General features: G+C 35.6%; 16 protein-coding genes, 1 long non-coding RNA gene and 4 pseudogenes across 20 annotated transcripts in view; 9 read left to right on the top strand and 12 right to left on the bottom strand.

Moving 5' to 3' along the window:
• The first annotated feature begins 5,782 nt into the window (after positions 1 to 5,782).
• LOC120213626 lies at positions 5,783 to 6,724 on the top strand. Its single transcript, XM_039211715.1, has 3 exons — positions 5,783 to 6,028; positions 6,304 to 6,362; positions 6,500 to 6,724. Exons 1-3 carry the CDS (start codon positions 5,878 to 5,880, stop codon positions 6,722 to 6,724), a joined length of 435 nt encoding a protein of 144 aa, XP_039067646.1. The 5' UTR covers positions 5,783 to 5,877.
• A 1,804-nt stretch (positions 6,725 to 8,528) lies between these two features.
• LOC120213627 (alkaline ceramidase-like) lies at positions 8,529 to 10,448 on the bottom strand. The gene is made up of 4 exons (XM_039211716.1): positions 10,338 to 10,448; positions 10,227 to 10,295; positions 9,883 to 9,935; positions 8,529 to 9,249 (listed from the first exon to the last, which is right to left on the bottom strand). Exons 1-4 carry the CDS (start codon positions 10,446 to 10,448, stop codon positions 8,736 to 8,738), a joined length of 747 nt encoding a protein of 248 aa, XP_039067647.1. The 3' UTR covers positions 8,529 to 8,735.
• Positions 10,449 to 11,145: 697 nt separating this feature from the next.
• LOC120213776 (methionine--tRNA ligase, cytoplasmic-like) lies at positions 11,146 to 17,479 on the bottom strand. Its single transcript, XM_039211839.1, has 17 exons — positions 17,278 to 17,479; positions 17,035 to 17,179; positions 16,806 to 16,959; positions 16,308 to 16,463; positions 15,720 to 15,950; positions 15,484 to 15,627; positions 14,650 to 14,740; positions 14,399 to 14,505; positions 14,188 to 14,302; positions 13,250 to 13,368; positions 13,083 to 13,148; positions 12,852 to 12,980; positions 12,589 to 12,732; positions 12,310 to 12,430; positions 11,761 to 11,990; positions 11,533 to 11,634; positions 11,146 to 11,408 (listed from the first exon to the last, which is right to left on the bottom strand). Exons 1-17 carry the CDS (start codon positions 17,393 to 17,395, stop codon positions 11,178 to 11,180), a joined length of 2,403 nt encoding a protein of 800 aa, XP_039067770.1. The 5' UTR covers positions 17,396 to 17,479; the 3' UTR covers positions 11,146 to 11,177.
• A 3,961-nt stretch (positions 17,480 to 21,440) lies between these two features.
• LOC120213777 lies at positions 21,441 to 29,093 on the top strand (annotated as a pseudogene).
• Positions 29,094 to 32,574: 3,481 nt separating this feature from the next.
• Positions 32,575 to 34,595, top strand: LOC120213778 (adenosylhomocysteinase 1-like). The gene is made up of 2 exons (XM_039211840.1): positions 32,575 to 33,306; positions 33,616 to 34,595. Exons 1-2 carry the CDS (start codon positions 32,596 to 32,598, stop codon positions 34,360 to 34,362), a joined length of 1,458 nt encoding a protein of 485 aa, XP_039067771.1. The 5' UTR covers positions 32,575 to 32,595; the 3' UTR covers positions 34,363 to 34,595.
• Positions 34,596 to 36,768: 2,173 nt separating this feature from the next.
• On the bottom strand, positions 36,769 to 55,687 carry LOC120213780 (heat stress transcription factor A-5-like). Of its 2 annotated transcripts, none has more exons than XM_039211842.1 (2): positions 55,677 to 55,687; positions 36,769 to 38,008 (listed from the first exon to the last, which is right to left on the bottom strand). In XM_039211842.1, exon 2 carries the CDS (start codon positions 37,686 to 37,688, stop codon positions 36,849 to 36,851), a length of 840 nt encoding a protein of 279 aa, XP_039067773.1. In that variant the 5' UTR covers positions 37,689 to 38,008; positions 55,677 to 55,687; the 3' UTR covers positions 36,769 to 36,848. The 2 variants fall into 2 exon arrangements, with proteins under 2 accessions (XP_039067773.1, XP_039067772.1); XM_039211841.1 differs by lacking the exon at positions 55,677 to 55,687 and adding an exon at positions 39,972 to 40,275 and having other exon boundaries at positions 36,769 to 37,967.
• On the top strand, positions 46,286 to 48,661 carry LOC120213628 (primary amine oxidase 2-like). Its single transcript, XM_039211717.1, has 3 exons — positions 46,286 to 47,434; positions 47,523 to 47,636; positions 47,924 to 48,661. Exons 1-3 carry the CDS (start codon positions 46,286 to 46,288, stop codon positions 48,659 to 48,661), a joined length of 2,001 nt encoding a protein of 666 aa, XP_039067648.1.
• On the bottom strand, positions 49,794 to 51,061 carry LOC120213630 (annotated as a pseudogene).
• Positions 52,142 to 53,676, bottom strand: LOC120213779 (annotated as a pseudogene).
• LOC120213631 (receptor-like kinase TMK4) lies at positions 54,384 to 57,379 on the bottom strand. Its single transcript, XM_039211718.1, has 3 exons — positions 56,008 to 57,379; positions 54,994 to 55,905; positions 54,384 to 54,895 (listed from the first exon to the last, which is right to left on the bottom strand). The coding sequence occupies exons 1-3, from the start codon at positions 57,377 to 57,379 to the stop codon at positions 54,384 to 54,386; spliced, it is 2,796 nt and encodes a 931-aa protein (XP_039067649.1).
• Positions 57,380 to 60,247: 2,868 nt separating this feature from the next.
• LOC120213632 lies at positions 60,248 to 63,833 on the top strand. Its single transcript, XM_039211719.1, has 7 exons — positions 60,248 to 60,723; positions 61,105 to 61,222; positions 61,303 to 62,171; positions 62,321 to 62,423; positions 62,508 to 63,277; positions 63,427 to 63,525; positions 63,680 to 63,833. The coding sequence occupies exons 1-7, from the start codon at positions 60,277 to 60,279 to the stop codon at positions 63,692 to 63,694; spliced, it is 2,421 nt and encodes an 806-aa protein (XP_039067650.1). The 5' UTR covers positions 60,248 to 60,276; the 3' UTR covers positions 63,695 to 63,833.
• Positions 63,834 to 65,558: 1,725 nt separating this feature from the next.
• Positions 65,559 to 69,277, top strand: LOC120213782. The gene is made up of 5 exons (XM_039211843.1): positions 65,559 to 65,695; positions 65,919 to 66,092; positions 66,308 to 66,514; positions 66,719 to 68,416; positions 68,660 to 69,277. Exons 1-5 carry the CDS (start codon positions 65,659 to 65,661, stop codon positions 69,214 to 69,216), a joined length of 2,673 nt encoding a protein of 890 aa, XP_039067774.1. The 5' UTR covers positions 65,559 to 65,658; the 3' UTR covers positions 69,217 to 69,277.
• Positions 69,278 to 70,619: 1,342 nt separating this feature from the next.
• On the bottom strand, positions 70,620 to 72,202 carry LOC120213633 (rho GDP-dissociation inhibitor 1-like). The gene is made up of 5 exons (XM_039211721.1): positions 71,824 to 72,202; positions 71,607 to 71,673; positions 71,143 to 71,359; positions 70,813 to 70,939; positions 70,620 to 70,721 (listed from the first exon to the last, which is right to left on the bottom strand). The coding sequence occupies exons 1-5, from the start codon at positions 72,043 to 72,045 to the stop codon at positions 70,620 to 70,622; spliced, it is 735 nt and encodes a 244-aa protein (XP_039067652.1). The 5' UTR covers positions 72,046 to 72,202.
• A 3,042-nt stretch (positions 72,203 to 75,244) lies between these two features.
• LOC120213783 (probable aldo-keto reductase 2) lies at positions 75,245 to 78,027 on the bottom strand. Of its 2 annotated transcripts, XR_005524810.1 has the most exons (5): positions 77,587 to 78,027; positions 77,321 to 77,493; positions 77,125 to 77,229; positions 76,168 to 76,554; positions 75,245 to 75,367 (listed from the first exon to the last, which is right to left on the bottom strand). XR_005524810.1 is itself a non-coding variant. In XM_039211844.1 (4 exons), exons 1-4 carry the CDS (start codon positions 78,010 to 78,012, stop codon positions 76,218 to 76,220), a joined length of 1,038 nt encoding a protein of 345 aa, XP_039067775.1. In that variant the 5' UTR covers positions 78,013 to 78,027; the 3' UTR covers positions 76,005 to 76,217. The 2 variants fall into 2 exon arrangements, 1 of the variants encoding a protein (XP_039067775.1); XM_039211844.1 differs by lacking the exon at positions 75,245 to 75,367 and having other exon boundaries at positions 76,005 to 76,553; positions 77,127 to 77,229.
• A 14,016-nt stretch (positions 78,028 to 92,043) lies between these two features.
• LOC120213784 lies at positions 92,044 to 93,389 on the top strand. Its single transcript, XM_039211845.1, has 2 exons — positions 92,044 to 92,393; positions 92,827 to 93,389. The coding sequence occupies exons 1-2, from the start codon at positions 92,311 to 92,313 to the stop codon at positions 93,344 to 93,346; spliced, it is 603 nt and encodes a 200-aa protein (XP_039067776.1). The 5' UTR covers positions 92,044 to 92,310; the 3' UTR covers positions 93,347 to 93,389.
• A 1,343-nt stretch (positions 93,390 to 94,732) lies between these two features.
• On the top strand, positions 94,733 to 97,239 carry LOC120213634 (uncharacterized WD repeat-containing protein C2A9.03-like). The gene is made up of 8 exons (XM_039211722.1): positions 94,733 to 94,889; positions 95,006 to 95,136; positions 95,248 to 95,255; positions 95,357 to 95,510; positions 95,598 to 95,703; positions 95,888 to 95,974; positions 96,150 to 96,534; positions 97,187 to 97,239. The coding sequence occupies exons 1-8, from the start codon at positions 94,773 to 94,775 to the stop codon at positions 97,213 to 97,215; spliced, it is 1,017 nt and encodes a 338-aa protein (XP_039067653.1). The 5' UTR covers positions 94,733 to 94,772; the 3' UTR covers positions 97,216 to 97,239.
• A 2,475-nt stretch (positions 97,240 to 99,714) lies between these two features.
• On the bottom strand, positions 99,715 to 116,749 carry LOC120213785 (annotated as a pseudogene).
• Positions 116,750 to 124,775: 8,026 nt separating this feature from the next.
• On the bottom strand, positions 124,776 to 128,465 carry LOC120213786 (PTI1-like tyrosine-protein kinase 3). Of its 2 annotated transcripts, none has more exons than XM_039211846.1 (8): positions 128,006 to 128,067; positions 127,421 to 127,589; positions 126,627 to 126,880; positions 126,361 to 126,487; positions 125,980 to 126,253; positions 125,458 to 125,590; positions 125,231 to 125,317; positions 124,776 to 125,086 (listed from the first exon to the last, which is right to left on the bottom strand). In XM_039211846.1, exons 1-8 carry the CDS (start codon positions 128,036 to 128,038, stop codon positions 124,961 to 124,963), a joined length of 1,203 nt encoding a protein of 400 aa, XP_039067777.1. In that variant the 5' UTR covers positions 128,039 to 128,067; the 3' UTR covers positions 124,776 to 124,960. The 2 variants fall into 2 exon arrangements, with proteins under 2 accessions (XP_039067777.1, XP_039067778.1); XM_039211847.1 differs by lacking the exon at positions 128,006 to 128,067 and adding an exon at positions 128,338 to 128,465 and having other exon boundaries at positions 124,777 to 125,086.
• Positions 128,466 to 133,951: 5,486 nt separating this feature from the next.
• LOC120213590 (mitochondrial import inner membrane translocase subunit PAM16 like 2-like) lies at positions 133,952 to 136,279 on the bottom strand. Its single transcript, XM_039211693.1, has 4 exons — positions 136,115 to 136,279; positions 134,917 to 135,004; positions 134,378 to 134,511; positions 133,952 to 134,281 (listed from the first exon to the last, which is right to left on the bottom strand). Exons 1-4 carry the CDS (start codon positions 136,115 to 136,117, stop codon positions 134,153 to 134,155), a joined length of 354 nt encoding a protein of 117 aa, XP_039067624.1. The 5' UTR covers positions 136,118 to 136,279; the 3' UTR covers positions 133,952 to 134,152.
• A 681-nt stretch (positions 136,280 to 136,960) lies between these two features.
• The window catches only part of LOC120213788, a 12,613-nt gene continuing 8,341 nt past the window's right edge, over positions 136,961 to 141,232 (top strand). Inside the window, exons 1-5 of the long non-coding RNA XR_005524811.1 lie at positions 136,961 to 137,130; positions 137,468 to 138,358; positions 138,449 to 138,603; positions 138,828 to 138,929; positions 139,046 to 139,281. This is a non-coding gene — a long non-coding RNA (uncharacterized LOC120213788). The remainder of the gene's footprint in view (positions 137,131 to 137,467; positions 138,359 to 138,448; positions 138,604 to 138,827; positions 138,930 to 139,045; positions 139,282 to 141,232) is intronic.
• LOC120213787 (protein SEMI-ROLLED LEAF 2-like) overlaps positions 140,946 to 141,232 on the bottom strand; it is an 11,623-nt gene continuing 11,336 nt past the window's right edge. The window contains exon 22 of the mRNA XM_039211848.1: positions 140,946 to 141,144. Coding sequence (XP_039067779.1) covers positions 141,110 to 141,144 — 35 coding nt within the window. The 3' untranslated portion in view covers positions 140,946 to 141,109. The remainder of the gene's footprint in view (positions 141,145 to 141,232) is intronic.

Below are 141,232 nucleotides of genomic sequence, written 5' to 3' on the forward strand. Positions count from 1 at the left end.
GCGTTGCGATTTTAAGTTTCGTGTTGCGAAAGTAAACTATTTCTTCTTCTGCAAATTGAAACTTGAATGGATAAATTTACTTTCAACCAAAAGACAAAACAAAGACAAATACTATTTCACAGTGTTAAAGAATACACAGTTTAGCAGAATTGGCAGCAACCGAACAAATTTACTTTCAACCAAAAGACAAAACAAAGACAAATATATTTCACAGTGTTAAAGAATATACAGTTTAGCAGAATTGGCAGCAACCGAACAAATTTACTTTCAACCAAAAGACAAAACAAAGACAAATACTATTTCACAGTGTTAAAGAATACACAGTTTAGCAGAATTGGCAGCAACCGAATAAATTTACTAAGCAATCTAAGTGAAATGGCTAATCTAAGTGAAATTACGAGTAAATTTATCATTAAGTTAAATATGGAAAATCTTAAACTTACCTCGTTGCGTAGAGTATGAACCTCATTCTGCAACGATACTATCATCTCACGTAGAGCGGCAACCTCACCACGTAAAGTTGACACCTCCACACGCCATGCACCATCGTTATCGCGTAGAGTACCGATCTCCTCACGCAAGGCATTGACCTCATCACGTAACTCCCTTGACTCATCCCGTTGAGGTGGAGGTGGAGAACAGGGAGATAGGAGTCGTGGCATCTTTGCCGGTCGCCTATCATGAGGTGATGGTGGAGAAGAGGCTCGATGATGTGACGGGATAGGTGATGGCTCTCGTTCTAGAGATGTATAGTCGGGTCGATCGGGTGATGGCTCTAGGTGAGGTGATGGCTCTCGAATTGGAGGAAGTGGATGCTGCTCATCATCCGTGCCATCAAAAAAATTCTGACTAGCTTGCCACCAATCAGTGGCAAGCTCTTCCTCCGTGGGTGTCAGTCTTTGTAATGGAATGTTGGCCTCCTAAAATATAAAAACTCAAACAAAGTTAAACGTCTACTATTAATAACTTGTTTATATATTATATGAAAGTATTTGTGTTAACTTACATTATTTATTGTGGCATATGGTATTAAGTCTTCCCAATCCAACAGAGTTTTCCTCTTCCAGGAAATAGCCCTGGGAATATCATTTGACGTTTTTATTGCATATGTACGCATGCTGGGGAAAGCCTCGAATATCCAAATCTACAAACAATATAATAACAAAATTAGTAATTGTTAAATAATTAATTATAATTTTAGAAACATTATATAGAAATTCTTACCTTAAAGGCCCAAACAAAGCCTGACAAAGTGTATTTGGACCCATCGCCCCGCAAACTTTTGCGGTCATCAAAGGCAGACGACAACTTAGTCCAGGTAGCTTTCCATATATACGAACCCCACGGAAACAGATTCCATGCATTCAGGTCCTCTACCAATATTATTAGCTCCCGATGAATAGGTTGTCTGGCCTCTCTGCCTAAAAAGCCGGCATACACAAGTAGTAGAAGGCATACTCGGACAACATCGACGTCTTCCATCTGAGTGAAACCAGCTTTCTTATTAAATAATTTCTTCAGGTCGTCGACATGTAGGTTCGGCTTCTCCATTGACTCATCCGGAAAAACCCGGGATAACCATGATGGGCGGGCGATATGACGAGTGTACCGGCCTACATCATCGTGTCCGAATCGTAGACCAGTGATTAAGCAGAACTCCTTCCGCCCAAAGCAAGTATACGCTGGTGGAAAATGAAACCATATCTCTTCCTCACCACGTTGTATACTGTCGGGTAGATTTGATGTCATGGTCTGAAGCCACAAATGGGTCAAATTAGCATCTCCACCCGGATGCTGTACTCTCAGCCATGGCCCGAAGCAGGTTTCCTCAAACAATTGTCTTTGAGCAGGTGAAAGCTTCTTTGCAATTGTAGTGGCCAGGCTGACTTTATTTCTCAAGGTCAATTGAGCCGAAAAAAATTTCTACAAAAACAATAAACATACCAAGTTAGATATACCAAAAACTACACTGTGAAGATATACCAAAAACAATAAACATAAAAAGTAGTAGTTTATTCTTGAAACTAAAATTTGCAACACTGTTTTGTCTTTTGGTTGAAATGAAAATCGCAACGAGAGAATCGCAACGCGAGATGACAATCGCAACGAGAGAATCGCAACGCGAAATGAAAATCGCAACGAGAGAATCGCAACGCGAAATGAAAATCGCAATGCGATTTTGGTTTCGCGTTGCGATTCTCTCGTTGCGATTTTCATTTCGCGTTGCGATTCTCTCGTTGCGACAGTCATTCTCTCGTTGCGATTTTCATTTATCTCGTTGCGACTCTTCTGCAAATTGAAACTTGAATGGATTGCATTACTTCAACCAAAAGACAGAACAAAGACAAAGACAAATACTAACTTGAAAATCGCAACGAGAGAATAGCAACGCGAAATGAAAATCGCAACGACAGAATCGTAACGCGAAATGAAATCTAAGTGAAATGGTTAATCTATTATTGAAATGACCAGTAAACTTATCATCAGTTTCAATATGAAAAACCTACAATAATGCAAACATTTCAAAATAAAAATAATTAAAAAAACTAACCCTCGGAGGTTGATTTTCCATTTCTGAATATTGTGAGGGATTTCTGACCGTGAATGGTTGTGAGGGATTTCGCCGGAGATGGGGACGGAAATCTTCGGAGATGGGGACGGATTTCTTCGCCGTAGAGAGTGAGAGATGGAGATGGGACTGAGTTGTGATTTTAGGTTTTAGGTTATGAGTTGCGATTACGGGATTTTGTCTTAATATTCTTTTTGTAATTTGAAAATAAAATACGCGTAGCGATTATAATGGCGCTTTAAATATCGCGTTGCGATTTACGGATACGCGTTGCGATTTTATGTATTATCGTTGCGATTTACGGATACGCGTTGCGATATACGGATACGCATTGCGATTTACCCATACGCGTTGCGATTTACGGATACACGTTGCGATTTACGGATACGCGTTGCGATTTATGTGTTCGCGTTGCGATTTTCATATTCGCGTTGCGATTATGGAAAATCGCAATGCGAATTTGTACTATCGCATCGCGATTTTCAAGAATCGCGTTGCGATTTTGGAAACTGATTTGCGATTCTGGAAACTGATTTGCGATTCTGGGGATCGCGTTGCGATTTTTATTTCGCGTTGCGATTTTGTTGGTCATTTTGGCAAATCCAAAAAAAGTTGGTTAAAATCGTATATTATAACTTTTTTTTGGTCACTGAGGCGATTTTCTCTAATATTAAAGGGTTTCTAAGGATGGGTCAAGTTAGAGTCGGATTTTTGGTTAATTTGATCTGGCCTAAAAAATTTATATCATTCACTTGATCTGATTCAAGTCGAAAAATATATATTTTTCACCCAATTTTAATCTAATCAAAATTTTTAGAATATAAATCTGATCTGATATGATCATTGTTTTTATCAGATAAAGTCGGATCGGTTGAGATTTATACTTTAAAAATTCAACCATCGGAATAGAATATAAGAATGATGATGATGCGTTTTTGGGTGTTATTTCACCCAATCATATTAATGGATATAACGTAAGCAAACAAACAACAAATGGTGTCCTAAATGGTCCCCCAACAATTACATCGCATACATACAAGCCCTTCTTTATTCACTTGCGTACAAAAAGTCGATTCCAACACAACAAAACAATTTATTTATGATGCCATTTACGGGTTTTCATATCAATTTTATTTTCTTCTTTCTCTATCTTCTTACCTAATTTCGACCTGACTCAAACTCGAATATTTAGGATCGACAACTTTATTCAAGTTAAAGACGGTGAAAAATAAATTTTCATGTAAATGATGATACAAATTTTATTTTTTCACTTAGGGTGGTTCTTATATTGTTTTAGGAAGACTTGCTCAGACATTCGACGTCTTCTACGAAAGACGCATGGAAGACCCGACATCTTTTCTAAAAAAAACAAGCGAGAAGATACCATATATATTCTTTGCATCTTCCGCCGAAGACGTCATGTTGTTCAACTGTCTTCTCAAAACACTGCGACATTCACTCTATTCGGAAGAATAACATTTGCACTACTCCAAATGAAAAAAAGAAATCATTTTTTTCAATGTCCTATCTAACAGGTGTGGGCAAAATCCAGCTGGAAAAATTAATCTTTTCGACTCGACTGAAAAAAATCGATAGTGATGATGTGGCACAGTGATGACGTATTATGTGTCACATCATCAATTAAGCACGTGTGAAAATATCACGCCAGCAATATATTTTGATCGTTAGTCAACTAACGATTTTCTTTCGACATGTGATATTTTGATCAAAACTTAAAACGCTGCGATTAAAATATTCTAAGAAAATAAACAAGGATCAAAGTAACCATTTGTATAAAGATTGAGGGTTGATAAATTTGTAATTGGACCGAGGCAAGGAAAGGGATTTCTCCCTTCTTAATATAAATTCGAATAATAGTGTTATATATTGACAAAAGGGTACGTAAAGTATCTATACTTCACAAAAAATCAATGCGGTTCTCATACTATCTTTTTTTCTTAACGTGGTCCTCAAATTTAAAAAAGAATTCAACGTGATTCTTTGACTAACGTTTTTAACAAGTGACCGACGGTTCCGTTAATTCCTGCTGACGTGGATGTTTTTTCAAATCTGTTAGGAAGGGAATACTAGTGGCTGTTAGTAGAGAGACGTGGATGCTTTCTCTGAAGATTTTGCTGCGTTTTTACTCCTTTTTCTTGTAGCTTTCCCTTTTGTTTCCTAGAGTTTTGAAGAGAGTTTATAGAAAGTTGTGTTCTTTGGCTGCCATTAGTGGAAAAACAAGTGGGAATTTGATTGTTTCAAGGTGGGTTTTTTTCTTATACTGAAAATGAAAAAGACGAAGCTTTTATGAGTGTTGGAATCATGCAAACGCACGCCTTCGTGGAATGTCATGGGATGAATTTTGATCATTTGTTTGCTGATCGAAGAGTTGTGTAAAGGGTGTCATCGATTTGTAGTATTGAACCCAAATTGATCTTCTCTTTCAACCGAAGATCCAAGAAAAAAAACAAGTATTTTGAGGTGCTGGTTTCTTACTTGTGGAAGCAAAAGGGACATATTTTGATACCTTGGCAATGGCGTCCAAAGAAACATTCGGCTCTGGACCTTGTTGTTAACGCTGCTTGGGATTAAAAAACAGGACATGTTGAAATTGGGATGTTTTGCTGTTTTCCGACCAATAAAAAACCAGCTACATTGTGAATAAAAACTAGTCTGTAAGATAACACAGGACTATGATTTAGGTGCTGCATGAGGGAGATGAGAGATATTATGTTATGGATAGAGCTATGTATCTAACATGAATATCTTCGATTTTTCTTTCCAAGATGTACGATTATATATATATATATATATATCGGTGTCGGTTGATCTGCCAACATAGTTTGTATGATAATCCAGGACTATGATTTAGGTGCTGCATGAGGGAGATGGCAGCTACTATGTTATGTATATAGCTATGTATCTAACATGAATATCTTCGATTTTTCTTTCCAAGATGTTCGATTATAATCTGTATATATGTCGGATACCGGTGCCGGTTGATCTGTAAACTTAGTGTGTATCCAGTATTACGTTGAGAATGATAAATTTGTCTGCAATTACATGGATTATGACATGGTTTATTCACACATCTGGTATCAACATATCAATGGCTTTTCTTTTTCTTCACTTAGTAGCTATGTTGATTGGAACATTTTCGGTACGTTCAATTGGGGAGTGATCTCCTCACACCCTCAGGTCCTTTCTAATTGCTGATTTTATCTGTTTATCAGATTCTAGGCCACCTTTCAACGAAAAAAATTTCTATCATCAAATCGTTATAATCTCGTAAGAAAACCACATTTATCATGGCCAAAAGATCGAATAGACGTGCTGTGCGAAATGAGAAAGAGCAGTTGGGCTGTATGTGGAGCTTGATTAGTATGTCTGACTTCCGCCTTGGGAGATCGTCTCAGAGACTGCTATCTGATATAAGGCGTGGGAACAAGTATGCCGGCGGTAAGTTCTCCAAGGAACTTTGAAGCATTTGCCTGCATGCAGATAGAACTTGGTTTATAGTTTCAAAGCTATTTAGTTGGCCTTTTCGATCGCTTTCATGCGGATCGAACTCGGTTTGTAGTTGCAAAGCTAAATGGTCTTTTTGATTGGCCTTATAGCTTTCAGAGATCATTAGTCTTGTTTGTTCCTTGTACTTAGATATTTGTTCTGCTCTTCCCGGTCCGTATTGTTCTAAGTATTTTTTTCAATGCTGTATTTTCTCTTTAACTTTGCAGGTGTGGGAAATTCTGGAAATAAACTTGACAGTTCTGGTGACAAGTGTTCGAGAACTCATGTAAGCTTCGGAAATTTGACCCGATTCCATCATAATTTTTAAAACATTGATATGTATGTATTCATTAGAAGGGTGGAATTGTAGTAAGCTTTTCAGTTGTTGTTGATATTAATATATATACACACACACATTTACAGGATGGTGAAGAGAAAACACAAGCGACCGATGCATGTAAGCCGAGTGTGAAGAAACTCATTGAAGAAGAAATGTTGGTAAAGCAAGCTGAGAGAAAGGAGTTAAATAATTCTGCCGTTGAAGCAAAGCAGTTTGACTCGGTGCAAGGAACCTGTTATCTGAAGTATCATGTCAGGATAAATCCGAGCAACATCAAACTACAAGCAATCTTGATATGGATGGTCTAATGGAAGAGTTTTGTCGGCAAATCCATCGGAAAAGAATGAATTGTGTGAATCATGACCAGCTTGCTGAAGCTAATATGCAGTCAAACCCAAAGAGTTCTGATTTAGAAGAAAGGTTAAGTGAGGCAATCAAGTTCTTAGCGAGACGGAAGCTTGTCGACAGGGATCTACTTGCCGATGATGGGGAATTCCAAGCCTCAAAAGAAGTCATGGATGCACTTCGAATTTTGAGTTTAGATGAGGACTTGTTTTTGAAGTTTTTACGAAATCCAAACTCATTGCTGGTGAAATATGTTAAAAACATGCAGGATTTTCAGTTAAAGGATGAAGAGTCTAAGCCTCTCACTCCATCCAACTTTTCCGAGAATGAACCTGTTCGTTTAAGACAATCAAATGAGCCTGGTAATAGAAAGTCGAAGTCTGGGCCGATGACTCCTAAAACTGGAAGCAGCCTCGGTTCATCACCAGAATCTCAGTTCATAGTAAGACATAGAGAGCAAAATGAGAAAGTCGGTTCCCACTTTCTTCTTGCTGAAATCAAAAGAAAGTGGAAACATGCTATGGGAAGGGAGCAACAAAGAATCCCCACTGATCGTATATCCGGAAGACTTCCGGGCGAGCAACAAAATTCGGTGAGCAACTGAGGAGTTAAGGAATATATTGGGATGAATTCTCCAACTAAAGACCAACTTTTTTATTGAAAGAATGTCGAGGTCACCTATTGGTGTCAAAAAAGGAGAAAAGACGAGCAAACTAAAAGACTCTGAACTTGGTACAGAATATAAGACTACCAACTTTGATTGCATTAATGAAGTTCTCATGGAGGTTTATGTGTACTATTTCGGTTCCCTTGGTGTGTCATTTGTTAAACCTAATATCCGTCCGATCCCCAATGCCAAAAACACCATTGAAGAGGTCTGGCAAGGAGTTTATTGGCATTTGCTCCCACTGCCACACCCTCGGACTTTGGACCAGATAGTCAGAAAAGACATGGCTAAGACAGAAACATGGATGGACCTTAGGTTCGACACCGATTGTATTGGTCTTGAGATGGACGACACCATCCTTGAAGATTTAGTGGAAGACACCATAAGTAGCTACATATATGAAACTCTTGAAGCTGAATATGATGCTGAAGAACTACTTGACTGACACCAACTCCTAAAAGGCAAATGACCGAGTTCCGTTCACTAAAAGCAAGCTAGTAAAGCCCTCCGCATGGGAAGGATGGCTGGCGACACCCCGACAAACAAGAGGGGCTCATTTAACTCCCCCTAAAACTGTTTTATCCTACGATCCAACGGTTTTACTGTAACAATGTCATCAATTAAACCATTAACCAGGAGACCATTGAAGCAGCTAGCGACCGCAGAGTCCTAAGAGATCCTTTCTGCAACTACTCACAAGAATCAGCAAGAAATACCTGATTTCAAAGGCATTTCTCGGCTTAGTTGTATGATCAACGGAAAGCTATTGTTTCTCACTGTAGAATTTATATGGTTTGGTGTGTGTTTTAGTTTGATTGATTTCATTCATTCTTGGGCTTGTTTAACTGGTGTGTTCTTGTTGTATTTGTGTGTGCTTTGGGTATTTAGAGTGGTGAGTGCTTATGGCTTATTTGATAATGAGGTAGGCTTTCATATGCCTGTATAAGTATGTATGAATGTATATGTAAAAGCTATGCTTGCTGAAACCAATAATAACAGTGAAGTTCACTCATTTAATTCATTCAGTCACCTTAATTTTCCCAGAAAAAAAATCATTAATACATTGTTCAAAAATATGAAAAAGTTGAAAAAGAGCCCTCAAAAACCAAAATTTTTGCCCTATTTCTATCACTCACAAATACATCAAACTAATTTCTGTAAAACTAAGTGTTCAAATCCATGAAAGTCATTCAAGCTAATAAGAGAGAATATGAATGTTAAAATATGGGACAAATCACAAAACAACTTTCTTCCATTCATCTTTTCTGGGTAAAAAAGAATTTGGATTGTGCAGCAAGCAAACATTTTCATTGGCTCTTTGGTTTTTGAATTTTGACATAAGGGAGAACACCCAAGAAGTGGACGATTTTCGGATCCCACTCTCGCTGCCGTGCGCGGCAAAACATCAGGAATGTGTTGGCAAAATACGAATTGAAGCCCATGAAGACATGCCAAAGTGCATGACCCTGAGGGTTGAAGTACCATTGAGATATATGCTTGCAGAATACCCGGTCTGAAAGACCACATATACTTCCCAGGAGCAAAGTTGCAATATATAACCTTGCAAGTCGTTTTGCAGCGGCATCTTTCGTGTAGATGTAGTATTTGTACATTCGAGGGATGCAGAGAAGGCAAAGAATGACATAATGCACCTTGAAGCCAATTCCGAAACGTAAGAGAGCATGGACTACTGCAAATCCAACCCCATAAAAGAACAGAAAAGTAGGCATTGTACTCCGATAGTGCCAGTCTGGTGAGTAGAGTATGTAAAAATATAGAAGCATTTCCCACACCATTGGAGTTTCATCACCCTGCTGTTGCCTGAAAATAGTTCCGAAAATTCACATAACAAATCAACCTGGAAAGCAATAAAGGATTACAAATTTATAAATCTGAATGAGCAATGTTAACCAAGTTCATTTCCCATCCCAAATTAAGAACAATCAAATAAACCCTAAATTTAGCCATTGTTTCTACTAAGCAAACCAATTCAAGGAAAAATAATCTTCCAATCAGATATACAGAAACGATATTTTCTAATATTATGTTTCGGTTGGCGAGACGTTTATCTAATGTCAGAAGCATTTGGGGAAGCGGAGTACTTACAAGAGTTTGCAGTGTGGAGTGGTATATCATGCTCCCGATCTAAATTCGACCCTACTTTTTGAAATAAAATTCGAACCCGACTAGATTCAACCCGAAATAATAATAAAATATTATTTTTATTCAATAAAAACAGTAATCTAATTAAAAAAATATATAAAGGAGTATTATTGTAATTATTCCTAAATATATAAGATAAAAATATATTTTTTCGGGTCGGGTCAGGTCGGGTATTTTTCACGCTAAATCTTAATCCGACCCGACCCGAACACCACCTTTTAAAAAATTTGACCCGTCCCGATCCAAAAAAAAATATATATATATATAAAACCGACCCAATCGAGTTGGAACCCTTCGGGTTCGGATCCCATACCCATCCCTAGATGCTCCCACGCTATGACAGTCTAATTTAAAATAAGAAAAAAATGAAAATAATCGTAATTAAAAATTTATATATAATATTTTAGATGGAACATAATTTAAAATGTTATAAAAATTTAATATTTTCAGTTATCAATCTAAAATGTTACGAAGAAGATCAATAAAAAAAAATGTTATGCACATTTCCTGTCGTTTCTATTTCTGTTACTTTTTAACTTTAAAAAATGTGTGTACAAATGTTCATGACTCTTGATGGTGGTTATGGAACGAGAAATTTGATTCTGAATGAATTAATTCATTATTTTCGCTTTCACCGTCATCGTCGTTGTCATATGTCCCATGGTAGACCCCATCCCCTTCCTCATGTAGACACCATCGGAATTCTTCGAAAGAAAACAAAGCATTAGATCAGATATGAGGTATACCTGAGTAACATCATCGTCATCAGTAGGATATGAAGAATCTACTGTCATAGAATTCCTAGTCTCCTCGACCGTCCATGTTGTACATTTGATCCTATCACAGTGTATGCCCATGGTCACACCTTGACTTAATGTTTGACATGTAAACAACTTAAAATTTCATAATTTGTCAAGCAATTAATCGATTCAATTTACTTTATTTTAAAATTTGAATATTTATACATCATTATTTTCTTTTGATTTGCCTTGTAAAGATATCTACTAGAAAAAAGTGTACATGCTAAATTAATTATATATAATATAGTATCAATAACCAACTTAAAAGCATTCCTTTAATCAATATACAATTTTTTAGTACCTAAACTGATATTTTCAAAACCAAAATGAAACAAAAAGTAACTTTAAGTATTATTTTTAAAAAATTTAAAATATATATACCAAAAAATACTAAACATATAATTTACCTTAAATATATATATATATATATATATATATATATATAATAAAAGTGTCAAATAAGTTATTAAATTACAAAATATAAAATAATTTTTTTATCAAAATTAAAATTTTTATTCAAATTCGGATATCCGATTTTATCAGATAATCGAATACAGATCACTGTTTTAAGTATTAATATTTTTTTTAATATTAGAAATTTCAGATAAAATTGGATCTGATATCCGAATTTGAACACCTCTATTATAATGTATTAAAAAAGTTAATTCGAATATATGAGGGGGCAAATGGAACTGCCAAAATTCTGGAAAAAGATTTGCGATCATTAGAACAGAGTGAGAAAAAAAGGAACATAGGCATAAGTGGTCTAATACTTTCCCAGAGATCTTATCGAATTGAGCCATTGCTAATGGAGGAAACTTTGCAAACCCCAGCCGATGTGGTCAAAGGAATATCCTTATAACAAGCCACTAGGTTCGCATCGCTGTGCAGATCCACTTGAAGAGTCTCCCAAACCTTCTTCTTCGGGTTTAACACATCGTCCGGCTCACCCGTGAAACCTGGAAAGGTAACTCGCTCTCCGACTGTGGCCGACTTTGGTGGTTCAACCAATTCCACCTGATAAAACATCAGTGAAACTTAGATTTGTAATTCCGGTATACAAGCCTATGACGGTGTCTACGTTGCAACCATTAAATCACACGTCACGGGTTGATGCCAATAATCAAAGCTAGTTGTGTACCTTGGTGTGGTCATCGTTCGAAGCAGCAAGAACCATTGCATGTGATTTTATACCGCGCATGGTTGCCGGTTTCAAATTGCAAAGAACGCAAACCAGCCGGTTCTGCCCAATGGCAAATCCAAACAAGATATTAGAAGTGGAAAAACCTCAGACATAGAACAAGTAGCTCATCTTCCCCAAAAATGATGTACCAATAACTTGCATAATTACTAGGCAAAGAACGAATACCGGCATCTCTTCCAAAGGAATATACTTTACGAGTCCACTAACTACTGTTCGAGGCTGGGCCTCACCCACGTCGATCTCTTCAACATACAAAGAATCAGCATCGGGATGCATTTGAGCTTTTATAATTTTGCCAACCCGGATGTCGAGTCTCGTAATGGAAATTTCTTGTTCGGTAGTAGGATTTTCTTTAGACTCGGCTGAAGATTTTTTTGGCTTTTGTTTCTTGTTATCTGTAATAATAACAGCTAAGACGTAAGCAAGCGAGCACGTACAAAACATATCTAACAAATAGGAATCGAGAACCAAAAATTGTTGCAGTTGCTTAGAGAACGGATTTTAGCTTACGATAAAATCTCAAAATGAGCTTCTGCAAATCAAGAGGACTTTTTGCCATGTACAATACATTTTTTGTTATAATCTAAAGCTTTAATGATAAGATTAATTCTATAAATGTCAAAGGATTTTAATTATATTGAGATGTTTCAATTAGGGGCATATAATTCTTTTAGATGATAATACTTTACATATAACAAAGGAAACATATCCAACCTGAAATTTTTGTTTTCTTCAGTTGCTCCGCAGTCTTTGCAGCATCGGCTTCTGCCCTAGCACGCCTATCAGCTTGACTTCCAGCGTATTGCTGCCTCAGTTCTTCAACTCTTTCAGCTTTCTGTCATTAATTTTTATGTTTATAATATAAGTGCGACAAATATATAAAAATAAATAAAAGAAAAACAAGCAATGCAAGCAACCAAAAATAATAGTTAAAAAAGGTAAAGGAGAAAGAATGAAACATTGACATATTGTCATATAGCATAGTGGAGGTACCAGTTCCTCAAACAAAGGTTTTGGATCTCCGATTTTATGCCCAGGAGGTATTATCTCCCACGGTCTTCTAGCCCTATCGACATCTCCTTTCTCCTCACACAGCGAAATTTGTGCTTGAGGCAACAAATTAAGCTGCTTAAATACCTTTAAGTGCACCCCAACAGAAAATATAGCATGAGAAATCAAGTTAGACGGCTACCACTACATGTAACAGAACTATTTTCAATCACACCAATAAAAAATTGGTCCACCACAAAGATTACCTCAATGGAAAAAGATGGGATGAAAGGTTCCAATAGACATGCAAGAATATGCACTAGACCCACTGCAGTTCTCATGACAGTTGAACAAGAAGGTTGGTCTTCTTTGTAAAGTTTCCAAAATTGGCTTTCCTGAATGGAAATTATCAACAAAACACATCAGAAGAAGTACAATAGCCGGAACAATACAACTCAACAAATTGATTTCTAGAACTACAAGTTTCTTCAACTTACTTGAAGATATGCATTTCCTTCACTTGAGAGGCTCATTGCAGTTCTTAATCCTTGCTTTAGTTTCACCTGCAGAATGTTCCAAACATTTGTAAAAGCAGTTATGACAATATGAAGATGCGGAGGGTGGCAGGTTTCATTTAAATGTAATGTCGTTTAAGACCAGTCACCTTCTCCATGGCTTCTATATATTGCTCCAAGTGTTTACCAACTTTCTCACTCAAAGCCTTTGTCAAGGGATGTGACTCGGCATTTGGAGCATCAGGAATTATGGAACCATATCCTTGACCTATAGACAGCAACCATTAGTTGAATCCACTTGGCATAGAATTAAGGGTAAATTACGCGTTTAGTACCTAAACTATCAGTTTTGGTCTATTTTAGTACCTAAACTTTCATTTTTTTAAAACCATACCTAAAGTTTAGTTTTTGTTTCATTCTAGTACCCCATTCAAAATTTAACGTTACGTTTTGAAAACAATTGAAAGTTTAGATACTAAAACTGACCAAAACTGATAGTTTAAGTACTAAATATGTTAAGTTTTTTAATGGCGTGGTACTAAAATGAAACAAAAACTAAATGTTAGGTATACTTTTAAAAAAGTTGAAAGTTTAGGTACTAAAACGGATTAAAATTGATAGTTTAGGTACTAAATGCATAGTTTACCCTAGAATTAATTATGATTAGACAAAAAATGTTTGCTAAATATGTATACATTTCCCAAAACAAAAGAAAAGTTAAACAAAAATTTTGGGGTTGAAGCACCAAACTTATTAACAAATTCTCAATCAGACTGTTTCAGACGTAGCATCTAGTTATTTCACCGCCAATAGTATGCAAAATGTTTGGGGGTAATTTCTTGATATCAGGATCTAGGAGTATAACTTACATGCCACTTCATCAGTATCCCTGGACTATAAAGCTTTAAGCAAACATAAACAAATCTTGTCAATTATGAACTAAAATTCCAGACCTTATCACAGACAACATGATTCTTTCCCCCACCAACTCGAATATATCATTACCAACAAATCTCAAACTCCCAACGCAAGAACAATATCCAACTTCTTAAAAAACAAAAGGATTCCAGTAAACCAGATGACTAACCAGGAGGTTTTGCAATAAAGCTCAAAACTCTATTGATGAAGTTTCCCAAATTACTAAGCAATTCATTGTTCAGTTTTGCTTGCAAGTCGTCCCATGTAAACAAGGTGTCAGAAACCTAGTTTTCCAAAATAAAATCACAAAAAGCAGTAAGTAGAATCCAAGATCAAACAAAACGGTCATAAATGATGTCAGTAACACTGAACAGGGATACCTCAGGTCTATTGGTTAATAAGTAATATCTCCAAACTTCTACAGGTATTTCCGTATCCTTTACGTCATTGCCAAAAACTCCTACACCTTTACTCTTGGAAAATTTCCCTACAGAAACCAAGCAAATAAAAGTACATACCAGCTGTTAATATGGAGAATTTATGACTTAACTTATCTAGCATGCACTAATCCAACTCAAATCAATTAATTTCTCCACAGTGTATGGCCCAAATCAAACACATGGGCACTTACCAGCTTCATAATTTAAATACTCTGTAACACTGATGCTCTTCATCAGTGTCCAGTTTTCACCAGTACCAAGAAGAGTTGATGGAAACATTACCTGAAATAGAAATATATTAAATATAGAACTCACGTGAGAAAACAACTCCATTATTATTATTATTTTGAAAAGATAAAAATATGTTTCTTTCACTGCTATATACTGGAAGATAATGACACTACACCGGAAAACAACTGACACTACCACTGCATAATTGATTGCATGAAAGGCAGGAATAAAAAATATTAGATACATGGACTGAACAAATCCACATCACGATACCATAAGAATTAATTCCTCCCAGAATACTTCACCAACAGATCTCAATAAATTGTCACAGAATAACCGAGACAGATACATCCATATCCAGAAAGGGCAAATTTGCTTGGATAGTGCGTTGTAAAAATATTTTTTTATAAGGGGTGGTGCAGATTTTATTTGTTCAAACGGGGTGAATGCTACAGTGGGGAAGACACCAGGTGGTCCAAGCGTCTTCCCAATTTCAATGTAGATATAACCTATTTGAGAAAATAAAGTTAGATGATCTCTACTTGTGAATTTTTTTCACTTCCCTACTTAAGTGATTTTGCCTTCAGAATGATTTATTGCTTCAACGTTGCAGTTCAACTCAAGACCTTCAACAACTTTACAATGTTTAAAGTCTGTGGAGGAGCAAGTCATCAGAGCATTAAAGGAAAAATGTTATTAATTTATCAGATACAATGAGGATGGAAAACAAAAGTACAGCTAAAATGCATAACATAGCACCCTATTAGCCAAGGCAATTTGACCATGAAACTTACAGTATGAAATGGTATATTGTCTTTTCCCATGAACTGATACAGCTCCACATTTTCAGGATTTTTCCACCATTTCTCCCAATCAGAAGTGTAGCATGAAGTAATTGAGACATATCCAATAGGTGCATCAAACCAGACATAGAAAACCTATCACCAGAAGGTTTTGAAAGCAGACTGAAGATAGAATATTAATGAAAATATCGACTAAAGTGCCATCATTGATTAAAACTTAATCTTACCTTGTCCTTAAAATTCTCAAGTGGTACAGGAACTCCCCACTTCAAATCTCTTGTAATGCACCGTGCTTTAAGTCCTTCTGTGAGCCATGCTTGTGTCGTGTAAATAGCATTCTGGCTCCAAGAACCAGCAACTGACATTTTGTTAATGTACTCAACTAGTTTATCCTTTAGCAAGGGAAGCTCAAGAAATAAGTGCCTTGTGTCACGAATACGTGGAGTGTTTTGGCAGGCCTGTAGTCAAAGTTCAACTGTTCAAGTATCCTCGTCAATTGCAATAATTTCATTTCTTCAATTTTTTTTCTTACCAAAGCTACAATTTTATTAAAAAAACAGTAATACAAAAATAAACGAAGAAGAAGAAGAAACAATATAGTAGCTCTTCAAAATTGATAATGCATTCACCAGTTTCATCAAACAACAACCGGCTTCAGCAGCAGGCTACATGCACATCTCCACAATATATAGTATTGCTTCCATGATTTGAAAAGCAATTCTCTATACAATGACTTGGAGAAAAAGAACTTACCACAAACATCCCAATTATTGATAAAAAAGCAAAAGTCAATCTAGTTATTGATTTACTTGTACCTTACACCTAGGTTGTTTTAGTTCAGTAGGATTCAAAAGCTTCCCACACTTTTCACATTGATCTCCACGAGCAGAATCGTAGTTACACCCTCCATCTGGACAGGTGCCTTCCACAAGCCGATCAGCCAGGAAACGTTGGCAAGTGTCACAAAAGAGCTAGACACCAAGAGGAATTTGAGTCGCCCAAAAATATATGAACTAAAACAGAATATTTAGCATGGTAATGAGCTTTGGCCAAATTGTCGAACTTTTTCAATCTGCTTTATGCTCCCCCACCCAACCCCAGCTAAAATGCAATAATTGTGCAAACAGTTTTACTTTTTTTTTTTTATAGCAGAACAAACAAATTTACTTTTACATAAAGCAAATATGTGAATTAATTAACACTAGCTTTCAAATCTTCAACATTTTCCTCCAATTTCATACGATTGTACCATCAACCTAAGAACAAAGGTCAATTGAGCATATGAACTCTTACACGAAATATAGCCTACATACCTGTTGCATTGTATTCTCCGTAAGCCAATGGTTATCCCATAGCTTCTTGAAAACAGCTTGGCAAACTTCAGTTTGTTCGGGAGTCGATGTTCTTCCAAATTTATCGAAATTTATATTGAACCAATCATAAACTTCCTTATGAAGTACATGATACCTAAAATATTCAAATAAAATAAGAAACATGACAAACAACCACCAGAAATTCTATAAAAAACAATAAATAGCTTACTTGTCACAAATCTCTTGAGGAGTACAATTCTCTTCCATGGCTTTAGTCTCAGTCGTCGTTCCGTACTCATCGGTACCGCAAATATATATAGCATTATAGCCTCGCAACCGGCAATAACGAGCAAAAACGTCGGCGCTTAATACAGCTTTACCAAACAACAAAAAAGAATAAAAATCATCACAAAAAAGCTTTAAAAGAAAACAGATCAATTGAAATCTAGAGCTAGAGGCGGTGATAACATACATCCGATGATGTTGCCGAGATGAGGGACGTTGTTGACGTAAGGCAACGCGCTGGTGATGAGGACGTTGCGTTTCCCCGGGACCGGAAGCTTCGGAGCCGTCTGATTTAGGTCTCCCATTGGCTTTGATTGCTATTCTTTTCACCGCCGGAGCGTTTGGCGACTGGGAAATGCTTTGGAAAAAGAGAAGTCTGTGGGAGGAAATGTTTTGGTAAACGAGGGTTTAATGGGGAGATGAAAGATTAGAATCAGGTGCGTTCAGTGTGCTACGGCATTGCGAGAATTATAACATTAAACGTGTACGTTGATTAATGGGTGCCTAGGCATTTCCCCAAAATTTTATAGGGTATATTACGTGTTTAGTAACTAAACTATTAGTTTTGGTTCGTTTTAGTAACTAAACTTTCAATGTATTCAAAATCATACCTAAAATTTAGTTTTTATTTCATTTTAGTACCCTTGTTTAAAATTTAACATTAAATTTTGAATTTTTTTTGAAAGTTTATGTACTAAAATGGATCAATCTGATAATTTAAGTACTAAACTCATTAAATTTTTAACTGTGTGGTACTAAAATGAAACAAAAAAACAAAACATTATGTATAATTTTAAAAAAAAAATTGAAAGTTTAAATATTATAACATATCAAAATTGATAGTTTAAGTACTAAATGTATAGTTTACCATGTTTTAGATTAATGCAAATAAAGAATTTACAAAACGCAAACTAAAAATTAAAGTTTATAAATAGAAATATAGTCAAAATGTTTTATTTAAAATATGAAAAATTTATATTCATTTAAAGTGTGTTTTTTTCGAATCAAACGACCATATCATAATAGTTAAAGGGATAGTTGTTATTTTTACTTTTGAACATCATTATTACGTCTATATTCGAATAGAATCAGAGTGATCACTAGTTAATATCATTTATAATCAACCTATATTAATAAAAATTATGAAATTTTAAATAAAAAAATACTTAGTATATTTATACAAATTTCAAACCATGACTTTAAAAATAATGTCTAATTAAATAGTATATATTTTCATTATTAACCTTAATTTTCTATTTAAATTAATTATCTAGTTTTAATTAATTTAATTATTTAGATTAAATAAATATATTATATATTATATTTTTTTTTATCTTTTTCATATTTTTAGTCGTTATTTTTATCTACCTTTATAATATAGTTGTTTGTCTATTTTTGCAACAGTCTTTTCTATCGCTATGATAGTTTGATGTTTTGTGTTGCGTTCATCATTATACACTTATTGATCTGGAAATGTGATTGTCTCGTATTGCTAGATATCTTTTTGCGATAGTTTGTCAATACATTTAGAACTATCCACGAAGCAATCTGTCAGATTAATTTTCTCAATCTCCACATCTTTATCAATATTGCGTCTAGATTCGAATAGAAACTGAGAAATCACTAATAGTTGCTAGTTTTTTTTTTTAAGTTGAAGCATGGATTTAAGGGATTGTTTTGATTTTATTTTTCTTCACGTCCTTTGGGTTTACATGTTGAGATTATGTTACCTTTGTTGTACATTGCCTTCGATTTTATTATAAATAAGTAGTAGTATTAGTGACTAAGTCGTCACTTTTGATACATCATTAAGGAAAAATTACTCAAACATAAGAAATCATTTATGTAATTTACCCCGAAAATAACTTATCACTTGCTCAAAGAATTACTCGTTCAATTTTAACTAATTTCCTATATATTTTTTTTAAAATTAGATATTAATAATAAATTTTATTTAACAATTAGTATCAGTTCTACTAACCGATTATTTCAAATCACGTTTTGCCGATATCCAATATAAGGATGATTTTTCAAACTCAATTTATTCCATTCGTAAACATCAAGATTTAAACTCTTAATATTACTTAAGTGATTTAGCATCTCACCTCACTATATCAAGTTATTGTTAATAATAACAGGGTAAATTACACGTTTAGTATCTAAATTATTAATTTTGATTTGTTTCAGTACATAAATTTGATTTTTTAAAATTATACCTAAAGTTTATTTTTTTTTCATTTTAGTACCTATTCAAAATTTAAGGTTGACTTTTAAAAAATTAAAAGTTTAGATACTAAAACGGACTAAGATTGATAATTTATGTACTAAACAGTAAACATATTAAGTTTTTTAACGGTGGGTACTAAAATGAAAAAAATTAAATATTAGATATATTTTTAAAAAAATTAAAATTATCAAAACTTTCAATAAAAATGGAAAATACACCCCAAAACTTGACAAAGTGTAAATAAACCCACCACTAAAAATTATAATATATAAATAAAATATTTAATAAATGAAAAAAAAAATCTTTAGTAGTTATGGTCAGAAATAAAAGTACCAATATTTGCCTATGTTTTGGAGCTGCGACTCAAACATGTCACTGTTTATGGTTGGTAGGGGTCAAATTTTGCATGTGATTGAAGTTTGGAGCTTGGTTGTTAAGGTGCGTTTGATTTACGGAATGTAAGATTATTAAGGAATAAGATTATTGAGAATGTTGTATTTTGTGTTTGGTTGGTTTAGCAGAAATGTAAGATTATCGTGTTTGGTTAAAGGAATAAAAAATTATTGGGATATATATTTGATCAAATTGTCCTTATTATATATTTATTTTTTAACAAGTTGAAAAATATTTATAGATTTTCTTTAAAAAATTTAAATTCATAAAATTTATATTTTTTTACAAAATTGAAAATATAAAAAGGTTTAATGAAAGGGTAGAATTTTATTTTAATCCCTGAACTTCGTATAAAATTTTAATTATAGATTTTTTTTGTAAATCTAAAATAGTTTAAGGATAAATTTGTAATTTAACATTCGTAGAATTTTTATTATTCAATGACAGAATAATGATATTTTTGAAGAAAAAAATTAAGTGCATTTTAGTCCAAAACGACGGTAATCCAACAATACCTAAGGAAAGAGAGGTAATGACATTCTCGGTAATATATCCAAAAAATCTACTATTGATAATATAAGATTACCGGGAATGATATTCCCGGCCAACCAAATAGGGGAATGTAGATTTTATTCCCATGAAAATCTCACATTCCCCCAACCAAACAAACCCTAATAGTATATTATGACTGTATGTTAATCTATAATGACTTTTTGGGTAAACTCGCACTGAGTACTTGAACTATTAGATTTGGTTCATTTCAGTACCTAAACTTTTAATTTTTTTAAAATCATACCTAACATTTAGTTTTCATTTCATTTTAGTACCCCACCTTTAAAAACATAACGCGTTTAATACCTAAACTATCAGTTTTGGTCCATTTTAATACATAAACTTTTTAATTTTTTTTTCAAAATTTAACATTAAATTTTGACCGGGGTACTAAAATGAAACAAAAACTAAAGCTTTTAATGGTGAGGTATTAAAATGAAATAAAAACTAAACTTTAGATATAGTTTTAAAAAAATTGAAAGTTTGGATACTAAAACGGATAAAAATTGATAATTTAGGTACTAAACACATAATTTACCCTAAATATTTATAATATCTAATTTGAATTATTTTTTATTAATCTGAAGTGATTATAAGGTACTATTTTTAGAATTTTATTAGTATATGGATAATAAACACGCACACACCTTGAAACTCGAGATTTCATAAAAGAATAATACTCCATTCAACAACATTTAATGGATTATTGATATTGATTAATGGAAACTAGTTATTAAAAATTAGGCTAAACTACGCATTTAGTATTCAAACTATTAGTTTTGATCTATTTCAGTACATACACTTTTAATTTTTTTAAAATCATTACACTTTTAATTTTTTTAAAATCATACCTAACATTTAATTTTCATTTTATTTTAGTATCAGCCGTTAAAAATTGAACTCGTTTAGTACCTAAACTTTAAGTTATTAGTTTTGGTTCATTTTAGTACCTAAACTTTCAAAACTTAACATTAAATTTTGATCAAGCTACTAAAATGAAACAAAAATTAATTTTTAAGTATAATTTTAAAAATTTTAAAAATTTAGATATTAAAATAGACCAAATTGATAGTTTAAATAGTAGACACATAATTTACCCAAAATATAATCATATTAGAGAGAGTATCTCATGGAAGTTGGTATGTGTGGTGGGCTAACACCAGCTTTTGGGTTGTTAAATGGCAAATTTGTCATTTCAACCACACCAACGACTCTACACTGAGCTTTCAAATACAAGCTCAATTTCCCAACCATTCTATGCTTCACATCTCTCACTTGATCCCCAAAGCCCCTGCACTTGTGAGTTTCCCTTTCTTTTTCATGTTTTCTGGGAATATTTTCATGGCTTTTTTGTAGTATTTTTGTTCCATGAATATGGGAAGATTCTATGGCTGTTAGATTCTTGAATATGCAACTTGTAGTATTAGTGTATCATTTATGTTTCAGCTGATCAGATTTACTTCAAATGATTTATGTGAATTCTTCGTCTTTTTTTTTTATCTTTTCTGTGTTGTTTTTAAGAATTGAAACTTGGGTTCATCTCTGAATTATCAGTTTTTTACGTGCGGATTAAGGCTTGGGTTTGATGTTTCTTTCTTTAAAAAATATGGGTTTTGATAGTCAGTTATCGAAATTCACTTGTAGCATTAGTGTATCCTTTATGTTTCAGCTGATCTGCTTTACTTGCAAGTGATTGACGTGAACTCTTCATCTTTTTTTTTTATCTTTTCTGTGTTGTTTTTTAATATTGAAACTTGGGTTCATCTCTGAATTATCAGTTTTTTTCGTTAGGATTAAGGTTTGGGTTTGATGTTTCTTTCTTTAAAAAATCTGGGTTTTGATTTTCAATTAGTGAAATTCACTTTTTGCAGGTGTTGCTGGCACTGAGAGTCCCAGATTCGGTTAAAGATGAAGGTGATTGAAAAGATCCAGTCTTCGCAACAGGACCAAGGGAAACTGGTGTTTTCCTTTGAGTTCTTCCCTCCAAAGACTGAGGATGGAGTGGAGAACCTGTTTGAAAGGATGGATCGAATGGTGGCTCATAATCCATCTTTTTGCGACATCACGTGGGGTGCTGGTGGTTCGACAGCGGATCTCACTTTGGACATTGCTAACAAGATGCAAAACATCATATGTGTTGAAACAATGATGCATCTCACTTGCACCAACATTAGGGTTGCACAGAAGTCGGATTTCAATCCGATCCGGATCGGTTTTTATTTGATCCGGTTTTTTCCCATAGGAAAAAAATCAGTTTATAAAATAACCGGTTCGGTTTCTAACCGGTTTGGAGGGCCGGATATCCTAACCGGTGTAACCGGTTTCGATTTAAAAAAAAACGGTTTTTTAAATAAACCGGTTATAAAAAAATCGATTTTAATATTATTAAAATTACATCGTCATCAATTGCAACAAAGTTTACGAAAATTGAAATACTTAAATACTTTAGAAATGCAAGAAATTGTTTACAACGTTGTGTTTATTACCCTACTTAAACACCGGTGTAAGATTCGATTGACTAGGATCCGATCTTGAGCGAAGTGCCTTGCATGATTTTGTCAAATGGTTCTTCAAATTTGTGTTTCCTTCCGATGCAAAAAACTTTAGACAAAGTTTACAACGAGCCCTCCTCGAGCCATTTGACATCTCACATAAATCGTAGTGATCCCAAATATCTTTGTTTCGAGTGTGTTCGATCACTCTCACGACTTCAAAGTTTCCCCCGACGGAAGATTCAGCCGTGTTACTCATGATGAACAAAAAATTACAAAAATAAGATTTGAGAGATGTTTAGGTGTTGTGTAATAAGATTTGAGAAAGTTGTAATCAACCAAATACATCCCCAAACCTATTTATACATGTTTAGGGTGGTAAAATGGTAATTTTTTAAAGAAAAAACGGTAAAAAACGGTCGCAAACCCCCCAACGGCTATATTAACAGCTAGTTTTTTAAACCCAGACCGGTTTTTTTTCTCGGATAAAAGTCGGTTTTTTTCAAACCGGTTATTTTATCCGGTAAAATAACCGGTTTAAAAAAATCCGATCTAGTTAAAAAAAAACAGTTTTTTCCAAATCCGATTTCGGATATTTTTTTTGCAAAATCAGATATTCGGATTTTTTGTGCACCCCTAACCAACATGCCTGTCGAGAAGATTGACCATGCTCTTGAGACCATCAAATCCAATTGCATTCAGAACGTTATCGCCCTTCGAGGTGACCCTCCTCATGGCCAGGACAAGTTTGTCCAGGTTGAAGGTGGCTTCGCCTGTGCCCTTGATCTGGTAAACACCATTGTTCTTTCTTCATTTACTTTGTTTCCTTTTTTCACCATGAATATGTTGCTAAGTTTTATCGCAATGTTTTAGGTTAAACATATTAGAGCTAAATATGGGGACTACTTTGGCATAACGGTTGCCGGTTATCCAGGTGCTTTTGATTTTCTTTTAGTTGTCTGGTGCAAATAGGCTTGTTTCTTTTTGTTGGTTGTGCCTACTAACGGTGTTCTTTTTTGCTCAGAGGCTCATCCCGATGCTATAGGAGATAACGGTGTAGCGACACCAGAAGCTTATCAGAACGATCTTGCTTACTTGAAGAGAAAGGTTTTTACTTTTAACTCATTGGTTAATTGGAAAGTTTTGTTTTAATTTTTTATGCTTCCATTTCCTTGAATTAGTTAGTTATCATGCTAAAACCTCTGAAATCCGTAGGTTGATGCAGGAGCTGATCTGATTGTTACTCAACTGTTTTATGATACCGATATCTTTCTCAAATTTGTCAATGATTGTCGCCAAATTGGAATTAATTGTCCTATCGTGCCTGGCATTATGCCTATTAATAACTACAAGGGTTTCTTACGAATGACTGGCTTTTGCAAAACTAAGGTATGTGCTATAACCTGTTCCACTTTTCTAAAATAGTTTTTTCGAATAATTCGGTATGCAGTGGTGATCTCATTGAGGTAAATCTGTGCTTATAGAAAGAATAACACAAGCATTTCCTTGGTCCCTAGTATGTTTTTTACTAGTGATTGAATATATTCATTGGTGGTCATTTCCTTTAATGGCTTTTGATTGAAACATCTACTTTTAATGGCTTATTGTAGATACCAGATGAGATTACTGCTGCCTTAGAGCCTATCAAGGACAACGATGAAGCTGTCAAAGCCTATGGGATTCACCTTGGAACAGAAATGTGCCGCAAGATTTTAGCTAATGGGATTAAGACGTTACACCTTTACACGTTAAACATGGAGAAATCTGCATTAGCTATCCTGATGGTTGTTTCTTATTATCCTATATTTCATCATTACTTTTGCACGTTAAAGATGTTATTGCTGAAATATCATTTGACTTCTTGAACTTTATATTTTATTCACTTATTTTAGAAAAGAATATCGAACTAATCGGTTTCAGTTCATACATTCTCATAGATTACTTTAAAATAATTAAATATCAGTTGATATAAAGAAGGAAATTATAGACACACAAGTACGGAATACACAATGGATTGACTTTCAAATTTCATTTAACTTGAGCTTTGCTTGATGTGAAGATAATATGTTAGAAACAATTTTTCTGCAATTGAGCTAATGTTTGTCACTATTCATTTGCCCCATGCTAATCGTAGGCTTTGTGTTTGCAGAATCTTGGATTGATTGAAGAGTCCAAAATTTCCAGGCCTTTACCTTGGAGACGCCCTGCGAATGTCTTCCGTGTTAAAGAGGATGTTCGCCCTATATTTTGGTAAGTGATAATTGTCGAGCATCCCGGTTTTTGACTAGATGCCTGCAGTTCACTCGGTCGTAGAATAATGTGAACATTCCTTTTTTTTTATAGGAATAGGATGCCTCATTAAAAACCTCCCTCATAGTGGTCCTCTGCCCTAAAGCTAGGACCAACTAGCGGAAGGAGGAAAAGAGTGCATCAATTTATTGATAATAAACCAGATACATAAGGCTTAAAAACAGTCTTGCAAACTACATAAAACTTAAAAACAGTCCTGAGGGTACTTTGCTCTTAAGGCTTACAAACATGCCTAAGCAACGACAAAAATTACCCAATTCCTTCCTTTGCTAACTTATCGGCCTCACAGTTACACCATCTAGGAATCCACCTAACAAAAGCCTGAATAGCAGAAACAATAGACACAATTTCCTTGACAAAGTTTGACAGAAAAGCAGGAGTAAGAGCTTGGTCTTTAATCCAATCCACTGCTATCTTTGAATCGCTTTCAATAATTAGTCTGCCCTTCGAAGCCCATTGTGATGAAACAAATAGATCAATTCCTTTTTTGATAGCCTTCATCTCTGCTAGGATTGTAGGATAAGGACCGACACTTTCTGAAAAAGAGAAAAGAATATCCCGATTCCAATCTCTGAGAATACCCCCTATTCCAGCATACATACCAACCGTACTAACAGCCTCATCCACGTTCAACTTAAAAAAATCCACTGGAGGAGGACTCCAACAAATCGCCCTCCTATTCATGTCTATGTACTCTGTTTGATTATCAGCCAAAGAAAGGTCAGCAATTAAAGAATCCACCTGAATAGGGATAAGTGGATATTTTGCCAAATACCATTTGGCTAACCTTAACCGAACAGTGAAAAACAATGATAATCTATCCAACTTCTTTTCCTCAAAAATGATCTCATTTCTAATCTTCCATATTGACCAAAAGACTGCCCTCGGAATAAACTTCCACATAGCGGATTCACATCAACCCAAGAACTAAGCAGCGAAGGAGGGTCTGGCGGTAAAACTAACCGAAAACCCCAATACCCTATAATCTTATACCAAAGTTCCCACGAAACTCGACATGAAATGAAAAGTTGCTGGATTGATTCATCCTGTAGGTTACAAAGTGGGCAGAGAATGTTCTCCCCTAAAGGAACCCCTCTTCTCAACAATTCAACTCTAACAACAACCTTTTGATGGGACAATTGCCAAATGAAAGATTCTACTCTAGGAGGAACTAAGCCCAACCAAACACAGTTACTCCAAAATAAAGATTCATCATTAAAATTATAAAGAGCTTTCCTGCAATCTTTAACAGAAAACAGCCCCACATTCAACCCATTCCACAACAACCCATCATCCAATGACTCAATAAGTTTAACATTTTTCAGCCTATCCAACAGCTCTACCAGCTGCTCCACCTCCCAATCACAAAGATTCCTCCTAGTATTCACACACCATTCCCATCCGGTTGAATCAAAACTCCCAAAGTCTGCAACATTACCCGTTTTATTAGTAGAAAGGGCAAAAATTCTTGGAAAAAGAAATTTCAAAGGAAACTCCCCAAGCCATGTATCACACCAAATGGATATAGATTTCCCATTCCCAATTTGTATCTTTGCATGGGATCTAAGACAACCTCCAATCGTATCATCCTTAATGAAGTTATTAACAATTCCCCTCCACATCCAAGAATCATTTTGAGAAATAACCTTGTTAATATCCATGGTCTGACAGCTGACATTGTGTTTACAACATAGGAATTTCTTCAACATCGAATTTTTGTCATTTGCAAATTTCCAAATCCACTTACCCAACAAAGCTCGGTTTGAAACATTCAAATCAACAACACCCAAACCACCACCACTCAACGGTTTGCAAATTTTATCCCAGCTCACCCAGTGAATTTTCTTCTTTCCATCCCCTCCACCCCATAAAAAAATCGACATCATGGAATTTAACCGGTGAGAAATAGTAGAAGGCATCTTAAAAATGGATAGGTAAAAAATAGGTAGGGAAGATAAAACCGAGTTAATAAGTACTAACCTACCGGCCATAGATAGAGAATTAGCTTTCCAGCCTGCCAATTTCTTGCTGAAATTATCAATGACCGGTTCCCAAAGCTTTGCCGAGTTCTTCTTCTCCCCTAAAGGTAGACCTAAGTAAACAGTCGGGAATGAATCAACAGAGCAGCCAATATCCCTAGCCCAAACATCAAGGATGTCACTCTCCACATTAATCCCATACAGCTTGCTTTCCTGAACATCTGATTTTCTGGCTAATGATGGCAGGGCTAACCGTCCAAAGAGTTACATAACCAGGACTATTGGTTGGGATCAGTACCCCCAGGGGCGATGGGGTGATTCTCAAAATCCCTCATACGGTGCCTTATCCGACTACCAGGCATACAAAATGGTTGAACTTTGCTATTTGTTTCTTATTGATGATTTTCAAAGTATCCTTGGTCCATTCAATATCTTTCTGCTTGTATGTTGGCTTTCACAATAACAAGTTGATGTGTCGTATCCTTCCATTGATAGAGAACACCAAGTTTCAGTGAATTGATGACAACATTGACAAGTGCAATTTTTGTTGCAAGAAGTAACTTTATTATTTTATCCTTTTATGCTGAAGTGGCGATAAATGTGAACTTTTGTTTGGTCGATTAAATGTCCGCTTTTACTTTCTCTTTTCAATGATATAGCCTATGAGTGGCCAAAGTTGATTTCATTTCTCAATAGTTCATGAGGCCCCGTGCACGTGACAAGAAACTTCAAGAAGAATGGGTTACCCCATTGAAAAGCATTGATGACATTCAAGAGGTGAAATTTCTAGCTTGGGATCCATTCGGTCTATTCTCTTCTCTTTTTTCGGTTCATCTGGCTTTAATTATGTATTCTCGAATTCGGGTTTATCAGAAATTTCGAAGTTATTGTCTGGGTAAGTTGAGAAGTAGCCCTTGGTCCGAGTTGGACGGGCTTCAGCCGGAGACAAAGATCATACACGAACAGCTAGGAGAGGTCAATTTGAAGGGTTTCCTTACCATCAATAGCCAACCAGCTGTCAACGGAGAACGCTCTGATTCTCCATCTGTTGGTAAGTTCAAGTAACTGGCTTATGTTCTTATGTATCCTTGAATATGGTTCAATAGAATATTTCTCTTGCGACGAATACTACTACCCGGTCTTGTTCGTTTTTGAGTTAATTATATGAGATAGATTTTTAATCAATGAGTTAAAAGGAACTGTTTTTCATTCGAAGGAACTGACAGATCTTTTGTGTTGAAGCATTGTAGTTTGTCCAGTTCAAACCTTCCTTCTTCCCTGCGCTTCGACTTTCCATTGTAAAAGCTGGAGCTGTGTTAGATCTAAATTGTTCTGATATGATGGCTTTGCTGGTTGGGGTGGCCCCGGAGGGTATGTTTACCAGCAAGTCCTTTCCATCTTTGACCTATGTTGCTGTCTACAAAAATGGAAATTTGGTATCGAACATTAGCGTCAAAGATGTGAATGCAGTAACTTGGGGAGTCTTCCCAGCTAAAGAAATAATCCAGCCAACCGTTGTGGATCCTGCAAGTTTCGTTGTGTGGAAGGATGAAGCATTCGAGATCTGGTCTCGATCATGGTCCGCCTTGTACCCGGATGGCGATCCTTCGAAAAAACTGCTCGATCAGGTTCGTCGTCCACTTTGATGCTCATTCTTGCACTTCATATTTACTAGGGTTAAGCACAATATCATCTCTATAATATCAATGTTCTTCCAACTTCAAAGTTCAAACCCTTCATCCCTAAAGCACCCGTGTTGTACATTTCGATACATATTCGGGCATAGGCACGGAGAGTATGATTATTCGAATGTATGTGTAAACATAGAGAAAGTCGTGCATGCACGTATCGGACACATACTGCATCCGACGCTCGCCGTAAGGTCCAAGTAACGTGATCATTTCCGATTCCGTGCTTCTGCAGATTCAGAACAGCTACTATCTGGTGAGCTTGGTGGATAACAATTACATGGATGGGGATATTTTTTGTGTTTTTGAAGATCTTTGAAGATGAGATTGAGAATAATGCTGCCTGCTTATGTTGTCTTTCTCCATTACTATTGTCTCATGGTGTTTGAAATTTTAATTGCAACTTTATTAGTAATAATGACTTTTAAAAAAACTAAAAAAAGTATAATATTTTCAATTAGAGATTAAAAAGTGTTTTTTCTTTCTTTTTCTTCTTTCCTGCGCTTCTAATCCGAGTAACGATATTTTTGGGTAAACTACGTATTTAGTACATAAATTATTAGTTTTTATTTGTTTTAGTACTTAAATTTTTAACTTTTTTCAAAATCATATCTAATGTTTTGTTTTTGTCTCATTTTAGTATCTCGTCATTAAAAATTTAATTGTTGGTATGCATGTAACACGTTTTTATGGGTAAATTGCATCATCTATCACTCAATTTTCTTCTCACTCTTATTTTGGTTACTAGAGTTTTTTTTTTAATTTAATTACTTAACTTTCAAATAACTCATAATTTAATCGATTTAACTTTTAAATTTATTTTTAATTATATATTAATAAAATAATAATAAAAAATATCATTTTACAAAAAATATTAAAATATGAGTAATTTGAATGTTGAGTAGTTAAATTGAAATTTTTTAAACTTTAGTACCAAAATAGGAGTGAGAAGATAGTTGAGTGATGAACGATGTAATTTACTCATAAAAAATATAGTACTGTTAAATTTTTAAGATGTATTAAAATGAAACAAAAACTAAACGTTATATATAATTTTAAAAAAATAAAAGTTTATATACTAAAATGGATAAAAAATGATAGTTTAGATATTAAATGCATAATTTATCCTATTTTTTAATTAATTTTCTATTTTATATGAAAACGTTAGTTTTATATGTTTTTAGAACACGTTCTTTATCTGTTTTTATAATTATTTTCTTTTTTTTCTCGTAAAATTGAATTTGATGTTTTTTTATATTTAAATTAAATTTATTTAATTATTCTGTTGATTTCTTTTTTCAGATTTTAAACCATCAAGCAGACGTTCATAATCACCTAAAATATATCCTAATTGAGGTATTATAATATTCATTTGTTAATGGGTTATCGTTATTGTAAAACTCTTATATACTTTTTGAGGGGTTTAGGGGTAAATTTAAGAATTTTAGGAAAAATAATATAAATGATGAGAAATTATTTTTTAAAAAGATAGATAATATTCCTTAAAAAAGTATATTATTATACGAACGACAAAAAAAATTAAAGCATTAAAGGTGAAATATTTAGATTTATTTTTAAGGTAAAATAGTCATCGATTTTTTAGGACTCTTATATTTTGGCCACTCAACTTTTGAAACTTTCAATATAATCACTGAACTTTTAGGTCATTTTCAGTAAAGTCTCTAACGTTACCTCTCATTAGTTTTATCTGACGTGACATGTTATCTCCTGTTAACTCTTCTTCTCCCCACCAATGAATCGATCACTGGAAAAAAATGCAACAACAAAAAACAAGATGTGTCGTATTATGTTGACGACTGACGAGGCTTAACGATTTAGATAAGTGTTAATTGCTTAGGCATGCAAATGCTTGAAAAATACCAAGCAAGTGGCTGCATGCTTTCCATGGTCGGAATTCGTATTTGCATGGATAATCATAATATCCAGCGCCATGCTTTCTTAGGGCGGGAATTCGTATTTGCATTCTTTTTCAGTGATCGGTTCGTTGGTGAGGGGAGGAAGAAGAAGGGTTAATGGAAGATAACGTGCCACATCAGATAAAACTAACTAGATGTAACGTCAGGGACCTCATCGAAAACGAACTAAAAGTTCAGTGACTGTGTTGTAAGTTTTAAAAGTTGAGTGACCAAAATGCAAACACTTTCAAAATTTGATGATTATTTATGTCGTTTACTCTTATTTATATTGAATTTTAGCAAGCAATATGAAAAATTAATCCGATAAAAAAAAGAAAATGTGAATATTGTCAAAATTCAATTAAAAAAATTAATGTCAAAATTAAAACCTTTTATATTTAAAGGTGCTAATACCTAAAATTTAGTGATTGGTGGTATTATATATATATAAGATAAAAATAAAATAAAACAAAATTCTCTAAAATTTCCCGACCTGCTCTCATCTCTCTTCACACATCGGCCGCCGCCAGCAAAAGCCTCTCACCGCCCACCCTCGCTCGCCTTCAAGTTTCCGACAGATCAGGGAAATCAAGTAAGGTAAATTTTGAAATCCTAAACTCAACTTAGGGATTTTGAGCTATCTGTTCAAAATAGCGGTGGCGGACGTCGATACGGAGAAATAACAGCTGCGACTGGCTATCGATGTCAGAGTTTTATAATGAAATATGATCTTAGTTCCACCATTTTTGAAATGCCATTTAATTCCACTCTTAGAATCTCTATCTTTCGATTTATAACTTATCTGTGAATTTGCCTTTCACTGGCATTGCTGTTGCTTAAGGTGGAATCGAATTAAGCCGAACTCGAGCTACAATAAGCCAAGTTCGGCTCATAATTTGCTGCTTGAAGCTTAAGTTTGACTCGAGCTTGTACTGTTAGGCTTGACTAATCTCGATTACATGAGTAATTCTCATGCTCAACTTCATATTCGATTATTTTTGCTTTGAAAAGGCCTGATTAGGTTTGCAAGCTAGGCGAGTCGAGTATAATTAGGGTATTCGAATTTGGTTTATTCAATAACTTAGCTCAACTTGATAATATCCGAGTTAAATTCCTTTTTATCCTAATCGAACTTGAGTAGCTTGCTAGAACTGGTGTCCAGTTTACATCCTACTCTGTATGCATCTTAAGATCCTACAACTAGTCCTTGCTTGGATTCTGTTTTGATTTGGATTTAGGCCAAGGAACAGATAACCATGTATTTATCAGATTCGGATTGTATGAAAACTAACCGGGTTAGGGTATTCTATCGTCATGGAAGCTAAATTCTTTCGGTTTCTTAAAATTGTTGGAGTCGGTTACAAAGCCAGAGTTGAAGCCGAGGGAAGACTCTCATTGGTTCAATCTGAATTGGTTCAAATAATAAACAGTTTGATATCTCATAGTCTGAATTACTTAATGTAAAACCTTAAAAGTAAGAGTATAAAATAAGAAACTTCTTCAAAAGATTTATGTTATTAAATTGCATGTCCAACTCAGTTGGTAGAGTACAAGGCTCTTAATCTTGTGGTCGTGGGATTGAGTCTCACGGCAACAATTCATAATTAGAGGTCTTTTACAGAAACTGCTCTCAATTTGACGTTAGGGTAATTTGAGTACTCCAATTTTGATATATAATAGTTTAATTTATTAAAAATGACAAAAATATAACAAAGATTATGTGATAAATCAACATCTAGGTTTAGATGAGATCCACCAACTCACCCACCCACCAAATCCTGACCGTCCAATTCCACATCTTTAGTCCATTAATAACTCCTCTCTTCTTCCGAAATCTCTCGCCACTCCCACTCCCACTCCCACTCCCACTCCCACTCCGATCTTCAAAGGGAGAGTGTATTATTCACTGAATTCTTTCCCTCTTTTAATTACATTTCTCCCCGTCGTCATGGCTCTCTCCGTCGAGAAAACCTCCGCCGGCCGTGAGTTCAAGGTCAAGGACATGTCTCAGGCCGACTTTGGCCGACTCGAGATCGAGTTGGCCGAAGTCGAAATGCCCGGTCTCATGGCCTGTAGGACCGAGTTCGGCCCTTCTCAGCCTTTCAAGGGAGCCAAGATCACCGGTTCTCTCCACATGACCATCCAGACCGCCGTCCTTATCGAAACCCTCACCGCCCTCGGTGCCGAAGTCCGTTGGTGCTCCTGCAACATTTTCTCCACCCAAGACCACGCCGCCGCCGCAATAGCTCGTGACTCCGCCGCTGTTTTCGCCTGGAAAGGCGAGACCCTCCAGGAGTACTGGTGGTGTACTGAGAGAGCTCTCGATTGGGGTCCCACCGGTGGACCTGATCTGATCGTCGACGATGGCGGTGACGCTACTTTGTTGATCCACGAAGGTGTTAAAGCCGAGGACGTTTTCGAGAAAACCGGCCAGGTTCCGGATCCGGCTTCGACTGATAACCCCGAGTTTCAGATTGTTTTGACCATCATCAGAGATGGATTGAAATCAGATCCCAAGAAGTACAGGAGGATGAAGGAGAGATTGGTTGGTGTTTCCGAGGAAACAACAACTGGAGTTAAGAGGCTCTATCAAATGCAAGCCAATGGAACCTTGTTGTTCCCCGCCATTAATGTCAATGACTCTGTCACCAAGAGCAAGGTAATCATTTATCAGCTTCTTTATAGTGTAGATCTCTTGTTTTCCTATTCAGATCTGATGATTTTGGTTTCATATTTTGTGTTAATTACTTAAGATCTGGTGTTTGGTTGTTTAATTTTTGATGCACTGTGTTAATTGGAGTGTAAAATTGATATGAATTTGGAATATAGTTATGGAGATATGATCTTAAATCTAGGAAAAATTGAGTTCGAGTAGTATAGATTAGTAGTATGCTTAACTTTAGTTATTGAATTGTGATTTTATTGATTAGTAATGGTTGATTTGATTTCATTTGATCTCTTGGTACAGTTCGATAACTTGTATGGATGCCGTCACTCTCTTCCCGACGGTTTGATGAGAGCTACCGATGTTATGATTGCGGGCAAGGTTGCCGTTGTATGTGGTTATGGTGATGTTGGCAAGGGTTGTGCTGCTGCCTTGAAGCAAGCCGGTGCCCGTGTCATTGTTACCGAGATTGATCCCATCTGTGCCCTTCAGGCTCTTATGGAAGGACTCCAGGTTTTGACCCTCGCAGACGTTGTCTCCGAGGCTGATATTTTTGTCACCACGACTGGTAACAAGGACATTGTCATGGTCGATCACATGAGGAAGATGAAGAACAATGCCATTGTTTGCAACATTGGTCACTTTGACAACGAAATCGATATGCACGGTCTTGAGACCTACCCTGGTGTCAAGCGCATCACTATCAAGCCTCAAACCGATAGATGGGTCTTCCCTGAAACCAAAACCGGCATCATCGTATTGGCTGAAGGGCGATTGATGAACTTGGGATGTGCCACTGGACACCCTAGCTTTGTCATGTCATGCTCATTCACCAACCAGGTGATTGCCCAACTCGAGCTATGGAAGGAGAAGGCAACCGGCAAATACGAGAAGAAGGTTTACGTTTTGCCGAAGCACCTTGACGAGAAGGTTGCCTCACTTCATCTCGGCAAGCTTGGAGCTAAGCTCACGAAGCTCTCAAAGGATCAAGCTGACTACATTAGCGTGCCCGTAGAAGGTCCTTACAAGCCTCCTCATTACAGGTACTGAGGAGTTCTTGAGAGTCCATCAAGAGAAGAAAAAAGTATATCCGGCCGGTTTGATTGTTTCTTGTTTACTCAAATTTCTTAATGTTTAGATTTTGATTATTAAGGGTTTTTTTTGTGTGTTTGGGTGATGGGAAAGTTTTTGGATGGGAAAATGATGTGGGGATCTGGTCATCTTTTTTGAAGATGGCTGAATGGATTTGAATAAAGGCATTGGTGGATTTGTGGAGAAGATTATATAATATTTGCTATTAATGCACTCAGCATTTGCTGCATTTGGCTGAAGAAATAACAAATATATTTGATAACTTCAAATTTAAAACTCGACTAAAATGAAAATTGAAAATTTTATTTGAGGAATAATTTTATAAATATATAAATTAAACTAAAATTATATATATATATTAAATTGAAAAATAATTTTGTAAGGCCTAATAATTCGGATTTGGTTATTTGGGTTTAGACTTAATTCGAGTTAGGTTTGAGTCGAGAGAGGTTATTTTGGGTTTTGGTTTTGTTCAGTTTATAATAAATCAGATTTAGGCCGGGTTGGAACATTTTGGGTTTTAATTTTATTCGTGTCTATAGTAAGTTGGTTCGGGTTGCGAGTTGGGTTAATATTGCACCAGTTGATTTGGGTCAGATCAAATCGAATTGTTGATTTTCGGATCAAACCAATATTTAATTAATTATCTATGGCTTGGATCAATTTTGAATCTTCATGTTAATTCAGGTTGAGTTTGATATAAGTCAAATCAAGTATATATATAATTATTAATATATTTTTGTAAAAAATGTGTTCCTTTTTCTAAAATTTTATCATATGTATTCAATTTTATTCAAATTCATTTATCATTTACTATTATAATTTAATTCAAAGGTAACTTTTTTTAATTTTTTTTATTGATTTGCACTAAAAAAATTTATGGTACGGTCTATTTGATTAAAAAATAAGATTTTCAATTATAAATTTTATTATCTATTAAAATTTAAATAATATACTTAAAGTTTAATTATAAATATAATATTTTTATTAAACTTAAAAGTAATAATAATATATTATTTATATTTGAATAAATATTATTCTAAATATATTTATAAATAACATTTTAATTTTAAATTATAAAAAATAGATATATTTTATATTATAAAAATAAGTTATTTGTGTAGTACAAAAATAAGTTATTTTTATATTAAATTTAAATAACTATATTTTTTCATATACAAAAGATGAAATTATTTGTAGTGAGTTTTGAAAAGTTATTTTAGTAGTTCCAAAGTAAAATATAATAATCCATTTCAACCATAGTTTAACCTAAATTTTATTTTATTTTCAAACATATAATAGTATAAATTGCCTAATGATTTTATTAACAAGAGATGTGATTAGTACATACGAATAATTTAGGAATAATTTAGGATAAAATCGAAATATTCAAAAAGTTTGGGGACCAATTTAGGATGAAGATCATAGCTTGGGGTGAAAATGAAATGTTCAAAACTTTGAGGATTAATTTAGAATAATAGTTACAATTTAAGGATACAATTAAAATGTTTAAAAGTTTAAGGACTAATTTGAAATGAGGGTGATAGACTGGGGACATATGATGCAATTAACTCATTAATGATTAATAATTTAATTTAAATAAATTGAAAACTAATTTTATAAGTTATTTTAGTACCTTTATACATTTTAACTCAATTATCATGCTAAAATCAGGTCAATGTTCAGTTCAAATCATGTTTGAATAAATTAAATTTGGTTTACTTTTGGTTCAGGTTATTTTTTATTCGGTTGCTTTCGGTTCGGCTAAAATTCGGGTCGATTTCGATTCATTCGAGTTACTTTTAGTTTGGCTAACATTCAGGTTGGTTTCGGTTCGATTCGATTTTTTCTATTTTTTAGATAAATTTGAGTCATCATGTTCAGGTCTATTTTGGGTCTCGGTTCGGGAAAATCGGTTTGGGTAATCGGGTCTGGTTCAAATTTGCCAGGTTTACCTTTGACACCCAATATACAATGCTTTAAAAATTAGGGTAAATTACACATTTAATACTTAAATTATCATTTTTAATTCTTTTTAATACTTAAACTTTTAATTTTTAAAAATCATGCTTAACGTTTATTTTTTACTTTATTTTAGTACTGTAGTGTTAAAAACTTAATGCGTTTAATACCTAAACTATCGGTTTTGTCCATTTTAGTATCTAAATTTTTAATTTTTTTATAAAATTTAACATAAATTTTGAATGGGAGTATTAAAATGAAATAAAAACTAAATTTTAAGTATGATATTGAAGAAAAAAAATTAGGTATTAAAATGAACTAAAAATTGATTGTTTAAGTACTAAACATATATTTTACCCTAAAAATTATGCAATCATACACTAAAAAACAAATAAAATGGAATTTTATGGGGCTGGCCGATGGCTGAAGCAAAACTGATTTGACCCACCAATTATGTGAAATTGATATTTTGAACAGAGATTTCATGGACAAAAACGTAGCCGGCCGATGGCTTGGGAGTCGGAATTGGACGCTTCATCGTCGGAGGAACCGGGTCTCTCCGTGAGGAAATGTTCCCAAAATACATCGTTCACTCTAACTGGCGGAGCGGTAGGCTCTTGAGTTGTGTTACAGCCTTCATTCGGTAGATATAATGTCACTTCCCCATCGATCATGTGTCCGCTGTTCTTGGAGGCTCCACTATCGGAGTCTTTCGTGTTGGCATTCGACCATGACTCTGGAGCTTTTGCGATTTCCCGACTGAATAGAGACGTCATGGTTGAGCTTGGACTTCTATTGACTTGCGACGAAGACGACGCCAGAGACAGATTTAGTAGACATGAGATGTGACTATCAGGTTCCTCGTTGGAGTTCCATCTCTGTTGCACGGAATCCATTTTGAACATAAATGTGCTGCCGTTATCCGAAAGGTATAATGTTTCGGGTGCGAATAAGAGGCCTTCGGGTCTCCTATAAGCGTCCTTCGGTTCTCCTTCAGACGTCCTTCTCCGCAGACTTGCTCCATCTTCATTGGAACTTCGTGTGCTTTCAGAAACCAAATTCATATCTGAAACGACTGGAGATAACTCCAGTCTTAGCTTGTTTGAGAAATCCTGGTGGAAATCATTGCCAAACTCAGCATTGTTGTTCAAAACATAATTTTCTTCAAGTGGCTCGGTTTGATCGATTCGAGGCAATCGTCTTTTCTTATTATATGCCACAACATCCATCGATTCGATCTTACGAACGAGATGCTCGACGAAAGTAGGATCATGAACAGCCTTGTCTATGAAGTTAAACAAAGTTTCCTGCCTCTGCTCCATTAGAGTGGCTCGCAGTGTCAACTCTTCCAACTGATACTTAGCAGCCAACCGTTCCTGTCTAAACCTCAAAACATCATCCTCGAGGGGCGTTTTCTCATGCGAAAGCTTCTTGATTTCTTCTTCGAATCCGGCTCTTTCGAGGTCTACCGAAGAACACTGAGGATTACTGTGGCTGTGAATTGGTTTTTTCCGGTGGATATTCTTGAGAAGATGTTTCCGATCTTTCACAAAACCTTCATTAGCGAATTCCCACCGTTCCAGATCGATCTTACGGAATCCCTGTCACCGGATTACATTCATATGAACATTAGTATCCAATCCTCAGATATCTAGAACACAAGCAAACTACAAGTAACAAATATCAATTTCATTATTTCTCTCAACTAATCCTTCGGCTCCAACATATTCCTGAATAGGGTATGGAATTTGATCATCAAGGACCTTCTAAATACATGAAAATCTACGAAAAAATCGAACACATCCATGTAGGAACAATGAAAAACTCGATGTCAACGCTCATAATCGAATCCGAACAAAGAAATTACACCAAAGAAGAACGAAATTCCAAAACAATGAAACAAATGATTCTTAAATTCCTAATTAGGAAAAAGAATAAGTACAATCCCCTAATGTTCTTAACAAGATTGGTTCACTTCTACAGTTCATTGACCAAGAAAATTGTTCTACCCTTGTTAAAGATCCTCCAAACACACTATCTTCATGTCTCAACACCACAGAAGGGACTCCGGAACTCCAATAGACATAAAGAGAACATTTCTAAAAGAATCATCTCGAATATCTAATATCTCTCGAGTAACCGTGACTTACTAATATAACTTCTGACAAGACTATGTGACCTATCATAACCAAATTCAGCCACACCTGACCGTATAACTTCTGACAGACCTATGCGACCTACCAGAATCAAATTTATCATCACTTGACTGAATCCACTTAGATTACTAACCTATGGATAGTCGATATATCCTACGGCTGACACAAATTAACGAGTTCCTATATAACCTTCCGAACATAATCGAGATACGGGATGTGACTTAAATGAAATCAATCCACCTTAATTCCTCAATGCTCTACTAACTCAATATGAAGACAGAGCACTTCAACACTTACTAACGATCGATTATTAACCAACCATAACTCTCCGTCCAAAGTAGAAAGAAGAATAAATGTTACAATTCATTTAGTTTACTAACAAAAAACAATCCAATTATACTAACTAATTATCACAGAATATTTACAGATACAAACCTAAACCCATAGTTTCAGATAATTATCGCAGAATTCAAACAAGATGACCGTCCAAAGTAGAAAGAAGAATAAATGTTACAATTCATTTAGTTTACTAACAAAAAACAATCCAATTATACTAACTAATTATCACAGAATATTTACAGATACAAACCTAAACCCATAGTTTCAGATAATTATCGCAGAATTCAAACAAGATGACCGTCCAAAGTAGAAAGAAGAATAAATGTTACAATTCATTTAGTTTACTAACAAAAAACAATCCAATTATACTAACTAATTATCACAGAATATTTACAGATACAAACCTAAACCCATAGTTTCAGATAATTATCGCAGAATTCAAACAAGATGACCGTCCAAAGTAGAAAGAAGAATAAATGTTACAATTCATTTAGTTTACTAACAAAAAACAATCCAATTATACTAACTAATTATCACAGAATATTTACAGATACAAACCTAAACCCATAGTTTCAGATAATTATCGCAGAATTCAAACAAGATGACCGTCCAAAGTAGAAAGAAGAATAAATGTTACAATTCATTTAGTTTACTAACAAAAACAATCCAATTATACTAACTAATTATCACAGAATATTTACAGATACAAACCTAAACCCATAGTTTCAGATAATTATCGCAGAATTCAAACAAGATGACCGTCCAAAGTAGAAAGAAGAATAAATGTTACAATTCATTTAGTTTACTAACAAAAAACAATCCAATTATACTAACTAATTATCACAGAATATTTACAGATACAAACCTAAACCCATAGTTTCAGATAATTATCGCAGAATTCAAACAAGATGACCGTCCAAAGTAGAAAGAAGAATAAATGTTACAATTCATTTAGTTTACTAACAAAAAACAATCCAATTATACTAACTAATTATCACAGAATATTTACAGATACAAACCTAAACCCATAGTTTCAGATAATTATCGCAGAATTCAAACAAGATGAATCCATCGATAGATAAACCCAGAAAGAAAGCAAAAGAAACCCACATATGTATTGAGCTGCCTGATGAAGCTGGAGAAGTTATTGTGCTTGAAATAAGTGGGAAGCTAAAGGCGGGAAAATTCAGGAGGGTTCCAAACGATAAAGCTCTTGTTGTTGGAGCTCCATGACACTATCTCGTCCGTTGCAGAATCCTCCACCAACTCGTATGTCTTCACAAGGAAAGGTGCAACTCCTCCGCCGCCGTTTCCGGCGGCCGATGCGGAGGGTACCGTTGGGTCCATTTTGGGATATTTTTTTCGGTCGAGGGGAAAAAAACAAAGAGAGCCGAAAATGGAGTCAATGGGAGCAGCGTGGCGTTGCCTAGAGGAGACTTTTCAACTATCTCTGTAATGTGTTCTAAAGATTGTGGAAGAAAATATATGGGTAAATTACACGTTTCATACCTAAATTATCAGTTATAGTCCGTTTTAGTACCTAAACTTTTAATTGTTTTTTCAAAATTATAGCTAAAGTTTAGTTTTTGTTTCACTTTAGTACCTTACCGTTACAAAATTTAGATTTTGTTTCATTTTAATATCTCATTAAAAATTTAACATTAAATTTTGAAAAATTTGAAAGTCAGGTATTAAAATAGACCAAAACTGATAGTATATGTACTATACAAGTTAAGTTTTTAACGGTTGATACTAAAATGAAATAAAAATTAAATGTTAGGTATTATTTTGAAAAAAATGAAATTTTAGGTACTAAAATTGACCAAAACTGATAGTTTAGATATTAAATGCGTAGTTGACCAAAATATATTATGAGAAAATTACACTATTACTATATCTATTATAGGATGCTGTTATTTTGGTCACTAAACTACAAAAACTTTTAATTTATCATTGATATATTCGATCGGTTCTATTTTAGTCACTCTCAATTTAAATTACATTTTAAGTAAATTGTCATTGATTCAGTTATAACAAATATATAAAATATTTTTATATGAGTTAAGAGTAATAATTGTTCAAAGATCAAAACTCGATATTTGATACAAATAATTTATCAATTTTCGAAAATTCATAATGAATATCATATTATAAATTTATAACATAATAAAATATTGGGTAAACTATGAATTTAGTACTTAAACTATTATTTTTAATCCGTTTTAATACCTAAACATTCAAATTTTTAAAATCATACCTAACATTTAGTTTTTGTTTAATTTTAGTACCCCGATGTTAAAATCTTAACGCATTTGGTACCTAAACTATCAGTTTTGGTCTATTTTATTACCTAAACTTTCAAGTTTTTTCAAAACTTAACGTTCAATTTTTAACGAGTACTAAAATGAAACAAAAGCTAAACATTAGGTATGATTTTGAAAAAATTGAAAATTTAGATACTAAAATGAACCAAAATTAATAGCTTAGGTACCAAATGAGTAATTTACCCTAAAATAATATATATATTACGTAAATTTTATTATATTCATACTATATTTTAAGCTATATGATTTCCCCACTCATTTAATTAAAAGTTAAGTTTTTATTTCTTCATTAAAAATTAGGTAATTATGCCAAACACGCATTAATATAAATAAAATGCAGTTATACTAAGTCTACACTAATATAAATATTTTATTCAAAAGTTTAACCTATATATCAATATATATATATATATATATATAAACAACGGGTTTCGATCTATTGATCAATTAATCCGGATCGAGTATTGTAGTGGCGAGGGCGACCCTTTCAATCCAGTTTGCTTTATTCGTAATCGCCGAGTTCGAACTCCTGACCTTACTTAAAGGATATAATACCTCATCTCATTAAACCAATCAATTGTTGGTTATATATATATATATATCCAAACCATTTAAACACCTAATATCTATGAAGCATTTAAGTTAAAGATATCCTAATATGAAATTAAGTAAATTGAAAATTTAGAGATTTAATGGTTGTTGATAACATCGGTTAATGAGATTGACTGTGATAAACGACGATGATGGCGATCGACGGTGAATGACTTAAGATTTTGGTCGAAGTTAAGGGTCAAGTTAATATTATATCAGAAGTTTAATGATCAAATTAGTATTTTATTTAAAGTTCATATATTAAATTAAAAAATAATCTCTTTTACTAACTTATTAAGTCATTAAACTAACGAGAATTGAGGACTTAATGACCCAAAATATAACAACTATAATATAAATGATTAAAATTTAATATGTCGATCATATAAATGATCAAAATGTAATGTTTTTAAAATTACTGATAAAAAATAAAAAAAACTGAAATGAAAGTTATTATTTTAGAATTAAACCAATAAATAAAATATGAAAACAAATAGGTCAATTTATGGTATTAGTCCCTGTAATACATTTAATTCGATAATTTAATTCATATATTTAAATTCTTGTATTTTTTCTAAGTTAATAAATAATTTCGTTTTTTTGTCACGTGTTTTCTAAATTGATCATTGACTGCAAGTATGAGGCAGAATTAGGCAAATATTGGCAGCGGGCTGATTATTTAGCCTATAGGGTAACTCGGTTTTTAATTTGAGATCTTCGGTAAAATTTACAGTGTAGTTGAAACTCGTAGTTAGGTGGGAAATTATTTTTAAATGGGCCCTGGGATGTGGGTTCTACAGGTCGAATATATTTAATAATTTTTCTGGGATTTATCACGTAGGTATGACGAGTCTCTATTAATATATATATAATTTTAATGGCCACGGGATTCGTCACACCAGTGTGACAAGTTCCAACATGTAAAAATTTTAAATTTTCAATCGTTGGCCAATGATCAATTTTTTTTAAATTCAATGGAACTAGTCGTCTATAGCCGTTGAATATAGTAATATAAATAGAGGTTTGTATTGTATTGATTTTTTTACTTGGAATCAAACATTCTATTGAGAGTAAAAAAATTTTTGTTGAAGATTTTGTGTTGAAATGACCTCAAGAGAATAAATGTTACGTCTTGATGATGTTTATATTTTGTCAACCGAGTTGACTACGGTAAATTTAATTTGGTTATATCCGGGCGATTCGTGATATGTACTGTAGATCTACTACTTACGTCAGGACTACAGTTGGCGACACCGAGGCATTCCCGGTGGAAATCGGACTCCACCAGGGGTCGGCTCTTAGCCCTTACATCTTCGCCTTGATCATGGACGACATCTATTGTGCGACACCAGACGGTGTACCATGGTGTATGCTTTTCGCTGACGACATTGTCTTAGTTGCTGAAACAAAATCTGAGTTGAATAGTAGACTGGCTACCTGGAAGACTGCTTTGGAAGAAAAAGGTTTAAGGATCAATATTGAAAAGACAGAGTATTTATGTTCAAACTTCAATGGGAACCAAAACGATGAAGATGTAGAAGTATGCATAGAAGGACACGTTCTCCCCTCAAAGGATTGTTTCAAGTACCTAGGGACTATGATACATAAAGATGGGGGTGTAGATGATGACGTTACACACCGTATAAAGGCGGGATGGCTAAAGTGGAGGGCCGCTACTGGAGTTCTGTGTGACAAGAAGGTCCCTCTAAAACTTAAGGGAAAATTTTATAGAATGGCAATAAGACCAGCGCTGTTGTATGGATCAGAATGTTGGGCAACCAAGAAGGATCACGTAAGGAGGATTGAGGCCGCAGAAATGAGAATGCTTCGATGGACATGTGGTAAGACTCTGAGGGATATGACGACAAACTCTGCTATTAGGATGTCCTTGGGGGTGGTGTCTGTTTCCGAAAAATTGAGGGAGGGAAGACTACGGTGGTTTGGGCATGTCCTTAGGCGACTACCGTCGGATGCGGTAAGGAGGGTAGAGTCGATTACAGTCGACGGTGCCAGAAGGAAAGGACGACCAAGGCGAAAGTGGGAAGACTGCTTGAGATCTGATTTGAGGGATTTAGCCCTTACCGAAGACATGACCTCTGATAGGAAAATATGGAGGCTAAAGACTAGGGTAGTCGAGTAGTGTGGGTCACATCTATATGGTGTATCACCTCTGTCTTCTTTTAATGTCTTTGTAGTATTTTCCATGACTTATACTTTTTATACGTTTCTGTTATTGGTATTTATGAAGGATTAGAACTGGGCTTGCTAACGTTTACTTCTGTGTATCATTCTCTTCATGTTTCCTCTTTTAAATTTAGCCGGATCTTATCTTATGTTTATGTCTATATGCAGAGATTCTTTCGCAGGGATAATTATGCAGGGATTAATTCCCGTAACAGACGCACATATGATTTTAATGACTGCATATGAATACTGTTTAGCTATGTATTTATGTATTTATTTATACATGCATTGCATTTTATCTAAATTTTTAATTTTCTGACTGCCGGAGGTCTTCCACGGAAGTTACTCTCAACCTGGCGTTGGGGGTAGCCTACTACCCTACCTCCCCCTTACCCCATACATATGGGAATTGGGTTTTGTTGTTGTTGTTGTTGTTGTTGTTATTTTACTTTTGAAAAAATTATAGTATTAGTAATAATTATTTATATAATTTTATTAATTAATTAATTTTCAAATTGTATCAAGAAGAACGAGACATTCGTTTAAGGGTCAACCTGAACTAGCTGAATTCATACCGATATGGATGATCCTCAAAGAGAACCAGGTCTATCAAAACGCCGTTCGCCAAATCATATTCAAAATTTCTCAAATTATTGTCTCTTTTTCCCACTCTTCATTTGAAGAAGAGCTTGAATCCAAATTGTCGATCTCCGAGTCGGTGTTATCAAACCCATGAACACCGTTCGCCAAATCATACAAAAAAAATTCCCACGGCCACGTTATTTGATAGTCTCAATTTTTCTCTCTCACTTCTCATACATCAAAACCTTCACCCTAAATCCCTATTTATACTAAAATCATCTCTCAAAATAGTCACTTGAATTAAAAAAAAATGAGTGTTGGCCAACGGTCACGCCGGTATGATGAGTTCCGTGGCCATTAAGAAATATATATTTACAATGATTTTTAAAATTTCAAATAAAATATTTTTAATTAAAACTCGTTATGTCCACGACGAAATATATTTGGCCCACTACCGATAATTCACTCATTCTGCCCAAGTATTAAGAACCGCTTTTGATCAAATAAACTATTAATTAAATAGGGTAAAGAGCATATTTCTTCTACAATTGTTATTTTATATTATTAATTTATTTTGACGTGGATATAAATTAAAGAATAAACTACGGATTTAGTATCTAAAACTATCTGTTTTGATCTATTTTAGTACCTAAATTTTTAATTATTTTAAAATCATATGTAATGTTTAGTTTTAATTTCATTTTAGTACACACCGTTAAAAACTTAATGCGTTTAGTACCTAAACTATCAGTTTTAACCCGTTTTAGTACTTAAATTTTCATTTTTTTTTCCCAAAAATTAACATTAAATTTTGAACGGGATACTAAAATGAAAAAAAAAACTAAATTTTAGGCATGGTTTTAAAAAATTAAAAATTTAATTACTAAAACAGACTAAAACTAATAGTTTATATATTAAACATATAATTTACCCTAAACTAAATTATTGATAAGGATGTTTATTTTCATAATTCACGTCCTGGGTGATGAGTTTCAGTTAGGGAAGATTGATTTTTCGTCTATATGAATTTAATTTGAAAATTAAAGTTTTTCACCCGTATCTAATTTGGTCCAGGTTTAAGAGAGTTTCATACGACTCGATAAAATAAGAATTTAATTAAAAAAATATTATTTTAACTATCCCTAAATATATATAAAAAAATAGTTATAATATTATGTCGGTCATATTTTCTTCACCATAACCCCGAATCAAACCGACCATAAAAAACTTGACCCAAACCCTACTTTCCAAAATAAAAAACCAATCCGATTGGGGCGGGTCCGGATGAGATGGCTATCCCTTGAGTAGGGGGAGTATTCGATCGAGTTGGGTCAATTTACGGTATTAGTCACAACTATCACTTTGATTCTGTTTTAGTTATTCAACTATTTTTTTAAAATCATCATTAGTATTATATTTTTGTCTTATTTTCGTCAGTCGTCAATAAAAATAACAAGGTACTGAATTCCACGATAAGATAATATTATGTCATCATTGAAAAATAAAAAAATACCAGATCAACAATTCTGTTCATTTTTTAATAATGGGCCGCCAAAATGAAACGAAATTATAAGGTTAACGATGATTTTGAAAAAAAATTGAGTGACCAAAATGGAACTAAAATGATAGTTAGGGGACTAAATAAGTAGATTATATAATTAATATTTTAAGGAAAATCTAAGTTGCATTATATTTTTGGCTATTTAAGGGAAATTTGAAGCTCAAGGTTTTCAAGAATCAACAATGGCTTCACCATTGAAAACAACACTAATTTTCTCCATCTTCAATATCTTCTTCCTATCCCGAGTCACCTCGAATCCCCACCCATTAGACTCACTCACTTCCTCCGAGTTCCTCCTGGTTCGAGCCATCGTGAATCAGTCTTACCCTTCCTTCAACCACAAGCTAAGCTTCCAATACGTAGGGTTAGAGGAACCAGAAAAGCAAGCTGTAAAATCATGGCTATCGAAACCCTCCTCCAAACCCCCACCTCGCCAAGCATTGGTCGTTCTCAGATTCGAAAACCAAACTCGTGAACTTGTCGTTGATTTATCGAGACGCGCCGTCGTTTCCGATAAACTCTACGAGGGATTCGGGTACCCGATACTCACCGCGGAAGACCAAGAAGCGGCTGCGGATTTAGCCCTTAAACATGGACCGTTTTTAGCGTCGATTAAACGACGGGGGCTTAATATATCCGAAGTTTCTTTCTTAAGTTTGACTATCGGTTGGTATGGACAAGTGAAGACGAAGCGTGAGCTGCAAGTAAAGTGTTTCTATTTGAATGGGACGGTCAATTTCTATTTGAGGCCTATAGAAGGAATAACTATAGTTGCCGATATCGAACAAATGAGGATATCCGAATACGTCGACCGGGCCGTGATTCCGTTGCCGAAAGCCGAGGGGACTGATTATCGAGCGTCAAAGATAACGCCACCTTTCGGTCCACGTTTCAATGCCGCTCCGCCGAAGCCGCCGGGCCAAATAGGGTTCAAACTTGACGGAAACGTGGTCACTTGGGCGAATTGGAGGTTCCATGTAGCGTTTGATGCTCGAGTTGGTCCGGTGATCTCTCTAGCTTCCATCTACGATGCAGAACAGAAAAAATATCGACAAGTCATGTATCGATCGTTCATCTCCGAACTCTTCGTACCGTATCAGGATCCGACAGAAGGGTGGTACCGCACGACAATCTTCGACAGCGGGGAATACGGGATCGGAAACTTTGCGATCTCGTTGGAGCCCCTCAACGATTGTCCATCCCGTGCAGTCTTTGTAGACGGTTACTACGCAGCCTCGGATGGTAGACCCGTGGAAGTACCGAACGCAATGTGCATATTCGAAAGACATTCCGGCGATGTAATGTGGCGACATAATGATGCCGATCGAAAGGTATATTAGTCAAATAAAGTTTAATATCTCTTAATGTTTGGTCCTAATTCCGTCCCGATAAGTTTAATTTGGTACTTTGATGTTGCAGATCAGAGAAACGAGACCAGATATTAGCATCGTGGTGAGAATGGTTGCGACTGTGGCCAACTATGATTATGTCTTTGATTGGGAGTTCAAACCAAGTGGATCCATTAAATTTTTGGTACTTTTCATTTATAATTGTATTTTTTTTATAATCTTATGGTATATATTAATTTCGGTATAAAGATTTTCTCTATTCATATAAGATATATATATATATATATATTATTTTTTACATATATAAATAAGATTCAAATGGTATTTAATAAATCAAATAATATTTAAAATTATAAAATATATTTATATTATTGTTTTTAAATAATAAATTTTTTTGGATAAAATTTTGATGAGAGTACAAAGGAGTGAAAGAAATCTTATTGAATAACAATATATTTTAAAACAATGCAGGTTGGTCTAACCGGAGTGTTACAAGTGAAGGCAGTTCCCTACACTCGGACCGACCAAATCAAAGAGGAAGTTTATGGCACATTGGTAGCCGGCAATACAATCGGCGTGAGCCATGATCATTTTCTAACATACCATCTCGATGTCGATGTCGACGGCGATGCTAATTCCTTCGTGAAGACCCATTTGATCACCAAACGGGTCATGGACAAGAACATCCCGAGAAAGAGTTATTGGAACTTCGAACACGAATTAGCCAAAACTGAATCCGATGCAAAGGTGAAATTCGGGCCTAACTCGCAAGAGTTCCTAGTGGTTAATCCGAACAAGGAGACTAAACTTGGGAACAATGTCGGGTACCGTTTGGTACCTGGATCATCAGCCGGGCCACTCCTCATCCCCGATGACTTCCCGCAAATCCGAGCCGCATTCACGAATTATAACATGTGGGTGACACCGTATAACAAGTCGGAGAAATGGGTCAGCGGGCGATATGTCGATCGAAGTCGAGGAGACGACACACTAGCGGTGTGGACGGAGAAGAATCGGAACATCGAGAATAAGGACATTGTGGTGTGGTACACCGTGGGGTTCCACCATGTGACTTGCCAAGAAGATTTTCCGGTGATGCCCACGTTGAGCGTTGGGTTTGAGCTTAAGCCTACTAATTTCTTTGAATATAGTCCGGTGATCAAAACTGTACCTCCACAGCATTTCAGTTGGCCCAACTGCACTAAGTGATCCGAGGGACTAGTGTCCTTTTTTGGGAATTAATGAAGGGTAACTATATATATTTTGATAGGCATAAAATTATCCCTACAGTTTATCAAAATAGTCATTTTAGTCTATCTTTTTTTTAAACATTTTGGCACCCAACATTTCATTTTGGGACAAAAAACTTCTTGTATAGATGAAAAATACGTTTAATGCTCCAAAATAAGAGTTTTTTAACTTAAAATGAAACATTGATGGTTAAAATATCTCAGAAAAAAAAGAATAAAGGATTATTCTGCCAAATATTAGGAGATTTTTTGCTATAAAATGAAACGTTAGGGTGCTAAAATGCTCCAAAAAAAATAGAATGAAAATAAAATGACTATTTTAGTAAACGTTGGGGGGGCTAATTTTGACATTATACTATTTTGTTGTTGATATCCAAACTTTTTTTTTAATCCAAATTAGGTGTTTATATTTTTACTTCACATTTGCATTTAAATTAGGTGTTTATATTTTTACGACATTAGTAAACTTTTATATATGTTGATAGGTTGTGGACTTAAGATGTTTGAGTAAGAGGTGAGAGGTTTCATCTTGGCTTATTATTTTTTATCGGGATGTGTTTTATGCTTATCACACTAATTGTTGAACAAAATGTGGGCCGTTGAGAATTCACCGCTTTTGATTTGGACAGAAAGTTATAACCAATTAACGATTTTATAATAACTTTTAGTGTTGATGTTAGGCGTATAGTTAAGATGATTATTCGAAAAACCACATCGACTTGACTCGAAAAACTCCCGAGCAATTCGAAAATATAATATATTAAGATTTTTTTTTTTTTTAAATTTAAATTATCAATAATATTAATATTTATGTGTTGATTTTTCTTTAAAAAATGCAGTATAAAGTTTTTATGTATTTAATGTTCAGATTCGAGTTTGAGCTTATATCTCAATCAAGTTAAATTTAGTATATATATTTTTTTCATTTTGAACTTTTACGAGCTTTAATTCACGGTTTCGAATTTGAATCAAACTTATTTTGCTGGCATACAATTAGTTATCATATTCTACGACTGACACACGTGTAGTCACTAACTCACTATATATATCTTCTCGAACAGATTGAGAGATCGGATGCGATTTCGATAAAGTCACTTGTTAAGTCCACACTCCTCACTCATATCCAATTCAGTTGCCGACATATTATCTGGAAGCTCCCAATCAAAGCAATGAACCAACCGAGCCACCACGAGCCGAACGACGCCGAGTGCCAGTTGCATTTCGGGGCATCCTCTGCGACCGGAACCGAATGGTATCAGCTCAAAGTTTTGTCCTCGAACATCGATGTCACTTCCATCGAATCTCTCCGGATAGAACTTCTTCGTGTCGGTCCAAACCCTTTCGTCCCGTCCTATTGCCCATGCGTTTACCAAGATGCGGGCGTCTTTCGGTATGTGAAAGCCGTTCAACGAGAAATCTTCCCTTGCTGCATGCGGGACCAACAATGATCCTACCGGATTGAGATATAGAAGAGTACCAAGATGATTGCTTTGATAGTGTCTCGATCAACACGGTACTCATGAGTTTCTTCGGATCCCACGAATCCCAGCATGACATCAACGAAGTCCTTGACCCTGTTTTCATCTTTAGATTGAACATGTTCTTCAATTGTCTTCTCAAAGAAGTCATCAAAATCCTTGGCAATGGTCTTCATGCGCTTTGTTAGCCCCTGAAGATCAAGTCCTCTAATTTGAGGGATGTAATCGGCTAGATTAAACGCAGCTGCTACCTGCATTCCCTCTCGGATCGAATCATCGAACCCTTTTTTGCTGAAATCGTCACGATTATATTTCTTTCCGATGATCATTCTACAAGCGACATCGGTACTAAGAGACGTGACTTCAGAACTGAGATCAACAGCAATACCAGAAGCAGCAGCCTCTCGAATCCGATGAACCAAGAGATCGTGTTCTTGTTTCCTCATGGACCCGAAAGAACTAATCTTGTGGTTACTAAGTAACTCCAAGGTGCACATCTTGCGCATGTTGCACGAGTACAAGCCGTACGGCGAGAACATAACGTACTGCTGATTGCAACTGATGTACTTGGAAGCCTCGTGAGGCAGCCTGCTAGCGAAAACAAGGTCATGTGTCTTGAGGAATAGCTTGGCTGCTTCGGGGGACGAGACGACGATTACGTGCATCAAACCGAAGCGTAAGCGCATGATGGGGCCATACTTGAGGGCTAATCGTCGAAGATGTTGGTGCGGGTTGCCGCCTATCGTCAAAAGGTTTCCGAGAATCGGGAGGCCTCTTTGACATGGTGGTAATCTCTTATTCTTAGCCCGTATTTTCCATGACAATACTTGAAAGAAGAAGATAAGTGCAGCAACTGCAATAGTTGTACATGTCCAGTCCATGGTGGGAATTGAAGGTCTGAGTGAAGCCTTACATCTCAACCATGTTTACTTATATTTATGATTTAGAGGTTGAAGACATAAAGGAATTTAATGTTTGTTGAGTAAAGTTTGAAATTGGAATCTTATAAATAAAATATAATAACATTAAGAATTGTTCAGTCACATTCATCTACTTGAATTTGATGGACAATTTACATCATGGGAAATTATGGGTTTAGTACCTAAATTACCAGTTTTAGTTCGTTCTTACCTCCCCCTTACCTCGTATATATGGGAAAAGGGACAGCCATTTTTTTTGAAAAAAAATGAAAGTTTAGGCACTAAAACTGATAGTTTATGTACTACACGCGTTAGGTTTTTAACTGCAGGGTATTAAAATGAAATGTAAACTACACGTTAGGTATGATTTTGAAAAAATTGAAAGTTTAGGTACTAAAACAAACTAAAACTGATATTTTACATACTAAATGTGTAGTTTACCCTAATATTTAGGGTAAAGTATATAAATGGTCTCTATTATAGTGTGTTATTTTGTTGAGTTCGTCGATTATAAGAATGATATTACCTTGTTGAGTTCATCGATTATAGGAATGATGTTGCTTTGTTGAGTCCAATTACTATTGAAAGTTAAAAAATGGTCATTCAACTATTTATATGTTTCAAACTCATCATTTTCAACTAAAAATTGATGGTCGACTTAGCTGGACGTTAACATACTGACATGATATGATAAAATCATATTTTAATTATATCTATTGATATTGTCGTTGCTTTCAAACACTGACTCGACAATATAATATTTCAAGTATTAGCTTGACGACATAATATAAACAAAGATTTGATCCATAAAATACAACTCAAATTATTATGAGATTGAATATTATTATATCTCAATTAACAAGTTAACGTACAACTCACCAATTTTGGACGAGAAATAAGCAATTCATTTCTTTTATTTTAGATGTTAGAAAATTACAGTTATCCCCTTAGAAAAATTGGAAATAACAATTTAAATTATAAAAAGAAGAAACATTAAGACCAGCTTTCCTAGAATGTGTCATTGCAGCTTCCGATCTTTCTTCACAGTATTACACTTGGGAAATTGCAGCGTCCACGACCTGCTAAAGTTCAAAAAATTAGGTTAATTATTTTGGGGTCTAAGTAAAATCAAAGTCGAGATTAAATTATCGAATAAAATTCGGGTTCGGATAAGATTGAAATATTCATCGAGAATTTACTCGGATCGACAGTTGTTTCTCGAGCTAATCCATTGAAGCTGCAAATTGCCCACTGGCTTCGATATTTTGCCCAATATGAACCAAAAGCATAGCTTGCGTGCCAAACAACTGATACTGGCTCATAACACTCTCCCCCAGGTGCCAATGCCGCGCAAGTTTGATTATCAGTGCTGCACACATTGGACAATGCTGATGGCAAGCTCACTTCGTTGGCCCACGGCGCCGCTTCGCACCAAACTTTCCCTTTATACGGCTCGTTGTTTTTGGCCGGTGGCAGTGGCTTGTAGCCCGACATATTACGGCTCCCAGTGAGGCCGATTTCGTAGACCGATGTTCCGTTCGCATGTAGCAATCCCCAATGCCTCTGTTCCTGGACCTATCTTGTGGTTCTCTTCGTATAGGGAGGAAATGAATGTGGGTACGATCACACTGGGACTTTTAGGGTCCCCGGTAGCGGGTTCAATGTTATTTTTCGGATTAGGTTTAGATTGTAAGTGGCTGCATTGTAGATATTTGCACCGATTTGATCGATGTCTCCCCCCAGAAGGCCAACCGGTTCCGGATATCGCTAACCGGGTGTTGGGGAATCCAATCTTTTCGATGGAGAATGTGACCGAGTCGAGCATTTGGTCTAGGAGGTTTGCGTACGCTAGTCCACTTCCGGGGTCGGTTTGCGTTAGGTTTCCTCTTAAAAGAGCGACGTCTATGCTAATGTTTTTCGGATTAGCGGACCACACGAAATAAGGGTAAACGTCGAGGAAAAGAACCGATTTGGTCCGGTTCAAGAATTTCAACATCCTCGGCATCATGGTACCCGAAATATAGGACCGAAAAGTACCGTTCGAAGGCGGGAAAGTCGTCTGCAGCACATCCATTGCAAGCCTCGTAGTCACCTTGACGTTCCTAATACCGTGAGCATTCAAGGAATTCTTAATTCCACGCATTGCAGACAGAAGGGAATCATACAACGCGATCCGATCACCGTCTAAGTTGGAATCGAGGACTCCATTTCCGACCAACACGAACCGTATCAGGGTATTCGAATAGAAAGGTACGAAACTGTTCCTGACCCACTGTTCTGCATACGTTTCATTCGAATCCATCCGAATCAAATCGTCATTAGGAATCGTAACGGCAACATGGATCATGGATCTTGGATTTCATGATTTGAATAGATTCGTACGGTGACGGCAAATCATGCCCTCCTCGGCCGTAGTTTATCCCGATCTTTCCGGACATTTCTGCCACTGTTTAAGCACAAAAGAAAGCAATTGAACTAACACATACACATACATACATACATACATTATGTATGGGATTAAGGAACTTACAAGAGACAACAAGGAGAGAGGAGAGCAGGAGAGGAAGAAGAGCCATGTTTTTGAATTGTATAATGTAATGATTTTGGCCCCCAAAAGTGGCGAGCTTTTAAAGAGAAGAGAGGCCCCAAGATCATGGATGAATTAAGTAGAAAGTAGCACAGATCGCTCAAAGAGAAGAGGGGCAAGTGCCCCCAAGAAGGGTAGTTAACCCTTGCTTGGCCAATTAAACATGATTTAACGGTATTAAAGCCACACGAGAAAAAATAGTTAAATTATAACATAAAATAACACATTATTATATGAATATAATACTGACGATTAATGTGTTACATTAATTTACGTTAACCTCAAATTAGTCTAAATAACGATTTCAGTGGTAAAGAGTAATGTCTTCTCTTAAGATAATTTGAATCCGAATACGAAGCAACTGATAAATTATCAATTTATGTTATTTAACATGATAAAAAATCTTAAAAATACTTGTATCAATCGCTTATGATTAAGTATAAAATTTATATCTAAATCCAAATAACGTTGATCAAACATTACTAGCAAAATGCTAAAAAAATACAATTTAACAATGGGTTAGCTAATTTTGAAGAATTAGGAAAACAAAAAACAATAGCTCTATTGGCTTAGGTTTAGCACAACGAAGAGATCAAATTGAATCAATAATGTTTGCTATCAACTTAAATTCACAAACATGGCGTTTCTCCAATTCGTCACTGTGGTTTCATTTTCAAATACCTCTTTGATTTTCCATCACCGGGTATCATCCGAGCTCCACGTAGGTTTCGGTTCCGAGGCCCTGGCCGAGGTACTTGTCTGCGTCCCATAGAGCGACGTATCACCGAACATCGACCAAGTCCCTTCGCTAGTCTGCCATCTTTGTAGAGCTTCGGAAAGGCTCAAGTCGACCTCCGTCTCGTCTTCTTCCTGGCTCGTCGGTTTCCATTGCTGAACTAGAGGGCTTAGCACATTGACCGCATGGCCCATGTCGGGTCTCTGAGACGGCTCGCGAACCGTGCAGTGACCGGCTAGCTCAGAGACCTTCAAAATGCTTGACATCGTCTCACCGTCTTCGTCGCATTCGATTGTTTTGTCCACCATTTTCGGGACTTCGTCCTTGTTGATTAGCACCCTACGGAACCATGTCACTAAATGCGACATCTCTTCAGGTAAGGACTCATCTAATGCTTTTCTGCCGGTTATTAGCTCCATCAAGACCACTCCAAATGCATACACATCCACCTTTGTTGTCACCCTTCCGGTTGCTGTCAAGATGTAAGATAATATATATGTTCATACATACATACATACATACATACATACATGCATATGTTCATAAATTACTTAAAAGAGGATGACATACTAGCATATTCTGGTGCAAGATATCCAAATGTTCCAGCCAATCTTGTCTCCAAAGATTGTTTACTATCTGGTGCATTTTTAACTAGGCCGAAATCGGCAACCTTAGCCCTCATGTCATCGCTAAGGAGTATGTTGGAAGGCTTCAAGTCCCTGTGGATGAAACTCTGTTGAGCCAACGAATGAAGATACTCGACCCCTCTCGCGACGTCAAGCGCGATGATGAGCCTTTGCTTCCATGTGAGCGGCGAACAACCGCCTTCGTGTCGTCGCCATCCGAAGAGATGCTGGCTGAGCGTACCCCGAGGCATGTGCTCGTAAACCAAGAGCCTCTCGTTGCCATTGATGCAATAGCCTAACAGAGCAACCAGATGCCTATGCCTAACCTTTGAAAGCACACCAATTTCAGCTTGGAACTCATCCATTCCCTTTGTTCCTTTGTCAGCACACTCCATTCTCTTGACTGCAATTCGTGTCCCATCATGTAGCTCTCCTTTGTAAACAACCCCAAAACCTCCTTTGCCTAGTATGTTGTCTTCACTGAAGTTGTTAGTCACTTCTCGAAGAACATTGATCGAGATCACGACGTTTCTTCCGTCGAAGAGATGTTGGCTGCTGCTTAGATCAGTACTGGGAAGGCCTTGGTTTTCGATGTCGGTCTTTCCAACACCGGTTACCACAGTCGACTTAACCACACCTTTCTCGGCATCGTCCTTCTTCGTCATCTTTCCGAGCTTCCCATCTTTCTTTTTCATGATGAATTTGTAAGAAACAAAGCAGATGATACTAAGTAAAACCGCTGCACTAACCGCTATGCCTACAATCAAAGCCTTGGAAGTTTTACCTTTGACAATCTTAATGGATTCTGTGCTATTAGTATTACCAGCTGAACCTGCACCACTTGAAGAAGTCCCTCCTTTATTTGAATCTGATGTCCATCCTACAGTCAAATTCGGAGTCCCTCCACCACTGGAACTACTCGGACTAGGCCCACCACCGCCTTTAGAACTGTAGGAACCGGAACCGACACTTGAATTAACGACAAGTTCTCCGAGGAATCTATTCCCCGAGCTAATGACTTTAACCGAATTCGAAAACTTCGGGATATCACCACTAAGGTTATTATTCGACACATCAAGAAGTTGCAGACTGGCTAACTTAGTGAGACTATCAGGGATAGGACCATTTAACTTATTATCATTCAAATTCAGATTCTTCAGCGCCTTGAGGTCCCCAAATGCAGGTGAAATCTTACCAGACAAACCTTTCTTCGCAAGATTCACTGTGATCACATTCTTCTGTGAATCACAAGTGACGAAAGACATTTGACAAGCATCGTTACCATCCCAACTATCCGATAACAAACCCGGGTACCCGAAACCGCCAGCGATGTCGATCAACGTCGAGACTTGAGGATCACAAGGAGCACCATTGGTGTTGCAGAAATTGTTGCTACCAGTGACTTGAACATTCTCAACTGTGGTAGGAAACTTAGGGAAAGGACCTTGCAATTTATTGTTGTTCAATGAAACATTCTTCAAACTCGAAAGATTATACAACGATTCCGGGACCGGCCCTGTTAACTGGTTATCTCTAATCTGCAAGTCGAATAGACTTTTACATTTAGACAAATCTGGGATCGGACCGGTGAACGAGTTGACATGAACCCAAGCTTGAGCCAACTGTGTCATACTCGATAAAACATCTAAAGTTCCAGTGAAACCGTACCCGGTGTTCTGGTTATTGATCCATAGTTTTTGAATCATTGAACCACCGAGGGAAGCCGGTAATGTGCCGTTCAAATTGTTGTACGATGCTCTTAAGGTTTGTAAACTGGTTAAAGATCCGAAGATATCAGGCAATGTACCGTAGATGTTGGTGTTGCCGACTCCGAGCTCGACGAGGGTTGTTAATGCCGATACGTTCGGGAAAGTCCAGGGACTGAGCGTCGGGTTTTCGCCGAAACTCAGCGTTTGGATACTTGATAATCCGGCGAATGCGTCGGGTGTGATTGAAGTGAAGCCATTGAAATCGAGGAAAAGGTTTTGCAAGTTCGATAACTTGCCGAACGACGGGATGTTTCCGGTCAAAGAGTTGCGCTGGAGCGACACGCCTCGGAGTTCCGACAAGTTGGCGATCTCCGTGGCGAGGGTTCCCGACACTCCTTTGGAAGCCAAGCTGATGTATTTGACACGGTTGGATTTATCGCAGCTTATTCCCTGCCAGTTGCAATAGTTGGTCACCGAGGTTGACGACCACCCTTTGGGTGCGTTACGGAACCCGGAAGCTATCTTCTGCATCGCCGCACTGTCGTCCTCGGCGGAGGAAAGGACGGCTGATAAGATGAGGAGACGGAGGAGGATGTGATGGTGGCGGTCCGACTTTTTCATCCTTTTTTCGATAAAACAAACGGTTTTGATTATCCGACAACGTTATTCGCCGTCGTTCTCTTGATTTCAGCGATTAAAAAGAACTGAAAAGATCGGCAATGGCGAAATGAACAGAGAACCGTGTTTTTTCCACGTAGAAGAGAATACTCGGAGAGATGAGAGTAAAACGTTAATGGAAAAATAAATTTTATTAGTTCTATTTTTAATTCATTATATTTTTATTACATTAAGAAAAATATATTTTTTAAAATATTACTTTATAGGCAATATACAGATCAATTTTTATATGTTATTTATTTTTATTAAATATTTTTTTTAAATAATTATGTTCTTTCTTTAAATGGTACTCAACAAAGGTGTCTATTTAAAAATTAATTCAATCAAATATTTTAAATATTATATATAAGACAATAATTCAACTTTTCAAACGCGTTTATTCTAAATTTATAATATTTTCTGTATTTTTAATTATTTCTAAATTTGATAATTTAATTGGGTAAAGTATATGAATGGTCCCCTGATTATAGAGTGTTATTTTATTAAGTCCTCCGACTATTAAAAGTTACAGAATAACCCATCGATTATAAGATGTTACTTTTTAAGTCTCTTGACTATTAAAAGATACAAAATAGTCACCCGACTATTCATTGTGTTCCAAACTCATCATTTTTCATTAAAAAATTGATGATAATTTGAGTTGGATGTTAACATGTTGACTAAGATATGTTATAATATGAACTCAGAATCTCAAACGACTATCGTATCACAATCAGCAGGTTAACGTCCAACTACAACCACCGTCAATTTTTTAACCAAAAAGACAAATTTGAAACATAATGAATAGTCGGGTGATCATTTTGTACATTTTGTTAGTCAGACGACAAAAAAAAGAATTATAATTTTTTAGTTAACGAAATTGGATTAATTAAAATGATAATAATAATAATAATAAAAGATATGTTTAAGAAAAAAATCGTAATTGAAAATGTCAATTGAAATAGAAGAAAAACAAGGCATTTTTATAGACATACGTAACAATAAAATTGGAAATTTGTAATGAAATGCGACAATTTCATAACGCAACCACCGCTTTGTTTAAGTTGAACTTTGAACAATTTATTTATAAATTTAAATTAATTCGGTTTTACTTAAATTAATATATTCATAATAAATCCTTTTTAAATTCAATTATATAAAATAATTTTAATATTTAGAAATTGAGAAAATGATTTTTTTAATAATGGGGTGAGTGTTGGGCTAAATTAGGTTGAATAAGTGGAAAAAAATTAGGTGTGTTGAATTGTAAGTTATATTTTATTAGGTTAGTGTGAAAATGATTATTTAATTTTAATATATTCATATTTTTTAAAAAATTGGTTTCTAATTTTTTATGAGAATTAATTCATTTCTCATATTATATTATCATTCATATATATAAATTGTCACGTTAATATCGTAAACTATTAAATCAATAATATCACAAACTTCTTATACTCTCGAAATAAAATTAAATTAGATTTAAGAGATCGTTATAGACAATTTATTTGTTTGAATTAGAAAAATTAATTATGAAATTTTAGGGTTTAATATTAGAAAAAGTATTTTTATTATTCGACAACTTAACTATTTAGCCTTTTTTATTTTTACCGTTGATCTTTTAATTTTGTGAATCAAACAACTTAACTATTTAATTGTTGTCAATCAAGCCACCTGTCGTTAATATCTAATGATAATGTTGACGTGATAATTAACAAAATTGACATAATTCCACATTTAATCCTTAATAGTTATATATTCTATCATTTTGATCATACTTTTAATTTAATTTAATAATTTAATCATCTAATTATATTTTAACATGTATCACTATTTTACTGAAGGATTTGTTTTATAATTTACATTTATTTAATTTAATTATTTTTTAACTCACTAAAATAATGACACATGTCATTATTGGTTGGATTGGAGGGAAAACAATTAACATAGGAAAGTAGTGTATAGAAGGAGTTCATGAGAGTGTTTCGAACATGAGCTAAAAACCTTAAGGGGGTGTCTGGTTCAAGGATTGTGGGATTCTCATGGGATGAGAATCTCACATTCCCATGTTTGGTTGGCCGGGAATCTCATTCCCGATAATGTTTTATTACCAATAGTAGATTTTTTTGGGTATATTACTGGGAATGTCATTACCTCCCTTCCCTTAGGTATTGTAACATTACCGGCGTTTTGGACTAAAATGTCCTTAAATTATTATTTTTTTTCAAAAATATCCTTCTTCTATCATTGAATAATAAAAATTCTACGAAGGTTAAATTACAAATTTATCCTTAAATTATTTTAGATTTACAAAAAAAATTCTATAATTAAAATTTTATATGAAGTTCAGGGATTAAAAAAATTTACCATTTCATTAAACCTTTTTTATATTTTTAATTTTGTAAAAAAAATTATATAAATATTATGAATTTAATTTTTTAAAGAAAATATATAAATATTTTACAATTTGTAATATTATACAAATATATAATAAGGACAATTTGGTCAAATATACATTCCAATAATCTTTTATTCCTTTAACCAAACACGGTAATCTTACATTCCTGCTAAACCAACCAAACACAAAATACAACATTCCCAGTAATCCTATTCGCTGGTAATCTTTTATTCTCACTGGTAATCTTACATTCCGTGAACCAAACGCACCCTAAAGGTATTAAACCATTAAAGTTGGAAGTAGCCCATAAATTGTAAGGCCCAAACCCATATTATTTCCCGCCAATATTCAGCCATGTCTTTCCCGCCATTCTTATGCTTATAGTTATCATCTCGGCTGTGCCGCCACCTTTTCAATCTTCTCCTTCTCTTTCATTCACAGTTTGCAGCTGAGGGTTTCATCAATGGCGGATCTAAAGCAAATCTCTATGAAGCGGAAGCGACGATCCCTTCTGATAACCCGTTCGTTAACGGGAGGCTTTAGTCGTATCGAATCCCAGGTTAAAAGCGCAAGAAGCCACTATGATCTGCAACCCTTTGTCAAGAAAGTAAAAAATAACTCACCAGATGAAGGTTCACCGGTGGGATACAATTCATCTTCCGTTTACATCGAAGATCTACGCTTAACACGTGCCGTCTCTCCCTCTTACGCCAATAAGATTGCTCGGGAGCCCTTTGAAAATGGGGGTTTCAAAAAGTTGGATGTTTCGAACGAAGATTTTGTGCAGTCGACTCCACCTGATGCTGAGATCTTTGGAGTTGAACCGGCGGTGGAAAGAAATGGAATCGAATTCTCAGATCAAAAAGAGAAGAAGCAATGTGAAAAGGGCATGGGTTATTCGATGAAATCAGTAAGATCTTAATATGAATTATTCTTTTTCGTTTAATTTGAAGTTTGGTTGACACTTTTGCTATTAGTTTTAATTCTAGTTTTTGGAATTTCCTTTTCAAATTGAATGCTGTTTTTTTACTTGTTATCGAGGTAATCGAGTTTGAGCATCTTAACACTATAATCTAGTAGTATATGACAAGCTTCGTTTAGCGAACTCATGTAATCCAGTTTTTATCACTTTATCTATCGACATTGAACAATGATGAAGTTTCGAGTTGCCGACTTCGAGTCAAGTTCGAGCTTTATATGGCTTGTATTACATTCAACTTGATTATTGATGCCTAAATAATTCTTGGTGATTTTGTTTAGTAATGCTGGTTGCTTATGTGTCGTGGATTAGGTTATTAAACCATGCTCTCGTGCGAGGCTTTTCAAAACGCCAGGCTCATTCAGCTACAGAAGATTGCTTCCTTATTTGATGGATATCGAAAAAGGCAGTTCTGGTAAATCCCCTGCTCGTTTTCTCTTTGCTTATATTCTCATTTCAAGCAATGGAATGTGTAGTTAAAACTATGACAAACATTCTTGTATTTGATCTTTACAGGTTCTCAATCGGGTCAGTGTCGAAATTCCGAGAAGGGTTTTGAAGACAAGCATTTGTCGGCTTCAAATGGTCCAGAAACATTGCCAGATAAGACAACTAGCTGCTCCTTGGAGATTCATAACACTGATTCTGGTAATTCATCGATTGCAACATCAGTTGAGTCCTTTGTCTCAACGGAAAATGAGTCTTCCTCGATGCCACTTGTTAATGGAGAAATTCAGAAACTCGAGTTGCGAGCTTCTTGTGAAGACCAGGATTTGAACTGCTCAAAAAAGGATTCATCAACTATAGGGGGTTCTCATTTCAACCAGGAAAATTTAGTTGGTGTGGTTTCTGGTAATAAAACAATGACGGATGGTGAGGTTGCAAAACCTAATGTTGAATATCCTTGCAATGCTGGAAGTCTTGAAGTTTTGGATCAGACTTTGTCTACACTTAATGATAAGCCTGAATCTTGTGATTATAAAGTTGCGGGAAGTTCTAAAGCTGACGTTGAGAAGTCGGAGAATGAATGGATGCTGAAAGCTACCATTTTTGACTCCTTTGAATGTCAGCACCTGAATGCTGTGGATCCTACATCCTCTGAAATGGGAGGGAACAGAAAATGCAGTTCACAACAGAGTGGTGACAATGATGGTCAAGTCTTGGAACAAAAAGACTTGAATGGAGAATGTATGTCGACTGCACCGCCTGATTCAGACATGCCCTCTAAGTGTGCGATCGACGATAGCAAAAGCAACACAGTGGATCATGTTTCACAGGCCATAGATCAAGTTACTCAAAAGTCGACAAATGAGACATTATGCAGAAACAATGCTCAGGATTTGAATAAAAATCCAGACTCAAGTCCTAAAAGCAAAATGGTAAGTTTCAATCAACGTTCCTGTGTTTCCGACTATGGTAGTTTATATGCAGTGTCTGATTTATCAACTCTATAGGCGCATATCAAAATTAAGGATGAATGTTTAAAGACATGTTATGCTAATGTTGTTGAGTTTGCAATTTTGAATAGGTTCCAAACCCGCACTTGCATCTGAAGTTATCGAAAATTACGGGTTCATTCAGTTATAGAAGATTGCTTCCGTATTTGATAAATATAACAAGCCATAACTCCTGTGAGTGCTCCTCAACTCTCCAATTCACATAATTCTATGAGCCTTAGTATTTCTAAGTTCTATCCCTTTTCTTTGATGCTTTAGTAGGTGCTTTGGGAAATATTCAGTCGCTGAAAGTTGAGAAATGTTCCAAAGAAAAGCCGCTTTCGCCATTCTCTACCTCAGGCAAAGACACATGCACAGAAACTTTCAATGGCGAAAGTCATCCAGTAGAGCATCATACTGGTGATGATATTAAGCTGCCTGCGGTTACAGCAACGGCTACGTGTTCATCCAACCATAAAGTTACACAGTCTCCTAATCAAGTACCTGAATCCCCAATGATTATAGATTCACGGCAGGAGCCCCCACTGCTTGTTAAACCTTCTGCGTCGGATACAAATCGGAAGGAAGAATCTAGGCCTAAAGATGTGGTTGAGTCGCCAGTCATGTCATCAAGCTCTCTTATCGATTCTGGTTTATTGCCACGAGAAGATGCTAAATTGACGGTTTGTCAATTACCTCTTGAAACTGAAGAGGACTGCATAAAGTCTACAGAGAAATGTGTAAACCATGAAAGGCAAATTGAAGCTGACAACTTAGTTGAAGCCTCTATAACACCTGCAATGCAGTCTGCTAGTCTTCAAAAGCGAATCCTCAAACGAAATCCACGTGGATGCAGAGGTATTTGTACTTGTTTAAACTGTTCTTCGTTCCGGCTTCACGCTGAGAGGTCATTCGAATTCTCAAGAAATCAGATGCAAGATGCTGAAGAAGTGGCCTTGGATTTGATTAAACAAATATCGTGCCTACGGAATAAGTTGGAGAAATCTGCCATGGTTGCCAAAGATCAGACCGATATTTGCATTGATCAGGTAACACGAATCTTTATCGCCTTTTTACGAAACGACATAATGTTTATCGATCTTGCAAGTTTGTCTTCACTTCATTATCATCCGTATACTTGCTATATATTGTTATCACTACAGAAAGTTGTGTTAAATCCGTACCATTCTCGATTCAGATCAAAGAAGCATGCAAGAAAGCTTCGGGTGCCGAAGAACGAGCCAAAGCCTGTCTCAGCGAAATGAACTACCATCTAAGCATTCACTGCAGAATCCCAGTAAGTGATTTAAACTTTGCATTCCATAAAAGAGCTTCTCTGAACCATCTGCCATTTCTAATAAACAATCCCCTACTGCTAAATTACTGCATATTAGCTTCATCTCATGGTTTCTTGCTTGTCAAGTAATCTCAATTCAATCTTGTTCATGTAGAGTGGACAGCGATGAGCGTTACCGATTATGTTGAAGAACACGACATTCGTCCGGTGTCAGAATCGTCAAACAAGTAGTTTACTTTCTAGTTAGCTTTGATGATAATCCCCATTTCATACCAGGCTAAACCTCTGCTTGTATTAACTTTTTCACCATTTCTCCATGTAAGATAAAAAGTGCAGCATCCTATTTGAATGGGAAGTAAAAAAGTAATTTTTCTTAAAGGTGTGACCCTTAAGCGATTGGCTCAATTGGTTAAATCGGTAATATCATCTAATGTAATAAAAGTATAAATTAGATATAGGTTTAATTAGAAAATAAGTACTCTAATTATATCGCTTTCTCCAAATAGGTGTATGTTTTTTTTTCGATTCAACAAGATGCATAATGTTACAAACGTTATCATTTTAAGTTCCTTGATCGTAACGGTCGTAAAATTATGTCGTTAAAGGATACATGGAAGGTAGTTTAAAAAATTTATTCAAAATTATATTTAAAAAACCCAAAAATTTTGGAAATTTTTTAGAAAAAAGACCAAAAACTTTGAAAATTCTAATTTTATCCCTTAAACCCATGTTGACTGTCATCTTTTGTCGTCGATAAACCTCCACTTGTCTCAACTTCACTCGACGACCAATAACCCCATGCACAGAAACAAGAGTCAATCGATGTGTGTATCTCGACAAACCTCGATGTTACAAATTGTAACCTCAAGTGTTCTCGACGACCAATCGATAGTAAGGATGACGACGTCTGATTAGGAAGATGGCAAGAACAATCCGACAAGGACGACGTATTTTAGTGTTATGGATTTAGGATTTTTATGAATTCGGAGTTTTTTTGTAATTTAAGAGAAATTAATGTTGCAAACAAGGGATTTTTAGGAATTCGAGATTTATGGATTAGGAACATGACACATGTCATTTAACAAGATATTTAACGTTTGAGGAACCTAAAGTGGTAATATTTGTAACATTAGGTATCTAGATGAATCGAAAAAAAGTTTTGGCACTTATTTGAAAAAAATGATATAATTTGGGTACTTATTTTCTAATTAAGCATAAATATATGATTTTAATTTAATTTTAATTTTATATAATTATTAAATATGTCAATGATGATGTTCTGTTAAACAGTAGAGATCAAAATGAAATCAAAATTAAACCTAGAAAAAAAATTTAAGTGACCAAAATGAAACAAAGTGATAGTTGGGTACTAATGTGTAGTTTACCTAGTAAAAAAAGCTTGACCAAGGCTTGTTGATAACAAGCGCACATGGGGTAACAGTTAACGACGTTATCAACTTTCCGTACACCCCTCTACTGAGTTCATTCCGAGTTATGACTTATGTCCCACCATCGAAACTGACAAACTGCACCATTAAAAGTTCAATTTTTTAAACTGCACGTTGAAATTTTTATGATAAATTATATGTTTAGTATTTAAATTATTAGTTTTAATATTAAATTTTTTATTTTTTAAAATTATATCTATAGTTTAGTTTAGTTTTTATTTTATTTTAGTATTTTTTATTAAAAAATTTAGTTTTTATTTCATTTTAGTATCCATTTAAAATTTAACATTAAGTTTTGAAAAAATTAAAAATTTAGATATTAAAACGGATCAAAACTAATAGTTTATGCACTAAACGCGTTAAGTTTTCAATGAAGGTACTAAAATGAAATGAAAATTAAATATTATGTATGATTTTAAAAAAATAAAAATTTAAATATTAAAACAGACTAAAATTAATAGTTTAGATACTAAATGCATAATTTATCTAAAAGTAATTTTTTTAATTAAAATAAGTAAACCTTTGCCCTTTTTCACACTATTATTATCCAACTTCAGACACACACTTCATTAAAGACAGTCTTCTCTGTCTGGTCTCAGCTATCTTTGTGTGAAAAAAAGAAAGAAACTTCGTTTATTTTTCTTCATCTCTTTCCTCTTGTTTATTGGTCTTAGTCCTTTTAGTCATGGACATTCAAACCCCGGAGAAAAATCATTCCTCAGGTTTTCCTTCTTTTATTTTTATGTTCATTTTTTTTCGTTATTTTCTGGGGTGGTTGAAGTTTCTCTTCTTTTTTTCATACTCCCTCATTTTCCTGGAAAAAAAATAAAGCAAATTTCTTGTTTCTCGAGAAACTGCAACTTTCTCTTTCATTCTGCCTTTATTTTCTTCCATTTTAAGTGTGTTTCTAAGGGTGGTTAATGGAATAACCTTTGATTTTTGCAGGGCACGAGAGCCACGGAGTTCATTTATGTCACAAATGTGGGTGGCCATTTCCAAACCCTCATCCAAGTGCAAAACAGAGGCGTTCTCACAAGAAGATCTGTGGAACCATTGAAGGTCACAAGCTATTTAATTCAGCTGAGGAACCACTTTATGGAGAGTGTCACAAAACCCCCTGTAAAGTTCCTCTCTTTGCATAATAGTCCCTTTCAAAGTGGAAAAGTTTTGATTTCGACACTTGTGAATGGCTGGTTAGGTTGAATTAATGAACCAAATGTGTCGGCATTGGTGAATCTAGTTGGTCAAGTTTTGATTTTGATACATACGTACGGGCTAGTTGGGGACAATTTGTTGGACTAATGAACCAAATGTGTTGGTTTTGCTGAATCTAGTTGCTGGAGTTCCTAAAGTTGTGGAAAGCTGTAATTTGGAGAAACATATTGGTGGAGTTGGAGCGATTTCCGTCCGATCGGAAGATGAAGTCTTTTCCGATGCGGAGATGGAGTTTCAAGAGGGTGGTTTTGGTCTGGGAAGGCAAGACAGTGTTGCTGGCAATGATCTTACTCCCACTGTTTCTTTCAAAGACTGTGAAGATACCTGTAAGTTTTTATTATTAGACTTGATGATGTAAATTGTTGTCGGTTGATTCGAGTTATACGACCTTATCGAATTTGCTACCGTCCTGCATGAATGTAGGGTTTAGTATGAGAATCAAGTGTTTTTGATGCTTCACGTCTTTGGAAAGCTTTGCTGTATTTCAGAAGTTCATGTTTTTTATGCTTAATTGTCGGGCCATTTAACAGGTGATGTAATTGCAATCGAAACGGAACCACTAATGGACGTCCCGGAAGAGAGAGGAAAACTCGGTGGTGATGGTACGGTGGCAGAAGGCTCTGTTAGGCAGGATGTCTCGGAGGAGAGTAGGGAAGTCGGTAGCAGTGATAAGGTGGTCAAATGCTCTCTTAGGCTGGAGACTGATACTGAAGATGGTGAAATATCTGAAACCGTGTCTATGTCTGAAACGAGACCGGATGGAACTTCAGGTACGGTTTTGAACGATGTAATGGTTCAATTGGAGGAAGAGGTTGGTGACAGGTTGGCTTGTAGAACATCCATTAATAAAAATGCTGAGCAAGAGGCTGATGAAAACGGAAACCTGGGGATTAATTTAGAAGAGAACCTAATGAATGTTGTAGAATCGAACTCTGAGCAAGCTTGTGCAACATCCGAGGGGACAGATGATATAACTTTGAATACTCGGTTGGCTGATAAAATTGTTGAAGATAAAGAGAACGGCGATGAGTTGGCTCTCAGCATGGTTACTGATGATCTTTCCCCTAAAGCTGAATCTGCAAAAGACATTGATGCTTCTTTGTATACCTCTCAAATACTGACTGATGCAGCACTAGTTACAGTGTCTGATACTTCTTTCGATTCAAATGAGGACTACGACAAAACGGAAGATGATAACATGGTGAAATTGTCCGAATTGGAGACCTTAGCTTCTGAAGAAATCATTGTTGACGAGAAAGATGAAGATAGAGACCGTGTTTCCCATGAGAAATCCGATACTTTCCCATTGAATAAGCTGAATGAAGACAGCAAAGCAGATACTTCACGTACTCGTGTTGCTGAAGATATCTATAAACTCGACCGAAATAATCCGGCTATTGTTAAAGAAGGGCTTGTTGAGGGGAAAGCTGATATGATTCAGCTCGACAAAGGGTCGGATGCATTGGGGTCCCTTGTTGATGCTGATACAACTGAGAACGAGACAGGCTCAGAAGTCTGCTCTCTTGAAGAAAAGCAGCCCGTTTATGTTGAGGCCAGAAAGTTAAATAATGTGTATGGCAGTGATGATATGGATGTTCCTGAATCTGCAAGAACTGGGGTAATCGATTTAGCTGAAATTGACGATACGAGAAGAATCGATGACAAAAATAATGTGAAAAGCATGCTAATATCGGATTCTTCTGTGTCCCAAACCAACCCTGCACTGAACTTACTTGAAGATTCCAAATCTGAATCGGTTATCCGTCATCATCAATCCCCAGTTCTCACAAAGGAAGGTAGTAATGAATATACGAGAGCCTTACCGGAAACCGAAGGTCCACACTCGAATAGAGTTTGGAACAGTCCAGGTGACATAAAGGAATCCAAAATAAGCAGGGATGACAAGGAACAAGGAGAGTGCGTGGGCGAGGTTATGGCTTCTGTGGTAGAGAACAGCGGAGGAAACGAGTTTGATGAATCTTCACTGGACCAGTTGAACAAGGAGTGGATACATCCAGATACCGAGCCTGCCACTCAAAATTCTGATGCTGTTGATGATAGTCGTACCGGAGAGTCCAGAGCAGAAATGTCGGGGTCTAGCACTATAAGTTTGCAAGGGGAGGTCGATAATTGCTCTATTAAACCTCAACTTGGTGCAACCATTGGTGACGTTTCGAAATCAAGTAGTCAAGCCGATAGCTTGGATGGTCAGTGGGGATCCGTTTCAGGTATGTTAGATTCTTAAACTAACCGTTTATGGACTTGTACGATATTTAGAACTCGTTCGATCCGATGATACCGATGGCAGACACACTCGGATTCGACATTCACACCCGAGTCCGAGTAACATAGGCTGATACTCATTGCATTCTCCCATCATAAATGCTTTATTTTGTCGCATAGAGTAGTTGTTGGAAAATTTTGTTCCAAGAACTAAGTTCATTTCTTTTTCTTTTGTGTGCACGGAACAGTTATTTCAACCCGATCAGACAACCCGCTGATAACCGACTCACACCTGTCGTCGGAACAGGAGAAAGCCACCAGAAAGAAACCAACAGTTGCATCAGGAGAACAACTCGATAAAGCCGATGAATTCGAGCCACCATCTTTCATGACATTGGTTGAACCCGGAGGTACCGATCAAACCGCCACCGCCGTGCCACTACAAGCAGGCTGGTTTCCTTCTCTCACTCACACGGCAAACGAATCACACGGAAGAAAGAAGAACGAAGAGATCATAGCAAAGGTAACAAACTGGAATGCGAAGCAACACACTCCGCTCAAGAGCCTACTTGGTGAAGCCATTAATGAGACGAAGCCAAAGTCCCCGATCTCAAATGTAGCCATGGTTACTAAAGTTAGCTCAATTCTGGGACCTGAATCACCTGATGCCGAACCGACCGATGTCGAAACAACGCAAGAATGGAATTCTCCGGCAAGGTATGAAGCTGATATTAAAAAGGAGAAGAGGAAAGTGAAAGGTAGGCCACTTTGGGCACAGTTTGTGTGCTGTTCGTATGTAAATTAGGATCATAAATGCTCCCAATGAACTGAATTTTGATTATGCTAGACATTATCGAGTGGTGATTCCTTTTCAATTCTTAGCTTAATAGTATATAGAACTCTTCAAATCCGAAAGCAACATAGGAGATTTTTTTTAGAAATTTTATGGAGAATGCACTAACCCTGAATTTAGACTGCAAAATCACGTTGAGATGGCAATTCTCCATCAACAATTCCAACAAAAAATCGATTTTGATCGAAACCCAGCGCTGCAAACGAACCAGGCATTGTTGTTCTTGTTGTCAATTCTCTCTCCGCCGCCGTCGGATGGTTGTTTCCCCCCCCCCCCCACCAAAACTCATACAACGCTTACTGTTGAGACTTATCACCACCACCGGAGACTTGGGGCCTTACTTGCCATTTGCAAATTCTTCGAGATCTAATCGTTCCTTTTCGCTCTGTCTCTGTGTTTTTCGGATTATGCAATCCTTAAAGTTCAGATTTTTACTAAATTTGGAATGTGTCTTTTAATGATTTATTTTTATGCTTAATGAAAATGAAACCTTGTTTGGTCTCTGAGAAAATGATGGAAAACAAGGTTATGATTGGAGAAAATACACTGAATATATAGTCTTTAAAGTTCAGTTTTTTTACTATTTTTTGTTTGGCCTCTGAGAATGGGATGGGAAGTGAGAAGTTTGGGTTTAAAAACTGAAGGGAAGATGCAGAGAATACAGTTCTTAAAGTTCAGTTTTAGTGATTAACGATTGTTATGGTGCTTTAATTGAACTGAATGAAAATGGCACTCTGTTTGGTCAGTGAGAAAGGGATGGAAAATGAGAAGTAAAAATCTGTGGGCAGTAAAATACAGTGAATATAGAACACGAGATGTTTTCTATTTTTCCAATTTGATTACTTGGAAATTTAGAAGTTATACATCTGTGGGCAGGTTTTTCATACGTGGAGAGGAACATCGCTTATCTTGACAGCTATGTATTTTAGGGTAAACTACCTATTTGATCCCTCACTTATTATTTAATGTATGTTTCGGTCATTTAATTATTATTTTTTCAGAATAATTATTAATGTTAAGTTCTGATTTTGTTTCGGTCACACATCATTAAAGAATTAGCGATGATTCTGATATAGTATTTTCTATTATTCAATGCTAACGTGGCATTACATCATTGTTAATTTTTATTTGACGGGAGTAACAAAAACATAACCAAAACAAAATGTTAGGTATGATTTAAAAAAAATATAATATCAAAAAATGCTCCAATTTCATATGTAAATTATGACTATCATTTTAATTCAGTTCTCAAACTTTTGAACATTTCATTTTTATCCTCAAACTATGACATCCATTCTAAATTAGTACCCAAACTTTTTGATCATTCCAATTTTATTCCAAACTATATGTATATACTAATCAGTGAATAGAATCATTAAACCAATATATAGTATTATATGTTTGAAAAGTAAAATAAAATTTATGTTAAAATATGCTTTGTCATCATCATCTACAAACGAACTGCATAAACAGATTATATTTTAATAATAAAAATATTTTTTTTATTGATATTATATTATTAGTAAAATAATAATAATAATAATTTACCTTGGTTCTTGCAGAGTATGAGCCTCTAGCAAAGAAGCCCGAAGGGGTAGCTTCTCCTTCCAATTCACAAGTGTAAGGTTCCTTTTGAGGACTAAATGTTCCCAACACCACTTTCGTCTTCTCCACTGTCAAAAATTCAAATTATAGTCACGAACATGATTTTAGTTACGAACATAACGAATGCTATCTCAACTGAATTCATAAAATAACGATTATAATATCATGTTATGACTTATTTGCATCGAGTTACTAGTATGTTCATGACTCATGAGTTCATATTTTTAAATATAAATACGAGGATAATAAAATATATTCGTATCTGATACTTACCTAACTCCAGACTTCCAGACAGTGTTGGTGTATTTAAGACCGGAGACGACGTTGTCAGAGACGGTGAAGGAGAATTTGAGGCGATATCGGCTTCCTTCCCTTAGTACAAAAAGACTGCTCTTTGGCTTTGAAGCAAATGGAATAGGCAAAACAATATCTGCTCGGCCCCTACACATGATGGAGAGGCTTTCTATCTTAACTTCTGGCTCCTCAGTCTCTGCTTTCATTGCATAAATTTGGTTAATTTCCATTTTTTTGACTAAAATCTATGATTTATGTTACTGGATGAGTCTTGGATATTGATATATATTCGATTCGAATATGTTTAACCAATTTTTTATGTTCTTTCATTATTAAGGAGCGGGTGTCTACGTATGTATCGAATCCTAATCTCAAATTCAAATATTTAAAAAAGAATTAGATTTTATCACACTCACAATAATTCGAGGAAAAAAATTTGTTACCTCCAACTGCAGACATATCAACACTCCCAAGAAGCTTCTCCTTCCATTTCCTCAGACTTTCATCATCCTTGGAAATCAAGAAATAGAAAAAAAAAGGAAGTTCTTTAGCTTCATTCAAATACATACATACACAAATACATATAGGTAACAAATACATACATGATACATAACACGTGCATACATACATGCATGCATATATATATATATATATATATACCTTGTCCTTTTCAAGTTGCTCTTTGAGTGACAACAGAGGACCAAGATCCAGTTCCTTGTCAGGTTTCACAACGCAATCATCTTCTTCATCAACCTCATTCTCATCATCTTCATGGTGATCAGCATTGTTCTTTGCTTCTCTATCATTATTATTGTTGTTTCTTTCATTTTTCATGAAACCATTTTGTTTGGATGCTGAGAAAATTCCAACAGCAGCTGACATTTTTCTTTCTTTTCTCCCCTATGAGGCTATCTCCAAGGAAAGCATTTAATATATATATACATATATGCATGCATAGTGTATGAAGTAAAGAAGGAAGAAACTTCACATTCAAAGTTGGTTTTGTGGGGTTGAAATTGCACCAAATTTCTATGATTTTAACAAAGAATTTATGGATTCTATTGGTGATTACTATTATTTTTGTTTCTATGTCCATCAACATGCCTTGGTTGGGATGAGGAAAATAAATTTGCATTCATTTATGACATAACACCTGACATGGAAGGCAGTTGGAACAGAAGGGATGATAATTCAAAGTTTGAATCAGATTAAGGGACAAAGTAATATTTAGTCCTCATATTTAGTTTTTTATCTGATCCCTGTTTTTTTGTTCATATTAGTCCTGAAATTGACAACATTTTTCAACTTAGTTCTAACTAGGATTCCATCGGACATTTTAGTCATTAATGAAATCTAAGTTTAGGGACCAAGTTGGGAAAATTTACCATGTTCCGAGACTAATGTGCATTAAAAAAATCATGCAACAAGTTGAAAAAAATTGCCAAGTTGAGGGACTAATGTGGGCCCGAAAGAAGTTTAGGGACCAAAATGAAAAATTACCAAGTTCAAGGACTAAATGATAAATTCTCTCTTAGATTAATAATTATGGGCTTGAATTGAAGAAGTGGTTAGGCTTTGGGGGTCCGGGGCAATAGCACAGTGGTTAGGATTTGAGCATTGATTCATACTTGCTTAAAAACTCCACTCCCCACCAATACTTGAAAATTATCATCTAATAATTACTCAAGATATCCAGCTATGTGATCTCTTCTTGTTTATTTTCTTTTCTTTGATTGATTTTTTGTTTGTTTGTATAAATGGATTTGGTTGATCATCTGTGTATGTGCGGTTGGAACTACCGGGGTGCATGAGAAAGATAGATTTTATGGTTCATTGGCTCTGTTAGTCGGATTTTGGTGTGCCGGATACGAGTGTGTCCGAAAACACAGTAGTGCAATTAAGTCAGTATGTGGTTCACTGTATTGTTTCGACTCTTAATTTTTCTCGAACGATCCGTATTTGATACTAGCGCTCGACATATATTCGGACATGAGTATTAGAACACAAACTCTTCAAGAACCCTTAAAATACATATGGACAGTTTCAGCGTACCTGTCTCCTTTTACAGCATCTGGTGAAGCAATGGAGTCGAGTTCGCCCATCTCTGCCGGTGTTAGTGGACAAGGCCCTTTTATTATCATTAAGGTTTTCAATCCTGGTAGTCCCTGGTATTGGACACACATCGTCCCGCTGATGATGAACACAGGCTAAAGCAAGCTGTGATGGGCTGCACCCTTTTCTCTTAGCCATCTCAACGACCTGCTCGAATAGGTGTTTGTGCTCAAGGTTTTCGGGTTTGAACCTTGGAAGTAACTGCAGAAATCGATAGAAATTGGCATTATCATTGAAAGAAAGGAATTTAGAAACATGTACCAGAAAATCAAGATATCCCCTACTTAGAACACGGACAGACCGAATTCGATACTCACTGGTTCATGGGAAACACCTTTACGACGTTTTATCACAGAAGAAAATCATGCATTGAATCATTGATACATCAAGAGTCTATCAAAACTTGATATGCCAAAGCATTTAACATAAACAAACTGTTTCAGGACATTCTTAAGGATGTTACAGGATAGAACGAACCTTTCTGAAGTCATCTTCGGAAAAAAGTTTGCACCAGTTTAGGCCATGAAGAAAGGAACTGTTGGGATTGGAAAATGAAGCTCAAATTGACAACCGAAGATTTTCCAAGAGGGGTTGAAGTGGATTTGAGAATAGTTTAGGGATTAAGGAGATTTAAAGGATGAGAAAATTGATGCACAAATATTTATTGTGGTTCGACTTCTTCAACTAAGTATACCTCATCGACCTTACCTTCTCACCCAGGATTTTCTAACGAATTCACTAATTTGTTCTTTTTTTTCCACAGGATCAAAAGATAACATTTACAAATCCTTAGCTTTTAGCAGGGTTAACTAGAATCACTCCCCTTTTACAAAGGTAAAAAATGTAAACAAGAAAACTTCTCTAAGGTAGGTGTTTACAAAGAATTAAACTCACAAGAACAAAAATATTTACAAGAGAAAGTAAAATATGAATGAAAAACTCTTCTCTTGTATTTGATTTCTTAGATAGGTTTTCTAACCCTTCTTCAAGTGTCCTCAACTTGTTTTTATATGTTAGAATGTGTTTGTGACCGTTTCTAGCCGTTGGGATGATTTAGAGCCGTTAGGGATAAAATTCTCTGCAAAATACAACTGTCCAAGACAGGGAGTATTGGTACTCCTTTAATGAGTATCAGTACTTCCTTTGTTATTTTTAAATCAACTAGCCGTTGGGCTGGAATCGGTATCGATACTATGATCATGGTATCGATACTACTGTGTTAAGTAGTATCGGTACCCATTTAGGTATCAGTACCTATTTTGTATTCTGGAATTTGAGCAAACTGGTAGTATCGATATTACCTTGAGAGTATCGATACTTTTCTTACCTTTGGTATCGGTACCACGTGAACAATATCAGTATTGTTCATGCAGTATCGATATTGTAAGAACAATATCGGTACTATTTACCCAGAAAAACATTTTGTGATCAAATTCTAATTTAATGGACTTTGAATTATTTTTGAAAACTTTGAACAAATTCAATTCAAGTCCAAAAACATTTTGCCTTAAATTTGTTATATCAAAATATTATAAAACATGATTCAACATGACCCCTCTCCGCAAACAACTATAAGCAGCAATACCAATACCAAGTTCCCTGATAAAATGAAAAAGCAACGAGTCATTGTAAAATTTTGAAATTTCTAATTATCCATATCCAAAACCATTGTTGGTCTTATAATCTAAGTTACTCGAACTCGGGTCTGAATGTCGGGTTTAAGTATATAGAGAACGTGGGATTGTTCATTTTTCCCCATGTTTCCTGTCTATTCCCATACCTAAATTGGATACGAATGTCGGACAGAGTATTTACGAAGAGTACGAGCAACATTGCTTATAATCCTATAATCAATGGCTAACCTGCAAGCAAGAACTATTTCTTCCTCAACATCTCTAGCCACACAAAGACCATCACTGTGTGGACCATAAGCAACCTAGACCGTCAGCCAACACTTCCAGGCCTTGGGTTCCTAGCTATATTCTCCTAACTTTGTTTCCATTTTCTTCTTTCTGTTAACAGTAGCTTCAAGACTTCAACAGGTTCAGCAATGGAGTTTTTTATAAGTTTAGGGTCCCTTTTTTTAGCTTATCTAGCAGAGGAATGCAGTCATGGTGTTTAAGTGACTCATTGAGTCATGTGCGGAGCTAATAACCCCACTTTCAGTCAACTTTTTTCAATGTGGTGAATTATTCCACATCTTTTTCCTTCATTTCCATAAACAAAACATGTTATTTCAGCAATGTAAGGAAAAAAAACTCGAATCAGAAGTTAAATCGATCAGATATATAATCAAACAATTAAAACTACAAATATCATTAAATACAAATAATATTTTAGAATGTATAGAATCGGTTTTTAATTAGTTCAATCCGATCTTTTAACTAAAATTACCAATTAAACCAGTTTTGTATTAGTTCATTAATGATAGGTAATCAGACCGGACATGCCACCGGTTCTAGATTAAACTGGCCCACTCAACTGATCGGATCTTTTTTCTTAATCCATGCATTTCAGAATAGATTAGGGCAAACATGTAGATCTTTGAACATAGCACATTCAAATTTTGTTCAAGCGTACTCTTAGCCTGGATTTCAGAAGAAAAATAACGAGCTCGGGTACCACAGATTCAATCCCTAATGAAGCAATATATGTGCTGACATCGACATTACCATCCGAAATATATACTTAAATTGCTTGTTTCAGAAACTTTTGCTTCATTATCCCTGGAGTACACAATCTAAACATGACAAACTTAGCAAACTATCATCACAACAGCAGACCTATTGATACTTTTGACATAATCTTATTCTCTGGAAACAACATAGAGACTCGATCATGGTGGTTCCGAAACACATATCCAGGGCATTACGTTTAAGTTTAAGACCATACCTCATCATGAAGATTTCATCAAATATGGTGGTGGCAAGAAGTGTACTCATTCAGGGTTTCCTTGAAGACAATGAAGGAGTTTCAGATTCATTGTAGGTAGCACGGACTAAACCATATCTTTCTCCTTTTACAGAATCTGCTGAAGCAAAGGATTTGAGCTCGGACATCTCTTCGGGTGTTAATTTTACCGACAAAGCTCCGATGTTCTGGTTGAAGTTTTCGATTTTGGTGGTTCCAGGAATGGGGCAGACATCATTCCCTTGGTGATGGACCCAAGCCAATGCAAGCTGTGGTGGGGTGCACCCTTTCTTTGCTGCTATCTCATTAACTCGATCGTAAAGGCGTCGGTTATGCTCCATATTTTCAGGCCGGAACCTTGGTAGATTCTGTGTAATTTTTTTTTGCAGATTTTTATTCAAATTATTGTGTCATTAAAGTAAAGACAACAAAATACCAGGCTATTTCATGATTCAATTCGGCAACTATTTGATAACTTAACACATGCGATTGTTGCTAGAATGGACCTAATTTTGTTTAACGATGATCCAACTAAAGAAAAAGTTCTTTTATCCTCAAGTGATGCTATGAACCACAAGAGGTACTTGCAGTCTTGCAAAACTTTAGATAAGAGTCATTCACATGGATTTAAAATTCAACGTACTAATCGAGTCAACTAGTTCAACCAACAATTGGTTGATCCAACAATATAACTATATAAATTGATCCCAGAATAAGAATATCAGTAAAAAGCTGAAACTGAAAAAAAAACATTTTTTTTCAGTTTTGGATTGTGTAAACAAAAAAATGGACTTTTTTTTATCATGTTTTTGTGCAGTTGCATCATTAGATTTTGAATTATTATTTGATACGCTGTCAAAGGAAAAAAAATTCCACAAGCGATGTTCAGATGATGTCAACTATCCTTTTATTCAGTAGACTGTGAAAGAGAAGCTACAAACCTTCCTGAAGTCGTCATTGGACAAAGTATCCACAATTTTAGGCCCTAATGCAAAGAACCCTCTCCCAAGGGGACTGTAAGCAACAATCCCAATCCCAAGTTCCCTGAAAAAAAGAAGAGAAATCACATCAAAGTAAAGAACTCCCACACTTTTTTTCCATTTAAAATTTGTTCAAATCTTATGAACAAACAAACCTGCAAGTTGGAATAATGTCAGCTTCAACATCTCTGGACCACAAAGACCATTCTAACTGCACAGCACTTATAGGATGCACAGCATGCGCCCTCCGAATCGTCGAAGCCGACGCCTCAGACAAACCTACGTACTTGACTTTACCTTCTTCAACTAGCTTCTTAACTTCCCCAATCTGGGTAAAAAAAAAACCATTTTACTGCGGCATTAACACAAACACTTTATGAACAACATCATCATCAAGAAAACGTATAAACAAAACACAAACCGTGACTTCAATGGGGACCCTGGTATCAATCCGATGCTGATAATAAAGATCGATGCAATCAACACCGAGTCGTTTCAAGCTACCTTCACAAGCAGCTCGAACATAAGCAGGGTCACCGCGGATGTCCGCTTCGCCGCCATCGGTATAATATATACCGAACTTTGTGGCCAATTCAACCCTTTCTCGAACACCGCGGTCTTTCAACGCCTTCCCGAGGAGGATTTCGTTGGTGTGAGGGCCGTAAACATCGGAGGTGTCGAGAAGGGTGACCCCGGAATCGACGGCGTGGTGGATGAGCGCAATTATGTCGGATTCCGGCTTTGGGGAACCGTACACGGCGGACATCCCCATGCAACCGATGCCTTGAGCTGACACTTCGAGGCCCTGAGAACCCAACTTGATCCTCCCGACTTTGAGGGTCGCCATTTTTTATGTATCACTGAACTTCAAGGAATTTGTGGTGATGGGGAAGGAAGGTTTCGGTACTGTAATATAGTGGGTGGAAAGGGGAGATCGAGAGAGCGCGAAACATTAAAAAACTGCGGAAATTTGACAGCCATTACGTAAGAACCTATGTTAGTAACAGGCATTATGATAACGTTTTGGGTAAAGTATATAGATGGTCATCTGACTATAGAGTGTTATTTTATTGAGTCCCTTGACTATTAACAGTTATAAAATAGTCACCCGACTATTCATTACATTCCAAAATCATCTTTTTCTGTTAAAAAATTGATGGTACTCTGAGCTGAACTTTAACTTGTTGACTGTGATATGATAAAATTTGATCATGGAATCTCAAATGACTATCATATCTCAGTTATCATGTTAAAGTTCAACTTAGACAACTGTCATTTTTTTTAACAAAAAAAGAAGACTTTTGAACATAATGAATAGTCGGATGATTATTTTGTAACTTTTAATAGTAGAGGGACTTAATAAAGCAACGTCTTATAATCGAAATATCATTTTGTAACTTTTAATAGTCGACTGATTTAATAAAGTAATATCCTATAGTAAGGGGACATTTGTATACTTTAGCCTAACTTTTTTTGTTTTACTAAAAAATTGAGAAATTACTCTATGGGTCACTAAACTATGAATTTTATCAGTTAAGTCACTAAATTGTTAAAATTGAATAAAACATAAAACTAATGAACAAAATTAAAAAAAAGGTATTCTTAGTGAAAAATATGAATAGAAAGGAGTATTTAGTTTAAATTTAATTAAAAATCAAACTTTGAATCAAATAACTTAGTTAAAAATTATATTTTTTTATCTTATTGATTATCTGAATTTTATAAATTTAAAATCGACTCGAACTCTAAATCTAAAAAAAAAAAAACTCCAATAAATGAAAATGAAAATATTTTTCTAAATTAAATTGAATTTTACTTACCTTACTACAAATATATTAAATAATTATCCTCAGTAAATATCTCAAAATTTATATATTAGAATTGTTTTATTATAATAATGCAAAAGAAATGGGTAGCGTATGGAATTAGCCGCCGGATTATAAAATGTAAAAGGGAGGGAAACACAATTAGCCGCCAGGTTATAAAATGAAAAAGGTGGTGATTTAGTATAATGCTAAAATAAGTTGTTACCGATTTTGTTATTATTTTAAATAATAAAATTGATAAAAAAAATATTAAAAATATTATTATTTTTATCGATTATAATTATTTATATAGGTAAATACGGTAGAAAAAATCTGGTTAAAAAATAAGTTTTTTTCTTCCGCGTTTACCTATATAGGTTATTATAATCAATAAAAATAATAATATTTTCGATCATTTTTTTACCAATTTTGTTATCTAAAATAATAACAAAACCGATAATATTTTATTTTAACCGTATACTAAAGCGTCGCACCGCATAACTGTCCAAGAATTTTGAAAGCCATTTTTTAAATATAAAATGTAGTAAAAAGTATAATATTTTAGATTTGATACAATTTTCTTTATTTCTTTATAGATATTTTAAGTTCAATCAAAAACATTTAAAAAATGTAACATTTTAGGTTATGTTTTATTAAAATATTATGTTTTTATCGTATTTTCAATTGCGCCCAACATCGTTATTTTTTAACCTTAATTAATTGTCGTTCAATAGAATTATCTTATTTTTTTAATAAAATTAAAAAAACACACACACAAATCATTTATTTCATCAATATAAGATGATTATAAAGAGTATATAGTGAATAGAATTTTTGCTCCGGATATTCCGGTTCTCTTCTTCGTTACGTTAGGCCTTGAGAGAGATGGATCCCAAGGCGTCGGCCTTGCAGGCAGTCTACTCAGGGTGTCAAATCGCAATCGTGGGTTACGTTTTCGGTTATTTCAAATTTACCGTGATTACGGTTGTTGGTCGTGTAACTCGGACAACGACGAAACCACTGTATTGTGGCCGAAATCGCGGTCGCATACCTTTTTTGAAATCCTGGTCCTACCCTTCCCTATCCTAGAGAGATCGGGATCCCCTCACTGTCGGAGGGCACCAGAGCAGTCAAGAAAGTGCGTAGCGAAGAGCTGCCAGAGGCCATTCACGTTTCACCTGCGTTGACTCCCGAGTTAGTTACGGTTGACATTAATATGGATGATCAAACAGATACTACCCTGGGTACTGAGTCTGCAAACCAATTGGAGGGGCAGCCTGTGTCCTTTGCGGCGGCCCTTATGGGCGTACAGATGGGGGAGAAAGCGACTAAATTTTGTTTTGGTTAGCCTGATGTGGAAGTTCTTGAGAGCGATATTCAAGTAGATATGAGTGGTGCTTACCCAATGGTCTGGTTATATGATAGGGTGCACGAAGCGGCCGACTTTAACATGCGCAAAACTGTCATTGTTCTCCTTCTAGATTGTACCATCGGATATAGAGCAGCTATGGAACAAGATCAAAGTGCTATGGAAACCACAGGGTTCTTTTCAACTCATCGATTTAGATAATAACTACTTTCTTGTTCGGCTAGAGAAGGAGAGTGACTATACGAGGGCGTTGGCAGAGGGGTCATGAGTGATATTTTGGAGTTATCTCACTGTACAGCCATGGAATCGGCATGTTCTCCACTGCGAATGCTTACCCATCTCAAATGATTGTTTGGCTCTGACTTCCAGGCTTACCGTACCGTTACTACTGCAAGTTCTTGTTTCGCTTGATAGCCTCTGAAATTGGCAAGATTATCAAGATAGATTACAACACCTCGGTCAGGGGGTGAGGTAAATTTGCTAGGATGGCGGTAGCGATAGACCTCAAGAAACCTTTCCTACCATGCATAGGTATTTACGGCTTTGTCCAAAGAATTGAAAATGAAGGCTTAGAAAATATTTGCTTCCTTTGTGGAGTCTACGACCATTCAAAGGAAGCGTGTACTTCTAAACAACAAGTCGAGGAGGTGAATAATGCTGATTTCGTTGCTAAATAAACCCACGGCCATCAACCCTCGAACCATAATGATGACCTTTTTGGCCCCTGAATGGTTACCCCGTCTAGGAAAAGAAGAGCACAAAAATCTAATAAAGAAACCCAGGCCGGTACTACTGCACCAGACCCTACTCGTATAAACAAGTTTAATATCCTAGAGCGAGAAGGGTTGGATATTAATGAGACACCTATTAATCCTGAGCAGGTATTGCATGAGATGGCAGAGAGCCCATCCACGGAAATTATTGGGCATACTTCAGGTGGGATGGATAGGATTAAGGGCAAAAAGTCAAGCAAGTCATCTTCTAGTTCACAACAGCCGGTGCATATTAACTCTAATAGATTGTCAGAGGTTCAACAGTAGGTAAACGACAGAACTAATGGTATGGCCTCGTAGTAGGTAACAACCGGTATACCGAGATTACTCACCCGTCGCCTTTGACGAATATCTTGAACTTTGCGAGCAACCCATCAATGTTCTCTATCACGGCACCTAATATTCGTGATGGCCATCACGTGGTTGTGTCATTTATTGAGTAACAGCAAGGTCAGCACGGCTCGAGGTAAAAATGGTCAATTGCGCTATGGCGCGAATAAGGGCAGTCATGAAACAGGACTAAAAAGTAAAAAGCCTCTGCGTTAAGAAGCAACTGCATTACAAACCCCCACACAGTCTGCTGCTTGCTGATTGGGTTCAGTTGGCGATATCCAAAGCAGATGCAGTAACTTTTCATGGGTAAAATTCGGAGGGTTGTAGTCGAGATCATTGTTCGGTTGTGGACTTACAGGAAAAAACGATCACTGCTTGCGAGGAGGAATAAGGTGCTGAAGGCTTTGGTCAGTAGTTTTCTCCTCCTTTCATCTATTTCCCTAATGTTTAGTTTCCTCTTTTGGAACAGTCAAGGTGTGGCTAGCCCCTCTTATTTACGACACTACAAGAATTTTATGATGATCTATAAGCCCTCGATTGTCAGTCTTCTAGAAACAAGAGTGAGTGGCCGTAAAGCAGATGAAGTCATTAAAAAAATGGGTTTTCCTAGTTCTTTCCGCATTAAAGCTCAAGGCTTTAGCGATGGGATCTGGCTTTTGTGGCAGGCTGATATTCAAAATTCTATTATCTCTATATCAAAACAGTTCATCCACTTTGCAGTTGAATCTGATACTTTGCCCATTCCTGTATTTGTAATGGTAGTTTATGGTAGCCCACATGTCTCCAGTCAAAAGGATTTATGGCCTCAGTTGGCTTCTCTCAGTCCTGGAAGTAATTGCCCTTGGATACTTTGGGGTGATTTTCATGCTTTGCTGAATGATGATGAAAGGATTGGAGGGGCTATCGGACGATCTGGTGTAAGTAAAGGTTTCATGGATTTCATGTTTGATAATAGTTTGATTGATGTTGGTTTCCGTGGTCCATCATTTACTTGGATGAGAGGTGCGCTTCGCCAACGGTTAGACCGTTGTTTATTTAATGAGAGTTAGATTTCTGCTTTTCCCGACTCACATGTGCTTCATTTGGATCACCTCGGTTGTGATCATCGACCCATTATGTTCCGCACAAGTGCACCACCTCATCGAACAAACATAATTTTTCTGTTTTTTATTTGCTTGGCAGGAGCTTCCAATTTTGCTACTGTGCTTCGGAATTCTTGGGATGATAACGTAGATATTCAAACTAATCTTAGTTCTCTATGCTCCTCTTTGGTGGAGTGGAATTCTAATGTCTTTGGGAAGATTTGGTAAACGCAAAAGGCAATTACTCCCTCGTCTTCGAGAAGTTGATTGTGCCCTTGCCAATCGTGACCCACCCTTCGCTCCAAAAGTTGGAGCAGAAACTTAAGGATGATTTGGAGATAGTCCTTGAGCAAGGGGATAGCTTGTGGTTTCAAAAATCTCGGAGTAGCTGGTTGATTTATGGCGATCGTAATACTGTTTATTTTCACTCTTGTGCCAAAGTCAAGTGACGGAAGAACTCTATATTTTCTCTCAAACTTGATGATGTGTAATGGGGCTCTGATCAAGCTGCGTTACGCCTAATGGCAGTTAATTTTTACAAGGGGTTGTTTACTAGCTCCGACTTTATTGGCCAATCATACCCGATCAGAGGTCATTTTCCCCAGATCCCTTATGCTTCTCGCCTTGCCCTTTCTTAGACAGTTACGGATACCGAGATTCAACAAGCAGTTTTTGCGATGGATCCTTCGAAAACACCGGGCCCTGATGGTTTTCATGCTTTTTTCTTTCAACGAAATTGGGAACTTATTGGATGGGGTGTCTGCCATATGATTAGAAATTGTTTTCTTACTGGACATATTCCAGACGAGATCAATCGAACTTTACTTGTGCTGATTCCTAAAATTCCTGTGCCGGAGAATAGTACTCAATTTTGTCCTATCAGTTTGTGTCTGGTTCTTTAAAAGACAATCACCATTGTTGTTAATCAGATTAAGCATTTCCTGCCTTCCTGGATTTCAGAAAGGCAGACTAATTTTGTTCCAGGTCACCAGATTACGGATAATATAATAATTATGTAGGAGTTCATCCACTCAATGAAGAAAAAGAAGAGTAAAACGGGCTGGATGGCCATTAAAATTGATCTCGAGAAAGCCTATGATCGTCTTGAATGGAATTTTATTGATGATACTTTAATGGACGCGGGCTGCCAGAATGAACTATGCATTTTGATTATGAATTGTATAACTTCGGCTTCTTTTCAGCTGCTTTGGAACAGATCCCCTTCTGAGAACTTCGAACCGACCCGTGGTATTCGGCAAGGTGCCCCTCTACCTCCCTACATCTTTGAATTATGCATGGAGCACCTCGCCCAATCTATAAATCTTGCAATAGAGGAAGGATCACGGAAACCAATTAAATTGAACCGGAATTGTCCACCTTTGTCACATTTATTCTTTGCGGACGATTTGTTTCTTTTTGCAGAGGCTTATGTTACTCAAAGTGATGTAACCCATGGCATTATCAATGCTTTTTTTGATGTAACCCATGGCATTATCAATGATTTTTGTACTTACTCTGGTCATAAAATAAATATTGCGAAGACAAACATTTATTTCTCAAAGAATGTCTCGGAGACTCTCAGTTCGAATATCAGCTATCGCTTTCAATTTTCGCAGGTTGATGATCTCAGTAAGTATTTGGGAGTATCCCTGTTAGATTTGACTTGAAATTAAGTTTGCAAGTTGAAAATTTCATCTTGGTTGGTAGTCAACTTATTGGAAATTTCATCTTGGTTGGTGGCCAAACTTTTAACATGAGAATTTTATATTTGGTGGCTAACTTGTACACATTGAAAAATTCTTTGGTAAGTGTCCAACTTATTTTTCATGTTTGATCCCTAAAATATTAGGTTATTTATAAGTTTAGTCCTTAATACTCAACTATAAATAGGCCTAAATATTTCATTAGAAATCATCCCAAAAACAAGTTATCTCTTCCATTTGTTTTCTTCATTCTCTCACTTTGAGAATTCTAAAGAATTCCATTTGTTGTAATATTTTGTTGATAGTGAAGTTATCATCCGGTGTAGTGCCCGAGGAATAGACGATATTCTCGTTGAACCTCGTAAATTTGGTGTGTTCTCTCCTTTATTGTTTTTATTCGGGTTTTTTCATTGTGTTTCAATATTCAATAGTTTGACATTCTAGGTCAATTTTGAAACTACGTTCGTGTGAGAAATAACATGATTTTCCCCAATAATTGGTATCAGAACTTCGGTTAAGGTTATCCTGGTGGTTTTGTTTCTGAAAAGATACAGTTTGTGCTATTGAATATTGTTCGTTGGAATTAAAATGCCAAAATACGGATCAATTGAGACATCAAGCTCTTCATCCGGACCGGTGAGGAGGAGGATGTCAAATGCAAATTTATCGGTGGAGTTGTTTGATGGATCCAGTCATTTTGGCATGTGGCAAGGCGAGGTGTTAGACGCTTTATTCCAACAAGGTCTAGACATCGCCATTGAGGAAGAAAAACCAGAATATATGGAGGAGAAAGAATGGGGAACAATCAATCGTTTGGCGTGCAACATGATTCGATCTTGTCTTTCCAGGGAGCAGAAGTATGGCTACAAGAACGAGACTTCTGCAAGTAAGATGTGGAAAGCATTGGAGGAAAAATTCCTAAAGAAAAGCTCTCATAATCGTATCCACATGAAGAAAAGATTGTTCAGATTTGATTATCAACCAGACACCAGTATGAATGAACACACCACTGCGTTCAATGAGCTATTGGCAGACTTATTGGGCATGGATGAAACCTTCAAAGATGAAGATTTGGCCTTGATGTTGTTGTCATCTCTTCCAGATGAATTTGAGCACCTTGAGACAACGTTACTTCATGGTAAGGATAATGCTACCCTTAAAGATGTAATTGTTGCTTTGTATAGTTATGAGCTCATGAAGAAAACCAAGAATGAGAGCAAGTACGAAACAACGGAGGCCATTGTGGCAAGAGGTAGCTCAAAAAGTCAAAAGTCAAAGTAGAGAGGGAGATCAAAGTCGAAGTCCATACTAAGAAAATATGAATGTGCCTTTTGTCATGAGAAAGGCCATTGGAAGAAAGATTGTCCGAAGCTGAAGAAGAAAGGAAAAACTGCTCCAGATGCATGTGTTGCAGAGCATGATGCAAATGACTCTGACATATCATTGGTTGCTTCATCAACAACATTCTATTCAGATGAATGGATATTAGATTCGGGTTGCACCTATCATATATCCCCTAATCGGGAGTGGTTCTCCGATTTAGTAGAACTAAATGTAGGAGTTGTTTATATAGGCAATGACAATGCCTGTAAAACTGTTGGGATAGGTTCAATTCGATTGAAGAATCAAGTTGGATCAATCAGAGTTCTGACGGATGTCCGATACGTGCCCAGTTTGAAGAAAAATCTCATCTCATTGGGAGCCTTGGAATCCAAAGGCTTAGTAGTCACTATGAGAGATGGAGTTTTAAAAGTCACATATGGCACACTTGTGATGATGAAGGGCATCAGGAAAAATAATTTGTATTACTACCAAGGTAGTACAATTATTGGAGCAGTTGCAGCAGCTTCCGGAGGTGATGATTTGGACGCAACCCAGTTGTGGCATATGCGGTTGGGACATACTGGAGAGAAATCCTTGCATATTCTGGCAAAGAAAGGATTGTTGAAAGGTGCAAAGGCTTGCAAATTAAACTTTTGCGAGCGTTGTGTTCTGGGAAAGTAGAAGAGAGTGAAGTTTGACACCACTATACATAATACAAAAGGTATTGTGGATTATATTCACTCAGATGTATGGGGTCCTTCAAAGACATCGTCTTTGGGAGGAAACCATTATTTTGTAACTTTTGTAGATGACTTTTCCAGAAGAGTTTGGGTGTATCCGATGAAGTCTAAAGATGAAGTGCTTCGAATTTTCATGAAATGGAAAAATATGATCGAGAACCAGATTGATAGAAAGATCAAACGTCTTAGGACGGATAATGGAGGGGAATATAAAAGTGATCCATTCTTTGACGTTTGCCATGAATATGATATTATTCGACACTTCACTGTTAGAAATACAACACAACAGAATGGGGTGATAGAGTGTATGAATCGAACACTATTGGAGAAAGTTCGATGTATGTTGTCTAATGCTGGGTTAGGTAAGGCATTTTGGGTTGAGGCTGTGACATATGCTGGCCATCTCATCAATTGTCTGCCGTCATCAGCGATAGGAGGAAAAACACCATTGGAGGTATGGTCTAGAAAACCTGCTACTGATTATGATTCCTTACATGTATTTGGATCCACTACTTATTATCATATGAAGGAATCCAAGCTTGATCCGAGAGCAAAGAAGGCTTTCTTTATGGGAATCACCCATGGAGTGAAGGGGTTCCGCCTTTGGTGTTTAGATACCAAGAAGATAATTTGTATCAGAGATGTTACATTTGATGAATCTGCCCTAATAAAGAAGGTAACAAATGAAGTTGTCTAGACAAGTAGTACTTCGCAGTAGGTGGAGCATACTCCAAAACAGGTGGAGTTTTAGCAGACGATGATCCTAGAAGTTGATGCAACTGATTCTTCAACTCCAATAGAAGAATCAAAAGATGAAGAGGTTCAAACCCAAGAACCATTGGAGACACCAGAACCACTTGCAGTTACAAGGCCAATGAGAGAAATTTGTAGACCTGGTCGATTTGTTGATATGGTGGCCTATGCTCTTCCAGTTGTTGATGATATCCCTATCACTTACCAATAAGCAATACAAAGCTTGGAAAGTGATAAGTGGAAAAGTGTCATGGATGAAGAAATGCAATTTCTCCAAAAGAACAACTCTTGGAAAATGACTCAATTACCGAAAGGTAAAAGAACAATTGGATGCAAATGGGTATTTGCAAAGAAAGATGGATCTCATAGCAAGAAAGATGTTCGCTACAAGGCATGGTTGGTAGCTAAAGGCTACGCTCAAAAGGAGGGAATCGACTACAATGAAGTATTTTCCCCTGTTGTGAAGCATTCCTCCATTAGAATATTGTTGGCCTTGGTAGCACAATTGAATTTGGAGCTAGCTCAACTTGATGTAAAGACAGCTTTCTTGCACGGTGATTTAGAAGAGGAGATCTATATGACTCAGCCATAAGGATACAAAGATGGTGGTTGTGAGAAATGGGTTTGTAAGCTGAACAAATCGCTATATGGATTGAAGTAATCTCCGAGGAAGTGGTACAAGCGATTTGATAGTTTTATGAGGAGGCAAAAGTACACTAGAAGAAAATATGATCATTGTGTGTATTTGCAAAAGCTCAAAGATGGATCTTTCATTTATCTTCTCTTGTACGTTGACGATATATTGATCGCTTCGAAGAGTCAAAAGGAGATAGACAAATTAAAGGCTCAGTTGAATCAAGAGTTTGAGATGAAAGATCTAGGTGAGGCCAAGAAGATTCTTGGTATGGAGATAAGCAGAGATAGACAGAGAGGGAAGTTTTGTTTAACACAGAAGCAGTATCTGAGAAAGGTATTACAATGTTTTGGCATGAATGAAAATACCAAACATGTAAGTATCCATCTGGCTTCTCATTTGAAACTTAGTTCTCAATTATCTCCTAAAACTAACGAAGAACGAGAGTATATGACAAAAGTTCTATAAGCTAATGTAGTTGGGAGCTTGATATATGCAATGGTGTGTATGTGTCCTGGCATTTCACAAGCAGTTGGAGTTGTGAGCAGGTACATGCATGATCCTGGAGAAGGACATTGGCAAGCTGTGAAATGGATTCTACGGTATCTCCAACAAACTGTGGATATTGGTTTAGTTTTTGAACAGGATGAAGCACTTGGTCAGTCTGTGGTTGGATATGTTGATTCCGATTATGCTGGTGATTTGGATCAACGTTGATCAACTACTGGGTATTTGTTTACTCTTGCTAAATCCCCAGTAAGCTGGAAGTCTACATTGCAATCTACTGTGGCCCTGTCTACTACAGAGGCTGAATACATGGCAGTTTCAGAGGCTGTAAAGGAAGCAATTTGGCTTAACGGGTTGATGGAAGACTTGAGAGTTATTCAAAGTCACATTAGTCTCTATTGTGACAGTCATAGTGCTATTCACTTAGCGAAAAATCAAGTCTACCATTCAAGGACTAAGCATATCGACGTGAGGTATCACTTTGTGCGGGAGATCTTTGAAGAAGGAAATATTCTACTTCAGAAAATTGCGACATCAGAAAATCCTGCAGATATGATGACCAAGGTGGTAACAGTAATCAAGTTCAATCATTGTTTGAACTTGATTAACATCCTGAAAGTATGAACACCTTCGGGTGTGTGGCGCTTGTGAGCGCAATTAGAGGTATTACAAATTTGGGGAGTTGGAGAAGTTGAGTAGGCTTGGTAATTTCAAGCTAATGTGGAGATTTGTTAGATTTGGCTTGAAATTAAGTTGGCAAGTTGGAAATTTCATCTTGGTTGGTGGCCAAACTTTGAATATGGGAATTTCATATTTGGTGGCTAACTTGTACACATTGGGAAATTCTTTGGTAGGTGGCCAACTTATTTTTCAAGTTTGATCCCTAAAATATTAGGTTATTTATAAGTTTAGTCCTTAAAACTCAACTATAAATAGACCTAAGTATTTCATTAGAAATCATCCCAAAAAACAAGTTCTCTCTTCCATTTGTTTTCTTCATTCTCTCACTTTGAGAATTCTAAAGAATTCCATTTGTTGTAATATTTTGTTGATAGTGAAGTTATCATCCGGTGTGGTGCCCAAGGAGTAGATGATATTCTCGTTGAACCTCGTAAAGTTGGTGTGTTCTCTCCTTTATTGTTTTTATTCGGTTTTTTCCATTGCGTTTCAATATTCAATAGTTTGACAGGTTTATCCGCTGTGCAACCTTTGGTGGTTTTGATCTTGACATTCTAGGTCAATTTTGAAACTACGTTCGTGTGGGAAATAACTTGATTTTCCCTAACAACCCCAACTCCACAATCGGGTTAATAAACACACTTATCAATACATCACTCAACGAGTTCGCAACAGACTTTCGGGTTGGAAAGCATGACATCTATCCCTGGTCGGTCGAGTGGTCTTAGTTAAATCGGTTCTTTCAGCTATATCGGCTAACGCGATGCAAACTTGTCGGCTTCCGGTCAGCACAAAAAATGAACTTGATCGCCTACTCCGGAACTTTATCTGGGGAAGTATTGAAAATAACCGATGAATCCATTTGGTCTCTTAGAAGGAAGTTTGCTCGCCGATAAAGGAAGGTGGTTTTGGCCTTAAAAATTTGCAGCATCATAACGATGTTTTTACTATGAAATTGGCCTTTCAGCTTGTGTCTAGTCCACAAACCTTGTGGGTTAAACTATTACGCACGAAATATGGCATGTTCGAATTAGTCCCCAACTCAATCCATAAAGATGGCTGCTCTCGTCTATGGAGTGGCTTAAGCGTGGTGTGGGATGAGGTCAAGAACAGCTTGGTTTGGACTTTAGGGGATGGAAAATCGATAGATTTTTGGAAGGATTCTTGGCTGGGTGACCTTGGCCCTTTGCGAGAATACCGTCTCGAGCAGCACAACACTGAGAACAGCTTTGTCCCGGTTTGTACGATGGTGAATTCACAGGGCGAGTGGAACTGGAATACTTTTCAACGCTTGCTTTCACCATCGATTCACCTTGATTTGATGGCAGCGATACCTCCGAGATCTTTAGGTTGCCCCGATATACCCGGCTAGAAGTGGGGTAAACACCGACGTTCTCGGTTAAGAGCGCCTATGAACAGTGCGCGTTCTCTCATCACCATGCAGGGGCACCGATATGGATAGCTATAAACCATCACCGCGGGCTACCCCCAAGTTAAAACCCTATTGTGGCTGTTTTGCAATGGTCTCTTGCTTACAAACGAGGAGTGAATGCGACGACATATGACGTCCGACCCTAGTTACCCTCTTTGTGGGGCTATGATAGAATCTCTCTCACATGTTTTCCAGGATTGCATCGCGGTGAAATCCACCTGGAATTTGGTCGTTAAACCTGAGAAACTTGCTGAATTTTATCGGATAGCTTTTGATGACTGGATTATGCGTAACATACATGAAACTTCAAATTGCATGGGGACTCAAGAGGACTGAGATGTGCTTTTTGGAACGTTGCTATGGAGTTTTTGGGCTCGTTGTAGCATATTGATTTTCGACCCGAAAAAATGCTTACTTTGAACCTATATTATCTACAGGTAAACGACTTCTTGCTGAAACAACTCGGGCGAACTTGTTGAAGAAAGAGAAGCAGAATCAGATACCTTCTCCGATCAACAGGAACGTGCCATAGCAGCCTCCTCCGTTGGGCTTCAGCAAACTCAACACTGATGACGCCTACCGCGCTAACTGCAAAAATGCAGCTTGTGGGGGACTTATTCGAAACCATCAAGGTGGATGGATGCTCGATTTTTCAAAGCATCTTGGCCGCTGCTCCATCTCGGACTCAGAGTTATGGGGAGTTTATGAAGGCCTTCGCATGGCGTGGGAGGAAGACATTCGAAAGCTTTAGATTGAATTTGATAGTAAAGAAGCCCTTGCAGTAATTACTAAAGACCTATCTTACCATGGAGCCTCTTCACTTAACCACTCATTCACAATTTGCTGCAACGTGATTGGGAGCTCAAGTTTCATTTTGTACCGAGAGAGGCTAATACAGCAGCCGACTGCCTGGCAAAAATTGCATGGAATCACTCGGATGAAACGCTTGTTTTCCGGACTCCCCCGACTGCAGTAACAACCATTCTTCACGTCGAAGCATGCATGGATTCTAGTTGAATTGTTTTTCTAGGCTTTCATTTCTCTTTAAATTAAAAAAATATAAGATGATTATATAGTATGATTGTTCAAAATACTCTCAACTATTAATAATAACTATTTAAACGTCCTTACAAACGTCATGCTCGAGTATGAAATCTCTAGCAATAAGTAATTTTTCATAAATATTTTAAAAATATATTATTTTTTCATATTATTGCTAAAAAAAATCGAGAGGTACTCAACTAAATTTTACAGATAACCGTACAGTGTCCAATTTATAACAAAATTCAGAGCTTAGTATCTATTTTATGACGTTTAGAAATTTAGTACCAAAAAGTATTTTAGAATAAACTAGTGACTATTTTTCAACTTTAACCAATTTTAAAGTGTATTTAAAAGAATTTTACTATGTTTAGTCGAAAAAAATAAGTTTTTTTTCTTCTTTTAAGCCTATGCCACCGAAAGATGTCTCTTCGATCTCCATATCTTCAAAGCTTCCCCGTTATCAATATCTACCAATGTCTAGTCGAATTCGAATGTAGCTTTTAATCAAATCTCATAAATTTTCTTCAACAAATTACAATCTTTCTATTTCGAATTTTCCACCATGAAAAATTCTTCCCCATTTACCATAAGAAAAAACCCTCCATTCATATCAAAATGCTGCTTCTGTTCTTCATCTTCTCCTCTTGTTTAAGGCCTGCTTTCCCATTTTCATTCCCTCATCATCTTCATGAATGTTTGGTTTCTCTCTCAAAACCGTTTCCCAGAATTCCCTTTTTCCCCCTCATCCTCTGCTTCCATTTTTCTTGCTGTTTTAATCCTCTTAGGTCTTCAAAAGTAATGGCAAAAAAGGTTGTAATTTTATGTACTTTTCAGCTGAGTTTATCTCCCAGGCTGCTTTGGGGACTATAATTTAAACTGGGTTCCTTCCCGTTTCGATTCTCATTGAGTTATAGCCCGGTTCTTATACTTTCTGTTTGTTTCTCGGCATTTTCGTTGCAGAGAAAAGACATGGATTATTATTATTATGATGATGATGATGATAGCCGTGTCAATGGTGAAGCTAAAGCAGATTCCAAGCCCTTTTCAATAAGGTGGATTTTCCCATTTTCCAATGCCTTATTATGATTTTATTTTTCTTATCTTATAACATTATTTCATGGTGTACTTAATTTACTTATTTTTTGAAAATTTATTAGTTTCCTAGTTGCTGATGAACTCTGTTCTATCATCTATGATTCTTCTATTACATGCTTGTTTTTCAAATGTATAGGAGCAGTATATTTTTCAACATGTTCCATGGTGTTATTTTTAGGTTTGTGTACTTTGATTTGCTGCTTTCTTCATTGTTGTATAATTTTCAACCATGCATGATAACTAGTTCAATTAGGGAATTCAGTGAATGAACTACTACAAAGTTCGGCTTTCGAAACCGGTGTTCGATTAAAAACCGCCACGACTTCCAGTTTTTCGCCTGTGTTTGTAACAATGCCTGCGTTTGTAACAAGTAATCTTTTGTTTTCCCAGACAGTTTGTTGCTGATACTAGGAGGAAAGATGTTGTTCATTGTTGGCCATTTCCAAAGAGATACTTGCAAGTTTGTCTGAAATATGGTATCAGCAATGTGTTGCCACCCTTTGAGCTGTGTATTAATCCGCCTGCTCGAGTGCCGAATGAGAACGTAGGCCGGACATGTTCCGATCACCGATATAAAGATGAAGTTTCCTTTGAAAATAAGGTAATTTTACTGGAGAGATTGATCAAAGATGAGTGGAATTGTAGCCATGATGGGATTCTACCAAAAGGCCCCTGCCATGAAAGCAACTTGAGCTTTGATCACACTTCAAATGTCACGGTTCCGGTGAATCGAGAATCTAGTTCTGTACAAGGCCCTCACTTTGATGCTCAGCTGAGAATCGAAACGGTTTCCCCCAAGAAGCTGAGACACAAGCAAAGAAAGCATAAAGGGAGACGGAAGAAACGATCGATGTCTGATATTTTAGCAAGAGCGAAACCGTGTACTTTGGATGATTGCCATACTAAATAAACCTCTCTAATGATGGTAATGGTGAAGCCATTGATGACAATTCGTCAAGGTACATTTTCTGCTATAATTTGAACCAAATGTGATTGTTCCAATTGCATTGTTTAAGCTTTCTAAAGTAACCTATTCTGAATCTTATTGATTATAGGAACCTGCTGTGTAGTTTCAGTTTCTGTGATCATCTATGTTACTTGGATTCGGGCCTGCAGTTTCAGGCTACGAGTACGGTTCAACACTGGTATGTTCAATATTCTCCTCTTGTTTTCATTATCGAAGTATCCGGTCATATTCCCGCACGAATATACGTATGCCCTCTCATATATATTGCCTTCTGATTTCACCTTCTCGATCTTTGATCGATACCTGCATCCACATGACGAATACCGAAATATTTTCACATGATTTGCAAGCTCCCATTGTGATAAGTGATGAAGGAAACCTTATATGTCATCCCCTTTTTCTGCTTCTCATCTCTGATACATGAACATTATTTTATGCTACAAAGGGCGACTATGTCATCCGGGATTCATATACATACATACATACATGCTCGTGTTCAACGCATATCTAAACTTGAGCATACGCGATATCGATGTTTTTCGGGTCGAATGAAGTTGTGCATGCATTTCTCTTTACTTGTAGGCAGGTAAAACAATGGGATATCTTGGTTCCTCGGATCAGTTTGCAGGATTGGCAGCTTCAAGCTATTAAATAATTTTATATGTAAATTATATTACTCGGACTCGTATGTAAGTATCGGATCGACACATTATGGTCCTTTTTTTCGACGCTCTTGAAGGTCGAATTCATGTATCGGACATGGATAATTCAAGAACAATGAAGAGTTTAAGCTCATGCAGTTTACATGAAGTTCTTTACCATATTTCGTAGTAAAAATAGTATTTACACAATTATTTTAATAAAAATTATATAAAGAAACAAGTATGACAAGGTATATTTACACAATGTGATTGATAACGTAGTGGATAATGTGATAGATTGACTAAATTGAGAACTTAAACATGACAGATGAATTATTATGTCAGTGTCGTGGATTGTCACGTTAATACCGTAAACTATCACATCAATACTATAATACTATAATGATCAAACGACAAAAATATTAATAAAAAACTAACTTTTTTGAATTTAAAGGTCACATTAAAAAAAGAACACCATATTAATTTTTTTCAGAAGTACATACGCGTATGATGCTTTTTTGTAAAAAAAAAATAAGCTAATTTAAAAGTTCTAATAATATCTGCACAAAGAAGCATGCACAACATGCGTCTCCTTTTGGCGGGTTAGCGTTGGCGTTTGCATACGTGGAAACCATCATTGAAACGCCGACAAAGAAAACGTGAGGTCCAAACGCCTAAATTTTTTTTTTGTAACAATTAGATATTTTGCAGTTGAATGCATATATAGCATGTCCAACCAGCAAGCAGAGGGTTTTTATTACATGGCTGGTGATTTTGTCGATGACATGGATGAAGACAACTATGGCAGTGCTGGTGGAGATATTGATGCTGATGAATATGACATGGTTTGTTTTACCTTTTGTTTATGTATGTATGTATGTATGTTTAAATGTTGTTACTTTTAATTCTATGTATAATTGGATGATGATGTTCATCACTTCAAACCATATACTTTGAGCAGCTGACCAGGGCGAACGATACCTCTTCCGCGCAAGCACGCAAGGGGAAGGACATACAGGGGATTCCGTGGGAACGATTGAGCATGACTAGGGAAAAGTATAGACTGACAAGGCTTGAACAGTATAAGAATTGGTGAAGCCGTCGACAAGGTTTGTTTCGGCTCCTATCGTCTCTAAATGAACTAGTTTGTGTCTCTAAAGAGGATATCTTGTTAAGCTCTTTGGGTAATTGGCATTGTTTCAGGAATGCAAGCAGATAGAAAAGAGCGGGAACTACTATGAATTCTTCCACAACACTAGATCAGTTAAGCCTACAATGCTCCATTTCTTAACACGGAGAGCTTATTTTTAAGGTAAGCTATGTTTGCAGCCATGTTGTAAGATATGTCGATTTCTTACATTCCTGTTGTTGCAGCACTTGGACAGAAAAGGTGTAACCTTCTGCACCCGGACAACATATGATGATAATGCGATTATGAATGCCATCGAGATATATGTCAGCTTGAGGTAGCTTGACAATTGTGGATTTGTCTGGTTCGGTTGATCACTATAAATCGACTGAAATTGGATTGAAGTTTTGAACCTGTTTTGCAGGGGTGGCATTCATTTTATGACCTCCAATAACGACTGTAGCTCGAGAGAATATGATACCGAGAGACTTCAACTTTTGAATCATTTCCGATTCCCTTGGCCCGTTAATGTAAGCCGTTCTAGTCGTTCCATTCTTAACCCCGTATGTTCGGTCTTATTCATGCAGGTATTAAAGAGAGCCAATGGCTAGGGGTCATTTGAAGTTAATGGAGACGAAAATCACATAGATTGTTGTATTTATTCACAGATTTAGCTTGATTTATAATGATTAAAACATGTTTATTCCATTGCAGCATACATCGGTCAGCTCCGATCGCAAGCGTATTACCGTTGTTGGAGATCACTTGGATGGATTGCTTGTGGATCCGCAAAACGGAAAGGTATGATAATAAACCAACACTTTTCATCTGCAATTTTGTTCCATTTCTGCCTTCGATAAAGAAACGAAAAGGTTCGCTCATTCGCTTGTTCGAAGCTTTAAACGTTATGAATGTGTAAGAATCATATGTAGTGCTACAGCTAGCGATACCGACTCCCAATTTTCTGCTGTCTCAGACTATAGCCACGGTGGTCGGTCATCGAGATTACTCCTTTGCATCAGCATGGCACCCGAATGGGCGCATATTCGTCACAGGAAACCAAGACAAGACCTGCCGGGTATGGGACATAAGAAACCTCACATCGCCAGTCGCCACCCTGAGAGGAAACCTGGGTGCGGTACGATCGATCCGGTTTTCATCCGATGGCCAGTTCATGGTAGTTGCCGAACCGGCAGATTTCGTTCACGTGTATAATACAAAATCCAATTACGCGGCACGACAAGAGATCGACTTCTTCGGCGAAATCTCGGGTGTATCGCTTAGTCCGGACGACGAATCCCTTTATATAGGAATATGGGATGGGATTTATGCTAGTTTAGTGCAGTATAACAAAATACATTTAAGGTGCGTTTGGTTCACGGAATGTAAGATTAATGACGAAAATAGAATTATCGAAGGGAATAAGATTACTGGGAATGTTGTATGTTATGTTTGGTTTGTTTAACATGAATGTAAAATTACAGTATTTAGTTAAAGGAATAAAAGATTATTATAATTATATTTTATCAAATTGTCCTTATTATATATTTTTTTAACAAGTTAAATTCTACTATAATATGACTATAATTAATTTATATATTTTCTTTAAAAATTTTAAATTCATAAAATTTATATAATTTTTTACAAAATTAAAAAGATAAATAGGTTTAATGAAAGGGTAAAATTTTATTTTAACCTCTGAACTTTATATAAAATTTTAATTATAGATTTTTTTTTTGTAAATCTAAAATAGTTTGATAAATTTATAATTTAACATTCGTATAATTTTTTTTATTCAACGACAGAAGAATGATATTTTTAAACATTTTAGTCCAAAACGCTTAGAATGTAACAATACCTAAGGGAATGAGGTAATCACATTCTCGATAATATACCCCCAAAATATCATTGTTGGGAATAACTTATTACCGGGGCTGGGAATGTTTGCCAACCAAACGGGAAAATGACATTTCATTCCCCCGATAATATGAGATACCCTGAACCAAACGCCTCCTTACGGATACTTAGATTCCTACTTGTAAATATGCCTTAATAATTACAAATCTTTAAATGAAATAAAATGCCTTACAATAATAGGGTTTTTTTTCCAATTATTTTTCGGGTTTATTTATTAATAATTGAACTAAATATTTACATATCACCTTTGAAATTATCCTTTGTTGGAATCAGTCTTTATATTTTTCAATCTTGAACGCAGTTCTCGACAGAATCAAATTTGATAGTCGACAATCATATTTATATAATCTGAGAGCTTATCAACAAACATAATAATTCTAGACCTAAAACTCTTTCTACTCCAACTTATAATGTTTATCTTTTTCTTCGTCTATTTTTTTCTCATAAAATGGATAAATTACAAGTTTAGTGCCTAAATTTTAGTACTTAAACTTTTATTTTTTTTTAAAAAACTATGCCTAACATGTAGTTTTTGTTTCATTTTAGTACCTCGCGGTTAAAGCCATGGGTAAATTACATCATTTATCTCTCAACTATCTTCGCACTCCTATTTTGGTATTAAAGTTTAAAAATTTTCAATTTAACTACTCAACTTTCAAATTACTCCTATTTTAATCACTCTAATTTATTTTAATTATATTTTTTGTGACATGAAATTTTTATTATTTTTTTATTAATATATAATTAAAAATTAAAAATAAAATTGAAAGCCAACTGAATAAATTATGAGTAATTTGAAAGTTAAGTGATTAAATTAAAAAATTAAACTTTAGTAACTAAAATAAGAGTGAGAAGATAATTGAGTGACAAATGATGTAATTTATGCATAAAGAGGTAGCACATGCAAATCATCCTTTATTTTGAATGGAGGGATACTACAACGAAATAAAAACTAAATGTTAGATATGATTTTAAAAAACTGAAAGTTTAAGTATTAAAACAAACTAAATTAATAGTTTAAGTACTAAATATGTAATTTATCCTGAAAATATTTGGCAACTGATAAGTTAAACTTAATTTTATCGAAAATAATCGGACTAATAATTAAATATTTTAAAATATAGGGTTACCTACGAAAAGCACTTACGTTTATGTTTTGTCAATTTTTTTTCACTAATTTCAAAAAACATAAGATATAATCACCTTTGTATTCATTTAATTAAAATGTGATCACTTTCTTTTTTATTTAATTAAGACGTGATCATCACAAGTTAGTTGTTGTTAACAATTAATATGATATGTGACGTGATAGTTAATATAATAACACATTCGGTCCATGCTATTTACATATTCTCTCAATTTAGTCATACTTTTAAATAAATCTTAACATAAAATATATGTTTTTAAATGAAAATAAAAATAAAATACTTTTAAATAAAATATTCTCCCAATTTGTTTTCCTTTGTTTTCTTTCAACATAAGGATGACCCATCTCACTTTTTGATTGATGAAAATAAATATATTAAATTAAAATAAAGTTAATCTTCCGACCGAATAGTGACATATGACATTATGGGCAGGCAAAATTCGAATCGACTCGAAGAATCCATTTTTTGTTTCATTTTAATATTTAGTTCAAAATTTAACATTAAATTCTAAAAATATTAAAAGTTTAAATACTAAAACAGATCAAACTAATAGTTTAGATACTAAATGCATTAAGATTTTAACAGTGAAGTAATAAAATGAAAACAAAATATTAGGTATGTTTTTTAAAAAAATGAAAGTTTAAATACTAAAATAGATCAAAATTAATAGTTTAAATACTAAAATAGATTAAAATTGATAGTTTAAATACTAAATGAATAATTTATCCTAAATTTAATGTGAATGGGTATAGGAGAATTGTGGAAAGAATTAATGCATTTGGATAAAACGTAAAGCATTAACAGCATTCAACAATTTTTCAATACATTCATCTAAAGAAAAAAAATTACAGCTACCCCTAATTCATAATTCCACTTGACATTGCAAAAATTTAAAATGCGTTTGATTTACGGAATGTAAGATTATCAATGAGAATAAAATATTACTCGGGAATAAGATTACTGAGAATGTTATATTTTACGTTTGATTGATTTAGCAAGAATATAAAATTACCGATGTTTGATTAAAAGAATAAAAGATTGTTGTAATATATATTTAACCAAATTATCCTTATTATATATTTGTATAATATTACAAATTATAAAATATATTTATATATTTTCTTTAAAAAATTAAATTCATAATATTTATATAATTTTTTTTACAAAATTAAAAATATATAAAAAGTTTAATGAAAAGATAAAAAAAAATTAACCACTGAACTTCATATAAAAATTTAATTATAAATTTTTTTTGTAAATCTAAAATAATTTAAAGATAAATTTGTAATTTAACATTCGTAGAATTTTTATTATTCAATGACAGAAGAATGATATTTTTGAAAAAAATAAAAAATTAAGAGTATTTTAATCCAAAACGCCGGTAATGTTACAATACTTAAGGGAATGGAGGTAATGACATTCCTGATAATATACCCCAAAAAATCTACTATTGGTAATAAAACATTACCGAAATGAGATTCCCGACCAACCAAACATGAGAATGTGGAATTCCCACAATCTTTGAACCAAACACCCCCTTACAGCTTTTATCTAGACAATGCATCATTTATACCTCCTGCAAAAATTGCAACCGATAACGTTGAGTTTTTCGGATCAGTTATCGTGCAACGACTTCATTAAATACAATCTGTTGAAGCTCTGCCCAGCAACCCTGCAAAATGATTTTAACAATAAGTTGCTGAAGAAATTGAGATTACAGTGCATCTCTTGACATTTTCGTTTTGGGGTCTGAAGTATTTTTTGTATGAATGCAGAGAAAAACTCGGACTTGAGATCGATTTGTTCATGCAGCCAGTAGGTTTGGGTTCAAATCCGAGTAACATTTCATCATTGGTATTATGATTTTGAACGATTATGACGTTGAAGAAGAAAACCATAATGAAAATGCATGATTAAACATCAAGGACAAAATTAGTAAACGAATAACACCGTTATATAAGGATTTGTAAAGGGAAATCAGCATAGAGATGCATGGTTCTATTATTATGTTACACTAAGCATTGATTCATGTCGAAAAGGAAGAAACTACAAGTGAAACGAAAACCAGAGATCCAAGTTGAAAAGGGACATTAACCCCCATAGGTTCAAAATGCCAAATTGTAGGATATTTACTTATGTCAGGCTATCCTGAAAAAAATGGTAAGATCGAGAACAGACAACATACCCGTTCATTTGATTGCAGTAATTAGCAATTTGGTTTGTTATGAGAAAGCTCTCCAAGCGTGAAGGCTCGGGGATTGGCTTGAAAATGGGGTTTGTGGGGTCCTCCTCAGGCAATGGTTCCTCACCAGCTGCCTTTCGTGCAATGTTCTCAGCCCTACAGTTGCAAAAGAGAAAATATATAAAACTTTGAAAACCTTAAGAAAGACGAGGAACCTTCGACCAATTCTACTTGAAAACTTCATGTTGTGCCGCAGAATTTCTAGATCATCATAACTGGAAAACAATTTTGCTTGCTCTTTTTCTTTTCTTTGGTTCCTCTTTCCAGGGAAATCATTTATAAGGTTAATAGATTACTCAGACTTAGGTGTAAGTGTGGATACGGGTACATCTCCAACACATGTTAAACATTTTTTCTAAGTTTTCGATGTACTTGGAAGGTCCTTGGACGGTATTTCAAGGAAAATGAAGAGTTGACTAGCATAGAGATCAAGCATAGAGGTAAAGTACACTACCTTCTTTTCTGAAGCCATGCCTGTTGCTGGGCTTGTTGACGTGACAAGCTCCTGTAGTAAAATTGGAACTGCAAAAGGAGAAAAAGAGAGTGGCAATTTATGTTGAACATAAAATAGCAGCAATGATAGCAGTGTAACATCGGAGAAATGGGAATACATGCCTTCTGCTGTTCCATTGACAAATCATCCATGCATTCAATCAAAAATTCCATATTCCTCTCCATATAAGGATTACTTGACAATTGCAAACGATCATAATCACACTAAAATGGAAAATTACAGTTAGAAGGTGAATTTCACAGATACAAAGTCTTCTGCCACAATATTACTGAAAATCACTTGATCAACAAATTATATTTCACCTGTGTGAATGGTGTATCAGATTCCAGCTCAGTCATAAAGGCGCTGATAAGAGCAGAATTTGAGACTTTGATCTGCATTACAAAAGCACCAAAAAAGGGGGAACCGTGATTGTCTATATGAAAATACACTTATCGGGGATACTTCAAGTTATATATGAGGAAAATATGGCAAATCCTCAACATTCCACACTGTAAGTTATAGGCTTCTTTTTGGATCACATTCTAACGCCACTGAAATAATTGCTCGTTCATCATACATGGAGTATCCACTGGACTATATTTATTTAATTATTTCATATCAGACAATAATAAAGGAAAATGCAGTCCCTATGATGTATTATATTACTCCATCAAACTAGTAAACAGTCAAAGCAAAGAAACTTACAGGAATTTCCTCAAAAATATCCACCCATGACAAGTTTTTCTCCCTCAACCTATAACAACAGAAAAAGAGAATCAATACGAAAATTAAGCATACAAAATTCATATTGATAAAGTGTCGACAGCCAGGCGAAATCATACTTCTCTCCAGTAAAACCATTAGCCCGGTAAAGTTCCATAAAAGAATCAGATAGCTTTAAGGCCTTGAGAGCCAAGACACCTTGATTAGACCTTGAAGGATCGTAGATAATGCACACGCACCTCCTTATATTCTCCTGCACCGTTTAACAATTAAGCAGATAAATAACTGAAGAACTACACTGAAAAATTAATTTAACTGGAAAAAACACAGTTTTCAGCTCAAACGAACAGACATAAAGCTTTCTCTATTCGGTGCTATTTTTCTTCTCATCCATAGAATTGCGAGATCTCATTTTCATCAGTAGCAACGCATTTATACACAATTCAGAAGATTCACAATAAAACCGCCACCAAATAATGTTAAAAATGTTTCCTCTACCTGATAATTCATAAAGGTCTAAATGAGCTCAACCGTCTGATATGAACCCAAGATCGTTGACTGGTACCTGAAAACATGCAAGTGAAAGATCACCACATGAAACAGAAGCACAAAGTACATGATTTAACCATTAACCAAAGTACAAATCACTTCAATAAATATAACTATTACAATAATATGCATACAGTGTATCTAGTAGTTCCTACGAAAAGAAATTATTCTTTTGATATACAAAAAAAGACGAGACATTACCATCCAACAGTGTTGTTATCAACGTTAACCTCCCTTAGACATCTCATCATCTCAAGCTGATAATTAGCTCCATCCGCTTCAATCTCCGCGTCCTCCTCGCGGATCTATTACAATAATTAAAACATAAAACATTCCAATTTAAAACAATAACATAACAAAATTCAAAAAAAAAAAGGGGAAATGTTAAAAAGAGATTTACGAAATTACCGGGAAAGGGAAACAATTTGTAACACCCCAATTTAGGGGCTAAATTTAAGAAAATATAAATTGGTGGATTTAATTTGGTATTTTGAAAGAAATAAGGGATTAAATTGCAAGATTTCAAAGTTGACAGACCATTTTAAGAAGTGCAGGAAGTTCAGTGGCTAAACTCTTGGTTTAGCCATTTTTAATTATGAGATGTTATAAACCCCCAGACTCCCGTATGTTTCTGGAAAATTTTCCAGTTTTCCTCTCTCGTTCTCCCTACTTCCAACTCCGATCTACTCGCCATCCGACCTCCAAACGACAAGCCGAAACAACCATCGTGTTCGTTGTCAACCGAAGAACAAAACCCCTCAAACCTTTCGTCGTAAATCATCACCGTTCGTTGTGAATTTCAGTCGGAAGTATCGTCGGTAATAACTCGGTTTTAGTTGGTTTTTCATCGATTCACGACGATCGGGTCATCCGTTTACGACACCTCCCGCACCATCGTGTTCCTTGTGCCGTTCCGAGTCCACCGGTGTTCTCCTTTTTCTCCGGCGGCGGCGGCGCGTTGGGAGGTGAACCGGTCAAACTTCCCGATTTGTTGAAATCGAGCTCTCCGCCGTTCAAAAATGTGAACCGAGCTTTGTAAGTATCTCGAAATCGCTCAAAATAATTTTTAGAAATTTTTCTGGGATTTTATCACTGTTCACGCGCCCCCACGCGCCGCCACTGCGCGTGGGGAAGGGAAAAGTGACCGGTTTGACCGGTTTGACCGGTCACAACCCGACCCGACCCGTTTACCCGACCCGTTGACCTGACCCGACCCGTTGACCCGACCCGACCTGTTGACCCGACCCGTTGACCCGACCCGTTGACCGTTGACCCGTTGACCGTTGACCGGAGTTGACCATTGTTGACCAAAACTTTGACCGGCTTTGATCGGGCATTAAACGACCTTTGACTTCGACCGAGTATACCTATCCTGACATTTTTCGACATTCCAAATCCGATTTCCGCTGTCCGTTTTTCGAAATTCGAACCCGAAGGCCTCGAAATTATCAGTCAAACCCGTTGACTTTGATTTTGACCGAAATTCCAAATTTCCGAAAAGTCATATTTTATGCTTTCGACGTCCTGAATCCGAATCCGAAGTCCGTTTCGCCATATTCGAACTCGGTAAGCCGTCTTCCACTAATTTATCACCCGATTCGATCCGTTTATCGTAATTAAGCTCCGTTTCTGATATAATTTATGTTGATATGTATCTGAGGAATTATTGGAAGTTGAATTGAAGATCAAAGGCGTTCGAATGGAATTTTTATGGTCGATCAATATTGCACGGAAATCAAGGTAATACTTACTACCTCTTTATGCTTATGGAAATGTTGATATTGGTAAATGCATGAATAAGATAATGTTGGTCACTTTGTGGAGTTGAATAATTTATTCACTCGATATGAATGGTAGAAATTCTATAACTGAATACGGATCGAATGACTAATATAAGAGATTGAAAGATTGTTAGAATTAATTACAAGTTTGGAATAGTGATAAGAAATCAGACATGGATTTGTAAATTATATTTTATATCATCAAAGGTTAAATGTTAAAGGTACTTGGTGGGATGAGAATACTTCGGCATGGTAAAAATACGAAATTACCCTTATATTGGAAAATGATAAGAATTGTCCCTAGAAGTGGATTAATAAATCTGAAAAGACATATTGATACGATAAATACATAGATGTGCATAAGAAATGATAGTTATACTTAGAAATTATGGATAACCGGGTTTTAACCCAAGAGGGTTTATGCAAGATACTAGAAGTGTGTTAAGGGAATTATTTCAAGATCAGAGAGTGTTCAAGAAAGCAATTAATCATAGGATCTCTAAATATATTATTTTCGTTAAGAGCTAATATCAAACTTCTCTGGTTAAGAATTACAGAAATGCCCTTAGAGATAGAATAGTCTGAGATGACTCTGAATGAGAAAATACTTAGAGGATTCGTACTTAACTCGATTAGTACGGATTTAATTGTTAAGATCCCGACTTAGTGCAGGAAAATTTCTGATATTCCGTTTGTAAAGTCTGAGAAGACACTTGACCTGAAAATATTTCGAATAATGATTAAATACTTGAAGAGTAATTATCGGGGGTATTCTGCTGTCAGAATTGTTCGAAAGACTGAAGTAAATGATAAGATTGAATAATAAGATCGGATGAAGGAAAAGATTGAGATACCGTAGATCTGTAAAATGACCAAAATACCCCTGTAATGGAAATGACCCAAGATTATCACCAAGCTCAAGAATGATTGGATATCCTCGAGCTCTGAAATGAATGGAATAAAACTAAATACCAAAATTACCAAAATACCCTCATAGTACAACATGTATCTAAAATTCAGTAACGTCTAAATTACTCTGAAAAACCCCGAAGTAACTGGAATGAATTTGACTGCTAAATAAGCTAAGTAACCTCAATGATCGAGGATTAAGTAAGTGAATTGGATAAGTCTGGAAATTTTGATGAGTTTATAAGATGTACTGTCCTTATGGAACAGGAACTACAAATCAAGCACGTCAGTATTTCATGATATCGTGGAAGCTTGGAAATGAAATAAAGATCATTGGAAGATCTATTCAGCGATGATTCTGAAGGTGATCTATGAACAAGAATTTGTGGTATTAAAAAGTAAATACCCTGGAAGGGAAATGAATTGACCGGTGGATATAAATTGTTAAGGTTCTGAATCTTCGTTATCAAGTTGTTCGATTATCCGATCAATGACATGGATATAAGGATTCTGATACCCTTCTGATTACGTACAACTTCTGAAAACTGTCCGAAAAGATATGATCCTGATAATTCACATTCTGAATAACTGATGATTCTGTCAGTTAATGAACTCTTCCAATAGTGATTCTAAATTTCAATATTCTATCGTTAAACTAAAGATTTGTGTTTCTCTGCCCGATAAGATTATCCTGTATCTCTAAATAATATTTGGAAACTCTAGTGTGTTCCTTACTTATATGAATATTTTATCTGATTTCTGATTTGAATTATGTTTTGACATCTGATCTGAAATCTGTTCTGATTCCTAACCTGGATTCTGTTCTGATATCTGATCTGAATTATGTTTTGATTTCTGATATCTCGTTTACCGACGGAGAAATGTTTTATCTGGGGGTTTATTGTTGGAGGAAGATTATCTGCAACTCCTCGGCTTTGTGCTCAGGGTCTAAATGGCATGTGCGGTTGGGTGTATGTTCTGGGGAACCTACACATTTATGATGTGAACGGATGGGGGTATATATATATATATATATATATATATATATATATATATATGTTTTAAAAGATCGTATCTTTTTACTGAATTTTTCGGGAACACTAGAAAACCTATTCTGAACTCCTGAACTCAATCATCCGAATTATTTATCTGAACTAAAAGCTCATTATCCGTTAGCACCTGAAATATCAGTAGGATCCCTGCTCAACATAAAGATCTGTAAATATCTGAACCAATAAGGAAAATATTTATCTATATCTGCACGTTTTTCAGCATCATCTGGTAGTTCGGTATTACTGAGCTTTTCGAAGCTCACTCTATTACTCACCTTTTCAGGTTAAAAGAATTGTACCAGTGCATCTATCGACTTCAGTAAGGGAGTTCTTCCGGCGTTGTTGCAGAGTATGGTACATGTGATTAGGGGGCATGTAATTGTATTTTGATTTATACGAGTCTGGAAATATGTTTTATTTTTAAATAGTGACAAATGATTTTTATAAGTTTACATGTTCTGATAAAAGATTTAAATTTTCCGCTATTTTTACAATGGGTCGCTCCGGTGGCCTTAATGTGACTTCTCGGATCGGATCGGGCTACCCCCATCGGTCTAGGGGGTTACATTTAGTGGTATCAGAGCAATGGTTTTTTTCAAGAAGATAGACCGGCCGTCAAATGTCAAAATATGTATGATCAGTACATGCCCCTAGACTGCAATCGTACCTCCTGAGCCGGAACTCCAGGGCTGAGTCCCTATCTGTATTGAGTAAACCAAAGTTTCTATCTGCTAAGGCTATACTTGTACAAAAGGAATACCAGTAACATCTGTCTAAACGCTATAAAGTCTCATGAGCATGTGAGAGTTATTCATCTGAGAATTTCTGACTCGACTCCGGAAATGAAATTGAGATATGTTGCTGCTCTACGAGCCTATTCACGTATCCAATGCTGAATTGATTTCACAATAATAAAGTTGTTCTGATTATTTACTTGACTGGAGGGAGAATTCTGAAGAGATTGATTACTCGAGAAAATTTTAAATTCTTTTATTGAAATAAGGAAAATTTATGATAAGATGTATGCTCAGTTGGTTAAGGAAAGTGGAGGAATCGTACTTTTATAAAGCTATTGATAGATTTGAAAGAACTGATGGAAGTTTCATTTATGCAATTATGTGACATGATGAATTTCGAGGACGAAATTTTTTTAAGGAGGAGAATTGTAACACCCCAATTTAGGGGCTAAATTTAAGAAAATATAAATTGGTGGATTTAATTTGGTATTTTGAAAGAAATAAGGGATTAAATTGCAATTTCAAAGTTGACAGACCATTTTAAGAAGTGCAGGAAGTTCAGTGGCTAAACTCTTGGTTTAGCCATTTTTAATTATGAGATATAAAACCCCAGACTCCCGTATGTTTCTGGAAAATTTTCCAGTTTTCCCTCCCGTTCTCTACTTCCAACTCCGATCTACTCGCCATCGACCTCCAAACGACAAGCCGAAACAACCATCGTGTTCGTTGTCAACCGAAGAACAAAACCCCTCAAACCTTTCGTCGTAAACTAACCATTCGTTGTGAATTTCAGTCGGAAGTATCGTCGTAATAACTCGGTTTTAGTTGGTTTTTTCATCGATCACACGACGATCGGGTCATCCGTTTTACGACAACCTCCCGCACCATCGTGTTCCTTGTGCCGTTCCGAGTCCACCGGTGTTCTCCTTTTTCTCCGGCGGCGGCGGCGCGTTGGGAGGTGAACCGGTCAAACTTCCCGATTTGTTGAAATCGAGCTCTCCGCCGTCAAAAATGAACCGAGCTTTGTAAGTATCTCGAAATTCAACCGAAGAACAAAACCCCTCAAACCTTTCGTCGTAAATCATCACCGTTCGTTGTGAATTTCAGTCGGAAGTATCGTCGTAATAACTCGGTTTTAGTTGGTTTTCATCGATTCACGACGATCGGGTCATCCGTTTACGACACCTCCCGCACCATCGTGTTCCTTGTGCCGTTCCGAGTCCACCGGTGTTCTCCTTTTTCTCCGGCGGCGGCGGCGCGTTGGGAGGTGAACCGGTCAAACTTCCCGATTTGTTGAAATCGAGCTCTCCGCCGTTCAAAAATGTGAACCGAGCTTTGTAAGTATCTCGAAATCGCTCAAAATAATTTTTAGAAATTTTTCTGGGATTTTATCACTGTTCACGCGCCCCCACGCGCCGCCACTGCGCGTGGGGAAGGGAAAAGTGACCGGTTTGACCGGTTTTGGAACTGTTTTGACCGGTTTGACCGGTCACAACCCGACCCGACCCGTTTACCCGACCCGTTGACCTGACCCGACCCGTTGACCCGACCCGACCTGTTGACCCGACCCGTTGACCCGACCCGTTGACCGTTGACCCGTTGACCGTTGACCGGAGTTGACCATTGTTGACCAAAACTTTGACCGGCTTTGATCGGGCATTAAACGACCTTTGACTTCGACCGAGTATACCTATCCTGACATTTTTCGACGTTCCAAATCCGATTCCGCTGTCCGTTTTTCGAAATTCGAACCCGAAGGCCTCGAAATTATCAGTCAAACCCGTTGACTTTGATTTTGACCGAAAATTCCAAATTTCCGAAAAGTCATATTTTATGCTTTCGACGTCCTGAATCCGAATCCGAAGTCCGTTTCGCCATATTCGAACTCGGTAAGCCGTCTTCCACTAATTTATCACCCGATTCGATCCGTTTATCGTAATTAAGCTCCGTTTCTGATATAATTTATGTTGATATGTATCTGAGGAATTATTGGAAGTTGAATTGAAGATCACGGAAATCAAGGTATACTTTACTACCTCTTTATGCTTTATGGAAATGTGATTGGTAAATGCATGAAGATAATGTTTGGTCACTTTTGTGGAGTTGAATAATTTATTCACTCGATGAATGTGGTAGAAATTCTATAACTGAATACGGTCAATGACTAATATAAGAATTGAAAGATGTTAGAATTAATACAGTTGTGAATAGTGATAAAGAAATCAACATGGGATTTGTAATTATATTTTATATCATCAAAGGTTAAATGTTAAAGGTACTTGGATGGGAAATTATGAGAATACTTCGGCATGGTAAAATACGAAATTACCCTTATATTAAAAATGATAAGAATTGTCCCTAGATGGATTAATAAATCTGAAAAGACATATTGATACGATAAATACATAGATGTGCATAAGAAATGATAGTTATACTTAGAATTATGGATAACGGGTTTTAACCCCAAGAGGGTTTATGCAAGATACTAGAAGTGTGTTAAGGGAATTATTTCAAGATCAGAGAGTGTCAAGAAAGCAATTAATCATAGGATCTCTAAATTATATATTTTCGTTAAGAGCTAATATCAAACTTATCTGGTTAAGAAATTACAGAAATGCCCTTAAGAGATAGAATAGTCTGAGATGACTCTGAATGAGAAAATACTTAGGGATTCGTACTTAACTCGATTAAGTACGGATTTAATTGTTAAGATCCCGACTTAGTGCAGGAAAATTTCTGATATTCCGTTTGTAAAGTCTGAGAAGACACTTGACCTGAAAATATTCGAATAATGATTAAATACTGAAGAGTAATTTATCGGGGGTATTCTGCTGTCAGAATTGTTCGAAAGGACTGAAGTAAATGATAAGATTGAATTAAATAATAAGATCGGATGGAAGGAAAAGATTGAGATACGTGATCTGTAAATGACCAAAATACCCCTGTAATGGAAATGACCCAAGATTATCACCAAGCTCAGGAATGATTGGATATCCTCGAGCTCTTGAAATGAATGGAATAAAACTAAATACCAAAATTACCAAAATACCCTCATGACCTATACCAAGTAAATGCCTTGGATTAATTAAGGAATCCAAATAAACATAGTATTGGATACCTTTAAAGTAATGGAAAATAACTTAAGTGAGTAGATCAACCCCTTTATGTCAATATCTAAATAGCATAGATATTACTGGAATGCGTGTTCGTCTTCTTAAGTTTGGCTCGATGATAATTTTGGAAGTATTCAACTCAACTCAACTCTAGATCGCATTCAGTACTATGAATTGGACGTTTGTTAGTCAAATCAACCATGAAGACCAAATCGAATGGAATGGAAGTACAACATGTATCTAAAATTCAGTAACGTCTAAATTACTCTGAAAACCCGAAGTAACTGGAATGAATTTGACTGCTAAATAAGCTAAGTAACCTCAATGATCGAGGATTAAGTAAGTGAATTGGATAAGTCTGGAAATTTTGATGAGTTTATAAGATGTACTGTCCTTATGGAACAGGAACTACAAATCAAGCACGTCAGTATTTCATGATATCGTGGAAGCTTGGAAATGAAATAAAGATCATTGGAAGATCTATTCAGCGATGATTCTGAAGGTGATCTATGAACAAGAATTTGTGGTATTAAAAAGTAAATACCCTGGAAGGGAAATGAATTGACCGGTGGATATAAATTGTTAAGGTTCTGAATTCGTTATCAAGTTGTTCGATTATCCGATCAATTGACATGGATATAAAGGATTTGAATACCCTTCTGATACGTACAACTTCTGAAAACTGTCCGAATAAGATATGATCCTGATAATTCACATTCTGAATAACTGATGATTCTGTCAGTTAATGAACTCTTCCAATAGTGATTCTAAATTTCAATATTCTATCGTTAAACTAAAGATTTGTGTTTCTCTGCCCGATAAGATTATCCTGTATCTCTAAATAATATTGGAAACTCTAGTGTGTCCTTACTTATATGATTTTATCTGATTTCTGATTTGAATTATGTTTTGACATCTGATCTGAAATCTGTTCTGATTCCTAACCTGGATTCTGTTCTGATATCTGATCTGAATTATTTTGATTTCTGATATCTCCGTTTACCGACGGAGAAATGTTTTATCTGGGGGTTTATTGTTGGAGGAAGATTATCTGCAGATCCTCGGCTTTGTGCTCAGGGTCTAAATGGCATGTGCGGTTGGGTGTATGGTTCTGGGGAACCTACACATTTATGATGTGAACGGATGGGGGTATATATATATATATGTTTAAAAGATCTGTATCTTTTACTGAATTTTCGGGAACACACTAGAAAACCTATTCTGAACTCCTGAACTCAATCATCCGAATTATTTATCTGAACTAAAGCTCATTGTCCGTTAGCACCTGAAATATCAGTAGGATCCCTGCTCAACATAAAGATCTGTAAATATCTGAACCAATAAGGAAAATATGTTATCTATATCTGCACGTTTTCAGCATCATCTGGTAGTTCGGTATTACTGAGCTTTTCGAAGCTCACTCTATTACTCACCTTTTCAGGTTAAAAGAATTGTACCAGTGCATCTATCGACTTCAGTAAGGGAGTTCTTCCGGCGTTGTTGCAGAGTATGGTACATGTGATTAGGGGGCATGTAATTGTATTTTGATTTATATACGAGTCTGGAAATATGTTTTATTTTTAAATAGTGACAAATGATTTTATAAGTTTACATGTTCTGATAAAAAGATTTAAATTTTCCGCTATTTTTACAATGGGTCGCTCCGGTGGCCTTAATGTGACTTCTCGGATCGGATCGGGCTACCCCCATCGGTCTAGGGGGTTACATTTAGTGGTATCAGAGCAATGGTTTGAGTCAAAATTTTTCAAGATAGACCGGCCGGTCAAATGTCAAAATATGTATGATCAGTACATGCCCCTAGACTGCAATCGTACCTCTCTGAGCCGGAACTCCAGGGCTGAGTCCCTATCTGTATTGAGTAAACCAAAGTTTCTATCTGCTAAGGCTATACTTGTACAAAAAGGAATACTAGTAACATCTGTCTAAACGCTATAAAGTATCTCATGAGCCATGTGAGAGTTATTCATCTGAGAATTTCTGACTCGACTCCGGAAATGAAATTGAGATATTGCTGCTCTACGAGCCTATTCACGTATCCAATGCTGAATTGATTTCACAATAATAAAGTTGTTCTGATTATTTACTTGGACTGAGGGAGAATTCTGAAGAGATTGATTACTCGAGAAAATTTTAAATTCTTTTATTGAAATAAGGAAAATTTATGATAAGAATGTATGCTCAGTTGGTTAAGGATAAGTGGAGGAATCGTACTTTTATAAAAGCTATTGATAGATTTGAAAGAACTGATGGAAGTTTCATTTATGCAATTATGTGACATGAATGAATTTCGAGGACGAAATTTTTTTAAGGAGGGGAGAATTGTAACACCCCAATTTAGGGGCTAAATTTAAGAAAATATAAATTGGTGGATTTAATTTGGTATTTTGAAAGAAATAAGGGATTAAATTGCAAGATTTCAAAGTTGACAGACCATTTTAAGAAGTGCAGGAAGTTCAGTGGCTAAACTCTTGGTTTAGCCATTTTTAATTATGAGATGTTATAAACCCCCCAGACTCCCGTATGTTTCTGGAAAATTTTCCAGTTTTCCTCTCCCGTTCTCCCTACTTCCAACTCCGATCTACTCGCCATCCGACCTCCAAACGACAAGCCGAAACAACCATCGTGTTCGTTGTCAACCGAAGAACAAAACCCCTCAAACCTTTCGTCGTAAATCATCACCGTTCGTTGTGAATTTCAGTCGGAAGTATCGTCGGTAATAACTCGGTTTTAGTTGGTTTTTCATCGATTCACGACGATCGGGTCATCCGTTTACGACACCTCCCGCACCATCGTGTTCCTTGTGCCGTTCCGAGTCCACCGGTGTTCTCCTTTTTCTCCGGCGGCGGCGGCGCGTTGGGAGGTGAACCGGTCAAACTTCCCGATTTGTTGAAATCGAGCTCTCCGCCGTTCAAAAATGTGAACCGAGCTTTGTAAGTATCTCGAAATCGCTCAAAATAATTTTTAGAAATTTTCTAGGATTTTATCACTGTTCACGCGCCCCACGCGCCGCCACTGCGCGTGGGGAAGGGAAAAAGTGACCGGTTTGACCGGTTTTGGAACTGTTTTGACCGGTTTGACCGGTCAACCCGACCCGACCCGTTTACCCGACCCGTTGACCTGACCCGACCCGTTGACCCGACCCGACCTGTTGACCCGACCCGTTGACCCGACCCGTTGACCGTTGACCCGTTGACCGTTGACCGGAGTTGACCATTGTTGACCAAAACTTTGACCGGCTTTGATCGGGCATTAAACGACCTTTGACTTCGACCGAGTATACCTATCCTGACATTTTTCGACGTTCCAAATCCGATTCCGCTGTCCGTTTTTCGAAATTCGAACCCGAAGGCCTCAAAATTATCAGTCAAACCCGTTGACTTTGATTTTGACCGAAAATTCCAAATTTCCGAAAAGTCATATTTTATGCTTTCGACGTCCTGAATCCGAATCCGAAGTCCGTTTCGCCATATTCGAACTCGGTAAGCCGTCTTCCACTAATTTATCACCCGATTCGATCCGTTATCGTAATTAAGCTCCGTCTGATATATTTATGTTGATATGTATCTGAGGAATTATTGGAAGTTGAATTGAAGATCAAAGGCGTTCGAATGGAATTTTTATGGTCGATCAATATTGCACGGAAATCAAGGTAATATTTTACTACCTCTTTATGCTTTATGGAACATGTTGATATTGGTAAATGCATGAATAAGATAATGTTGGTCACTTTTGTGGAGTTGAATAATTTATTCACTCGATATGAATGTGGTAGAAATTCTATAACTGAATACGGATCGAATGACTAATATAAGAGATTGAAAGATTGTTAGAATTAAATTACAAGTTTGTGAATAGTGAAAGAAATCAGACATGGATTTGTAAATTATATTTTATATCATCAAAGGTTAAATGTTAAAGGTACTTGGATGGGAAATTATGAGAATACTTCGGCATGGTAAAAAATACGAAATTACCCTTATATTGGAAAATGATAAGAATTGTCCCTAGAAGTGGATTAATAAATCTGAAAAGACATATTGATACGATAAATACATAGATGTGCATAAGAAATGATAGTTATACTTAGAAATTATGGATAACCGGGTTTTAACCCCAAGAGGGTTTATGCAAGATACTAGAAGTGTGTTAAGGGAATTATTTCAAGATCAGAGAGTGTTCAAGAAAGCAATTAATCATAGGATCTCTAAATTATATTATTTTCGTTAAGAGCTAATATCAAACTTATCTGGTTAAGAAATTACAGAAATGCCCTTAAGAGATAGAATAGTCTGAGATGACTCTGAATGAGAAAATACTTAGAGGATTCGTACTTAACTCGATTAAGTACGGATTTAATTGTTAAGATCCCGACTTAGTGCAGGAAAATTTCTGATATTCCGTTTGTAAAGTCTGAGAAGACACTTGACCTGAAAATATTCGAATAATGATTAAATACTTGAAGAGTAATTTATCGGGGGTATTCTGCTGTCAGAATTGTTCGAAAGGACTGAAGTAAATGATAAGATTGAATTAAATAATAAGATCGGATGGAAGGAAAAGATTGAGATACCGTAGATCTGTAAAATGACCAAAATACCCCTGTAATGGAAATGACCCAAGATTATCACCAAGCTCAGGAATGATTGGATATCCTCGAGCTCTGAAATGAATGGAATAAAACTAAATACCAAAATTACCAAAATACCCTCATGACCTATACCCAAGTAAATGCCTTGGATTAATTAAGGAATCCAAATAAACATAGGTATTGGCATACCTTTAAAAGTAATGGAAAATAACTTAAGTGAGTAGATCAACCCTAAATTTATGTCAATATCTAAATAGCATAGATATTACTGGAATGCGTGTTCGTCTTCTTAAGTTTGGCTCGATGATAATTTTGGAAGTATTCAACTCAACTCAACTCTAGATCGCATTCAGTACTATGAATTGGACGTTTGTTAGTCAAATCAACCATGAAGACCAAATCGAATGGAATGGAAGTACAACATGTATCTAAAATTCAGTAACGTCTAAATTACTCTGAAAAACCCCGAAGTAACTGGAATGAATTTGACTGCTAAATAAGCTAAGTAACCTCAATGATCGAGGATTAAGTAAGTGAATTGGATAAGTCTGGAAATTTTGATGAGTTTATAAGATGTACTGTCCTTATGGAACAGGAACTACAAATCAAGCACGTCAGTATTTCATGATATCGTGGAAGCTTGGAAATGAAATAAAGATCATTGGAAGATCTATTCAGCGATGATTCTGAAGGTGATCTATGAACAAGAATTTGTGGTATTAAAAAGTAAATACCCTGGAAGGGAAATGAATTGACCGGTGGATATAAATTGTTAAGGTTCTGAATCTTCGTTATCAAGTTGTTCGATTATCCGATCAATTGACATGGATATAAAGGATTCTGAATACCCTTCTGATTACGTACAACTTCTGAAAACTGTCCGAATAAGATATGATCCTGATAATTCACATTCTGAATAACTGATGATTCTGTCAGTTAATGAACTCTTCCAATAGTGATTCTAAATTTCAATATTCTATCGTTAAACTAAAGATTTGTGTTTCTCTGCCCGATAAGATTATCCTGTATCTCTAAATATATTTGGAAACTCTAGTGTGTTCCTTACTTATATGAATATTTTATCTGATTTCTGATTTGAATTATGTTTTGACATCTGATCTGAAATCTGTTCTGATTCCTAACCTGGATTCTGTTCTGATATCTGATCTGAATTATGTTTTGATTTCTGATATCTCCGTTTACCGACGGAGAAATGTTTTATCTGGGGGTTTATTGTTGGAGGAAGATTATCTGCAGACTCCTCGGCTTTGTGCTCAGGGTCTAAATGGCATGTGCGGTTGGGTGTATGGTTCTGGGGAACCTACACATTTATGATGTGAACGGATGGGGGTATATATATATATATATATATATATATATGTTTTAAAAGATCTGTATCTTTTTACTGAATTTTTCGGGAACACACTAGAAAACCTATTCTGAACTCCTGAACTCAATCATCCGAATTATTTATCTGAACTAAAAGCTCATTGTCCGTTAGCACCTGAAATATCAGTAGGATCCCTGCTCAACATAAAGATCTGTAAATATCTGAACCAATAAGGAAAATATGTTTATCTATATCTGCACGTTTTTCAGCATCATCTGGTAGTTCGGTATTACTGAGCTTTTCGAAGCTCACAGGTTAAAAGAATTGTACCAGTGCATCTATCGACTTCAGTAAGGGAGTTCTTCCGGCGTTGTTGCAGAGTATGGTACATGTGATTATGGGGCATGTAATTGTATTTTGATTTATATACGAGTCTGGAAATATGTTTTATTTTTAAATAGTGACAAATGATTTTATAAGTTTACATGTTCTGATAAAAAGATTTAAATTTTCCGCTATTTTTACAATGGGTCGCTCCGGTGGCCTTAATGTGACTTCTCGGATCGGATCGGGCTACCCCCATCGGTCTAGGGGTTACACAATTGGTAACTTCAAGAACACTGCCAACATCTAAACCAAGAAGCTGGCCGGTAACCAGAGCCGGTGAAAACTCCTTGCAGTGCTTGATTATTTGTAATATCACCTAAGAATTCAAAATCCATTGATAAGAAAAATATCAATCAACAGGAAGAAAAATTAAAAAGAGAGAATAAATCAGAGGGAACGGATGAATACCAGCCCTTCGATCTGGACAACTCGGAGAGGCGAAACGACCTCTTCCGTAGCTGCAACTTGAAGGAAAGACCTTGCCGTTGAACTTGCCGCCATTGTTGAAAGTGTTGTCTTTGAGAAAGCTCTGTTAGCGCGGAAGGGAAAACACGACGACGACAATTGCACGGAAACCCTAGTTTTTGCTTTGAATTTTTGAAGTTAAAAAGTAGTAATGGGCTATTAGAGTTTGGGTTAAACTATGTTATTGAATAAAGTTAACGTTTGGACCCAAAATTAATTTATTTCAATTCGGTCTTTAAACCTTTTTATTACATAAAGGGTCCCTTAATTATAGATATTATTTTATTAAGTCTCTCAATTATTAAAAATTATAAAATAGAGTAGTGTACACGTAATTTATTATTTTCCACATATTTTATTTCAATTTTTAGTCAGAAGAAATTGTAATAGTTTAACATGATCATTATGTAATGTTTATTCAGAATTTTCTTTAATCATCAATAATGTAAACGTACTTTACAGATATTATTACACGAATTCGAGATCTCTAGATAAATCAACGATCCATTTTACTACTGAAGTCTTTCATTGAATCTAATTTTAACCCAATTTTTTAAAGAAAAAATTAAAATGTATTATAGTATATTAATCATATAGATTATCCATCTCTTAATTTGCAATCTTATTTTACAAATATTTAAGTGAAAATGTAAATAAATATATTTAGGGAAAATAGGACATGGAAATTAAAATTATTAGAAAATATCTAAAGTGAAAATTAAAACTAAAATTTACCTTTTCACATATTAAAACATATTTACATAAAAAATCAATCATAAATTTAACGTTAACAATCTTAAATATGAAAATTTTATAATAAAATTTAAAGTTTAATGTTAGTCTGTAACTTTAGAAACTTTAATATTAATTTTTTAAAAAATAATTTAATATTATTTTTCGATTCTACTTAAATATTTATCGAATTTAAAAAGTAAATAAATAATATGAACGTTTTTCCACCGACATGACCTATTATTTATTCTATTTTTCTCACGTCCAAGTCTCCATATTTTAGGAATTGCATTTTAGTTCTGAATTTATTTAATTAGGAATTAAAATGTTATATTAACATGTGTTATTATAATTAAAATTTTAATTTAATCTCATAAAAATAGTGATTGAATATATTTTAAGATTAATAAAATTATTTATATTTAACATGATATTAATATATAACATCACCCATTAAAAGTGTGTCAGAGTAATAGAACATTTTACTTGTAGAAAAAGATTAAAAATTTGAAATCCTTTTCCAACTAGAATCAAGAAGCCATCTCTCTATATAAACCATACGTCTCTAGCATCGTCTCCAGCGAAGTTACTTTTGAGAAGGAGATCTATCTACTGTCTATACTCAACAATGGAGGAAGAGAAACCCCTGCCTTTTGATTTCATGGGAGTCGGCGGCGACACTAGGGATAGAGAGATAAACCCAGAGCAACGTTTCACTACGTCCTCGTCTTCATCAACAACCAATAAGGAGATAGGCGGAGAAATCCATTGCACGGAGAAGAAGAAAAACAGTGGAGCTCTGCCTAGTTTCTCAACAATGGAGGGGGGGCAGCTTGTGGTTTTTGATTTCATGGGAGTGATGGGTGACACCAGGAGGGAAAGGGAGATAAACCCAGGTCGTGAAGAGAGTAACTTTTTGTTAGATTTGTCTCATTCACTTGCAACAACCGGACGTGAAGATATCCATTGCAAGAAATCAGAAAGTTATACAAAGATGTGCTACATGGAGAAGAACAATGGAGCTTTTCCGTTTGAATCGAGCAATGCCGCTACTGATGGCCGCATCTCCTTAGAGTTATCTCCTTCTAAAACCGATATGGGGAAACAAGTGATCGAGTACAAAGAAAGCGATAACCGATACACAAGAAACATAGATGCACGTAACATGATTTGCATGAAGAAGAAGAACAGCGGTGCTTTGTCGCATGAACCTACTGATTTGTCGTTGAAAGTGTCTCCTGCTGTGAACAAAAGTTGGGGGTTTGAAGTCGGTGAATGCAGTAATATGAATCACCATAATCTCAACAAAAGTTGTAGCATGAGTCAACATTTTGACGGAGCCCTTACTTTATTAGCTCTGAATGATGATTTTAAATCCCACAAGAAGAGAAAGCCAATGAAGAATCCGAAACATTCTTCCACCATAAACAAGAGAAGAAGGGTTGAACCAGAAGCAGTACCCAGGAGGCCGATGGCTGATCACTTGAGGGTTGGCCCTGCCAATGATCCATGGGTCATAAAGAAGGGGCTTTTCAAGAGTGATCTGGGCGACAATTCCAGGCTGCTGTTGGCTTCGGAATTGGTCGAATCTCACATCTTGCCGCACTGGGACGCTGATCGAAGAGCACAGATTCATAATGGGTTGCAGGTTTTGATTTACGATTGCGATACAAACAGTGAACATGCTATGATTTTCAAACGATGGGGGAATGGAGCATACGTCCTCATAAAGAAGTGGATTCAGAACTTTGTGAGTAGGAGAGATCTAAAGCTGAACGACCAAATCGGACTATACTGGGATATCGGTAACTCAAGGTTCAACTTCTCCGTTCTTCACCGAGCTGCAAGAGATTAATTCCCCCCCCCCCCCACTCAAGTCTTGTTTGTTCTCTTTTATGGTAACCAAATAGTTCGGCTGTGTAACAAGTACCTGTGTTCATTGAAATTTAATTGGTATTAATTTTTGTTTTGCTTCTAATTTCTAGACTGGATTTACTTGTTCATAGTTTAGTTGACAAATACATTTAAACCAAAGAAACCTTGAGAATCTAATTTACACCTCTCAATATAGCAAAAGAAAATGCAATTTTACCTTAAGGCTTAAGCAATCGCAGTTCTCGCATTGGTTTTCTGAAGACGTCCAAATAATGAATCAATGAGCTTGGCACCTTCGATGCGCAAGGATCAGATCTAATGCTATCCATTGTATCGGGTTCTAGATCCACCAACGATAATACCGTGCGAAAAACAAAGCAGACACCGCTTGCTTCGTTTCCAGTTGGAGCTTCGAGTCAATCTGTTTCAGGCTTTCAGCGCCGATGATTTCCAGAACATGGCTACCTTAAATGTGGAGGAATTTCTCTCATTTTGCTCGAGAAAGAAATGGAGAGTTAAGGCGGGAAATGCAGTTGAGAGTGAGGTTTATTATTTGCCGGAATATGGAGATTGATTAATGGCCGTGTAATGACGGTTAGCTGGAAGTTTGAATTTTTTAAAAAGGTATCAGAAGATTATGTATTTAAAAAAAAAAACTTAAGGGTAAACTACGTCAATGATCAATACTATTTGGGTAAGTGTGTTTTTAACTCTAATGTTTGAAAAGTCACAAGTCGGTCACTAGTGTTATCGTTTGTTACAAAATGGTCACTCAATATTAACAACCGTTAGTAGGCATGACGAAAAACACAGCTAGGTCATTATATGCTGACTTGGATTGCCACATTAGAGAGTGAAATGTCCAGTCATCTATTCCCCTTTAAATAGAACCCAATATATAATCCTAATTTATCGATCAAATATTTTTTATTTAAATATTTTATTCTTTTAAATTTTTAATTTTTAAAAATACTCGACTATAATATATATTTGAATATTGAATTAATATTTTAAAAAATAAAGATTATTTTAAAAATGATGGGTTTAGAACATAATGAACAATTAGGTGACTATTTTATAACTTTTCATAATCGAAGGATTTAATAAAGCAATACAATATAGTTGGAGATCATTTGTGTACTTTAACCTTACATTAATTTGATAAATTTTTAATATAATTCTTGAATTTAAGATTTCTAATTATTTTAGTGATATAACACTAAAAAATACATTTATATTTTAAAATTATATTCTAGTTGCTCCTCCTTAACAAGCCCATAGTCACAAAGAAGCATATCACAAATCATATTTGATCACATATATATTTAAGTTTTCATAAGAATTTTTCAATGTGACTCTTTGATAACGTTTTTCGTCATTTACTGTTACGATACTGATGTGGTGGTCTACAGTGCTGACGAGATAATTATTTTAAATATTTAACTATTAAAAATAATTTAATCTAATATATATTTTAATATTTAATTAATATTTTAAAAAATAAAGATTAAGCTTAATTGATAAAAATAATTAAATTGCTCGTTGTACAGTAAAAAGAAAAATGAAAAGAAATTAGAATACTGGATAAAGCTAAAATCATGAGAAAGATCGGATGAAATCAGAAAAGCAACACGGAAGTTAAAACTGACAGAGCAAAAACCATGGCGATATTAGAATGAAGTATGTTGAAGCTTTCGAGCATGGAGGCATTTCGGATCTTGAAAAACCTAGTTTCGATCACGGACACCGAATACGAACCGGAGAACGCAAGATAAATCGATAATAAAAATAGTTCGTAGGTCAGCCTGTGGTGCTCGAAGAACGCCGGAATCCGACTCTTTCCGACGATTCTACAGTGAAGCAAACACATGAAGAGTGTGAATCCGAAGGAGAAGCAAAGATTGAGCACCCAAATGGAGGGATCGACGAGGAAACGAGGTATCATCTGTATCAGATTTGTTATTTTGAATTCTATCTTCTTCGCCAAAACTGAGTTGAAGAAACAATTGTTCATCAGATAAATAATATCAGTATTACATATTTCATTAAAAAAAAGATTAAAAGTATTTTTTCTAGTAAACTCAATTTCTCGTTTTCATTCTTATAATGTTTATGCATCAATTTAGTATTGAAATTTATTTAATTGAATCAATATTTGAAATATTTACGATTGTTTAGAGTTGGGTTAATGGTTATTTTTATAGTAGACTTAATTTATTATTTTCATCATTATAATTATTTTTTTACTAATTTAACCCTCAAAGATTAAAATATTTACTAAACACAAAATTATATATTTTTTTTAAAATGTTATTATTTATGTCAGTGAAATTAAGGGATTAAATCAATTTTTTTAAAAAATTTCTAACTGCTTATTTAATAAATATCTTATTATTTATTTTTTTAATAAATGTCACGCCAATAATATTGATTGACGTGAAAATTACTGATATTGATAAACGTATAAGATTAACAGTTTTGTTAGTTAAAACATATTTTGAATCTTAGTGATGTCTTTAAACAACTTCAAGGGCTAAAATAATGTGAAAAAAACATAGAGGCATAAATGGTAAATTAGGTATACTACAGCGTTTAGAGTTTTAAGTTAGAATTCAAAGTTTAAAATAATGTTTATGAAATTAAATAACTTCGACGATTAAATTAATGTAAAAATACAATAAAAATTAAAATAATAAAATATGTCTACTACAAAGACAAAATTAGACAGTTTATCCATGTATATATGATAAAACAAAACTAAATACTCTTACTCCAGAAAATCACTACTTAATATATATATATATATATATATATATAATCTACACTTATCCTAATATAAATCTTAATTAATGTGTATATCAATTATATTATTTATAAAATGGTCACTGTCTATATACTTTACCCTAAATATTATGATGTAATTTGGCCATCAAATTGAAGTAGAGGAATGTGACTAAACAATTCTTAGTGTTATTATTTTTTATTGATAAGATTCCACCTTGAAACATTAAATTCCTTTTTGTCACTCCCAATTTGTTGTTGCTGCTTTGTTTTATATGTATGTCTTCAAGCTTTTTCATGGATACAAGTAACCATGGTTAAGATGTAAGGCTTCACCCAGCCCTTCACCTTTTGACGATAGGCAGTAAACCGCACCGAGATCTTCGACGATTAGCCCTCGAGTATGGCCCCATCATGCACTAACGCTTCTGCTTGATGCCCGTCATCGTCGTCTCATCCCCGAAGCAGTCGAGCTACTCCTCAAGACACATGACCTTGTTTTCGCTAGCAGGCCGCCTCTTGAGGCTTCCAAGTATATCAGTTACAATCAACAGAACAGGGTCTTCTCAGCATACGACTCGTACTGGCGCAACATGTGCAAGATGTGCACCTTGGAGTTACTTAGTAACTACAAGATTAGTTCTTTCAGGTCCATGAGGAAACAAGAACTCGATCTCTTGGTTCATCGGATTCGAGAGGCTGCTGGAGGTGGTGTTGCTGTTGATTTCAGTTCTTAAGGCACATCTTTTAGTACGGATGTCGCTTGTAGAATGATCATCGGAAAGAAATATAATCGCGACTGTTTCAGTGAAAAAGGGATCGACGTTACGATCCGAGAGGGAATGCAGATAGCAGCTGCGCTTAATCTAGCCGACTACATCCCTCAAATTAGAGGACCTGATCTTCAAGGACTAACAAAGCGTATGAAGATTATTGCCAAGGATTTTGATGACTTCTTCGAGAAGATAATTGAAGAACATGTTCAATCTCAAGATGAAAACAGGGTCAAGGACTTCGTTGATATCATGTTGGGATTCATGGGATCCGAAGAAGCTCATGAGTACTGTGTTGATCGAGATGCTATCAAAGCAATCATCTTGGTACTCTTTTATGTCTCGATACATGTTCCTTTTTTTAACTCGTCTTTACGTCTTTCGATCGAAAATTTTGCCCTGTTTATTGCGATTCTTGCAGGACATGCTTGCAGCTTCAATGAATACATCAGCGGCTACGATCGATTGGACAATGGCGGAACTCATGAGACATCCACAGGTGACAAAGAAGCTCCAAAAGGAACTCAAAGATGTGGCAGGCACGAAGAGAACGGTCGAAGAATCGGATCTGGAGAATTTAGAGTACTTGGACATGGTTATGAAAGAAAGCTTCAGGCTTCATCCGGTAGGACCATTGTTGGTCCCGCATGCAGCAAGGGAAGATTGCACGGTGAACGGCTTTCACATAGCGAAAGACGCTCGCATCTTGGTAAACGCATGGGCAATAGGACGGGACGAAAGGGTTTGGACCGACGCGGAGAAGTTCTATCCGGAGAGATTCGATGGAAGTGACATCGATGTTTGAGGACAAAACTTTGAGCTGATACCATTCGGTTCAGGTCGCAGAGGATGCCCCGGAATGCAACTGGCACTCACCGTCGTTCGGCTCAGTTGGTTCATTGCTTTGATTGGGAGCTTCCAGATAATATGTCGGCAACTGCATTGGATATGAGTGAGGAGTTTGGACCTGTATGTCCTAGAGCCAAACATCTTGCAGCTATACCAGCATGGAGCCTGATTACATGAGAAACTCCGACATAGATTGATCAATTGCAGTAGGAAGGAATTTGCTGAAAATGTTGTCAATCATAACATGTTATGTGACAATACAAATTAAAAATAGGGTAAACGCGTACATAAAATATTAATTTTGGTCATTTTAGTACTTAAATTTTTAATTTTTCATAATCATATTTAATGTTTAGTTTTTGTTTCATTTTAGTACCTCGCTGTTAAAAACTTAACACGTTTAACACCTAAATTATCAGTTTTGATCCATTTTAGTACCTAAACTCTCAATTTTTTAGAACGTAACATTAAGTTTTTAATAGGTACTAAAATGAAATAAAAACTAAACATTATGCATGGTTTTGAAAAAAATTAAAAGTTTAAGTTTTAAAACAGACCCAAACTAATAATTTAGGTACTAAACACATAATTTACCCTAAAAAATATTTGTTTGACTTTAATAAAAATGGATAAATAACATTCTAAATTATTTAAATTTTCTTCGTATTCATATTTGTTTCATTCTAAATATTTGTTTGACTTTATAAAAATGGGGAAAAATTAGGCTAAATTATGGTTGGAACTAATGAGATATTTAGATAAATTTTAGGATGAAATTGGAATATTCAAAATTTTTAAGATCAATTTAAAATAAGGTTATAATTTAAGGACATATGATGTAATTAACTCACTAAAAGATTAAACAAAGATTGACTTAATTTAATGGCTAGGTGCCTGGTCATTTATGCAGAAGGAATAGGTTTTTATCCTCACCTCGACCATGTATGAAACTTAAATTTTCATAAATGGTTCGATCCGAATTAATTATTCGATTCAATTAATAACCGAATGAACATTCATCAGAAGACAGACATGGTTTACCACAAGATAGGAACTCACAAAAGCAAATATGAACTCATTATTTTAGCACAACTCATTTGACATTTTTATTATATTCACCACACAACCCAAATCCCTTGTTCAGTTCTTTCTACGACTACAACTCGAAAAAAGTTCAGTAGCCGAGGCGTGAAAGCCGGTGAAAGAAAGAAATTCGATTAGTATTTGTGAACTGATGAAATCTGCAGATGAATGAATCCAAGCTGGGCACAGGTTGCGGAAATTTAGATGAAAGGAGAGGAATCTGGGCTCATCTGATTTTATGACTCGGGTTCTGGTGCTGGAGCGGCCGACTTCAACAGTGGCTGGAGAGCCTTGACGACGATGCTCATGTTTGGACGGAACTCAGCTTCGTATTGCACGCACAGTGCTGCAACAGCTGCTAACTGCATCAATAGAACGTAATCGAGACTGTTAATTGCTAGTTCGGGCCGGTGTGGCTGTTGTGTTTATTCCGTTGCTTGAACACCCAAAACCCGGAAACATGTAAACTTGTGCAATGTCAAGAAGACACGGGATGATAGATGTACCTTAGCAATTCCTTTAGGAGGACACTCTCCCTTCAGTTTTGGATCTACACATTGTTTAACTTTATCTTCACTCAGTCTTGGACTAGCCTAAATTGAGGAAAAATAAATGTTGAAGAGCTAGTCACATTTAAAGTGAATTGGAAAGACCGACGAAACGAAAATGCACCATCACACTAGATAAAGAGAAGGGAAAAGATTGATCGGAAGAAGAGGAAGCATCAACTCACCCAGGTAACAAGGCTTTGCTGTCCACGCGGCATTGTGTGGTCGACAGGTTTCCTTCCGGTCAAAAGCTCTAGGAGGACAACCCCGAAACTGTACACATCACTCTTCTGCGTCAACTGACCAGTCATTGCATACCTGGAAAAAATTGGAGCCGTAATTCGTTACATCATACATTATATATTATCCACAGCACCGCCGGGATAGCGGTGTATTCATAAAAAAAACTAGATACTTCCTCGAATTCAATTCTGTAGTTCTAGCAACACAGACAGTGGAGTCCGCATATAGCCCGTCGAACCTTAGATGCATTTTCTATCTAGCATGAGAGAGGCGGAAAAGAAAATAGGGAGCATAAATAGTGGCATCAATTGGGAAAATAGTTAAATCAAAAAGTATTTATGCATTATTTGCTGGATGTTATCCGAGAATGCAATTAAACGTAACCAACCATATGCAAAAAGCTAATGTCTTAGTGGTTCATCAAGAAAGATAAAACATAACATGAAGGAGCTTAGAAAGCATACTCTGGAGCATGATAGCCAAAGGTCCCCAGAACTCGAGTGGAATGTAGACGAGCAGCCATGTCAGGAGACTGGTTTGAGAGGTTAAAATCTGCAATCTTTGCTTTGAAATCATCAAAGAGAAGGATATTGCTAGATCTGATATCTCGGTGTATAACAGAGGGTTGAACCTTCTCGTGCAAGTACTCCAAGCCCCTTGCCGCATCAACCGCAATTGTAACCCGTTTCATCCAGTCAAGCACAGGACCTGGTTGTGCCCCTTGAACCCCCTTCCTGCCTAGAATCACCAGAAAGAAAGAAGTCGAACTAATAATGACTATTTTGTATAACAAGATCATGCCTGGAAAATCTGTCAGGACCAATGCATAAAATGACTTCACAAACCATGCAATACGTCATGTAGTGATCCCATTGTCGCAAACTCATATGCAAGCACGCGGTGATCTCCTTCAACACAATAACCTTGCAACTCAACGAAATTGTCATGCTTCAATGTTGAAACCCTTGAAACCTAACAAAAAAAAATTCATAAAGTTGAAGTTCTAATAAAAAGGGGGAAACACAGTAAACTTGAACAACATAAATTTGCATTATCAATAAGAACTAAAACATTAATCGGAAAAGACCATTCTGTCGAATTGTCAACACACCTGGGTCAGAAACTCAACATCCGATTCAGTCTCCGAAGAAACATCAAGCTTTTTCACAGCCACGGCTTTTCCATTTTCCAATTTTGCATAATAAACTCTTCCATACGAACCCTCACCAATCAAAGCCTTCGATCCGAAATTCTCAGTCTTTTCTTTCAATTCTTCCAATGATAATGCAGGCACTTCAATAGGTGGTACTGATTTTTGCACTTCGTTCTTGGCAGGAGCTGCCGCCTTTGAGTTCTTTTGATACCCTTAAAGCACATAACATCAGCAGCGACAAATTATTGAAAGAACGCGAACATAAAATATATATGTAGATATATTGAATGCATGAACACTTATGAGATTTTTGTTTTAGTAAACAATCTTTTGTCAGAGACATTCATATTTTAAATGATGATATTAGAATATCACACAACATAATTCTTACGTCTAAAAATTCATGCCAATGTCTTTTCCTTTTGGGTACGCTATCACTAGGAAGACAACTCAAAATACTTTTCTTATCTTAGCAAGTCAAACAAAAATCCCTCCGTCCCCCAACAGACACAAAGATTTACTATTTTCCGAATTTGAATAATAATCGAAATATCTCGGAAGTTATTTCGCTCTCATGCCTTGCCCAAGTTACATTTCCGTTCAGTGGTTTTAGGTAATTTTGTATAAGGTGTTCAACAAAGTAGAGTTTAATAAGGCATACAATTTCGCAAACATAACCACACATTACACGCCACGAAAAGATTCATAACAGCAGGTCAGAACTAGCGGATCAAGTTAGCATCAAAGAATACCATCTGTTTCATGATCGGGGCTCTTCAAGTGCTCATTTTCATGTGGTTGGTAACTCTCCTCGACCAGACACGAACAGCAAAGCCACCGACGCATCCTTGATCTTCTCCTCAAATACAAATCGTCAGAATTTTCAAGTCGAACAAAGTAGCCAGGAGGAGGTGCCTGTGCCTGCATAAAGTTTTACAAACTCTTTAAAAATCCAATGAACAAAGAGTAAAATTAATTGAGACAAACATATATGAAGAGCAAGGTCGAAAACAAATTTGCCTAAATCCAGGACTAGGAAAAAGCTGAAAATTGATGACAAACGTAAGAGACATTCAACATGAATCGTATATATATCTGAATTGCATTTCGTTAAGCTCATGATATATTGCAATAAATGAAAAATCAATAATTCCATGTACCCAGAGCACCTACTGATCAAAAGGCAACGTCCACAAAAGTAAAAGCTACAAATACAATTGAATTAACAATTATAAATGATTAATCAAACGTTATGAGATGCATTTCGATTAACTTAACATCTTTAACGTTCGAATTCATAAAAACTGAAGGAGATCAATAGACCCATTAAGCCTTACCACCAAGCCTTGTCGACGATAACCATCTTCCATCAGAGAAATCAAAGATAAAGAAAACAAATAAAAATCCCAGAAAACCAAGCCTGATTTCTAAAAAAGGTCGATGAGGATTCACAAAACAAATCAAAGACTCAAAAGATAACCGAAAGCCTTAAACCTTTAAATTTGAAATACAATGTGAAAAGCGAGGGATAATTAATAATAGTTGAAGAAAACAATGGAGACAGGGAAGCACACGGAAACAAAACAGCATTAAAGATTAGAAACCGAAACAAAAAGGATTAAAATAGATAAAGTTTGAAAAACAAATCCGCTTGTATTAACAACAATACCTGGCTTTTTTCTCTCCCTCGTTTATTGTTGGAAAATCTGTTCCGTTTCTCTTATAGACTTTGTTCGTTGATTAGTTTTCCTTTACAGAAAATGGAAGAATTTGATGAATTTTTAAGGGGTTTTCCGTTTGAATTTGAAAAGACAAAGGGAAAACAATGTTAAATTGACAGAGGCAACATGGGGGACAAAAGATAAAATAAAATACATAAAAATGGAAATATTCCCCTCGCTTTATATATATATATATTATGTGTGTGTATGTCAATATATATATAACTACACATGTAGCTTCTTAAAATTTAGGGTAAATTATTAGTTTAGTATCTAAACTGTCAGTTTTAGTTTGTTTTAGTATATAAATTTCTATTTTTTAAATCATACTAAAAGTTTAGTTTTTGTTTAATTTTAGTATTTGTTCTAAATTTAACATTAAGCTTTGAAAAGATTGAAAGTTTAGGTACTAAAACATACCAAAACTGATAATTAAGTACTAAGCATGTTAAGTTTATAATGACAATGTATTACAATGAAATGAGAACTAAACATTAGATATAATTTTTTAAAAATAAAAGTTTAGGTACTAAAATAGACCAAATCGATAACGATTTTATTTATTAAAAACTCGTCAAGGTAGAGGTGTACAGTTTTTCATCTCTTGTGTTTTTTTTCTTTGTTTCTTCGCTTCATTTGACACTTGAGTACAATGAATATTATGTTTAGTGACGATAATAACCGAAAGAATATTGGACAATTACGACACATGTAATTCAAACAACGATTATGATTTTTTATGATTTAGATGAAGATTTTATGATTTTTTTAGAAAGAAGAATTAAACATACTACATTAACTTTCCTTAATAGTAATTAATAACTGACAGAAATAATAGTAATGGATTCAATGTATATGTAAATTTTAAAAGTGTAGTTACTAAAATGTAAGAATTCTTAATTTTAAGGGACTAGAGTGTAGTTTACCTAATTAATTACATAATTGATAAAGATATAATATTTGAAGTAATAAAGCAGCTGCCTTTCCAGTTTGTCATCGCCAAACGAAAGCAAAGAGAGGGGGGACACCGAAAGAGTTCAGTGAGCTTTTCAACCTTCAAGCATGAACCCATCATCATCATCATCAATGATTAGTAGAGATCAAGTTCTCTCCATTTTCAACCACCCTCTCTTCCAATCTAACTCTTCCCTTCTTCCAAATTTCAAAAATGTCCCATTTTTATCTCCCATCAATAATACCCAGACAAGGAAGAAGCCAAAGACCCACACTTTGCCCACCTCTCCTAAGCGATTCCGAGTCATCAATGGTTGCTTAGCTGAGAGGAGTTCACCTGCAAAGACACTTAGACAGATTCTGGAATCGCCTGGGGTTCACCAAGGCCCGCTTGTTTTGATGGCCTCGGTGCTAAGCTCGTTGAAAGAGCTGGCTTTCAGTATTGTTTCACCACTGGTACTTTTTCTTTTCCATTTTTTTCACTAGTTTAAGGATTTCAAGATGTGGGTTTTACTGAGCTGGAGTCGTTGGATCTAAAAGCTTCGATCTTTTCTGTTTATGGATCAGTAATTTGCCGGTGTTTGTGATCTGGGGTTCTTCTATTTTGATGGTTTATACAGTTTTGCATTTGAGTTTATAATCCCCCAAGACATGTTCTTTGTTTATAGATTGACATTTGAGCTGCCATGGTTGCATTAGCATCCTTTGCTGCCATCGTTAGGATTTTCCATTTCTGCTGCTAGCATGGTGTTAAGCATATAAAATTACTATATTTTCTACTCTTTTACCCATAATTATTTCTAGATTTAGGTTTGGTTTAGTTATATTATTAGCCATTCATGCATAATTTCATAGTTTCCTTCGTCGTTTAAATTTGATATTGCATTTTGGTTGATTTTGTGAAAAAAAATAATGTTGGTGTGTGTAAATTTGTGCAATTAGGAATTGCAATTGAAATTGATTTTTGTATGAGTCTACCTCATTAAAGATAATCACGGAACAAGGAGATAATTCCTATAAATTTGGATATTCACGCAGAAGTTAATGAGGAGAAGAAGTCTTAATTACAAGGTATTTAAGAATAAAGATAAAAGAGATTTATTTCTTTTATTAAAAGAGATTTATTTCTTTTATTAAAAGAGATTTATTACGTCTTTTGTTTAAAAGATGTTTAATAGCTCTTTTATTAGAATTAAAACTCTTCTCCAAGAAGAAAAGGAACGCACGCATCTCCTATAAAAGAGAAGAGAAGACACACAAACAGGAGAGGTGGCTAGAGAGAGAAAATGAAGCACGGTCTTCTTTTTCTTTATCTATTCTTTATTTTTCTTTTCATGGGATTGAGAAATCTTTATCTTGTAATCTTTTTGCACCCAGTTATGAACTAAATTAATTTGGCTTGGGTTATTGGGATTTTGTGGTTGTGAAACTTTTGGATTTGTTTAAGTTATTGATTGTCTTTTTAATTCAAAGTTTGTTCATTTTTGGTTCTTTAATTGATTTCGAGTGAATTGGGAGAGGATCTTGAGAGTTTATCCATTTATCTAATATCGGGAGAGTTAGATTCATGAAACGAATGAACATGATATTCATTTGAACGAACGTTGGTGAAGGTTAATTCATCTTAGGGATAAGATTTGGATTCCAATGGCTAAAATGAGCGCAAGATCAGTTGGTGTTCACCCGTGGTTAACGCATGAATATATCACCAAGGCATGCACAATTGACCAATCCTTTGAAGTTAGGAATAATAAGAAGGCATTGAAGAACGCTCTGTCGAACTTTGAAGGAGGAAACTCAGTTGCTTTGGCAATTGAATTATTTTCAGTTGCCACGACAATCGAGTTGTCTCGGCAATCAACTACTCAGACTTTTCAGACAGTTGTCACACTACTAATCACGATAACTCGACATGCTCTCTCACTTGATATCAGTTTACTTTTATTTACTTGTTTATTCACTCTCCTATTATTACCAATTTATTTCTTCTTAATAGTGCAAGAAGTTAGAATACAGAGTTACACCAATCCCTATAGAGACGATTACTTTTCTATACTATAACTTGCGACGTGTACACTTGCACCAATTGCGAAGCACTTAAACCACACAAGAAGTTTTTGGCGTCGTTGTTGGTCGTTGCCGGGGATTGACAATAGCGACTTTGATTTTTAATTTCTTGCACCTTAATTATTAGTATTATTTTTCTTTTTCTTTTTCTTTCTTTTCGGATTCAAGGAGCTTACAAATTGCGGTTTTGCATATGTGTATGACAAGATCGAGACCTACATCGTCGGAATATCCATTTGAACCCGAAATCGAGTGAGCTTTTCATAAAAGAAGACACGAGCAACAATAGGAGATCAACTCGTTGATCCAATTGGCGACCCTAATGTAATTGGCAACCAGATAGCCGTAAGAAACATACCTATTCGAGACTACTTAGAGAAAGATCTCGACGGTCTCAATCCAGGAGTTGTCACACCTGAAATAGAAGTCGCCTACTTGGAATTAAAACCAATAATGTTCAATATGATCAACATAATTGGTCAATTTGGCGGATCGGTAACAGAAGATGCCAGACAACATCTCAAATCATTCCTGAAAATCTGTAACTCATTCAAGCAACAAGGAGTCAATGAGGATGTCATAAGGCTGAGATTATTCCCCTATTCACTGAGGGATAAGGCAAAATCGTGGTGGAATAGTATCCCATCCGGATCTTTAGAATCTTGGGCGGATTTATGTCATGATTTTCTTGCTAGATTTAGTTCTACAACTATTTTTTTTAAAGAGGGTACTTTGTATTAGAGGATAACAAAGTACACCACTTTCAAGGACCTCCTTAAAAAAACCTCCCTAATCCTTTAGTTCTACAACTATGACTGATAAATTGCGTAATGATATTATTCATGTGCGAAACTTAAGAACGCTACAGGGAGCTTTTGCGTAGATGTCCCATGCATGGATTCCCGGTGTGGACGCAAGTGACGATGTTTTACAATTTGGTAAATACACCAAATAGGATAATGCTAGATGCATCGACAAATGACATATCCTCGACAAATCACCGGAAGAAGCAATAGAGATCCTGAACCGTCTTGCCAAGAATGACTATCAGTTCCCAACTACTAGAAGAGGAGGAGTCTGACATAACGCCACGATAAATGAGCTTGATTCAATGGATACTATCTCCACACAATTGGCTACATTAACCAACTTGGTTAAGAATATACAGCGAGTTGGTTAAGAATATGCAGCGACCTAGCAATCCATAGGCAATCAAGGTAGTAAATTCTTTTTGTGAGTTATGTAACGATAATCATGGTTCTTTTGAGTGTGCATAGAACTCAGAATCTAGCTTCTACATTGGAAACTACAACCAGAACAACAATGTGATGTCCAACACATACACACCAGCCTGGAGGGAACACCCTAATTTCTCATGGAGCAACCCAAACAATGCCCTCAATCAAAACAATCAAAATTTACAAACATCGGGATTCCAGTAGAATATGCCAAAGCAATAGATGCCACAACAACAATCAATACCATCTAGTTCTTTGGAAAATACTCTCCAATATTTTATGTTAAAAACTGAATCTTACATAGTTGAGAATAGTAATTTCATGAAAAGAACTGACGTTTTTATTAACAGGACTGAGATGAGATTGCAAAATCAAGATGCAAAATTAAAATCTTTGAAAACCCATGTGTGACAATTTGCACAAATTTTGAACACAAGACTGCAAGGTGATTTACCCAACAATATTGAAGTCGCAAAAGGATTAGGTCACGAACAGTGCAAGACAATCACCACTCGGAGTGGTTTTGAATTAACTAAGAGCCTCACACAACCCACTGGAAAAAATCGACAAGCAAAACAAACTCGAGCTCAGAAGGATTTGTACAACAGGAATGCCCTATTTGACAGTGATGAACCAACGATTGCTCAGGCAAGTCCACATGCCTCGGCAACTTCATATAGTATGGTAGGACCATCAGCCAAATTCCAAACAAACAAGAAGGAAGAGGAGTTTAAAATTACACCACCATTCCCTCAAAGGCTAAAAAGGCAGAAACAAGAGTACCAATTCAAAAAATTCTTAGATATCTTGAAACAAGTCCACATCAACTTGCCGTTGGTTGAGGCAATTGAACAGATGCCGAATTATGTCAAATTGCTTAAGGATATCGGGATTGATCGCAGAGGTGGCGAGTTGAAGAGCGGATTCCTACCATAATATCATCCTTCCTTAGAAACCCTAAGTTTTGGAGAACATTTTGGACCAAATACAAACTGATCGAACTCGTAATTTGACATCGAACGAACGAGTTTGAAGTTCGAATTTCTGTCTTATAACTCATTCTTTAATGTCACAATTGAACCCGTTATGAACAGGTCTCAGAATAAGTCTACCCATGGTTTCTTTATAAACAGACATATAATTGAAATTATCTAAGTAGAAAACATCAACACTTCAGCGAAACTGATCAAAATTTTAAAATAAACACATGAATATTTCATCAAATTCAAGCGCTTGATGTTCTTTACGTGCACTTTCTTACACACTTATCTACCGTGTAATAACAACTGCAACAGGTTAGTCGACAATACGACAGCCTAACAAAAGCTTTGTTATTACTTGCAACACTCAACTATATAACATTGACACAAAATTTGAATGAATCGGTGTTTGAAGCCGGAGAGGCTGGTGCATATGATTCAAATATTTGCGACCATTTTTGTCAGAGTTAATTTACAAACAGGCATCCGTATGTGAAACGAAACGAGTAAACCTGGTCGAAATCTTAACTAGGGGAGGTGCCTTCTCCTTTGGCTTGATGGGCAGCTTCTAAGCACTCCTTAGCCCAATGAACTTTTGACTGAAGGTAGAAGCTGCCGACCTTGGCATTCTTCTCGAATAAATGGTCATACTTCTGCAATAAATGAAACAGAGAAGTTTTAAAGGTTATTCAAGATGAAAGCAACGGAAAGGGAAAACAAGAAAAAAGAGAGATGGTTGAAATACTAGCCTTCATTATCTCCTCCCAATTGGCATTCTCGCTTACACCGAGAATCTGCCTAGCTTCTTGCTCTGTCATGGCTTTACCAGCTTTACGGGCAGCGTTTTGTAGTGTCTCGTGAGTAACACCAGATTTAGCAGCATCTGCGAAAAACTTATTGCTCAGAAGATCAACAAGAACTGGCACTATAGTAATATTACTAATCGTCTAATTGTTGCTCACGTAAACGCACATCACTGCTTTTGGAGCTAAACCAACCGTTTTCATGAGACCTCTCATGAAGATTTCATCATGACTAAATTAGAAAATAGGTTATATACATTTTGATGAGAAAAATGTGATATCTACTTCTCAGCAAACAACATAGATACTGATATAAATCAACATGAAGAATAAATTCCCAGATACATGGTGTCTGTTCCGGTGATCATATTGCACAATTGTACTATTTTTAAGATAATATCTTATTAACAATCAATAAAAACAAGCTCCCATTTTCCAAGCAACATAAAAAAAATGAAATAATGATCTTGCAATTATGAACTAACTTGCAAGTGCTTGACGGTATGCCTGAACAACAGCCCGAGCCAATATACCCGATCCCATTACAATTAAGTTCGCAAGAATCTTGGCAGCCTGCATAAAAGGGCATACAGATAAGTGAAAGATAATGATAATATTATCACAGAAGAGTATACTATATATATATATATATATATATATATATATATAAAGGAATTTTACACTCTCCCATAGCTGCCATCTCTATCTTTGATCCATATTCTTATCAGCAAGATGACTATATTCCAAATCCGAGAATTTTTTATATTGAAATCAAAACAAAAGGGAAATGAACTGCAAACTTCATAAATCTGACAAAGATTTTAACGTTATCTAGAGTCGTAAAACCGATAAGAACCATAAAGTTGATGAAATGGATTTAGATTCATTTCCTCAAATATATCATAATTCATAACCAAAAATATGCTAAAGAATCCGATATTCAATAATCTAAAAACCGAGATTCAATGAAGTTAAAATCATTCTTAATGTAACTACTCATTTGAGAATCGATATGCAGTTTACATTCTTAACATTAAATCAGCATGAAACGTAAGACCTAAAGGTATGATCATACGAAATTAGATAAATTTCCCCCCAATCTATCACAACCAAAAACATGCTAAAGAAATCAAGATTCAATAAAAAACAAAAAAAAGCTGAGAAATCCTACAATAAACCGTTGTAACAGAAACATTTAATCCCTATAACATCAAAATTGAGATAAAACGATTAAGAAATAGAAGTATCGAACCATGATGCAACTTGAACCAACTTCATCAAACTATTCAGATTTTAATTTCACCGAGAACAACAATCCAAAATCCTTTAAAATTACATCAGCCCCTTGAAAACTCAAAAACCCAAATATATATTGGTCCTAAAAGAGAGTATGATAAGTTGAATCAGATCCAGTTAACCTAAAACTTAAAAGATTCTAAAGTTCTGTAACAAAGTATTACCAAAAATACCGTTTCCGATTAACAAAAACCTGAATTACATAAACATTCACAAGCAATCGGAACCATCCAAATTAGAATTGAGAGAAGTAAATTTTTTAACATTATTGTTTAGTCACAACTCCTCATTTTTAATTCAATTTTAATAATGATTCATCGTAGTCAATAAAAATTCATGCAACTGAATTGGGAAAATAAATTAGAGGCGGGCAAAGAAAGAACGTACCATGGTGGATCAGAATTCGATTTAGCCAATGATTTAAATGAAAAAAGACGTTAGTCCTCTTCACCCCAAGAAGAAACAAGAACGAAATTTTCGATTTTGATTGAAACAAAACCTGAAATGAAAACGGAGGAGAGAAAGTTCGAGAATAGGAAGGAAAGAGGAATAGAATTTCTGTTTTTAAACCGTTTATATTATATTAGGGATTGGAAGAGTAATTGAAGGTAAACCATTTATTGCATAGTGTTTTTTTTAATTATATTAAAAAAATGAGTAAAGTCCACAAATGGTCCCATGACTATAGGATGTTAATTTTTGAGTCCCTTCACTATCAAAAGTTAGAAACTGGTCCCAACTGTAGGATGTTGCTTTGTTGACTCCCTCGACTATTAAAAGTTATAAAATTGTCATTTAACGATTTGTTATGTTATAAATTTGTTATTGTTCATTAAAAATGACGATAATCTGAGCTGGATGTTAATGTATTGTTTGAGGTATAATATAATCTAATCATAAAATCTCAAACGACTATCATATATCAGACAACAAATTAACATCCAACTCAAATTACAGTCACTTTTTTACGGAAAATAATGAGTTTGGAATATAATGAATAGTCAAGTGATCATTTTATAACTTTTAATAGTCGAGAGACTCAACAAAGCAACATTCTATAGTTATAGGATCATTTTGTAACTTTTGATAGTTTAGACACTCCACAAAGCAACACTCTATAGTTAAGGGACAAAATGTAGACTTTACCCTAAAAAATTTCCAATAAAAGAGGTTTGGGCTAGGGATCACTTTCGAGATTCATGGGCTCAACATAGAATCTCGACTGCAAATTATTACTGATCGAATAATGATGATGATCTAACTAGAAGCCCAAGCCTGCAAATTTTCATGATTCATCAAACGGATCTCCGGCGGGGTTGAACGGCAGCAGTGATTCGCGTCAGAGTTTCAAGTTTCAACCGAGGTATAGCGACCGGCTTTCGATTCTTTGCTTAGAGATACCGGTTTTCAATTGATTTTCAATTGTCCAGGCCTTTTTATTTCTGGGTTTGATTCCTACTTTCGTTCTGTTACCTTCAACCAATTTCTTCTTATATTCTTCATTTTGATTTGTTTGATCTGCTGTTTTTTTTTCTTGTCCAGGTTGAGGTAAAGAAGGCAATCTTTGTATTTGTTTAACTGTTCATTTGTTGTGCATTTTGATTTGCTCACTAACATCGATTTGACATAATTGAAAATAATGCATAAATTTGTGACACCATGGTTTTATTTTACTGCAAATAGAGGAATTCCTGAATGCTAAAGCTTCAATTCTCATTTGATCTTATATTTATGTTGTAGATTAGTTGAAATTCCACACGTTTTGATCTCATCTCGCGGCTGCGAATATCAAGATGGTGCATGAAATAACTGAGCAACAAAGTAGGCATAATTTTTCCTTGAATAAATTTGAAATTTCTTGTGTAAAGATTGTTGAGTGACTTGATTGATTCTCTCATTGATGTTAGTAGCTAATAATTCCACACCATGGTTTCGTCGCTTGAACCCAATAATTTTTCTTGTGTAAAATTGAAATATCTATCTTGAGTTTGTTTTGTAAAGATTTTTGACTAATAGGGTTTATTCTCACATCGATGTTAATGATTATTAGTTCACTTGTATCGTTGTTATTCTGCCAATGCTTCCTTGTTTGAACCTAATACATTTTTCGAGAAGACGAACGCACTCTTTCTAGAAACCGAAGAAATTCAAGCTTTAGAGAAAACACATACTCGGTATTTTGTTGATTTACATCCACTAACATGTCTTTTCGGTTTGCTGTAAGGTTTACAAACTGACACTCAGCATATTAAATAAGTTCTCTGTTACAACTGAAGTGTTCAACCTTTGGTTCCATTTGTTGCAACAAGTTAGAAAGAGTGGTCAACGGGCTAATTTTAAGCGGTCGGTACTTCTCTATTTGCTTCGACCTCTTTTCCTCACACCATGCAAGCCTTAGGCATTGTATCATTTCTTTTATGATGAACTTTTCACCTCGGACATCATCTTGTTGTTGACTTTATAAGTGATATGACTCATATGAGTGCTACGGGGATCATGATAAGAAAGTGTGCTGCTTGGGCCTTACGTCACTACTTGCACTTCCCGAAGAACAATTGGCTGGGGAGGCTCTTGGGCGCGTGTTCAAGGCCACCCTGGATCTACTAGTTGCATATAAGGATAAAGTTGCAGGTTTGCTTGCCTTGTCTTTTGGAGGTTTTATACTCCCCATCTTTTTCCAATATATTTGGATTATTCCATGCATTATTTACTTGTGAACAGCAGCTGCAAATGAGGAAGAGGCTGAAGATGATGATATGGATGGTTTCCAGACTGATGATGACGATGATGCTAATGCTTCTGACAAGGAAATGGGAACCGATGCAGAGGATGAGGATGAAGCTGATAACATCAGGCTTCAAAAATTAGCTGCCCAGGTATGCATTATGTTTGATCCTTTAGGTTTGTTATTTAGCAAAAAAAAAAAAACAGTCCTTCGGCTTTCACAAAATCTGAAGTTCTGAGAACGGATCCTATGCCAACGGGGGAATGTTTAGCTAAAGAACGGGCGGGATGAGCTTTAAGTTTAGGACATGTCCGTGTAAATAATCCTGGACTTTCAAATCCTCTATTTGACCCCACCTGACATTGTTTACTTTAGGCTAAGGCTTTCCGTCAGATGATGACTTTAGTGATGACAAAGAGCTACAGTCACCCATTGATGAAGTAGACCCTTTCGTTTTCTTCGTTGATACTGTGAAAGGTAAATGTTTATTCAGCCTTCTCGGTTTGTTTTGTACGCATCATCTACTTTTGTTGATTTTTGCATGGCTGTCTGAAGTAGGAAACTTTTCTTCACTTCTCTGATTTTGAATCTAGTTTTGCAAGCATCGGATCCTATGAGGTTCCAAAACCCTTACACAGACGCTGGATTTCCATTGTCAATCTCTTGCAAACAGTCCTATCAAAAAAAAAAATCTCTTGCAAACAGTATTGCTCTGCATGCTGAACAGAGGAGAGCAGAGATTGAAAAGGAGAAAATGGAGAAGGCATCAGCCGCCGCTGCTCCATCGTGAGCTCAGATTCAGATTGAATTTTCTGGTTTGCCCTACGAGGTACTTGATAATCCCAATCAATTATGGTTTTTAATGAAAAACCAATAGTTTCTTCTGTCCATTCAAAGCATTCATTGGTTCATGTGGTCGTTGTCAACCCTCAAAAAACAGTACTTGAGGTTCGAGCCGCGTGGAGCTTTAGCGTTTGTATATGTTCTCGATCATAAGCAAAACGCGGGATTAGGGAACTCAAAAGTTTGCCTCATTGTCAGGGTTGTTATTTTTTGTCAAGTCTGGTGAATCTGCCAATTCTTTTGGCAGAAAATGCCGGTTTCAACCTCTGTGTTGTAGTCGGTCAGTCAGTCCCACTCTTCCCCATCCGCTCTCTTTTTGCTTCTTCAATTGTTTGGCCGTTATCGGCTGTTTCCACCCGGAGGAGTCCGGTCATAATTCACCGCCGAGACTGGTGAAGGTCGATCGCATCATATCTAATATGCTATTATGCCATGTTAATCATAAGGCCAATACATATTGTATAATAGGGTTTTTGTATTGATGAGATTTTGTTTAAGTTGTAATCCCAAAATTTTCCAGGTATAGTGAACCAATATCGTGGATTATTATTATTATTTTACTTTGGGTTATGGAGATATGGTTTTTTTTGGAGGTTCAGAGGGTTCTTAGGTAACTTGTGGTTGCCTATTTGTAATAATCATTAAGAAAATAAAGAATTATAATAGTTTATTTTTTATGTAATGTTTTTTTTAAAGTCACTGGTTTTATTAAAAATAAAAAAATTATCCAAAATTACACTGAAGGTTTACAAGTATAACCGTAAACTTAAACTAAAATATAATTAGGACATTTTTCTATAACTATTGACACAAAACCAACCACATAGATCACACAAAGAATAAAGAAGGAAAATGTTAAAAAGTTTAACCAAAGAATTTCAAACAAAATCTCGATATGAAAAAATCTCGATACGAAAAAATCTAACTGCAATGACAAATGAATCACATATGGAGTGAAGCTATTGAAAGACCGTTGAAATAATGTTGGATTTATGAAAAATAAACTAGGATTATTATTACTATTAAAAATGAATTAATATAACGGTAAAATTACTAACTTTACATTAATTTAGAATCAAGAAAATATAAATAAATGAGTTTAAACTTAAATTGTGTTATTTAACTTTTTAATCCTAAAAATTGACTCATTTTCAACAGTTTAATAATTTTTAAAATTGAAAATACATAAAAAAAAATGTCGGTAAAGATAACATAAAACACCTCAATGATTAAAAGTCTCGGATTCAAGCACCAAATAATTACCTTAAATTAATTAAAAAAATATTAAACATTGCAATTTTGTTCCATCAATAGAATTTATAGTTAGGCCATGCTTCTCTTTGCACAATATACTAGGAAATAAATAAATTAATAAAATAAATAAAGGAACAAAGTTCAAACAAATACACTATATTCACCCCCATCTTACCACTACCCTAGTCAGTTCTTCCATTTAGGTGTCTGATGGGTAGAAATACATTGAATGAGCTTCAATGATAACATATATACATACATACATACATACATACATATATATAATTGACAATTTTCTGGAAAATAGAAGAAAAGGAAAAACAGGAAGTAAACTATAGTTCCATTGATATATAAATTATACATATACACACATGTATATATATGCATATTATTAGTGTGTGTGTATATATATATATATATATATATATATATATATATATATATATAGTAGTAGTATAAAACTCATCAAACCTCTATAGCATCGAGTTGCTTTCGAAGAACTCGTCGTAAGGGCTTGTGAACAGAGGGCAGTCTAGTTCCTTATATGAACTTGATCCTTTCTAATTAACTTCAGATCTACTGAAAACTCCACTTTCTGAAATACAATCCACCAGGACTATTATTTTTGGTTTCATAATATCATATAATAAACCATAGATTGTTATATGACTGTATATTATAAT

Source organism: Hibiscus syriacus, unplaced genomic scaffold (assembly GCF_006381635.1).
Source record: "Hibiscus syriacus cultivar Baekdansim isolate YM2019G1 unplaced genomic scaffold, ASM638163v2 tig00110044_pilon, whole genome shotgun sequence".
Classification (NCBI taxonomy): Eukaryota; Viridiplantae; Streptophyta; class Magnoliopsida; order Malvales; family Malvaceae; genus Hibiscus; species Hibiscus syriacus.

Bases quoted from the DNA above. Each gene is read 5' to 3' on its own strand.
- LOC120213633 (XM_039211721.1), bottom strand. From the start codon at position 72,045: ATGTCAGCTGCTGTTGGAATTTTCTCAGCATCCAAACAAAATGGTTTC. The intron at 71,360-71,606 runs GTAACAAATTTT...CAATGAAAGCAG, and splicing joins TGATATGTCTGCAGTTGGAG to AGACTGAGGAGCCAGAAGTT. The intron at 70,940-71,142 runs GTAAGTATCAGA...TGAATTTTTGAC, and splicing joins GTCTGGAAGTCTGGAGTTAG to AGTGGAGAAGACGAAAGTGG.
- LOC120213627 (XM_039211716.1), bottom strand. From the start codon at position 10,448: ATGGGCATACACTGTGATAGGATCAAATGTACAACATGGACGGTCGAG. The intron at 10,296-10,337 runs GTATACCTCATA...TTTCTTTCGAAG, and splicing joins ATGACGATGATGTTACTCAG to AATTCCGATGGTGTCTACAT. The intron at 9,936-10,226 runs GTGAAAGCGAAA...ATTTTAAATTAG, and splicing joins ATATGACAACGACGATGACG to ACTGTCATAGCGTGGGAGCA.
- LOC120213628 (XM_039211717.1), top strand. From the start codon at position 46,286: ATGGCTTCACCATTGAAAACAACACTAATTTTCTCCATCTTCAATATC. The intron at 47,435-47,522 runs GTATATTAGTCA...TTGATGTTGCAG, and splicing joins ATAATGATGCCGATCGAAAG to ATCAGAGAAACGAGACCAGA. The intron at 47,637-47,923 runs GTACTTTTCATT...AAAACAATGCAG, and splicing joins GTGGATCCATTAAATTTTTG to GTTGGTCTAACCGGAGTGTT.
- LOC120213634 (XM_039211722.1), top strand. From the start codon at position 94,773: ATGTCCAACCAGCAAGCAGAGGGTTTTTATTACATGGCTGGTGATTTT. The intron at 95,975-96,149 runs GTATGATAATAA...CTGCTGTCTCAG, and splicing joins TGGATCCGCAAAACGGAAAG to ACTATAGCCACGGTGGTCGG. The intron at 96,535-97,186 runs TAAGGTGCGTTT...ACCAAACGCCTC, and splicing joins GCAGTATAACAAAATACATT to CTTACGGATACTTAGATTCC.
- LOC120213632 (XM_039211719.1), top strand. From the start codon at position 60,277: ATGGCGGATCTAAAGCAAATCTCTATGAAGCGGAAGCGACGATCCCTT. The intron at 62,424-62,507 runs GTGAGTGCTCCT...TTGATGCTTTAG, and splicing joins TATAACAAGCCATAACTCCT to TAGGTGCTTTGGGAAATATT. The intron at 63,278-63,426 runs GTAACACGAATC...TTCTCGATTCAG, and splicing joins CCGATATTTGCATTGATCAG to ATCAAAGAAGCATGCAAGAA.
- LOC120213783 (XM_039211844.1), bottom strand. From the start codon at position 78,012: ATGGCGACCCTCAAAGTCGGGAGGATCAAGTTGGGTTCTCAGGGCCTC. The intron at 77,230-77,320 runs GTTTGTTTGTTC...TCTTTTTTTCAG, and splicing joins GACATTATTCCAACTTGCAG to GGAACTTGGGATTGGGATTG. The intron at 76,554-77,126 runs GTTTGTAGCTTC...AAAATTACACAG, and splicing joins CCAATGACGACTTCAGGAAG to AATCTACCAAGGTTCCGGCC.
- LOC120213780 (XM_039211842.1), bottom strand. From the start codon at position 37,688: ATGGAGCAGAGGCAGGAAACTTTGTTTAACTTCATAGACAAGGCTGTT.
- LOC120213631 (XM_039211718.1), bottom strand. From the start codon at position 57,379: ATGAAAAAGTCGGACCGCCACCATCACATCCTCCTCCGTCTCCTCATC. The intron at 55,906-56,007 runs GTTCCTACAGTT...ATTCAAATAAAG, and splicing joins TAATTCAAGTGTCGGTTCCG to GAGGGACTTCTTCAAGTGGT. The intron at 54,896-54,993 runs GTATGTCATCCT...ACATCTTGACAG, and splicing joins TCTTGCACCAGAATATGCTA to CAACCGGAAGGGTGACAACA.
- LOC120213784 (XM_039211845.1), top strand. From the start codon at position 92,311: ATGGATTATTATTATTATGATGATGATGATGATAGCCGTGTCAATGGT. The intron at 92,394-92,826 runs GTGGATTTTCCC...TTGTTTTCCCAG, and splicing joins TCCAAGCCCTTTTCAATAAG to ACAGTTTGTTGCTGATACTA.
- LOC120213778 (XM_039211840.1), top strand. From the start codon at position 32,596: ATGGCTCTCTCCGTCGAGAAAACCTCCGCCGGCCGTGAGTTCAAGGTC. The intron at 33,307-33,615 runs GTAATCATTTAT...CTCTTGGTACAG, and splicing joins ACTCTGTCACCAAGAGCAAG to TTCGATAACTTGTATGGATG.
- LOC120213786 (XM_039211846.1), bottom strand. From the start codon at position 128,038: ATGGAAGATGGTTATCGTCGACAAGGCTTGGTG. The intron at 125,591-125,979 runs GTATGCTTTCTA...AATTTTTTCCAG, and splicing joins TTTGGCTATCATGCTCCAGA to GTATGCAATGACTGGTCAGT. The intron at 125,318-125,457 runs GTGAGTTGATGC...TCCTCAATTTAG, and splicing joins AGCAAAGCCTTGTTACCTGG to GCTAGTCCAAGACTGAGTGA.
- LOC120213590 (XM_039211693.1), bottom strand. The intron at 134,512-134,916 runs GTTAGTTCATAA...AGTTTTTCGCAG, and splicing joins ATACCGTCAAGCACTTGCAA to ATGCTGCTAAATCTGGTGTT. The intron at 134,282-134,377 runs GCTAGTATTTCA...CATTTATTGCAG, and splicing joins ATTGGGAGGAGATAATGAAG to AAGTATGACCATTTATTCGA.
- LOC120213776 (XM_039211839.1), bottom strand. From the start codon at position 17,395: ATGGGAGACCTAAATCAGACGGCTCCGAAGCTTCCGGTCCCGGGGAAA. The intron at 16,464-16,805 runs GTATGTAGGCTA...CTTGGTGTCTAG, and splicing joins CGGAGAATACAATGCAACAG to CTCTTTTGTGACACTTGCCA. The intron at 14,741-15,483 runs GTAAGTTTCATG...TTTCTATTTCAG, and splicing joins ACAATATACCATTTCATACT to GTAATGTTTCCATCAACTCT.
- LOC120213782 (XM_039211843.1), top strand. From the start codon at position 65,659: ATGGACATTCAAACCCCGGAGAAAAATCATTCCTCAG. The intron at 65,696-65,918 runs GTTTTCCTTCTT...TGATTTTTGCAG, and splicing joins GGAGAAAAATCATTCCTCAG to GGCACGAGAGCCACGGAGTT. The intron at 66,515-66,718 runs GTAAGTTTTTAT...GCCATTTAACAG, and splicing joins CAAAGACTGTGAAGATACCT to GTGATGTAATTGCAATCGAA.
- LOC120213626 (XM_039211715.1), top strand. From the start codon at position 5,878: ATGGCCAAAAGATCGAATAGACGTGCTGTGCGAAATGAGAAAGAGCAG. The intron at 6,029-6,303 runs GTAAGTTCTCCA...TTAACTTTGCAG, and splicing joins TGGGAACAAGTATGCCGGCG to GTGTGGGAAATTCTGGAAAT. The intron at 6,363-6,499 runs GTAAGCTTCGGA...ACACATTTACAG, and splicing joins ACAAGTGTTCGAGAACTCAT to GATGGTGAAGAGAAAACACA.